Source organism: Sciurus carolinensis, unplaced genomic scaffold (genome assembly GCF_902686445.1).
Source record: "Sciurus carolinensis unplaced genomic scaffold, mSciCar1.2, whole genome shotgun sequence".
In the NCBI taxonomy this organism is placed as follows: Eukaryota; Metazoa; Chordata; class Mammalia; order Rodentia; family Sciuridae; genus Sciurus; species Sciurus carolinensis.
The window spans coordinates 588,637-721,270 of record NW_025920177.1 but is presented as its reverse complement, the minus strand read 5'-3'; the positions used below and the strand labels follow the sequence as shown (position 1 = coordinate 721,270).

General features: G+C 51.9%; 1 protein-coding gene across 1 annotated transcript; it reads right to left on the bottom strand.

Annotated features, from left to right (window-relative positions):
• Window positions 1-19,597: 19,597 nt before the first annotated feature.
• LOC124974791 (transmembrane protein 132C-like) lies at window positions 19,598-78,609 on the bottom strand. The gene is given in 9 exon segments (XM_047537806.1): window positions 19,598-20,172; window positions 20,175-20,775; window positions 20,874-20,889; window positions 25,083-25,173; window positions 25,452-25,576; window positions 27,924-28,129; window positions 32,340-32,483; window positions 64,453-64,636; window positions 78,449-78,609. Coding segments are annotated over 9 exon segments (2,103 nt in total).
• Between the last annotated feature and the right edge of the window lie 54,025 nt (window positions 78,610-132,634).

The window sequence follows — 132,634 nt, the reverse complement described above, 5'->3', positions numbered from 1 at the left end:
CCCTGGAACACCCACTCCCTCATGCGGAGCTGTCTGGAACAGCTGTGCCACCATAACTCTGCCCTTCCGGTTGGTATCCATCCTGCCTTTTTGTGACAAAGCCGTGTAACGTTTCTGGCAAGCGATTCACCCCACTTTCGGTCGTGAGGCTTCTCTGCTCTGGATGTAGACGTTGGACCCAGCAATCTGTATGCAGTAATCCAAAGAGACGCAGTTCTAAGCATTTTGTGGAATGGTTGGGGAAGAATAGTTCTTCACCGGAGGTACTGAGAGGTTTTGAAACTGCCTCATGATGATCACTTCTGCCTGCTTGGGGACGGAGTTAACATAGAGAAAACTAGAGCCAAGAGACAGGCAGGAGGACACAGTTGGGACCTAGTATGAATAAGCACCTGGATCCAGCTGTACCTGAAACTCCCTGAACTTTTAATTCCAGCTAGCCTCTCCCCCTATTTTTTTTTCCTTAAGCCTCCTTGAGAGTTATTTTTCTTATCTCTTAGAACCAAAAGAATCCTGCTCTACACCGAAATCATGAAATACTGTGTTTTCCTTCGGGTCTCTTTCTTCCCCTTTTCTAGTTTCACCCTCTCATTCTGCTGTTCTTACCTGCTTTCCCTTCCCCTCAATGTTCCACCTCCCTCCTGGTCTCCTCACACGATCACAGTGAACCTCACACGGCAGAGCCCGGGAAGGCGTGAGCACCGTGGTCATCAACAGCACTGAAAGGGAGACGCAGGGAGTCCGTCTGGGCGAAGCAGAGGCTGAGCAAGGCCTCCTGTGCAGGCACCGCCACGTCCTCCAGGAAACCAGTGTTCCTCAGACAGACGGGCAGGGACCGCAGGGCCCAGGGGGCCTGGGACTGGTTTTGTTTTGGCTGACTCTCCGAGGTTGAGTGTTCGCCCCCATCTGTGCTCCCCAGGGCTGGGGGCATCGTCGTCCTCGCTACCTTTTTGCTCCTGTCAAAGTGGAGGTCCAGTGATTCTGGAACCCCTTGGGGTCTGAGTGGATCCTGTACTGTCCCTGGCATTGAGCAGCTGATGAAGGTCCTGCTGGAGGGAGGACTATCTTGGTTTTCTGCACCCCGCCTCCCCCGGGTAGAGCCCTCGCTGAGCCCAGGGAGCCACCACTCCTCCCGGCTCTGCTGGCCAGGGTGCAGCTGCCCTTCCTGTTCCTGCAGGACTCTGGTCACAGAGTGGCGATGGACTTGTGCCCGGGAAAGGCACCGTGGCACTTAGAACAGAAACTGCACAGGACGCTGTGCCCCTTATGTGGACTCAATCAGGAGGCAGCCGCTTCAGCATATCAGGGCACGTGAACATCTCTGTGAAACGCGAGTGTGACATCGGCTGTGGAAAACACGAGGAGGGGTCCCAAAGCCCGCCAGCGTCTCCGTGGCAATGCTACTTCACTAGTCAACACCGTGGAACCTGGGGCAGCCTGGGCCGCGCCCTGCTCACACCCACCCCTGGCTGGAACCTGCTTTCGTGGCTTGCTGCTGGACAGGCCCCCCGACTGCCTCTTCAGACACCCCTTCACAGAGCCCCTGCCGGGGACCGGGCTAGCTTTCCTAGTCAGAGTCTAAGGCCCACTGACCAGCCACAGGAAGATGGGCACCTGCTGCCCAGGGCGTGGTCCAGACTCCGTGTGGGTGGGGTTGCTGGCTTGGCCATGGGGTTGGTGGGACCCAAAGCAAGAGCACGTGTGGTGATCACATTGGACATGTGGGAATGCCTGAAGTGACCAAGGGGACCTCACTTACCTGGCCACCGCTGCCTCGCCCCAACTCAGCTGATACCCAGCCGAAGACCTTTCGCTCTTGGCAGGTGAGTCACGGTGCTTGGCCTTGGTCTGCAGACCTTCCCGGCCCTCCCCAGTCCCTTTCCTGTACATGGGCAGGACCCACCATCCTGCCACTATGTGGCTACCTGGCCCACAGGAGCAGGCTCTGCCCAGAGTCCTACAAGCAGCTGCCCCCTGGGCTTCTGTCCGGCGAGAGCCCTTGGGAAGCTGGTCTCAGGGTAGAGGCCCCTGCAGGCCTCAATGAGCCTGAGCCACTGAATTCTGGGTCCACGTCCCTGCAAAATAGTCTGGAACAGGGAGCCAAGCCTTGGTGGTCATGACCTGCTGCCCTGTGCTATCTGCCAGCACTATCCTGGGGTTGCTGTCTCTGGAGGCTAAGTCCACGGTCCAGGTGTGCGCAGGCCGGTTTCTCTGGGGGCCTCTCCTCTGCTGAGAGGGCTGTCTTCTTGCTGTGTCCCGACCCAGGCTCCCTCTGCACCCACATCCCCCATCTCCTTACAAGGACAAGTTGGACAAGGCCCACCTACTGACCTTTCTCCATGTGGACCCTACCCCCAGGGCACTGGAGCCTGAGAGCCTGGGTCAGGGCCTCAGCCCTGAGGGAACAGAGGTCAGGCCCCAGTGGCCTCCTTGGCAGGGTGACCGACAGCACAGGGGCAGAGTCGGGCAGGGCAAGGCCCTTGAGGGGACCTCGGGCACCCTGCCCTTTTAACTCGCCCTCCCCTGAAACTGGCTGCATGTGTGCAGGTGCCCAGCCCTGTCCCACTGACCCATGATGAGCCGTGCTCTCTGTGACATGCTTTCTTCTGAGGCCCCCAGGTGGTGCCCAGCCCTGTCCCACTGACCCCTGATGAGCCGTTCTCTCTGTGACATGCTTTCTTCCGAGGCCCCCAGGTGGTGGGCGCGGTCCCTGGCCCTCTGCCAATACTAATGGCCCTCGGTAGAGTTGGGCCCACTGGCTGGTAGAGAACTGCAGAACCGGTTGCTGGAATAATCACTTCAGAACTAAAGAAAGAAAAACATACCGCCAGTGTGTTGACGGGAAAAGCCGACTTCCAGCAGTTTCTAAAGGAGAGTGCATTTCCTTCAGCAGGGAAATGCAGGGAACCCTCATTTCTGGTGGGAAAACCCTTCCGGATGGATCCCAAGATTCAGAGCTCACAGGTGGGCCCGGGGTGCGCTGAACCCAGGGTGACTTCTCTCTCCTCTCTGGTGCTTTGCACACATGCACAAATTTGCAAGCAGTGGGCTTTCCTGCGGGCTCCCGGCAAGGCAGGCCCGCCCGGCAGATCTGCTCCTGGCTTGTCAATTGCAGGGCAGGTGCCGAGGTCTCTCCGTACCTCTGGGGCTCGGTCACCTTCACCCTTTCCAACACCAAAGAGAAAATGGCAGCACTTGCTGTATGCAGGTGCCCGAAGGCGACCCCCAAGCTGCAGGAGAGCCTCAGGCCCGAGCCCCAGGTGGGGGTCCGGTCCAGTCTCAGCAGCAGCTTGGTGACAAGCAGGAATGGGTGACCCTGCCTCACAGGCCCTGACACCAGCCTCAGCTGAGCACTTAAAGGGCCATGCGTGAGCCGGTGGGTGCCGCAGGTGAGGGAACACCCTCCCAACGGGGCAAGGCAGGCTTCTTCCCGCTTTACAGCAGAGCAAACTGAACTCCAGGCCACTAGCTAATCACCAAAAGCCCCTGAGCTCCTAGTGCCAACTGGCTGACTTCACAATTCAGTGTGGTTCAGGTACTCATGTCATGTCACCCTCACATAGCTCTACTGCAGAACGCCCAGGAAGAAAACCTGGGCCTCCAGCTGTCCCTTCCGGACACTCCCTTCTCACTGGCCCTGAGAAATAGTCAGTGTCCCATGTGGCTCTGTTGTGACTGCTTTCTTGTCACATCACAATGTTTTCAAGGTTCCAGGAGGGTCAGAATCGGGTGTCATACTCCGTTGGAGCGTCAGTCACATTTTGTGACCCATGGCGGACATTCAGGCCCTGCCCACCTTTTGGCTATTATGAATCAGACCCCTGTGCACATCATATGTGACTCTTGCATGAGCACCTGCCTTCGGTTCTTTTGTGACTAGAGCTGGGGTGGACTCTGAGCCAGGGTTGAGCCAGGTCTACCTGCCGCCGTGTAGAGGGCCACTAACTGGGAAAACAGACCTCTCCTGCCTGTACAGTAGCCAAGGAAGCAGCTGGTTGGCCCCCGGATGACTCTGTTGGTCTGACTATCCAGATGTGGCAACTGTCCTGCATTTCTTTCTCCACAACTTCCAAGGCAGATGTGACTTGGGACCCCTGTGGCCAGAAGCTGGCTCTCAGGTGAGTTCTGCTCCCCGACTGTTCAACGGGGCTACCATCGCTACACCTTGTGACGCCTTTGGATGAAACTCTTTTCTCTGCTGTCCCCTCCCTGCTGCTTGGCCCTAGCTTTCCGTGCACCTGGCTTGACCCAAGGGCCAGGGCCCAGTCAGGTCTGCAGCACAGGAGCTGATAAGGAAAGCAGAATCTCAGTGCCTTCCACACCTGCTCGGGATCAGCTGCAGTGAGCAGGAGCCACAGGTGGCGATGGAGAGGCGCTGGCCAGCTGGCCCGGCTCCCTGGACTCCCAAGGCAGGAGTGGAGAGGCAGGGCTCCTGGCTCTGGCCTCCTAGATGGGAGCTGCTCAGACCTGCCCAGACTGTGGTTTACATCTCGCTGGAGGAGCGTGTCCGGCAGCCCTGTGGTCCCAGCTAATGAGACAGACCCTATGACCTGCTCCGCAGACACAGCCGGTTGCCGATTCTGTAAGGATCCGGAAATGCCGTGGGCACAATGTGCAAGCGACAGGCTGCGCTGTGGGAACTGTGGAAACAGTTTTTTTCTGGTTCTTGGAGCATGATTCATGCTCATTATAAATCACGAAAAACTGAAGCGTGAAGAACAAAATAAGAGTGAGTGAGTCCCACACAGAAGGGACTGCACCCCACATCGCTAGCCTTTCTCTGCAAATGTCTGCACACACACAAGCGTATGCCTTTAAAACACCACAGGGTGCACTATTTTGTGAACTTTCCCTCAAGTGAATCTTTAAAGGTTTTTTTCACATTTGCAGAGTTTTTTGTTTATTTGTTTGTTTGTTTTTGCATTCAAGTTACCAAAGAAATCCTGGTTTGTGGCAGACAGAGTAACCACCCCAAGAGGCCCAGGTTCTACTTCTAAGACGCGTGGCTATGTGGCATTTCGAGGCAGAGGACTGCAGCTGTGACTACATCAGGAGCCGAACAGCTGGCATTGAGAAGGGTAGCCACCCTGCCCTGTGTTGTCAGGTGTGCGTCTCAGGCAAGAGAGGGTCAGCGATGTACCCGTGGGAGCAGAACACCCTGCAGAGAGACGCCAGCGGTCCTGGCTGGCTGGGGAGAGGACGCAGTTCGGAGGCAGAGGTCGTGAAGATGAGGAAAGGGTGCCCCGCCAAGGATCTGGACAGCCAGCAGAGGCCAGGACACACAGTCTACCTCAAGCCACCGGCAGGAACACAGCCTGGCAGACACCTGGTTTCAGCCCAAGGAGGACCTGTGTTGTACGTCTACCCTTTAGAACTGAGAGATGGTCAGTTTGCATTGGTTTAGGCCACCAAGGTGACCGTAACTTGTTACGGGAACAACAGGAAACTAGTTGTGGTCTTAGTTTTAAAAATGCAGAAGAGCTCTTAGTGAGAAGAATGAGAAGGAATATTCTTTGGTTCATTTGCAGGGTGCTCCCCATCCATGTCCGAAGCCTCCTCCCTGAAGGGACGGTTTTCAGCCATTTCTAATCTGGGCTGTTCGGTGGCCATCTGCATAACGCTTCCTTTTCCTCTGCTGTGCTCTCTGCCTTATCAGCTGTCGGTAGTCTCTTGGGACTCTGGCTATCAGGGATGTCACTTCCTGCTCCCCCTGACCTCCCTTCCTGGTTTTCCTTTAAGCAGCAGATGGTCATGTTTTTACTTTTAATTCTTCAGTTGGCACACACGTATGAATTTAAATAACACGCGGCAATCGCTATTCCTAATCTGCCCGTGTCACCTTTTATCTGTGATGCTCACAGGACAGGGAGATGGGAAGCTTCATGTGTTCCGCTGCTTGCTGCTGCTTTGGCAGCCTGCTTCTCCTCCTCCTGACACCAAGTTCGTGCAGATTTATTCTTTGGCAACCCTGACCCAAAACTCTGCTGTACCTGTAAGTGGATGCTAACAGCTGAGAGCAAACACAAAATCAGCACATTATCCTGCAAATCAGGACCTTTGCACCATCACAGAGTCCCACAATTTTCCTTTCTCCCATTCTTCCTACAGAGCCGGATGACATTCGGTAATTAAAAGTGAGCTGGTCTCCACGCAGGGACATGCAGCATCCCCAGGACGCCAGGTCCTTCCGCTTCACCGGGCGACGACTTCCTTCGGTGGGTTCAGGCGCACCTTTCCTTCTTAGAAGGCATGTGTGTTTGCACCCGATGGTGACGATGCTCCAGGGTCTCCTCCTGTCTCCTGAGATGCAGCTCGGTGGTCTCGCAGACCCTCTTCAGGGAGGCCTGGCTTCCTGCTCCTGCCTGGAGCCGTCCCTCTGCCTGCCTTGCCGCGGGCTGCGGTGGTTCCAGGTTCCTGAGTGGGCGTCCTTTCGGCTGGGCTTCATCCTCCCGTTCATCCACGAGGACCCGACTCCCAAGAGGGCAGGATTTGAGGGTCATCTTTTCTCATTTGAAAACGGCCAAACTCTGCACCCGCCCTGGCAGGACCATGCACCTGGGTTAAACACCTGGCCCTGAAGTGGCTCGTACTTGGAGCTGGAGGGAATTCTGCATTTCTCTAGCACCGAGAGTTGCAGATGAGCCGTTCCATGCAAGTCGGATGCGAACTTCCTTTAGAGCAAGTTTCTTCTCTCTTGGAGCTTTAGGCTGTTCTTTAAAGTACCTCAGTCTCAGGAGGCTGTCAAGGGAGGGTGCCGGAAGTCTGCTGGGGTCACGTGTGCTGTGCTCTTGTCCTCGAGCCCCACGTCTCCCCACAGTCCTGCAGGCTGGGCTTTATCATGTCTTCACAGTTTCCCCTCTGCCTCGCGTCTCTTCCTGATCACCTCATAGTTTCTGTCTTGCTTGATTTTCTGGGGAAATTCTTGCAGCCCCCGACTGGGCCTTTGGTGTCAGCACGCCTATTTTTCATGGCAAGAGCTCTTGTCTGCATGTTGCTTCACACAGTTCTTGTCTTCTGGGTGCAGCTGCTCTGAAGGGTCACTGGGTCCCCTTCGGTGCTCCGAGCTCTCTGATTCCTGACTGGGGATCGGTCTGCCTGCCTTTCTCCACAGGTCCCCTCCCCTGACCGCGGTCCTTGCACATCCTGGAACAGGTTCTGCACATTTCCCAAGCGTGCCAGTTGCTTTCCCGAGGATTCCTGACATTTAAACAGTCATCAACCTCTGGGCACGTCCCCTCTCCATGCCCTCCACACACAGCAACTTCAGGAAACATTGGGACAGAAACCATCACTGACTCGGGAGGGGACCGGTGACAGGCTGTTTCATTTGCAGCGGCTTGGGTCTTCTTCAGCGGCTTCTGGATCCTGGCCATTTCTCCTCTGGTCAGCTAGCAGCTCAGGGGCCAAGCACTGGCAATCAAGATGGAGTGGGGAGCACTGACCATGAGAGAGAAACCCCCGGGTTCGCTGGCGTCCTCCTTAAGAGCTTCTTCTCTCCCTGCTCCTCAAGCCCGAGTATCCTGGTGCTCCTGGGACAAGTCCTGAATCACCTGGCCCTCCTGAGAGTGACAGATCCATGGGACATGTGACTCCATTCCACAGAGAACAGACACAAATCAGGACCAGACAGCGCAGAGCGAATTCTACAAACCTTCAGAAGACGCTCAGCGAGGGGGAGAGGGGCTTTTGGCAGCTGCTCTTTCTCTTCTCTGGCCTGTTCTCGCCCAGGCGTTAGGAATTTCTACTTTTCATCAAATTTTTCCAAATGAGGAGAATTCACTGAGTCTCAGCAGCAGCCCCTGAAATTCTAAAGCAAACTCTTCAGAGATGCAGACCAGGCGAGCCAACAGGAAGCCACATTATTTGCACATGCTTAAAAAAATGCTAACCTGCCTGCATGGATTGGGGTCAGGGGTAAATGCGACATGTGGCAGAGGAAGCTCAGCCCGTCCAGGTTCAGTCACAGAGCGGGGGCGTTTCCTGTGGCTGATGTGGCATGTACCACCCGCTGGGAAAGCTGTCTGGGAGCTCTGGACACCAGGAGTCTGAACCAAGGTGTCCGCAGGGTGCACTCCCTCAGAAGGCCCCGGGGAGGACCCCACCCGGCCTCTGGGCTTGAAGCCACACCACCATAATCTCACATCCAGCTCCACAAGGCCGTGTCCCCCTGCTTTCTGTCCTCGTGTGGATTTAGGGTCCACCCTACTCCAGGATGGCCTCATTTCTTCCACTGGTTACATCTTCAATTACCCTATTTCTAAAGAAGCTTACATGCTGAGATTCCGGGGGGATAGGATTTGGGGGACACTCTTTGCCTCAGTCCCTCTGCCAATTCCTACAGCTGCTTTCTCATCAGCCAAGAGCTGTTTTCCTTTCTTCTTTCTTTATTGTCACAAAACCCCTGTGTCCGGCGGTGTGTCTTTGGTGATGATCGATGCACCAGCGTGTATCTGGTGTGCTCTAACCTGTGACCAGGTGGGGTCCTGGGGTCTGTGTGTCCTCCACTTGAACTGGGTTGGCTTTTGGTTCCTGGGATGCAGTGGTGCTGCTCCTGAATGGGTTCTGGGCTGGTGGTGCCTGTGGCTTCCTGGCGCCCTGCACATACCGTTTGCCTTGGTACTGGGAGCTGCCAGGCGCGAAGTCCATTCCAGCCATCCTGATGTCATGAGCCTCATGGGGCCACCAGGTACCAGAGGAGCCAGGCGTTCACCTCTCCCCAGCGGCGTGATGTGGAGCTTCAGGTGACCCCAGCACGGCCCCATCTACTGAACCCTCAGGAGGGATTCTCAGCCAGAACCGACTGGCCGAGCGGCTCCTGATTACCAGCCCCAGGAAGCCACGCAGACCACAAACAGAGATGAAGCGTGGGGGTGGCTTGCTGTGCAGCGCATAGGTAAGCAGGTCACTGCCCACCCAGGAGAGCTGCAGCTCCGCTCCCCACGCCCAAAGCCGACTGGCTGTGTGGCCATGTGGCCTGGCTGCCTCCTCCTCCTCTGAGGCCAGGCCCCAAGGAGAGGCGTCTCCGAGAGGCAAAGGGCTTGCTCCCCTGCCCTGGGGTTCTCCTGTCCTCTCATCAGAGCCCCCACCCTCGGGCACTCCAGCAGGGGGGTTGAGGAAGAAGAGGGGCTTCCTTCCTCTTCACGTGGGGCAGCGTGAGAAAAGCCTCCATGGTTAGGTCTTCTGACAGCCCTGCTTCCAGGGCAGGCAGCTGCAGCCCTGCAAGATGGAGCAGTGGTTTCCAGAGTTCCTCAAGGCTGGAGCCTGATCAGCTTGCAGGCTGCCTGGGACACTAGAGGTGATGGCGGGGCAGGCCCATGGAAGCCATCAGGTCTTCTCTAGAGGCAGGTCTGTCCTCCTCCATGAGATCCCCTCCATCCTTCCTCTTCTCATGGACCAAGTGCTGGAGGTAGCTATGCTCCATCCTCACAGGATGGCGTCACCTGAGGGGACCATCTGGAGTGTAGAGCCTTCTCAGTTGGCTCTTCAGAAGGGGCAGGGTCTGAACACACATGGCCTGGCTCTTAGCAGACAGAGGCGTGGCTGCTCTCGAGGGGTCTCTGTTCTGGAATGTGGGTGCCCCTTCCTGTTGTCTGCAGATTGCTGCTTCCCAACGCCTCCAGCTCAGAATGACCCTTCAGTGAGAGTCAGGCACTCTGGGGCGGAGTACTCTGAATGTCCACTCCCATGCTGAACAACGGGAGTCTGAATCGAGATGTGCTCTCAGTACCTTGCACGTGGCATTTCAAAGACTTGGCGCACAAATGCACAATGTCCACCCACAAACCCTGATACTGACCACACGTTGAAAGGGTGAGAGTTCAGGTCAACCGGACTGAGCAAAGCATCGTTAACATAGATCGTACTTTCTTTGTATTCTAATGTGGTTTCTGGAAAATTTAGAATCACCCGCACGACTGTGTTATATTTCTCTTGTGCAGTGCTGACTGCGGACGGCCCTGTATGGCTGGCTCCGTGCACAAGTCCAGCACATTCACTCAGAAGCTCCTACAAGTAGAGCCCAGGAGCCCTGCGAGGGGACAGGCCAGGCGTCTCTCCTCACAGCACTTGTGGTCTATGGGTAGCACCACCCTTGCCAGGGTCCCGGGTATTAGGAGCTGATGGGCCCAGGCTTGTGAGCACACCAGGACTGGCGTGAGCGGTCCTGGCAGGCATGTGCTCTGTGCGACATCTGGACGTGAGTTTTCTGAGGGGCACTGACAGGGGAGCAGACCAGGAGCCCGAGCCACACTCCCAGGTTTTCTCACTCCTTGGCCATCTGCCCACCAGGGCCAGCCCGCCTGCCAGAGCTCTGGCTGCCTTAGGGACAGAAAGTGTCTGATAGCTGGCAGGCTCCACGGCCTCATCAGCTACCCAAGAAGATGCTCAGCGCTTTTCCTATGGCCGGATTCAGGCTGGGTGTGGGGTGGGGGAGGAAGGAGAGGGTCCTCACTGGAAGGCACGTGGAGACGGGCACCACAATCAGGGCTAGCCTCTCTGTGGCTGACTGGTTCCCAGGTTTTATTCTAGAACTGAAATGGGGTTTAAGCTCTTTTCTAAACAGTGGGGGCAAGTTCCCCAATTCATGCTGGAGGCTGTGACCGGCAGCTTCTCAGCAGTGGGGAGTGGCCAGCTTTCTGCAGTGCGGCCCACCCCACCCCACCCCCCATACCCCATAGCAGCAGTCCACGGGGCTGGAGAGCTTGGAAGGCCTGTGGTTCCAGGGCTTTGTCTCAGCACTTGAAAACTGCTTTCGTGCTTTAAGTAAGAGAAAAGTTGTGTCTTCCTGTTTCCTTGCCTCTTTCTGACTCGGGGAGAGCAGGGAAAGCTCATTAATAGTCCCTGTTTATTGAACACCTGTCGGATGCACAGGGCGAGGTACTTGGCTTGCATAACATTTTTTTTTTCACAAGGGGCAGTGTGGTGTGGTTGTGAGGGCCAGGGACCCGGCTCTAGGCTGCCCTGCCCTCTCCCGCTGCCGGGCTACCAACCCCTTTTTCCTTCTGCCTTACCCCAGTTCCACCCTTGCTTCTTTGCTCAGCTCTGTCTCAGGAAATTTCACAAGGATGTGGCAAGAAATGATGAGTGAAGCCGAGGCATGAGCACAGGCGTGGATGCAGAATCCACGCTCCTCCTCTGCCTCCAGAGCCTCCCAGGCCTGAGAGGGCGGCCTCCCTGCCTGCAGCTCCCGCCTACCCTGAGTCAGAGCTTTCCAGAAAGAATGAGGAGCAAGGCCCTCACCCCCTCATCGCCCTGGGGTGGGAACGTCTTAACGGACAGTCCATGTGTCTGTGTGAGAGCTGACGTCCCCTCTCTAGGCTCCAGGTCATTGCCTTCCTGACACCAGCATGGAGCCTGGTCTCCTGAGGGTCCCATGAGCTGGGCGTCACTGAGGTGTAAGCGCCCACATGCAGGGACCTGTCACGCCTCTGGCCCTGAGAGCCCTGTGTCTCTTGCTCCACATTCAAACCTGTTTCTGAATATCGTGCCTACGGCAAATCACATCTGGACACGCCTGGTCCGTTTACTCCGCGAGTCCCTCTGTGGAGCAAGGCTTTGGGGAAGGTGACTGGTCTGACCTCAGTAAGAAAAAAAGTTCTCACAGTGAACACGAGTTCAGTTCTTCAGCTCCAGACTTTGAGGTCCACATCCTAACTTCCCTATGGTGACCTAACCTCTCTTGAGGCAGACCTACCTAGAAGCCCACGTCAAAGAATCGCCCCACGCCCAGAGGTTTAAGAGCAACGGATTTGGACTCGCTCAAGAACAGCCTGGTAGAGGGATGTGGTCTTAGCTCCACCAAGTTTTCTGCAGGCCAAGCAAGGTGCAGCCACATTGAAATGTCCCCGTGGCCCCTGGAGCAGCCTGGGTGGAAAACAGAAAGGGCTGCACCCGTCAGTGTTGGGCTGGGCAGATGACCTGGCCGGGCACAGCGCCCAACCCACGCCAGGACAGTGCCAAGGCACTACTTTAGTTGGAACTGAGATGCATCCCGCAGGAGAAAGGGTGAAAATCTGAATTGCTTGATAGTGAATTCTTGTTCCCTAAGGTGAAAGACTTAGTAAAAAATTGTTTCAGTTATGGAAGAAGAAAATGACAATTATATTTTTACTTACCTGAGTCTGGGGTCTGAAAACCACTCCCCCAGAAACAAATGTCCCTATTTTGAGGCTTTATATTGGGAGCCCATTAGCTTTTGTGAGAGTCATTTACAAAGAAGCAGAAGAGTCTGGAAACCTCCATGTCCACCTGCAGCCATGAGTGTCCTGGATGTAAGTAGTGAATGGCAATTTAGGAAGGAGGAGGGACACCCGTTGACGTTCCTCTTCCTGTAATTGACCTGCCTTTGTCAGCAGGTGCCTGATCACTGTTTTAGCATCGCCTTGAACCCCATGAACCCCAGGCCTCACATTTCTTATGTAATTATAGGGTCTGTTGCAATTTGTGTCTATTTTCCTGGTGTGAAACCTCATCCTCTAGAAGACTGTTGGATTATGCCAGTCAAAAGGAGTGCTGGGGAGAGGAACCCACTTGTGTGAAACCGGGGAACACCACGCAGACCCCACCCCGCCCACGGAGGCAGGACGGGCTGGCGAGCAGCTCCCACGAGCACCTGCCTTCCATGGTGCTGTAGCTGAGAGAATTCTTGCCGGCAGATACAGCTTGACGGACGTCACCTTGTAATCATTCAGTCCTCACCTGGGTAAGTGGATGACTTAAATACCCTTTGATCATGGTGGAAAAAAAAACCACCCAGGATTCTTTTCCTTCTCTTAACCCTCCTGTGATCGCCCAGCAAACCCTGCTGGTGCTGTGTCTGATTGAATCTGCTTCTCAGGGAAGAGGAGAGAAGAGGAGGTGATTTGTTTGGGACAGTCTACCAAGAAGTCACCAACTGGAAGTGGGACGTGAGACAGTGAGGAACAGAACCAGCGCGTCCATGAGCATGTCACCTCCATGGGCAGCTCAGTCCTGCGGCACCCTTGGGGAGGTGGGTCTGGTACCAGTAAACCAGCTCTGGTGTGCTAGGCTGAACCTTGTCCCCCCCAAATTTATGTCACTCAGAACGGGACCCTCTCTGGAAACAGGGACTTTGCAGCTGTGATTCATCAAACCAGGTTAATCAATCACCCTGAATTAGGCTGAGTCCTGAGTCCGGTGACTGGAGTCCTCATGGGAAGACAGAGGGTGACAGAGAGAATGGGGAAGCCAGTGCAGAGGTGGCAGGTGGGAGGGAGGCACCCAGAGCCAGGGCCTGCAACCTCCAGGAGCTGCAGAGGCCAGGGAGGGACCCCGCCCTGGGGCACCGCTCTGCTCACACTCTGAACTCAGATTCCCAGACTTTGGAACTGTAACAGAGTAGATCCCTGTAGTCCCAGGCTTGGGGTAATTTGCTAGGAAACTAAAGCTTGTAGTGTTTCCCAGTTCTGATGGCAAGCCCTTCCTATCACGGCTGATTTCAAGCTACCACCGGGATGTCACTGAACAAGAATCCGGGTAGAGACGGACACAGTCAGGTGTCGTGAGCTGACCCTGCAGGCTGCAGCCCAGCCCAGGGCAGGTGGAGCGCAGCTCAGGTACCCTGCCTGAAGGACGGACGCGAATGCACGTCGTGTCTCTTGCTGCGTGACAGGTCTGTCCCCATCCAGCTGTTTAAATATATACCATCTCACCATTTCTGTGGGTCAAGACTTGGGAGCTGTGCAGCCCGTGGTCTGACTCGGTTCTTGTCTTGCTGTGCTGAGGGTCTGACGGACTGTGGCTCTGCTCCCTGCGGCTGCGGTCAGGAGCACCAGCTCCTCACGGGGTGGGCCTGTCCACACCATCTGAAGGAAGGAAGCCACAGAGCTCTTCATGGTCAGCGTGGGGACGCAGGTCATTGCCCCGCCTCACTCCACTCACGCCACGCCAGCCCTATGCAGCTGTGATGCCCTGGGATCCCTGCCTCCTGGCTGTGGCTGCTCACCAGGCAGGGACTGTCCTGCCACTGTCTGGCCTAGGCCGCCGCAGCCGTCCACTGGCACAAAGCAAGCGGCCCTCTCAGGTGTCCGCCAGTGTCCCCACTCCTCACACCCTTCAGAGGGGCCCTCCCTCTGGGAGCCACCATGACCTCCTGTGATGCCTGCTCTCCTAGCCAAGCCCGCCTGGGCGGCCACTGTGCCCTCTGTGACCTCACGGCCTCCTGCCCCAGGGCATCCCTGGTCCCCTGACACGGTGGCCCTCTTGCTGGGCCACACACGTGGTCTGGGGTGCCCATCCTGCAGCCTCGGCTCACTCCCTCTCGGGCTCCCTGCACCAGGGTCCCCCTCTGCGCTCTCTACGGGGCTGAGCACCTGCTCCGTTCCCTTCACGGCCGAGCTTCACGCCTTCTCGCGTCCTCATTGCCTTGGTTCCTGTTTGGCTTAACCTCTTTCCCTCCCCAGGAATTCCACATTCCACAGGCCCGGCTCCCTCTCGGATCGTCCCCCGCCTCTCAGACAGAGGTCTTGTCTGTAGCCTGGCTCTGAGTGGTGCTGAGTGGCCGAGGACTGCTTGGGCCCCATGTCCGCCCTGGCCCTGGGCTGTCTACTCCTCACCGTTACCCCTGATCCTGGGAACCTGGGCCCGCTGCAGCCCCCTCCCGAGTGATGCTGCGCTGGATCCCTGCTGCCCTAACTTGTTAACCACAGACCCAGCAGCTGGAGATAGCAGGCAGCCCTGACCTCGCAGCTCGGGGAGACACGGGTGCGTGCGCAGGGACCAGCCTTCCTGCCTTTCAGCAGCGGCCTGTGGCTTCCGTCTTTGTGGCCTGTATCTGTCTGTCCATTGTGAGGTTCATAGATAACTGGGCTGATTAGCTTCAAGGAGCTCTTCTGTTATGACCAAGCCCTCTTCTCTCCGGTGATGCGTCCTGCCTCCTGAGGTACGTCCTCTGCCAACAGTTCTTACTCTTTCACTACCAGCTTCTTTGGTCGTGGGTTGGAGTTTGAACTGGTGTAATCAGTGTGTGCCTTCCTGGGCTTCGAACCCCGTTTCTCTGTCTTCGTCCTTAATTAACGTGGCCCTGGTTGCCTTTGGTCAGCGCGGCCTGATCACCACGTCTTTCTCAGGAACCCCCGCCCCGTAGATGAGAAACTGCGTCTCCCAGAACCGCGTGTGTTGTGCTGGGGTGGCGCCTGGGCCTCACAGCTTCCTAGGTGAGGGCTCTGCCACTGAGCCACGCCTGGCCCCAGAGTCTCCCTCTTGCTGATTCCAGAGCAGTCGCTTCCGAGGAGAACTCCCCGGGAGGGCGGGAGGGAAGGAGAAGCCCTTTCTCTAGAGGAGGTCCCCCTTTGGAGGAGGGGTACGATGCCAGCTCTCGCTCGCGACTCAGTCATCAGCCACCCGACTCCCAGCTTCCTGGGGCCGCTCAGGCCCCCCGCTCCCCAGAGGACCACCCCCCAGGGTCTCGGCTCCAGCCCTGGGCGCTAACGGGGCCCCTCTTGCCTGTGGGCTTTAGGCTCCAGTTCCCTCTCCTAAGTGCCACGAGAGCAGCCACGCTTCCGCCTCCCTGTTCCTCTCCCCCTGCTTTGTAATCCCCCTGCTCATGGGCCCTCCAGATGCTGCCAGAGGCTCAAGAGAGAACCGCGTCTGACGCACTTGTCTGTCCAGTCCAGGGGCCTGCTGCTGTGCACTCTGGGCCGCTGCTCCCGGCTCAGTCTCTGAGCCCTGCAGCCTCAATCGTCAACGTCTGGGGAGCCGGTTGGTGGCAGGAGTGGGACTCACCTGGTGCGGCCCAGCGTCCCTGGGACTGTTGCCCTTGTGATGGCCGCAGCTGCCCCCTGAGGCCTTGTGACAGCCCTCCTCTGGCTTCATCCTCTGTGTCCCGGGTGAGCCTGGCTTCATCCTCACCGGAGCCTCACTGGCTTTTAAGGAAGGTCTGACCGCCGGTGGGAGCGGCCACGGGTTGCCATAAGCACGGCCTCCCTTGGCTGTGCAGTGCTGGGCGATGCTGGGATGGTTCTTGTTCACCCCGTGCCTTGCGCCTGCCCCGGTAGGTGCATGGTGATGGCTGTGTGGGCAGCTCCTGGCCCACCCGCCTGCCTTCACGGCAGAGTCCCCAATGCACAGCCTCTCCCCAATGGAGGCCCACCATCTTCCACCATGGGCTGCAGTTTCCACTGGTTCACGATGCTTGAAACTCAACACTTGCCCCTTGATATCAGAAAGAAACCGAGGACATCCTCGAAGTGCCCACAGAGAGAGTCTGGTCACTTTTAAAAAGTTTCTTACGACCTTCATTCACGGGCTACTGTACAAACCGAACAGAACGCTCCAGATTCACGTTTACAACGGGAAGCCTTCCAAGCCTGAATAGAAACATGTGACAATCGCCTGCAAGGTGACCACCCCAGGGGACGTGGGCAGGGCGGAAGGCTTACTTTCCTTCTTCATTTCTCCTGCATTTCTTCACCTTCCAGCTCTCGTGTAGCGAATATGAGTTGCCTTTATGTTGGTCGAATTCAATTTTTAGCATAGGATCATACACATGGGGCTTGTGCCGCACGGTAGATAAGGACACAGACGCGGAGACACAGCTGGGCCTGGATGCCGGTTCTGCCACCAGGGTCTGTGGCCTTGGGAAGGACGCTCTTTCCCACCTGGAACGGGTTCACACCTCCTGGGGATGACATGGCCTTAACTGGAGGGCATTTGACCCTGGTCCTGGCACAGAGTGACTACTCATTTACTGAACTTTTATTAATTTTTAAATCATTATAGTTGTTGCTTTCTTTTTTCAGACCCTCACATTTCCGAAAGACCAGGAGAGGATTGGTGGGCTACGTGGGGGACGTCTGTCCACAAGCAGGTGTGAAGGGAAGCACAAGGGAGCAGCCACCGCCAGCGGCTCAGTGACCCAGCACGCACCCGTCAATCTGTGCTGTCCCAACCTTCCACCTCTGCCTCTGAACTCTGACTGTGAGCGCCCTGAGGTCTGGCTCATTGTTCTGACCTTGGCGTGTGGCGCAGGCTGGGTACACAGCAGTGTTCAGTGACCATGTGCCAAGCGGCGTCCCAGGCCAGCAACAAAAAGATGGGCCCTTGTGTTTCACGATTTGCGCAGGGAGGAAGCCCGTCTGCCCAGGCTCTGTGCTGTGGGGTCCCTGCTGCAGCCCAGGGTCCTTGAGGAAAGCCAGGGCCTTTCCTGGGGTGCCCATACCCCGCCACACCTGTGGCCTTATTTGCAAAAGGCACTGACGATGCACGTCCTCGGGAATAGATTACGGGTCACGTGTGGTCCAGACTCACCTGGTGAGGACCCACTTTCCCAAAGGGAGGGGTCGGGTATAGAGTGGAGTGAGCGGGGAGGGAGCCAGGAGTCCTTGAGGCTGATCCGGTTTGCTTTAGGGTCTGACAGGATCAGGGCTGCGAGCGAGCTCAAATTTGTCTTAAGCTTGCTTTTCCAAGGAGGAAACTGGCTCGATGTGACTGGGATTGTCACCCCTCACCCCACTTTCAGGAGAGTGTCCCGGAAGGATTCCAATGTCCGCTCCTCCAGGCAAATCGGTGCAGACAGAAGACACAGCAGTGGCCGGTCAGGGCTGGTGAGATTGGGGCCTGGGACGTGGCAGCTGAGGGGCACAGGGCTTCTCCTTGGGGTGATGGACGTGCTCTCAGACCAGGGCTGTGATGGGTGTCCCACTCTGAACAGGCTAGAGACACCCAGCTGGACGTCTTCCTGGTGGGTTCCATGGCATGAGAATTATGGAAAAACAGCAAGTTTTGTTCTGCTAAAAAAAAACCCTGCCCAAACCAACGGGCAGCAACGATGGCCCTGCCCAGACCCCGAGCAAACGGCGACAGCTCGGAAGGAGGGTGAGAGATGGACCCTGCCTCCTGCAGGCCGCATGGCTCTCCCGCCAACCAGGTCCACGCGAGGCTTGCAAAGTGCAGGCCTCAACCAGCAGCACCCGCCGCACCCCTGCAGGTTGTTAAAAAGCCTCCCGGAGCCACCCAGTCAGAAACCTGCTACAGGCCGGCTGTGGTGACTGGGATGCGGCAGAAGGCAGGTGGAGGTGAACGTGGGTGAACCTTCCCTTATTGGGTTCCCTTATTAGCAGTCGCTCTGGATCTTTCAGGAAGCAGAGGGGAGAGGCACATGCACGGGTCCCCTCGGCCCAGAGAAAACTGAAGGCAGAAGAAATACACCGGAGACCCCACGTGGTCAAGCCATCGGGAACACTTTAATGACAACTGGCATTACAGGTATAAATAAATATCTTCTATCTGTCTATAATATGTGCTACAAATATACTTTTAAAAGGTCCAACCAAGCTTAAGAGGCTTCAGGACCCTTTCTCAGCTACTGACTTTAGTAATAATAATAATAATAATAATAAAAAACCACCAGCAACCATCCCTGGTATCTCTGTGAGCCTCTTTCCCTGCTGTGAGCATGAAGCTCGGTCAGGATGTCCGCCATCCACAGCCACCGTTCAGAGAGTCGCAAAGGGGGTTACTTTACCCGGTGCAGGTCTTCCGTGCCACGTGCCTATCACTTTGGATGAATGCATTTTGCAATGTGCGGCTACACAGTTATGCTCCTCGAGAACACAGTGAGGGGTGTCTAACATAGATTTCATCTTTTGCGTCTACACTGGTACACCCTGCCCGACAAAGGAGGAACAACTGGAAGCCCCCACCCCAAACGGTTTTCATCTGGGGTCATTTTTCAGCAGTGTCTGTGGTCTGACCCCACCTCCTCCCTCCCAGGGCTCTCTGTGAGGAGGGGGACATCCAGGATGAGCTCTGTTCTGCTGAACAGGACCCACCCACAGGCCTTGACCCTGTGATGTCGCTGGTGGGATCACCGGCAGCTCCCGGCCACCCCCAACAGAAGGCGTCGAGAGCTTTCTCGAATTGTCAAGTCCCAACATACAACAGCAAAGCCAGAGGACAAGGAGAAGCACTACAGTCACAGCAGGAGGCCTTGGGGGGACTGGATATTGTTGCTAAAAAGCCCTCTGATGAAGAGAATATAATTTATATTTCATTTAGGAAAAATATACCACTTGATCCTCAGAAATCAACTTTAAATATAAATCAAATGTGAGCTGGATGCAGAGAGGAAATGTGCAGGAGGAAGAGGCGGCCACGGCCAAAGCGCACAGTTCCTCAGTTCTACCCCGAGGCCACCTCTGCTGGGGGAAGTGTCTCTTCCCTGGCCCTGGCCACAGTCCTGGGGAAAGCGGAGGTGGCCGCGGAGCTGGGAGCATCCTGCGGAAGGCCCTCCTTCTGACTTTTGCTCCTTTATTAGAAATATAAACATTATTATTTGTCTCTTTTTATTTGTCTTTTTGCTTTTTTTTTAAACAAATAATTTTTGGTAGCTTGTGTGTGTTGGTAAGACCCCTTCCCAGCGTTTCGGGCTGCACCCTGCCTCCCCCAGAACCAGAGGAGTTTCCAAAATCCACAGTCAGCAACTGCTAAGAAAACCCTTGATACAAAAGTGTCCTTCTGGGCTTCAGAACTTCCCACTGGGCCTTAGGGAGCCCAGCCATCCCGCTCAGCCTATCAGGATGCCCTCTGTCCACTGGGGACCTGCAGGAAGGCTTCGGGGCCAGGCCCGTGGCCGGAGGACCTACACCTTCCCCTGGAAGTCCTCCAGGGCATCTCTGAGCTCCTTGGGGGCTCCCGCGTCCACGTCCTGGTGCACCCACGAGATGTCCTCTTTGGCCCCGAGGATGGAGTTCACGGTGGGGCAGCCGCCGTCGGTGGGGCAGGTGGGGAAGGTGGCGAACTTCACCTTCTTCCGCTTGGAGGTGGGCGAGTGTGGGGGCTCCTGCTGCTGCGCCTGGCCCGGCCTCCCGGATTCCGTGGGCCAGGGCCCCTGGCCCTGCACGTGCTTCTGGGAGTCCCCGTTGAGGAGCAGGTGGCGGCCCTCGGTGCAGCCCCCCAGCCCACGGTCGATGACGGTGGTGTGCTCCTCCGGGGGCGGCGCGGGGTCCCCCAGGCTCCCCAGGAGCTCCGCCCCAGTGCCCAGCCACATCCAGTCGTGGGAGTGGGTCACGGAGGCCTGGCCCTCGGGGGGGACTTGCTTGTGCCTGTACTTGAGGGCAAAGGTGGTGCAGTTGATCAGGAAGACCAGGATGGCCAGGCAGAAGACGCCCAGCAGGGCGTACATACCGATCTCCAGGTCGCTCAGGCCCGGGGCGCCTGCAGCAGGCCGTTCCCCTCCAGCCCCGCACCTGCCCCGGGGAGGCCCAGCTGGGCCGGGAAGTTGGTGAATTCAAGGGGGATGTTCTGCAGTGGTGCCTCCCTGGGTCGCGCACCCCCGTCCAGCCAGCGGCTCTTCACCGCCCTGCCATCCAGTAGCGACCTGGCCCTCGTGGTGGCCTTCCGCAGGGCCCCTTCCTCACGCTCGGGGGACGGCCCATCCTGGACGGGACTCTCGTCCTGGCCCTTCCGACAGTGGCTGGCATGGTTCTTGGTCTCCTCCTCCTCCGCGTCTCTGGTGGGGCTGGGGTCGGTGTCGTTCCGTCCAAACTTGACCCTGACGTTGCCGAAGCCCACGGCCAGGACACTCTTGCATTTGGATTTTTGGCAGGCCTCTGCGATAGTCATGTCCACTTGGACCAGTGGGCCCTGCCCTTCCCCTTCGGCCACCACGGTGGGCCACCTGGGAGAGCGGGTGGGGGCAACAGATACCATGGCCTCGTCCAGGGAGCTGGCAGCCAGGGAGAAGTCCTGGGTGTCATAGACGTCCAGGGGGGTCGCCGAGCTGTCGCTGAACTACAGCCACGTGCTGACCATGGCTTCCTGTGGGGAGAGGCAGTCAGCACCCCTGGGCAGCCCTTCTCATAGATCTCCCCACCAGCACGATGACCCAGACAAGGCGTTGGACCCCGAACCCACACCTGGGGGGTGACGAATCTGGGGGAGAAAACAGTTTCACACCAGGGTGGACAAAGCACCCCGACTCCCTTGACAGCTGGGCACGGCCCTTCCCAGGCCCCACTTCTGATCCCGATGTACCTGGCAGAGGCTCAATAAGCAGAAGCCCAGCCTCCTCCCTGGCACCTGTGGCCACAGCAGAGCCCAGGCCAGGCTGGACACTTGGTGGCCGACCCTGTGCCTCCAAGGCGGGAACTGCCCAGGGCAGACCAGGCCCTCGCACTAGTGTGGAGCCTGTGCCCCAGGGCCTGGCGTCGTCCAGGGGAATGGAGGCCGGTGGGGAAGGGCTGCGGTCCAGCCCTCCTCTGGGGCCAGTGCTGCTCACAGTCACCTCTTCTCTTTCATGGCTATGTTTCCTACTTGGTGACGGACTGGCCAAGTGCCACAGCCCTGTGGTCAACAAGAGGCAGGCCGCGGGCGTGGCCAAGGGCGCTGCTCACTGCTAACCACTAGGCGGCCCCGGAGAGCCAGCGCCAGCCCGTGTCAGCCCCTGCAGGGAGGTCACACAAGGTCCTCCCCGACCTCCCCCTTCAGGTCAGGCTGATCACAGGGCCCTCAGGGGCCCCGCCCAGACCCTGCCCTCGCAGCCCCAGCAGGCCACCCGGACGCCCACTGGAAAGCCAAACCCCTACGGGATCCTGGGGTGGCTGTGGCGTCACCTCTGGGCACAGAGTGGGGACTGTGAGGGCAGATGTCACACCCAGGAGAATTCCTTAGGAACCAGCAAAGCCACCGAGCTAGGAGGCCACGGGGACGAGACGAGAGAAAGACTGTCCCCCACAGGCAGATGGCGTCCACCCCGAGAGAGATGGGCAGAGGAGCAGGCTGAGCCGAGCCCAGAGAAGGGTTGGGAAAGGTGACCACATGAGAAGAGCAGACCTCGTCTCGAGAGCCCAGGAGATGGGACGCTCAGGAGAAGAGAGCAGGAAGGAGACCCCGGGGCGAGGCAGCAAGTGGGAGGCGGCAGAGGTGGAGGGCAGCCGCAGGCTTCTAGAAACAGAGCAGAGCGGCGGAAGCCCAGGGGCTGGCAGGACACAAGGAGACCCGTCACGGCTGCTTCCCGACGTCAACTCCCCAAGGCCTCGTCCATCCCAACCGGGCCCAAGTCCAGAGCACAGGGCAAAGGATCCTGGGCCCGCTTCACTAGAAACGCTGTGGCTTACTGAGATCAGTCACCTCCCCACGTCGTTTCGGTTCCCTTTGTTGGAAAATCGAAATGAATATTAAAATCTATTATGTCTTTAAAAGAGAAAGATCCCTCCCTATTAGAGGCCAACAGCCGGGTTTCAAAGGACCCCTGGACTTGCCTGTGGCCGACCTCACCAACCTGCTGTGTGACCGGGCCTGCGTCCTTCCACCCCCATCATGGCCTGGCCAGCCCTGAGGCCCCTCCGAGTGGCCAGCGCCTCCCCAGGGACTTCGAGTAACCTGTGCCCCTGGAGAGCTGCCCGCTCCCTTCCCGTCACCTGCGGCTCATGGGCTCCCTCCGTCAATGGCAGTGCTGAGCCTCCAACTGCCCCCGCTGATGAAGACAGATGGGGCCATTGCAGGAGGACAGGTGGCTTTGCCCTCCCCACCGAGGGCAAGGCCAATCCTCCTCCTCAGGATTCCCGCTCGCTGCGAGTTGCTCTGTGGGCTCGGCTTCTCTCCCGCTGTCCTCTCCTCTTTAACAGAGAACAGCCGGCCACTTTCCCACTCCAGGGACCAGGGCGGAAGAGTCAGGCTGGGGCCAGTGCGCTGCGTGTTCTGTACTTGCTCCCATGGAGGTTCTGGGATGGTCAGGGGGCCGGCAGGACGGCCAGGAAGGCCCTGCAGACATGTTGCTGGGACCCCGACTGGGGCTCTGCCACATGTGCTCCGTCTGGAGACGGAGGAGTCTCGAGAGCCTCACAGCAGAGGTCGCATGGGAGGCCGGGGTGAAGCCCCCGCTGCTGGTGCCAAGGGGACAGGGAGAGGGGTAGTGAGAGTGAGCCAAGAGAGGCCTGCAGTTCACAGCTGCCCAGAGGGGACCTCAGCCACACCGAGCGAGGGCCACTGCACCAGCATCAGGGTTTGGGCTGCAGGTCCTTCCCCAGATGGTGGGGAGAAGCCAGTCTTGCCACCTCCTGAGCAGAGTGCCCAGCGGGGCCACTGACAGGCCTCGGAACCAAGGCCTGGCTGAGGCTTTGAGTTGCTGAGTTGGTGGTGACTGTACCTAGAGAGCCAAGGGAGCACTGCCCCTGGTCCCCACAGCCTCCAGGGCCAAGGCAGCCCAGGCACCAGAGCCTGCACCGTTCACTCTGGACGCTGGCCCTGGCCCCGTGGCACTGGAGCCTGCAGCCTTTGTGCCATTTCTAGACCCGTGTGCCCCCACAGACCCATGCTGCCCCCTGGCACCTTGGACAGTGAATGTCCTGCATTCCCGCAGCTGTCCCCAACTTTGGGACATTGTGGAGTCCACTCAGGCACCTCAGGAACAAGGCCCCTGTTGCTGATCTCTGTGGGTACACTGCCTGTCCCGGCTGCCATGGAACAGAGCCACGTGGAACAGAATCACCATGGAACAGAGCCACTGTGGAACAGAGCCACCGTGGAACAGAACCACCATGGAACAGAGCCACCGTGGAACAGGCCACCGTGGAACAGAGCCACCACGGAACAGAACCACCGTGGAACAGGCCACTGTGGAACAGAGCCACCGTGGAACAGAGCCACTGTGGAACAGAGCCACCATGGAACAGAGTCACCGTGGAACAGAGTCACTGTGGAACAGAGCCACCGTGGAACAGAGCCACCACGGAACAGAACCACCGTGGAAGAGAGCCACCATGGAACAGAGCCGCTGTGGAACAGAGCCATCATGGAACAGAGCCACCGTGGAAGAGAGTCACTGTGGAACAGAGCCGCTGTGGAACAGAGCCATCATGGAACAGAGCCACCGTGGAAGAGAGCCACCGTGGAACAGAGCCGCTGTGGTGCAGAGCCACCATGGAAGAGGCCCACTGTGGAGCAGAGCCACTGTGGAACAGAGTTACTGTGGAACAGAGCCACCGTGGTGCAGAGCCACCATGGAACAGAGCCACCATGGAACAGAGACACCGTGGAGCAGGGCCATCATGGAACAGAGTCACCGTGGAGCAGGGTCATCATGGAACAGAGCCACCGAGGAGCACAGCCACCGTGGAGCAGAGCCACCATGGAACAGAGCCACCATGGAGCAGAATCAACGTGGAACAGAGCCACCGTGGAACAGAGCCACCGTGGAGCACAGTCAACGTGGAACAGAGCCACAGTGGAACAGAGTCACCGTGGAACAGAGCCACCGTGGAGCAGAGCCACCGTGGAGCAGAGCCACTGTGGAACAGAGCCACTGTGGAACAGAGCCACCATGGAACAGAGCCACCGTGGAACACAGCCACTATGGAACAGGGTCACCGTGGAACACAGCCACCGTGGAACACAGCCACCGTGGAGCACAGCCACTATGGAACAGGGTCACCGTGGAACAGAGCCACCATGGAACAGAGTCACCGTGGAAGAGAGCCACTGTGGAACAGAGCCACAGTGGAACAGAGCCACCGTGGAACAGAGTCACCGTGGAACAGAGCCACCGTGGAACAGAGTGACCATGGAACAGAGTCACCCTGGAACAGAGCCACTGTGGACCTCCCCGCAGGGATTGGCTCCCACCTCCCCCTGCTGCCTGCCTCCTGCGCTGCTGGTCACCACAGGCACTGGGCTGAAGCAGGAGTCTGACTGAGACAGGTCTGCCTGGGGAGCCTGCGATCCTCCGTGCCCATGGCACAGAATGGCCTAGAGCCCTGGGCCCGTCCTGGTGGAAAGAGCCGACTCCGAGGAGCTCTACTCTGGTGGCTGCTGCTGTCCTCAGCTAGCGACTTGTTCATCCCGACTTGATCTCCAGCACCAGGTGGCTAGGCCGCGAGGGGGAGGGTGGCGCTGTGAAGCCCTCCATCCCAAGTCCTCCTCTCCTCCATGTCCAGCCTAGTGACCGCGGCAGAAGCAGAGAGCCCTGCGGGTGGGCAGGTGTCTCCCCACTCCCTTTCCCTGTGCCGCTTGGCTTCCTGCCCAGCAGAGTCTCCACGCAGGGGGCCATGTTCCCTGAGCACCTTCTGTGTGCCCATGAATGTGGCGCTGGAGAAGGCCTGAGCCTGCTTTCCAGGAGGAGAACCCACAGGCCGGGCGCAAGCACGAACACGCAGCGGCTGCAGATCACACCGAGACTGCGGGTGGAGCAGGGCTGGTGGCCCAGGTGCGGCAGATGGCCTGGGAGGAAAGGCAGCAGGAGCTGCGGGCCCCAGCTGGGTCTGAACATGGGACCCAGAGATGCTCGGGAAGCTGGGCTGCGTGCTCCAGGCCAGAGCCTGAGAGGCTCGGGAGGGGACACCCGCATGCCGTGGGAGAGGCCGGGAGCTGGGAGGGAGGCTGGTGAGGAGGTCCGCGTGGGGGACCACAGCCTCCGAAGATCAGCGGGAAGTCCTTGCATCGGTTATAGCTGGGGGGACTTGGGCTGACCCCCAGCTTTAGAGGCTCACTCTGCCCACCATGGATGGGATGGGCAGGGAGGAAGAGCATCTGCCAGTCCCTCCAGGAGGCGCTGCGGACTGCTCGCGTCTGGTCTGGGTCCCGGCGCTCCTCCTCCTCCTCTTCCTCACTCTCCCGTGTGGCCCTGGGGGAAGGAGATGCTGCTCTGGATGGGGCCAGGAGTCAGCGGTGCCCACCAGGCCCCCCAGAGAGGACATTCTGCACCCACCCCAGGCCACAGGCAGCCAGCTCCACCCTGAGCGGCACAAAGGGTCAGGCCTCCTTCTGGAATTTGTTTATCAGCAGATTAAGACTCAGGGCTGACAGGTACCAAGCACGCTGCGCTGCGCTGCGTACTAAGTGTCCCTTCCCAGGATGGCTACTTAAACGCAAATGAACGCAAATTAAATGCACTCAAAGCCCCAACTTCTCGGTCACACTGTGGTTCAAATACTCTGGCTGCCGTGTGGGCGGCTACCAGATTGGACAGCATCCCTCTAGGACAGCCCACTGCTGCGGAAAGTCCCGTTGGACAGAGCTGCTGGTGCTCTTGAGGTGGGCCAGGCCCCCTGCTGGGCCCCCCATGAACTCTGCAGCCACAGACCTCTGGCTATCCTTATGTCTAGATGAGGCAACAGAGAGGTCAGGGGTCTGGGCCAACTCGTGAAGCTGGCCCGCAGCACACCTTCCTTGGCTCGGAAGTGCCGGTGTCCTGGTTCCACGTGGGACACGCCCATTCTCTTGGCCTCTCTGGAGCCCAGCGTGATCTGGAGGACAGCCGTCCTCCCTGAGGGACTGGTTTCTCTCACGCTCTTCCGGTAGGACAGTCTGACTTCTGTGCCTGGCACTCTTCCTGAGACACCCTCTGGGGCCTATGGGAGGATCCTGGTGCCTGAGAGCTGCGGGGGCATCCGGAATTCCATCCAGTGCTTGACAAAGATCCTCTGGAGGATGATTGCAAAGGCTCATCCTAAAAGGAATTGCTGGATGTTTTGCTCCAAAGCATGGTGTTTTCTCTGCTGTGTTTCTCTGATAATATATTACTCATTTCAGTCTGAATGGATTGCTTAAGGGGATGAAGGGAATACAACAAAAATTCCAGAAAATATTACCTACAATATGAAAAGCAATGGGTCTTTACCATTAACAAAATTAAAAATAATTTTGCAACCATGCAATGAGTCCCTGAAAGCCTCTGGAGAAAATAGTTGTAAGATCTGCCTTTGTCTCCAACAGGCTGGTTAAATTTTAACGATGGTTTTGTTCATGTGTGATGGTGAGGTAAGAGAATAAGGTTTCATAACATTCCTTCCTTCCTACAAAGAATATGTCACCCCTATAATTAACATTGGCACACAATTACAATTGAGACCGCTGCCCTCCTGTACCCCTTAACTCAGCAATTCAGATATTAACCAGATGGACCTAGTAGAGATAGTCACATGAGATTACTTGTCTATTGTTTTAACCACGAGAATATTAAGAATAGTTTTAGGTCACATAGAGTTTAGATAATAATAGTTTGATATTCTTAAAACAATTGTGAATAGGTAAGGATAATCTGTAAGGTTACTGTTTTCTCATAATTTTCTGTTCCTTGTTAAAAACAATTTCTGCCTATGCTTTGAAAACTTCTTTAATATTAACCACAAGATTGTCATTATAGCCTGAAGAAAAATGTGTATAAACCCAGCCTTCCCCAGAATAAAGTGGGATTGATTGCACCAGAACTAGAGTCTGTGTCTTTCATTCTCCATCCATCGCCGACGCTGTCTCCCCACTCCCCGTTTACCGGTGTGGAACCCATGGACTCCTGCTAGGGCTGGACCCCGGCAGAGAGCCACCCGGGAAACAGCAGGAATTCCAAGGGAATTCCAGGCAGGAAGCCAGGACCTCAGCCACAACTCTGACTTGGCTGAGTGGGGGGTTCAGAGCTCCCTGAGTACTGGACCCCACGCTCCTGCATGGGACAATCCAGAGTCACACAGAATAGATAAACTAGAGGCTGTTTGCAAACAGTAGCCCGTGTTCCAGTATAAATGCAATTAAATTTGGTCCAGTAATTTGACCTGCATGGAGCGTTTCAAGCTTAGATATTCACAAAACACAGGAAAGGGCAGATGCTTTCCTTAGAGAAATTCAATCCAAACTTAAGTCCCCTGGGGGTTGAAGGCCTAGAAAAATGGAAAATTTGAGGTGACATTTGGGGACCCACTTGCAATACAGCCTCACCAAACCCACGTGAAGCAGGAGGACATCTTGGGCTTGATGCAGACCCGTGGGTCCAGCTCTGGATGGCTCAGGCTTGAGCAGCTTGTGGGTCCAGCTCTGACTGGGCCATCCCAAGTCCTCATAAGGATTAGGGGACGTAAGAGTTGTGGGAACAACAGTACCTACTATGCTCCAGGTGCTGAATGGTCCCTTGAGTGTTAGGACTCTGCGTACAGCTGTCGTTATCTCGGCTCTTGGACCCTTCCTCCACCCCAGCTCACCTCTTGCTGGCCACGATGGGGACCCTCCAGCCCTTAATCTGGCTGAGCTCAGTGTCAGAGACCTCGATCTGCAGGGACAGCCGGGGCACCCACACAGTGATGCGCAGTGGGGCGCTCAGGTACTGGAAGGTGAAATTCACCACGGCCTCCATCCTGCCCTTTGTCTCTTTGCCATTGACGAAGACGTAGTCGCAGTGGTCAGACACCTGCAGAGGCAGACGGAGAGGGAATGGAGATGTCTGCAGGACCCTGCAGACCACTGTCTTCAACTCGTTCCATTTCCTTGGAAAGCACATGAGCTTCCAGTTCCTCAGACAAGAACCTGGCACAGATGGGCACATTAGAAGTGCCCCTTCCTGGGGTGAGGGTGATGGTTACAATGCCGGGAAGAGAACCAGGTTCTGCTTTGGCCATCAATGAACTGAACACAGAAATAGAAGCACAGTTGAATTATGGAGAGATGACGTGACCTATCTCCTAAAGCCAGGTGACTTGGTGCAATTTACAGGCCCCTTGTGCCTGTATCATTTCCTAAACTGTGACATCCTTGAAGGCAAAAAGTGCATCATCTTCATCTCCAACCCTTGGTTCCTCATATCAGCTGCTCATGAAGCAGAGCTCAGCAAGTGTGGATGGTGGACGTATGGAGGGATGGAGGGATGGAGTGATGAAGGGATGGAGGGATCAGGATGGAGGGATGGAGGATAGAAGGATGGGGGATGGAGGGATGGAGGAATGGAGGGATGGGGATGAAGAGATGGTGGATGGAGGGATGGAGTGATGGAGGAATGGAGGGATGGGGATGGAGGGATGGGGATGGAGGGATGGAGAGATTAAGGGATGGAGGGATAGAGGGATGCAGATGGAGGGATGGAGGGAAGGAGGGATGGAGAGATGGAGGGATGGATTAGATGGGTGAATAGATGAACTGATGGAAGGATGAATGGATGAATGGATAAATCAATGGATGGATAAACATATGGATGGAAGGACAAACAGATTTGTGAGTTGGTGGACAAATGGTTGACTAGCTGGCTAAATGGATGGATAGAAGGATGATCAGATGGATGAATGGATGAGTGAGTAGATGGAAAGATGGATGAATGAATAGATGGAAGGATGAATGGATGGATGGAGGTGGGGGGAGGGAGGGAGGATCAGATTTGTAGAGAGCCAGCCAGATGAATGAAAGGAAGGACAGATGGATGAAAAGAGCCCTCCCTTTGTGAGGGTGCCTCAGCACAACCCTCAAGGACGTGGGGTTGAGTGGAGAGAGGACATGGAGGCAAAAGCAGTGGAAACACAGGAAGTCAATTTGAAAGCCCCTAGGACGCCTTAGGCTGCGTTTCCTAACCTCCCAGGTCAGCGACTCCTTCGAGAATGCACAGGAGGCTCCTCTGTGCTAGAGTCGCACATGCACACGTTGAGCTTAGCATCCCGAGTTCACGGATTCACCACGTCCACGTGGCATTCACCCTGCTAAGCTATCATTGCCGACTCGCTTATCTGTCTGCTAGGCTGTGTGCTCTGGAAGGAGCAGATCCCTGCTGGGGGTCTGGACCCCACCAGATGACCTCCAGAGCACCTCCGGGGCCGAACAGTGGGCTCCCGTGATCACACCCTCTCCTTCCCACCACCCGGGGTGGCGGGTGGCCACTCTGGGCTGATTTTCATTTGCCATGCACAGTTCTGTTTGCAGAGGCAGCTGGTGAGGGCGGGGCAGAGAGACTCCTCCATCTGCTGGGGACAGTGGCAGGGAGCAGCTGGGAGGGACACACGGAGGTGGCTTCTCACTCATGGTCAAGAGGCGTGTCAAAGTGTCCCCGCACTGATGAAGGATGGAAACCAATTTTGGCTGCTGCCCCAGACTGGTCATTAGCACATCAGCACTGCCCCAGATCCGGGCAGTGCTAGCGTAATGGCAGACCTCTAATCATCACTGTAATTCACGGATGGCAGCTTTCTCCTTCGCTACCTGTCTGGGTGGGGGGAACCTGGCCCCCAGGAATAGACGAACAATCGAGAGGAAGGCCGGAGGTTCGAGGTCGCAGGGCACGGCAGAGCCCTGTCGCTGCCTGTCCGGGGGTGTCCTAACAAACAGGGGAGGTCTCTGGGTGCATGGTCATCTCCTAAGTGACCGGCAGTGAGGACCATGGTGCCCCAAAGCGAGCCGGCTCTGCCACAGCAGGAAGCAGCCTCTTCTTGGTTCCGGGTGGGTGGGCTGCCTGTGGGACCCTGCCACGCTGATATGAACCATTAAGGCTGATGCATGGGGGCCGTGAGGACCTGGAGGGCAGGGCTGGCTCACGGAGGTCCTGCCTGGGTGGCACAGGGTCATGTGCCACAGTCTGGTCTCTCAGTCTTGGCATTTCCCAATGGTGTCCCCTGGGGAGAGTCTGGGGTCAGTCTCCAAGGAGGAAGAGAGGCACCTACCGGCCAGCCTCTGCTGTCCAGGGCTTCCTCCACTGTCAGGGGACGTTGTGGGGTTGCTGAGTTGCATCCCAGCCTCTGCTTTCCATCAGGGGGCGTTGGGGGGCTGCTGACTTGCATCCCAGCCTCTGCTTTCCATCAGGGGATGTTGGGGGGCTGCTGACTTGCATTCCAGCCTCTGGTGTCTAAGGCCTCCTCCACCGTCAGGGGATATTGGGGGGCTGCTAACTCGCATCCCTACAGGCCCCCAGTCTTGGATGCGGGAGGATGGCAGGGGTGACTCTCCCTGGAGGCTGAGGCTGCCAGGCTGGCCCACCCCAGGAGGCCACTGCTGGCAATGATGAGTGGCCCTGGTTCCCACGGTGACCGGTACCCCCTCTCGGCATCGTCGTCACTGGGTTCCGCACCTTCGATGCCACCTCTTGCTGATGATGTGCCAGTCCTGCTGCTCAGCACCTCCTTGCGGACCACTCAGGAGCCCTTGCCTGACCCGTGGAGACCAGGCTGCCGAGGAGCCCTCGCCCCACACTAGGTCACTTGGAGGGAGTGACAGAGGAGACCCAGTCCTGTCTGTGGTCTGCTGGTCAGGGCCACACACAGGTGCTGGTTCCCAAGAGCATCCCTGCCGGGTGAGGGCAGCCTCCTCCACCTCAGCTCCATCACGGGCTTCTCTGTTGTGCAGCCATGAGTAGCCACCACTGGATGCCAGCAGCCTCCGCCTCACATGATGCTAAGCCAAGGAATAGACGGCAGAGAATGCAGATCCACAGGGACAGAAGTAGCTCAGTGGTTGCCCAGGGCTGGAGGCAGGAAGAGCAACTCGCCCCAGCAGGTGACACTAGTGTCCTGTGTCTGGGTCACGGAGACGCACGAGCTTCAGGTCCCCAGGCCAGGGCTCCTCTCCTGTAGCACAGCAGGCACATGTGCAAGTGTCACTGGCCCTCTGCATGACCCTGTGGCGCTGAGCTTAGGCCTCCGCGTCTGTCTCAGACCCGGGAGGCAGGAAGGTTCATTTGCCTGCACTGAGCGAAACCTCCGCGTCTTCAGACTCCACAAAACTGAGCTCCTGAAGCGTGAAGCCTCTGGACCCCAGCAGAGAAGCACCGACTAGACGTCAGCTCCCGCCCGTCTTCTCCACAGTGACCGGTCACCGCCCTCAAGCTGCCCTCCTGCCCGCCCAGCCCCTCCACGATGCCCCTGTGGCTCCCGACTTGAGAGGCTGTGCTGCTCCGCCCATGGCCAGCGATGCCACCTCCCCACTGTCTCAGGGGCAGCTCTCAGTCTGAAACACCTCTTCCCTAAAGACACGGATCGCATTCCGGGAACGCGGGCCACGGGCTCCTTGTCAGCATCATTGAAGGGCAGCCGAGGGTCGCCCTGGGTGTAGCTCTGATGGACTCTCTTCCTGGGTCTTGTTCTCTCCCTGGTTTTGAAGCTAAAAATAGATTCCTTTCTCTCCGGAAAACTGGCTGGAGTCTCCTTCCAAGCTGTCACTCACCCAGTGAAGTGGCCCTGTCCCCGGTCCTGCCTCCCCCTCCTGTCTCTCAACCACCGCTCTACTCTCTGCATCTGCGAATTTAACTCAGGAGGAGGTCAAGGGCTCTTTCACAACATGGTGAACACAGTCAGTAACAATGCACTCGCTTTTGAAAATGTTTCTGAGATTGTTTCAAGTGTTCTCATCACAAAAAGACCCGTGAGGCGATGCACAGGAGGGTAATGAGCTGAGAGAGCTGTTCCGCCGCACCCGCGCATTTTCCATCGTACCTGGTAAATAGGTAGAGTTCTCATTTTTCCATTAAATAATCACGGAAGGGAGGGAGGGAGGGAAAAATAAAGAGAAACCTAGATGAGCAGAGTGGTAAAATGAGGCAGGACCAGGGTGGGACCTGCGGGGTGGGCTGGGCATGCGCAGACCGGTGGACTACCCTTCTCTGGGCGAGCTTCCCTAGAGAGCGGAGCCCGGCTGCCTGCAGAGCCACTTACTTTGATGACACCCTCGTCCACAGACTTGCACTCCACCAACTCCGAGACATCGGCCACCGCGCCGTTCTCCTCCACGGAGATCACCCTGAGGGGCACGGCCACCGTCTTTCCCATGAGGATGGCCGTGTTCAGGATCTCAGTGTCCTGCCAAAAGAACCAGATGCACAGGATCAGGGGGTCTCCGTCCCTGGGATCCCCCAGGTAAGTGCCAGGCTGCCAGGTAGACAAGACACCGGGGCACTTGCTTAGGAGGGAAAAGGCCGAGCTGTGAGATGGATTCTCAAGAACGCGCAATGCTTGGTGTACGCCTATCCTCTTCCCAGCTTCCCGTGACCACAGGTGCCCTCTGTTCCCCATCGGCCAGGCTGTGGTGTGAGCCCCAGAAATGTCCTTGGGTCCCTCGGGCCAGCAGGTACCGTGGCAGGCCCCACAGTGCCCTCTTCTCCCCCTGCAGCAGATGTCCACCATCTGACCTCAGAGCCTGGACTACGTCACCTGACCTGGTAAGAGGGACTTGCAGGATCTTGAGATGGGGACACCATCCTGGGTGGCCCGATTCTAGCATCTCCCTAGGAGGGGGCCACAAAGGTCAGAGGAAGGAAACGGATCCCAGGGGAGAGGGATGAGGTCAGGGAACACGGCCGTGTTGGAGCTGGTTTGGCCCCCAGGGACAGAGGCAGGGTGGTGCTCCCCAGAGCTGTTGAGGAGCACCACCCTGAAAACCAGCCCCCGAGGCTGGTCACGGACCCCGACCAGAGCTGTCAGACCCTCAAGTCCTGGTGACAGCACAGCAAACAGGATGGGCGGCAGGCGGCTCAGAGTCCCGTGGAGGCTGGAGAGCCCTGTGCCAAGGTGGGACCAGGTCACCACTGAGGATCCTGGGAGCAGGGAGCCGGGCATTCTCTCCAGTGAGGCAGGCCAGGATGCCTCCCGCCTCCCACCTGTGCATCGCCCTGCCTGAGATCGTCCTGGGAGGGTGTCTCTGGCTGGCCCCGCTGGGCTCAGGGCCCCCTCCTCACCAGAGGAGGACCCCACAGGTGGACCAACAAGACTACTAGACAGATTTCCAGAGGAAAAGCGGGTTCGAAAGATTAGATTCATGCTATCAGAAAGAGACAGGATGGTGAACTTCCTGCTGGACCAAGAGCAGCAGATTCCCCCCACGGGGCCACCAGGTCGGCCCCTGGGGCTTGTGATGGCTGCACTGCCGCAGGGGACCCGGAACCCGGGGCTGCATTGTTTGTTTGTTTGTTTTTTCATTGAGGGTCTTGTTATGTGGCCCAGGCTGGCCCTGAACTCCTGGGCTGCAGCAATCCTGCTCTAGCCCTGGGTTCCAGCTACGCACTTGGGTTTATTTTTGGCAGTACTGGGGCCTGACACCAGGGGCGCTCTACCCTGAGCTACATCCCCCGCCCTTTTATTATTGTTATTTTTTGTTTGTTTCAAGTCAGGGTCTCACTATTTGCCAGACTGTCCTTGAACTTGTGATCCTCCTGCCTCAGCCTCCAGAGCAGGGTCCTCCTTGTTTAGTGAAGACTTTTCAGCAAACCGGAACCTCTTCCTCTGCTGCCCCAGGGAAGCCCCTCCATCACAGCCAGGGGCCTTGGCTGATTCTGTTCACGTCTTTCAAATTCTGAGCACGCCCCCTCCTGCCCGCACTGAGACTTGCCAAGCAGGGGAGAGTCTGTGGGGTGCAGCTGCCCACAGGTGGGGCTGTGTCTAGCGCTCCATTTCCATGCACAAGGTCGCGCTGTTGTCTGAACCCATGTCTGTGACCCTTCTCTTGGTGGCCAGATGAAGGTGCGAAAGGGCCTCTGGCCTTGGGACACCGGCTGACACCTTTTACCCTGGGGTCTGTTTTTCCCAGGGTCCCTCTCCAGAGACTGCTCTGGTTTGAAGCAGGAGACACGAGGGAAGAGTCTTTCTGTTCTTCCTCCAGGGAAGCAATTGACAGGGGAGCTCCGCAGCGCTCGGAAGCACGGTGGGGGAGGCTGGGTTAGGAGTGAGCCGGGTCTGCCCCGGTGCTCCCTGGTGCTCAGGATTCCTGGGGCTGCGGCTATAATCCCCACAGCTTGTCGGACGGCAGGAACCCCCAGTCCCCTTCCAGGCCCTTACAGGTGACATGCTCAGAGTTCAGCCCACAGCTTCCCCCAGCGCGGCCTCTGGCTGTGGCTTCAGGACAACTGCAGGCTCCCGAGGACTCACTATGGTTTGTCTCCTCTGGCTGTAGCCATTTCACACCCGCACGCCTACACTCATTTGCACACACATGCACACTCACCCGGTCCTGCCTTCACACTCCCTGTCTGCACTGCATGAAGGCTGAGAGGGCTGGACCCCAGGCTTCCCTGACCACACTGATTTCAGGGCACTAACAGCCACGGAAAGAACAGGTGACAGGAAGAAATGCCTCCCTCTGGGACAGGCCGGCAGCCCTGTGGGGACCTCCCAGGTTCACAAGCCGCTCTCCTGAGCAGAGAGTGCTCGGTGCCTAGTGAGCACCGTGAGTCTGGGAGCTGCACTCTTCTCCGTGAGGAACGACACCGGCTCGCATGGCCTCCACCCGTCTCCTGTCATCACTGAGAATCTGTCTCACTCAGTCCATTTGGACCAGAGCAAAATTCCACAGACGGGGCGGGTTTCAAGCAACACACACTTGATCCTCACAGCTCTGGAGGCCTGAGGACCAAGACCAAGACTCAAGCCTGGTGAAGGTGGAGTTAGTGTGTGTGAGTGTGTGTGAGTGTGTGTGTGTGAATGTGTGTGTGTGAGTGTGTGAGTGTGTGCGTGAGTGTGTGTGAGTGTGTGTGAGTGTGTGTGAGTGTGTGTGTTTGTGTGTGTGTGTGTTTGTGTGTGTATATGAGTGTGTGTGTATGTGAGTGTGTGTGTGAGTGTGAGTGTGTGTGTGAGTGTGAGTGTGTGTGTTTGTGTGTGTGTGTGTGTGTGAGTGTGAGTATAAGAGAGAGAGGTTGGTGCAGACACAGGGTTCTGTGCAGCTGGTTGCAACTCCCGAAAGCTTTTTAGTAGAGGCAGTCCACTGGAGACCAGGACATTATTTAAGCGCACACAATTGCACTATTTCTGAGACCCACAAGCCGTCCTGTGCAGGGGCTGCTGGGAGCTGGTGTGCCTCCCTTCTCCCTGTCCCTATGGCTGCCCAAGAAAGCTTCTGCTGCTGGCTGCCTACCCCTGACCCAGCTCCTTCTGGGCAGTGGAAGCTCAGCCTCTTGGAGGGCAGACCTCTGAGAGATTCCGGGCTCTGGCAAATTCCAGCACCTGCTTCCCACACAGCCGCGGGGCCTTCGGAGGGCTGAAGCCCTGGTGTCACCGCCCGGAGACGTGTCACTAGGTGCTTCCTCCCACCTCTCCCTCCACTCCCCATCCTTCCCTGCTCACGCCCGGCAGAAAGCTGCTCTGTCCCTCTGTGTGGTCAGTGGCACAGGGCACTTAAATCACGTCCTTTCAAATTTGCAAAGAGCCGGAGGCTTTGGATTAAACACGCCTTGTTGTTGACTCTTCCTCATAAATGCTAATTGCTTTGGCCACTTTAATTTTAAATCAATAAAGAACATAGAATTGCTTCTGGAGCGTGAGACTCAGGACTGCCAACCGACTAAAAGGCCGCCTGGGACATGACCAGTGGTGGTCCTGGGGTCTTGACCCCCGGGGCAGAGGAGAAAAGGGGTGGACCAGGTGACAGCACCCGAGGGTGGCTCAGCCTGGAGCAGTCAGGACGCGTGCGGAGCGGGAGGGCGGGCGCTGAAGGCGAGTTACAGGGACAGGGAGCTGGAGAGGGCGCTGGGTAGGGATGGCTGCTGGGCTGGGGAAAGGCTTTGGAATTGGATGGGGTGACGGCCGCGAACTTGACCAAGGCCGGACCTCTGAGGAGGGTACTCTCAAGAGGCAGGTCTTATGGCGCAGGAATGGTATCTGAGGAAGAGGAAGAAGGGGCGGAGGGAGGGAGGGAAATGGGGGAGGAAGGGCGGTGGAGGGAGGGAGGGAGGAAGAGAGGGAGGACATGAGGGTGGACCCACCAAGAGGCCCAGGCCAGGCCAGACTGCCTCTGACTCTGGGCCTGCAGGGAGGCCTTGGAAAGCCAACCCGTGTTCACCTTGGAAACAGGAGGAGAGAGCACAGTTCACGGCACAGCAGCCAGGCACCTGGTCCAGGGCCCATGGGGCAACTGGTCGTGTGGTCCTCAGCCCTCAGATAGGGAAATTGAGGTGCAGGGTGGGGTGAGCGGCCACAGTCCAGCAGGGTTGGGTGTCCACCCAGGACGGTACGTGTGTCCTGACCACATCTCTGACTGGCAGGTCAGGAGTGAGGACAGAGCTTCACCCGCGTCCTGGCTCTGCCCCGCCCTGGCTGTTCTTTGCCTTCTCCAAGTGTCAGCTCCCTCCACTGGACTGGAGGAATACCTGTGGGGGGTCAGATCTGCTGATGGTTGGGACCACCCCTGGGGCAGGAACAGTCCAGGGCCTCAGGGCAGCTGGCGAGCCTGGGTGCTGGGGCAGGGAGTCATGGGTGGTGGAGGGTTCAGACCTCCCACAGGGATCTCTTTGCTCCTTTGAGCTGTTGAGGAACACCTTGTATCCAACATTGGGGTGTGTCGGGGAAAGAATGGAAAATAAAGTAAAAGCAAATCAGTCATTTGTAGTCATTTTTTCCTTTATAAAGGAGAAATTGAGACCAGTGTCTCAGTCAGCTTTCTGCCTCTGTGATCAGAACACCCAACAAGGGCAAGTTAGAGAGGGAAAGCTTCTTTCAGGCTCATGGTCCCAGAGGTTTCAGTCCGTGACCAACTCCACCCATTACTCCAGGCCCAAGGTGAGGCCCAAGGTGGTGGTCATGGCCAGAGTCTGTGGTGGAAGAAAGTTGCCCAGGACATGTGGCCAGGAAGCAGAGAGGGAAGGAGGAGAGGGGTCATAGAGCAGGTCCCCAGGCCCCCAGTGACCACCTGCTCCTGCCACACCCCATCTGCCCAGTCACCACCCAGGAAGTCCATTCAAGCTGGATGGGCTGACTAGGTCCCCGCTCTCACGATGCCATCTCTCCCCCTCTGAACATTCCCGCATTAGCACGTAGCTTTTGGGGCACACCTCATCCAATCCACAACATTCTGTCCTTGGCCCCCAAAGTTCATGTCCACCTCACGGTGCAAAGTGCATTTAGCTCATCTCCAAGATCCCATCATCTTGACAGTTCCCGCATTTCCCCAAAGTCCAGGTCCAAAGTGTCCCCTGAGACTCAAGGCAGACTCTTGGCTGTGAGCAACAGCAAGTCACATGTACCCACGTACAGTGGTGGAGTGAACACTCCCGTTCCAAAAAGGAGGGACAGAAGAGTAGAAAGAAGGGATGGAGAGAAAGACCAGACCTAGATCTTGCTGGAAAAACATATTCTGCAGCTCCTCCCTGTCATATGGGTGCACGGTGGCAAGATGTGCTGTTCAAAGGGTCTGGGAAGTCCCAAGCCTTTGGCCTTGCTGGTCATAGCCTGCGTGGCTTTTCTTCCAACCTGGCTTTCTCTGCAGCCAGTGGCTTTTCTCAGCAGACATTCCATGTTACTGACACCTGTTAGTTCCCAAGGTCTCCAGCATTAGCTTTACCTTCCAGCTTCACACATCATCCCTCTCAGGCATTCTGAGCCTGCCACAATTTGCCTGCCCTTGCAGGCCTTCCTTTAAAATCTCAGTGGAAGCCTGCACGACCCCTTAACCTTAGCCTCCTGTGTTCCTGCAGAACTAGCACCACATGGATGATGCCAAGGTCTGTCACCTGCTTGTTCAGTACCTGGGCTTCCTGGGATCCTGATGACACAGCCTCTGAGTGCCTGCATTGGCTTGGTGTGGACAAACAATATCCGAGGCCCTCTGTGAAATCAGGGTGGCCCCACAATCTTTTCTCCAAGGAAATTTTCCTTGTATACCCTTGAGCCTGCAAAGGGTATGGTCCTGCAAAGTCCTGAGATACCCTTAAGTCATCTTTCCAGTGTGTCTCTGTGCAAAGTACTTAGCATCTCTTTAGAGGCTGTAATACCCTTAACAATTATGACTTCCTTGGCCCTAGTTTTATATACACTTCTCTGACCAAACTGCAAATTTTATAAATCCTGCAGCTCTGCTTTCTACTCCCAATTCTCATAGTAAACCTGTCAGCAATATCCATGCCACCACCTGAATGCTTTGCTGCTTTCAAATTTCCTCCAACAGATTAATGAGTCCATCACCTTTAAATTCAGCCTCATGCAGAGTCTCAGGACATGGGCAAAATATAAACAAGTTATTTGCCAGAACATAATACAAATGGCCTGTAATACAATTCCTAACAGAATCTTCCTTTTGCCTTGAAACTTGGCGAGTACAGTCCACATTCTTCTCAGCACTCTGGTCTTCCGAGCTCTCTCTAGAATTGCCCGTTAGGCTCCACTTACAACATTCCTTATCCTCTCTCCGTCCTGCATCTCCACTCTCCCAAACTCCTCCCACAAACTGGCTCCAAAGGCTTCTGAACCACATAGTCAGTTTGGTCACAGCAACAACCCCACTTATCGGTACCAATTTCTCACTTAGTCAGCTTTGTGTTGCTGTCAGCAAAATACTGGACAAGATCAAGTTAGAGGAGGAAATCCGTTGGTCTCATGGCTCCGGAGGTCCCAGTTCTTGATAGGCCTCGTGCATTGCTCGGGGCCCAAGGTGGGGCAGAATGTCACATCAGAAGGGTGTGGCAGAGCAGAGCCGTCCACCTCCTGGCAACCAGGAAGCAGAGAGAGGGATGGACAGGAGGGGCCACAGGGAAGATGTGCCCTTCCGGGACAAGCTGCCGGTGACCCGCCTCCTGCAGCCTCACTCCACCTGCCTAGAGCCACCAGCCAGTCAGGCTGTTCAACCCGGGATCAGCTGGAAGTTTTTGGCTCTCACCACCCAGCCATTTCACCACCGGACATTCCCGCATCAGGCCAGGTGCTCCAGTGGACACCTCCCGGACAAGCCGCATCAGCTGACGACCTGCATATCTCCCTTGTCCCTCTCTCTAATCTTTTCCCTCAATTTCTCTCCCCAGAAGCAACTACCCCACTGAAACATGGCGTCTGATTTTCTGACATATGATTTTACCTTACCCCATATCCACATCTACACAGGGAAGGAAGGCTTCGTCCTCTGCCTGTGTAGACAGGTCCATGCGGTTCACATAAATATGCTACACTGCCCCTTCATCACCCCGTCTCCGGCTCAGCTCTGCACCTTGGCTTTGAAAAAGCAAACGCGTGCAGTAGAGATATCTCAGGAAAGCGCCTTAAAAAAACAGCTCATCGAGACACAATCTGACACCCTAAGACCCACCATTTAGAGGACGCTGCTTGCCAGGGCAAAGGTCACTTTACCCTGGTCCAAAACCGTGTCATCACCCGGAAGGAATGGCTGTGCTCTCCATTCCCCTGTCCAGTCCCTGGCCACCACGGCCTGCTCTGTTCCTGGGGGCTCCCCTGTTCTGGACACTTCTGGTGAAAGGAGTCATAACGGGTGTGGCCGGCTGCGTCCGGCTTCTTCAGCGCCACTGTCCAAGCGTCCCTGTGGTGGCAGGCCGCAGAGCTTCCCCCCTTTATTGCTAATAACCTTCTCTTGCAAGCAGAGCCCTAATTTCCTGGGCCCACATGTCGCATGGGCTGTCCCCGCCCTGGGCTGCTCTGCGCAATGCTGCTGGTGACACTGGAGAACAGTGTTCCTGGGGCCCCGGCTTCTGCTCTCCTGGGCGAGCGAGCGGGCCTGCGAGAGTCCTCTTGAAAGCCGGGTCTGACACAGACGTCTCGAAGGAGGACGCTCTGTCCACGACTCCTCTACGCTGGTCAAGCAAGAATGGCCCTGAGGCTCTGTGAACCCCTCCTCCAATGTGGCCTGTGCACTTAGTACTGTGCAAGGACTCCCCCGGCCTTCTTATGGGGGGCACTTCATAAAGACATGGAGGTCCCCATAGGGCTCAGCTCAGGGTAGAGGCGAGAAGCTGATGTGACCGCAGCCTGCTGTCCTGTCCCAGGGCCAGGGCCCCTCTGCTCACAGGCCCGTGGGAGCCACCTTCCTCTGGCTTCCGTGAATGCTGCTCTTTGTGACTTTGGGGACGCTGGGTTCCACCTGTGATCATTCCGAGAATTCCGAGACAGTGTCTCTGACTCCTGGCCGCCTTCCAAGCCACTTCTCAATGAGTGGCCCTGCCAGATGACCCTCTGTGGACACAGGCACTCTTCGCCAGATCCTGTGTCTCTCTGGAGTTTTAAGCAGGGGTCCATGGGATACCAAGAGGCCGATCTGCCCATTTCCCATCCAGGGGCACAGGAACCGCAGCCAACAAGGAACCCCTGTGACAGATGGGGTGGATGGTACCTGGTCCTCCCTCTGTCAAATCCATGTTTCTTCATCATATATAAATATATATATACATATATATATATATATATATATATTTTTTTTTTTTTTTTGTACTGGGGATTGAACTCAGGGGCACTAGACCACTGAGCCACCTCCCAGCCCTATTTTGTATTTTATCTATTTAGAGACAGAGTCTCAGGGAGTTGCTTAGTACCTCGCTTTGAGGCTGACTTTGAACTCTAGATCCTCCTGCCTCAGCCTCCCGAGCTGCTGGGGTTACAGGCATGTGCCCGACTTGGATCGTATTTTGAGTTTACCTTCCACGCAACAGACAGGGCCAATCCTTGAGGCCTGAGCGGGGGACAAGGCTCTGCCCTGCTCTGCTCACACGGGGGAGCCGAAGTCCTGCAACACTGGACCTGGGGCCTTGGGCTCCCACTTCTGCCCCCCACACTGCTTTCCAGGGACTGTCTGTGCTGCATATACTGTTCCTCCTGCCTGGATGGCTGCTCCCCAGACGTGCATAGAGCTTCCTCCTCACCTCCCACCCCGTCCCACCCCGCTCCCCGCTCCACAGCTCCCGGCACACATGCCACAGGATTTCCCTTCAGCTTTGGGGCCACCTGGACCTCCCTTCTGGCTGGAGGTACCACAGAGTGGAGACCTCAGTGTCTCTTGTTCACTGCTCCACCTCAGCACCAGGAACAAGGCACCAGGGACACAAAGGAGAAACGTCTGCAGATCTTTTTAGCTGGAATGCTTCAAAGTATTTAGGAGAAGGGAATTGGGGTCACAGTACTTTTAGAGAAGGGTCTTGAATTAGGAAAAGGGACCCTAGCCTGCTTCCCAGAGGAGCACAACAAAGACGCTGGGCAGAGTGGTCCCAAAGCACCGCCTTGGAAAGGAGGTGGGGGCGCAGGAACCATGGTGGGCTTGGTGCATGGGATTGTGCGGGGACCAGGAAACCAGGTACTCTGGAGCAAGCTGCAGGCTCGGTAGGGCAGTGGGAGATCCAGGAGCTTTAAGAAAACAGCGCCGCCAGGGGTACAACCCCCAAGTGGAGGCGGAAATCAGAGCCAGGTGCAGGACAGCGAGGGACAGCTGCACAGGCTCCAGCAGGGTGGCGATTCACACCCAGCACCCAAGCTCCGTGGGCCACACCCTCAGGCCCGCTCCTTTCTGATTGGCCAATAGTACCCTCTGGTTTGCTCTGATTGGTTGGAGCCTGAGCCACTCTAGCTGGGCGGTGTTTGATTATGAGCCCTGTTTGCAACCATTTTGATGGAAATTTCAGGTACCAAGTGAGATTCTCTGTGCAATTTCTCCTGTGTGCTGAGTGACCACCATGACCCCCTAATCAGTGGGAAGTGGTCCAATCATGATCTTTTAGTGAGTCTCTTGCAAGGGTCTTCGTGGGTCTCCTTGGGGCATCTGGAAGGTCAGAATACAAAAGACAGTCGTCCTTTTTGAACGACCTACAAGGGTCCCTGCCTGCAGCTTTTCAGGCAAGCGCTGCGCTGACTGCATTAGTCACACGGAGTTAAAAGCGAGCGGGCCTCATTCCTCTGCCCTCCCGCATCTCAGCGTATCTGCCAGCGGTGGCCACAGGAGGAAGGCAGGAGCTCTGCAGCGAGCCACTCAACCCAGCCATCCTGGGGAGGCGCAGCTCCTCTAGAGGGGCGGCCAGCAGGCTGCCCTCCCTCCCGCAGGACGCTACTAACAGCTCTGCGGCTCGCAGTAACAGAGCAATAATTCTGGGTCCCTCAGCCAGGGACACCCAGCGCCCATCTCATTTACTTCCAATTCACTCACGGCCTAAAGCAGGGGTGCAGGAAGCGAACTTCACTTATCTGTCAATTTGCTCCTAATGCAAGATAGAGACTCTATCCCCAAACATGCATTTAAAACAAGAAAGCAATTCAATTTCGGCGGGCACCATTTTCAGAAGGTCCAGCGCTGTAACTGAGTTATTAGAGGGACCATCCTTTGGGGCAGCCCATGGAATAAGTGGCACCAATGTCCCTGAGAAATGTCCTTGTTTGCAACTTAGCCGAGAAGGAGGCTCCAAAGTTGCAGTCTGTCTCACTCTTTCCCATTTCTCCGCATCACTTCAGTGCTCGAACATGCTACTGCTACCCACTCGGGTGTCCTGAGGCAGCCCCAAGTGCAGGGCTGCTCTGACAACCCTGGGGAGAAGGGGCCCCTGGAATCTGTGCCCCTCCTGCCCCTCGCAGCCCTGTCTTGCCAAGGGCACTGAGTGCGAGACATTCCTGCTGCCATGCACCTCTTATCTTTCCTGAGCCAAGGGAAGAGGCCACATCCCAGATGCCTTGCAGCCGTTGACATGGGAGGACAGATGATGGGGTCCCTTCTAGGCAGAGGCTGGGAGAAGCCAGAATGCCAGTCCTCTGCTCTCTCCTTGGTGTGTGAATCAGGTCCAGCGTCTCAGGACAGCGTTAGAGGAATTGCTGAGTTCCCGGGATGGCTGGCTCCACGCTCTGCTGAGGGCGCTGAGTACCTGGCTGAGTTGAGCCTCTGCTGTGGAGCCTGTTGGACACGTGCCAGCAGAACACCAGGGCAGCCAGGCTGGCATCCACCTGGACGCAGGGCAGCTCCCCAGCAGGCACACTCCAGGGGACGTCTGCTGGGCTCCACCAAAGGTGGCCCTGCCAGGGACACCAGCATTTCACAGAGAACCCCAGTGAGCTGGAGATGCTTGCCAGAGGGACGCAGTGGCGTCAGTGGGCTCCAGTCAATGCCCGGAGCTGCCAGGGAGGGGATTTTGAGGTGGGCTTTCTTGGTGCCCTTAAAATCATAGTGACCACTTTATCCCATGAGGACTTTGGCTCATAAGCACAGAAATGGGCAAAAGGGAATCTGCCAGAAGGGTCATGGGCATCCTGCAGGATTGGTGGTGGTGTTCGGGTGCTGGCTGGGCACCATGCTTGCCCCCGAGCAGCAGGGCTGGTCTACATTTGGTCAGGGAGAGGCTCGCCACTGCACCCCAAGAGTTGTGTAGTGTTCTCACATCACACTGGCTGAGACTCACGAGAGCGCACTGGCCCCACTGAGGAGGCGGCCAGCACTGGCGGACTGGGCAGTGTGAGGGGCTGGGTGGATGAGCCTGCGCTGGGTTCTGGGATCCCCAGCTCCGTGGACCTCAGCCCTCCGTGGGTGGTGGGCTGGACACGACCTCAGCTGGGTCCCAGGCTTGGTCCAGTGTGGCTGGAGGCACCATCAGCCCAGCAAGTGCTCTCAGAACCCGGGGCTGGCTCGGGTGGACTCCAGTGAAGGCCAGGGCGTTCACAGGTCCCCAGGCCTGGGTGATCCCACCGAGTGTGGTCATGTGGAGGAGGACTCTTCCCGGCCCCAGTCCTTCCCGAACCCCAGGAATCTGACCTGGACATTCCCAGAGACTGAAAGCCCAGCATCTGCCGGACCCACAGTGGTGACACTACCCCCTGGTGGCAGAGACCGGAAACACAGTGGTCCTAGCAGAAGCAGCAACCTAGCCCACAGGGGATCGGAGCAGAATGCAGGCGACTCCGGGCGCTGCCCACTGGTCGAGGTCTGGTGGGGTGAGGCGCTTGCTGTGAAGCTCAATCTGGGTTAGCAGGACGCAGCCTGGGCATCTCCCCCACGCGGGATGCTCCCTGCCTCTGCTCTCCGCGCAGCCCGGGCTGTTCTTGCCGGTCTTCCTTTGTCACTTCGTCACCCTTGCTTGGTGAGGCAGGAGTTTTCCTGCTTGTTGGCAGGGCTGTCCTACTGTCCGCCTGCCCGTGGTTTGCCCCTTCTTTATCGCCCACTGCGGGCACCTGGGCTGGGTGAGGGTAGCAGGGCTCACCTGCCTGCATCCAGGACCAGGTGTTCTCCTTCCCCACACACCTGCTGACCCCCAGGCAGCGCAGCGTGCACGGTTAATGCCCGGAGAAACCGCGTGTACGCCGATTCTTCATCTCCTCCTTCCCAACACTGCAGCCGGGCTTGCGCCCCTCTGCATCTGCCAGCTCTGCACGACCGGTCCCTTCACTGGGAGGCGGTATTTCCCGGTGACTGAGGATGCTGAGCATGTCCCTCCTCCTAACATTTTGGGTTAAAATTAATGACCATTTTAAGTCTCAGTGTAAGTTCATGTTTTGATATTGCATTTATGTTTCTGTTGTGGCTCGGATTCCTCAAACCCTTGCTCCAGCACCTCATTTAATCTCTGTGGTAAGAGAAATGGAAAAGAACCAGCTAACAGGATGTCGGGTTGGCTCACGACAAACGGAAAGAGAGGAAGAAAAGAGAGAGAGAGACGGGGACCAGGGCAAGCTGGTGCAGCAAACACCGTAACAGTGTTTTTGTGTGGCAATTTAAATGATCAAATTACACATCACCGGGACTATTGCACATTTCACCCTCCTCATGGTTCCTTGTAAAATTAGGACTCTTTTGGTTTCTTTTCCTAGTTTTTAGAATAACTTTCACCAGCGGCCTCTTCCAGCCAAGGCGGAGCTTGTCTCTTGAGGTGGCGCTGGCTGCGGTGCCGGGGCTGCTGCTGTTCTCCGGACTTTCTTGCCCTCTCTGAGTGCTCTCCTTGGCCCAGGGCTCCTGACCCCTGGCTGGACTCTCCTGAGCATGCCTCCTGGGAGTCTGATCACACCCACGGGCCTCCGAGACAGCAGCACCCCGAGGCGCCCTTGCTGCCCTGGAAGGAGCCGCAAATGGACTCAACGCTTCTGTGCACTAGCAGAGACTCTCTCCAGCTCCCCATGCCCGCTTTGCAGATTTAATTTTGAGCACAAGTAATAATCCCATTGTAAAATCCCTTGTCCTACACTGAGTTACCAACATACTAGACAAATAAATGCCTGGGGAGAAAAGCAGATCTTGCTTCTTTCTTTCTAATGATTAAAGGAAAGCAACAAGCTCGCAGGCTCGGTGGTTTTAAAGGCAAGTTTAAGAAAGGAGACATCTCTGAGGTTGAGGAGAGGTGCTGTCAGTAACGCGGAGAGAGCAGGCAGGTGAGAGCGGCGTCTGCTTCCCTCGCTTGCCGGCAGAGCCTCCTTGGTGTCTGCTGGGCTGGCCCAGGTGGGAGTGGAGAGGGGGCAGCCACCGGCCGATCAGCTGTGCTCGCTGCACCTCCATGTCCTTAGCTTTGAAAGAGGGAAATGATAGTACTGCTCTTCTGTGAGCTGGCTTTGGCTGCTGTAACAAATGACCATTAACCCAGTAGCTTAAAGAATAGAAAGGTACCTTCTCATAGCTGTGTGGGCAAGTCCAATGTGAAGGTGTGGGCGGGCCTGTGCACTCACGGGAGGCTCCAGGGCTGGGAAGGACTCTCCCTTGCATCTACCAGCTGCTCCTGCCCACCAGCAATGCTTGGTGCTCCTCAGCTGGCAGGCACATCCTGGCAGCATCTGTGTCCCTCCTCCAAGTGTGTCTCCCTCCGTGTCTTCTCCTTTTCCATTTCTTATGAAGTTGCTTGTCATTAGGATGTAGGACCCACCCTAATCCTGGATGAGCTCATCTCGACCCTTCAGAACTTCTACAAAGACTCTACTTGCACATGAGGTCATATTCGCAGTGCCAGGTTTAGGGCTTGGACGCACCTTTGGAGGGACACATTCAACCCTTCGCAGCTCACAGGATGCCGGGAGAATGTGCCTGGGCTTCTATGTTTATGGGAGATGCTGGATGTGGGTCAGTTGGTTGTCATGTGGGGCCTCGGCACAGGAAAGGCCTGGAGGCTGGAACTGGCAGACTGTGTAGAGGGGACGTCCTCAGTGTCAGGCTCACATCCAGGATGTCGGCTCCCAGGTCTGGATGCGACCGGTGACTCTGTGCCTCCGTGCCTCCCGCCGAGTGATTCCTGTGCCTTCTCCTCGTTTCCCTAGCCCAGATCTTGGAGCACTGTGGCATTTGTGCGGGCAAGCAAGCTCGGCTGCAGAACTTTTTAAAAAATTAACTTGATTATGGTACAATTCTCATGCTGTACCTTTCATCCATTTAAAATGGAAATTTCAGTGGTTTTTAGTAGATTCACAGAATCGTGCATCCGTCTCTACCATCCTTCTCAGAACACTTCCATCAGCCCACCAGGAAATTCCGCAGCCCCTGGCTGTCCCCGCCCGTCCTCTCAGCCCCGGGTGGTCCCTGAACTGCGCTGTCCGTGGGCTGACTTGTTCCACAGTTCCATGTACATGGGGCCGAGAGGCATGTGCTCTTTCCTGACTGGCTTCTTTCATGCAGGGTGACGTCTCCCCAGTTCATCTTCCCTACGGCAGGTGCCGGTGCTTCGTGTTTTTATTGCAGAATGATGGCGTCCCCTGGAGCTGAGAGGTGCAATCCTAAGTAGAAATGTGAACTACCAGGGCTGCCTCGCCGTGCGTCCATGTTCCAAGTGCTGTTCTAATTGTGCGCATTATTCCAGTCGAAACGCCTGCAGAGGCTAGGCAGCCAGGACGAAGGTGAGAGGACGTGGAGGGACTCGAAGACTGGCTCTCCCTGCCCGGGGACCACGGGGCGCAGCCTCCATCCACTCTGCTGATTGCTGCCTCTGGGGCTGCGGATGCCGGATCTTCTGCTTCTTTCCAGAGAAGCCGGGATCCAGGCTGGCCTGTGAGACGTCTCCCGGCTGATGGAGACGAACAATGGACAAAACCAGCTGCAAGTCAGAGGTGCCAGGTGCGAGCAGCAAGACCATCTGAAGGCAACCACAGGGGGTCATCGCTTCCTGTCTGCGCCCTCAGTCAGTTTGGGAGGAACGTGGCTACCTCATCTTGGTTGTCTGGATTGTCCCAGCGTTAAAACTGGAGGTCCCACATCCCAGGAGCCTCCTCAGTTCCAAGGAAACTGGGATGACTGTGAGGCCATAGTGGATTTGTAGGAGGGTCCCTCTCTGAGACATGGTGGCTGCTCAATCTTTGAGATTGTATGAACACCATCCCCATCTCCATCTCCATCATCCCCAGCTCCATCATCTGCATCTCTATCCCCATCTCCATCATCTCTATCCTCATCTTCCCCATCTCCATCCCCATCTCCATTATCCCCATCTCCATCCCCATCTCCATCATCTCCATCCCCATCACCACCATCATCACCATCACTCCCATCTCCATCATTCCCATCTCCATCCCCATCACCATCACCAACACCATCACCATCACCTTATCTCCATCTCCATCATCTCCATCATCTCCATCATCCCCATCATCCCCATACCCAGCTCCATCATCCCCATCTCCATCATCCTCATCACCATCCCCACCATCTCCATCCCCATCTCCATCTCCATCCCCACCCCATCTCCAACACCATCACCACCATCATCACTATTACCCCCATCGCCATCATCTCCATCTCCATCTCCATCATCACCACCTCCATCACCATCATCACCATCTCTATCATCCCCATCTCCATCACCACCATCTCCATCACCATCAACACCATCATCATCACCATCTCCATCATCATCACCACCATCATCACTATCATCATCATCTCCATCTCCATCATCACCATCACCATCTCCATCATCCCCATCTCCATCCCCATCATCCCCAGCTCCATCATTATTACACTTTCACCACCATAACCACCGTCATCATCATCTCCGCCGTCATCACCACCATCACCACCATCATTTCCATAACCACCACCAGGAGCATCAGGGCTGGCATGTTCGTTGGCCTCCTCTTTTCCACCCTTCACAGTCAATATTTTCCGGTTGAAGGTGAGGCAGTGACATGACAGGCTGGGGTCAGAGACATGAGGGTTGTGCCCCACATGCACCCTTTCCAGGCCGCGTAGCCAGGACACACCAGCTGGGTCCACAGGCGTGAGGACGCTCACCATCAGGTGAAGGCAAATGGGCTCCGAAGTCACCGAAACAGCTGCTAGGAGATTAAATGAATAAGAACGTGAAGCACTTCGTCCCCCGCACGGCCCGTAAGAAAGAAGTCCTGGCTTGGCCGCAGCACTGCGCATCCTGGGGCACTGCACGCTGGCCAGGCTCAGGAGCAGCTCCTGCACGGCACTGCACCCAGCGCAGGGAGGCGGACAGCAGAAAGCCGGCTTCAGGAGGGGTGGCCAGGGGCTGCAGCTCAGGGGTGACGAGTTTCAGTGGCGCCCACCAGCAAGCCCCGGAGATGCGCCAGTGCCCAGAGGTCGCTGTGCGTGGAAACGTGGTTAAGGGAGCAGATCTCGTGTTGAGTGCTCTTAATGCGCACCGAGTGTGCACACACGCACCCTCCCCACCGGAAGGGGACCGCAAAGGGACTCCGGCCGTCAGTTCTCCGTCCCTGTGACCAAACACCTGGGGTGATCAACGTAGCGGGAGGGAAGGTTGATTTTGGCCCTGGATTCAGAGAGTTCAGCCCTGCTGCTGTGGGCCGGTGGCAGCACGGCACACCGTGATGGGAGCTCAGGGTGGCGGAGGACGGCACCTCGTGGTGGCTGGGAAGCAGAGAGAGAACCAGGATGCAGCCAGGTCCCACCATGTCCTGAAGGGCACGACCCCAGGGACCTGACTCCTCAGCAGAGCCCAGGGTGGATCTGCCCCAGGTCACATGGAGGGTGGCCAGACCCAAGCTCTGGGCCCTGGAGAGATGATGTGGTGTGTGGGGCTTTGGTGTCCTTCTCACGGTCTGGACAAGAGAAAACAGGCTCAGAGAAGGGTCTGGGGAGCCCGGGACTGGGGCCCCGTGGCTAATGGCACTGCCCTGGGAGCCGGGGCCTCTGTCATCATCTTTAGATTCAGAGCGGCTCCAGCACCCAAGGGTCCCGCAGCTCAGGAGGCGGGCTTGCTGCAGACTGCCTCCGTGAATGGAGGCCGGTGTAGGGCTTGTGTGCAGCCGGGTGGCTGGGACCCTTGGAGGGAAGGGAGCTTGCCCCCATGTGGGTTCCGAAGGCAGAAAGAACACTTTTCCATAAAATAAATGGATGTGCTGATTTTGACCTTTCAAAACCCCATGACAAAATCCATATGGAGGCAAACAAAATCTCATTGTGTCTAGCTGTTCTTATATTAATTTATAAAGCAAAATACCGAGATTAATTCTCATTCAAATCCACACCCAACTAAGGTTCCCAAAAATGAGATTCCATTACTGATTCCCTTTCATTTTTGCTTTCAAGGATCTTTGGAACGAGGGTGTGGGGCTCTGGGGGGTCTCCTGCCCTAGCACAGCAGGGGTTCTGTGAGCATCCTGCTAACTCCTGTTCCCACCCCTGCAGTACCACGAGTGCTCTGAGGGACCGAGTCACTCTTCATTTTCGTGACTGACGCATGCACCTAGCAATCCCTGCCTCCTTTAGGAAGGAGGAGGTGGCTTCTACCATGCACCTGTCTGGCAGTGACACTTGGAAAAGGAACTGCGTGTGTCTCGTGCACTCACTTGCTAATAAATACTCTTTCCAAGGGTCCTTGAGAAAGAAAGAGAAAAGGGACATCAAGAATCTGAAACCACTAACAACAGTCCCTTCAGGCTCTAGCACAGGCTAAGCAGAAATCCAAGGCCTTGTTTTGGTGCTAAAACCTAAAATGTTAGCAAAACTGATGAACAACACAGATAGAGGGCACCAGTTTCCCTGTCACTAAGGACTGTAGGCTTTACTTGGTTTGCAGATAAGTTCAGGCAGGGTTGCCAAGTACAGCTGGGCAGCCTCTGCACTGCACAAGAGCTGTACATGAACCAAGTTGGTATCTGCACAGCCAACTGGATTTTCTGAGGGAACTCAGGTGCCATGTGAGAGGGGCTTCTCATTTGCACTGCTCCAGACAGCGTTGTGGCTCTTTCCTCAGGACCTAGCGCATGACAAAGGAGAATTATACACACGATTTCGGTCACCTCTTCCAAGACGGAGAAGCACTGGTTTCTAAGGGCCAGATGCCTTCCTTCCCAGCTTCCTTAATGCAGACGAGCAACTGACCAGGCGGCAGGTGAGCAGGGCACCTGCAGGGTCTGCACCTTTCCTCCCTGAGGCTGTCAGCGTGGCCTCTGCCCACTGCCAGGGACCATTCATCACGAGCCCTGAATTTTGGGGGGTGGGCTTGTGACACAGAAGAGACAGTGGATCTGCTATCCCACTCCTCAAGTCCCCACACTAGTGACACACACGTACCCAGGTCTGAGCAGGACGAGCCACGGCAGCCTGATATGGAGCCAGCCTGGGCATCCACCGGCGAAGGGTGGACGCAGGAAGTGGGGTGTGGAGGGGCGTGCCGCGGATTCACGCTGCCGTGGGAAGGGCGGATGAATGGACCGTCCTGCCGGGTGAGGCGGCCAGTCTCAGGGTCAGGGTGCTGCCTGCTCTGTTTGGAAGCTGGGGAGGAAAAAGGGAAGGCAGGGCCTGGGGGTCTCAGGGAATCCAAGGACTGCTGAGGAGGGGGCCAGGTCGGCGGGGCCGAGGGGCACCAGGGGCCCACATGGAGGTCAGCAGGCCTCATGGGTCCTGCACCGGAGGCTGTGTGTGACCAAGCCGCTCTTGGGGACGCACCGCTGGGGAGCGGTGGCCGGGAGGGCTCGGGGTCCTGGCTGGGAGCTCAGCCCCTCGCCCGGGGAAGGCCAGAGCTCCCCCACCCTGTGCTCGGGAGGCCCTCCCGGCCCAGCCGCCTCCACCCTCCGACTCCACCAGCCTGAGCTTAGAGGCCTGGCCTACGCGGAGTCACGTTGTAAGATGTTTTGAGGTTGATTGATAAAAGCTGAACCCGGCCCTGAGCACTGGAACAGCACTCTTATCTAAGAAGTGATCGGACGTCGCTGAGACCAGGCTGAATACACAGGCTACCCTGAGGCGGACCTGATCCAATCCAGGCGTCCATGGCCGCTGGCCCGCACACGCATGTGCATGCACACACACACACACACACACACACACACACACACGCGCGTGTTCTAGAGTTTTCCTCCAGAGCGCCCCCAGGTGGTGATTACTTACAGTCAGTTAGGAATTTGTTCTCAGACCCATGGTCTAACGAGTTTGAAAAGGTGGCCTAATTACAGGGCGAATGGTCTTTGATGTCACCTAGGCCCAGTGACCTCTCACCCATCAAGGAGAAGCCCCTCTCCCCTCAGGCTGGGCAGGTGGAGGCCGGAGTTCACAGAGGGTCCATGGGGCAGGAGCTGGACCAGGCTCGGGTGGGAAGGACCACGGTCCCTCCCTGCAGGAGCTCGGACCAGCGGGGAGATGTATGTGTCGCATCATGCATGCAGTCCTGCATTCGACAGCTCCTTATTGAGCGCCTACTGTGTGCTGGGCACCACTGCAGTGGATGCAGTCACTGCCCTCTGGGGGCTGACATCCGGTGTGGACACTCAGACGCTGGACACTTGAAGGAACGTGCCATTTCCCATCTGTGAAGGAAAACTCGGGCCAGACAGGACCTAGTGACGGGGTTGCTGTTCTAAATGAGGAGGAGGTGGACCTGGGCAGATGTAAGAGACTTGACCAGCGTGGGGAAGAACCCAGCATGGAAGCTGGGAAGGGGCATGGGAAGCAGGTGCCAAGGCCCTGGGACACCGTGGGCAGGAGGCAGGTGCCAAGGCCCTGGGAACACCGTGGGCAGGAGGCAGGTGCCAAGGTCCTGTAGCACCGTGGGTGGGAGGCAGGTGCCAAGGCCCTGTAGCACCATAGGCGGGAGGCAGGTGCCAAGGCCCTGTAGCACCACGGGTGGTGAACTGGATGGGAGAGGAGCTGGTCAGACTTCACACTCCTCTTAAAGCAGAGCAGGAGACTGTCTGGGACAGGAAAGAGAAAGAAGTGACGAGGCCGGTCAGACGAGGTTCTCCACGTGGGGAACAGGCTGTGAGGGGTCGGGATGGAGCAGGAAGACCAGTCAGGCCAGGAGGGAGAAATCTGGGTGTGGACGGCGTGGCCTGGGGCCCCTGCCTGTGAGGTGGGCAGAGGAGGCGCCTCCCTGGTGGTGCTGAGGCCCACGGGGAGCTGGCAGGACGGTCAGAGTGCGTGGCAGGACCAGGCCTGCTGCTTCATGGCCGCCCTCCGGTGGCGTTTCGAGCCCACACAGGTAGGGGGGACGCGCCAGGCTTCATCGGGAGGTGAGAGACCCGAGTGTAACTTCCCACAGGAGTTCAGGGACTCCCGTCCCAGGGCTGGGCTCGGGCCCTGCAGGACACTGTGAGGTCCTGTGTCCTTCTCACCAGGCAACTTTGTCACCTTCCAGCGGGAGGACAGGAGGGCGGTCACCCAGAGATCCCTCCTGGCAGGTGATGACTCTGCACTGAGGGTGGCCCTGGGTGGCAGTGGTGTGGCCCTGGGTGGCAGTGGTGTGGCCCTGGGTGGCAGTGGTGGAAGACGGATTTCCCGGCGGGCTGCCCCTTTCCTCCGAGATAATTCCCAGCAGCCTGGGAACATGGACGGACATTTCCACAGCAGTGGTCATGACCTCATTGGAAACGGATTCAGGAGTCTTCTTTCACACCTGGTAAGGTGACATTTCCTTTTAAATACAAGTAGGAGGCCTGGCGCAGCGGCACACACCTGTGATCCCGATGGCTCGGGAGGCTGAGGCAGGAGGATCACGAGTTCAAAGCCAGCCTCAACAACTTAGTGAGGTGCTAAGCCACTCAGTGAGACCCTGTCTCTAAATAAAATAAAAATAGGGCGGGGATGTGGCTCTGTGGTTGGGTGCCCTGGGTTCAATCTCCAGGACCAAAATAAATAAATATAAGTAGGAGCTTAAAATGAAACTGATTCCAACTAAAATAAAGAACAGGTAGCATTTCCCGAGAGCTAACTCAGTGCCTGGTTAGGATGTTTTTAGTTCATTTTCAAAACAGCCCAGAGAGGAGATGCGGAAGGATCCGCAGACCAGAGAGCAGGTGACAGGCCAATGCCCCTCAGTCTTACTATGGGACACTGGAGACCTGAAGAGACGTGAAGTTCAGTTACTAGAGGAGAAAGCAGGGCAGAGGCCCTCAAACCTGAACCTGGGCCGGGGCGGGAGGGAGCAGAGCAGCGAGAGAGAGGGGAGAGAGCCCAGAGCGCACTCCCTTGGGCCCCAGAAAGCAGATGGTGAAAACGCACCAGAGGGGCAGGATCGGCCAAGGGGAGCCAGCAGCTTAACCCAAATGTGGACAGAAGGCCACACTGCACAGGACAGTCGTTTGTGGAGCCTGCAGTTGGCCAGCTGCTTGACAGGAAATCACCTTTCTGCCCTGGAGCCTGGACGGAGACCGAGCAGACACCCAGGATTCATGGCCAGGGGCAGCGAGCTCAGATCCAGGCGGGTGGCTGTGTCTGTCTCCAGCAACAGAGATGCGTGGTGCACGGACTCTCAACCCCGGGCGGTGGGTGTTTGGACATGACTGGACGTGGCCTCAGTCCCTGGCAGCAGAGGGAAGCGGCACCTTTGGTTCACAGCCTGGGGCAGAGGGAGCTGGAACCCAGAGATCCCGCTGAGTCTCTTTCCCAGTAGCAGGGACAGTGCCCAGCAATCGGTGCCAGTCAGGGGCCATTTCTGCACCACTGAGCCCCACAGAGAATTCACAAGCACAGGTCCTGTGATTGCAGACAGCCACCAGGCTCTCGGCCATGTTGAAGAGGGCCCTGGGAGGGACCCGCAGTGACCCGCAGCAGTCCCAGCGAGCTGTGCACAACAGAAGTGACCATGGACGCATCCTGTCCTCCCAGCAGGCGGCCTCAGACCCCTGCGCTGGCAAGCGGGGAGAGCGGGAGGGCAGGCGCTGCACCTGGGGGCGTGGGTCCTGGGCCCCAGCACCTTTGGGGGGTCCGAGGCTGAAGGGTGAGGGACATCTTCTGAATGTCCCAAATCCCGATGAAATCCACACCAAGACTCAATACGAATCTCCTTCACTGTGGCCTGGTTTGCTATAAATAGCTCTAGCATCAGCTTTGATCATAGAAGCCACTCTGATTTGATAACTATCCCCCTATTATCCAGCATGGCGCCTTCCACCCGGTTGATCATATTTCTTCTCAGGTGTCACAGCATTAACTGGAATCATTCTCTTTGTTTTCCTCCCACACGTTCATGATTCCTCCTCTTAGTCCCTCTTCTCTCTCTTACAGGACCCACCATTGCCTCAAATATCCATCATCCATCTTTTTCTTCTTTTGGCCATGGTATGTGTTATTCTTTTCTATCTTTCCTTTTTCTATCTTTAATAACTCGTTTTTCAGCCTATTCCAGAACATTACTACAACTTTATACCTGGATTAGGGGCACAGTGGAGAACTTCATCAACAAGTTTTGTTTTTTCCTAAGGCTGATTACTATGAGGTTCTGCTCTGAAGTGATTGTACTAAATAGAGTTTGGTGTCTTCTCTCAAAGTGATGCTAATATCAGGAACAGTAGAGGCCACACAATGGGTAAAAGTATCCAATCGCCCAGTGTGGGGCTCTTAAGAGAAAGAAGTTCATGTAATAGTTCCTTGCATAAACGAAGAAGCAATAACCACCTCTGTAGATGGGTAGACATACACACAGTACTGAAGACAAGGGGACAGGCCACCCCCACAGCCCACAACACTTCAACAACCGATCCCACTGACACCACAGTGGAGGAAATGTCAGAGAAAGAGTTTAGAAAGTTCAGTTAAAATGTTCAAGGAGCTAAGAGAAGGAGTAAGGAATGAAGGTAGAAAATACTGGAAGTGAAAGATCATGTCAATGAAGTGACAGGGATTCTGAAAAAGAATAAAATGGAAATCCTGGAAATGAAAGATTCAATAAATCAAAATAAAATTCCATGGAAAGCATCACTAATGGATTTAACCACTTTGAAGATAGATTCTCAGACCTTGAGGATGAAGCACATAATCTTGAAAATAATGATGACAACAAAGAAAAGATGTTAAGTGAAAATGACCAGAGTATTCAAGAAATCTGGGACAATATTAAGAGATCAAATATAAGATCATTGCTATAGAAGAAGGCTGCAAAATACAAAGAAGAGGAATGCACAATCTTTTAAATGAAATAATAGGAAAAATTCCAAAGCTTAGGAGCAAGATGAAAATCCAAACACAAGAGACATAAGGAACCCCAAATAAGCAAGATCAAAACAGATCCTCTCCAAGACACATTAGAATGAAAATGTCCAATATACAGAGTAAGAATATAATTTTTAAAGCTGCAAAAAATAACAGGTAACATTTAGAGGTAAACCAATTCATATTTCAACTGATTTATCGACCCATCCCAGAAGGTTTGGAGTACTTTGTACCAAGTCCTGAAAGATAAACATGGGTAACAACCATGTTTATCATATACAGCAAAATTACCTTTCAGAATTAAAGATGAAATAAAAACTTTCCATGATAAGCCAAAACTAAAAGAATTCGTAATGTTTAATCCTTTACTACAAAACATGTTCAGTGAAATATTTCATGTGGAAGAAATAAAAAATAAATATTAAACCCAGTATAGGGATGAACTGCACGAGAAAAACAGTCAATTATAAGAGAATCAAGTTTGAGTTAAGCATTAGAAATATATCAAAATGGCAGGAAATAAAAAACCATCCCTCTATAATAACATTGAGTGTAAATGGTCTGAATGCTTCAATCAAAAGACATAAATTGCAAAATGGATTACAAAACAAGATACAATAATATGTTGTTTATAGGAGCCTCACCTGACAGGCAAAGACATCCATAGACTGAAGGTGAAAGGCTGAGAAAACATAAACCATACTAATGGGGACCATAAGCAAGCAGGGTTAGCTACTCTTACATCAGGGCAAAGTGGACTTCACACCAAAATTAATCAGAAAAGGTTCTTCAGATCTAAAAAATCACTGCTAACCAAAGGAAACTAAAAGACATCTACATACTATTTAATCTATCAACAACTGAATTCTCTTTCTTCTCAACAACACATGGAACATTCTCTAAAATAGATCATATTTTAGGATATAAACAATCTTAGCAAATATAAGAAAAACAGATAAGTCCTTGCATTCTTTCAGATCACAATGAAATGAAATTAGAAATCAATGACAAGATAGAAAACAGAAACCTTTTTAACACCTGGAGTTTAAGTAATACTCTTTGGAATGAGGAATGGTCCCAGAAGAAATCAGAGGAAAAAGTTTTAAAAATTCTTAGAATCAAATGAGAATAGTTATAAAACATATCAGACTCTCTGGGACAGTATAAGGGCACTTCTAAGAGGAAAGTTTATAGCTCTGAGCTTGTACATTAAAAAAAAACAGAAAGATGCTGGGGATTTAGCTCAGTTGGTAGAGTGCTTTACTCACATGCACAAGGCCCTGGGTTCTAATCCCCAGTACCACACACACATACACAAAATAGAAAGATATCAAATAATTAATCTAACATTATATCTCAAGACCCTAGAAAAAGAAGAACAAACTAGTTTCAAAATCAGTAGAAGTCAGGAAATAATTAAAATCAGAACTGAAATTAATGAAATTGAGAATAAAAAAGCAATACATAGGATAAATGAAATAGCAAGTTTGTTTTTTGAAAAGAGAAACAAGATCAATAAACCCCTAGTCAAAATAACCTAATGAGAGAGAAAGAAGGCCCAAATTTATAAAATTAGAAATGAAAAAGGAAATATTATCACAGACATTTCTGAAATAGAGGATCATTACAAACTAATTTAAAAATTCATACTCTAATAAACTGGAAAATAAAAAAGACATCAGTGAATTTCTAGACACATAAAACCTGTGCCCAGACTGAACCATGAGGATGTACAAAACTTAAATAGACCAATATCAAGTAATGAAATTGAAGCAGTCATCAAAAGTCTTCCATCAAAGAAAAGCCCAGGACAAGATGGATTTTTCAGCTGAGTTCTAACCGACCTTTAAAGAAGAACTAAAGGCAATGCCCCTCAAATTATTCCACAAAACGAGGGGCAGGAACACTGCCAAATTCATTCTGTGATGTCAAGACCACAACCAAACGAGGACACGTGGAGGAAAGTAAACTTCAGATTAATATCCCTGATGAATATAAATGCAAACATTCTTGATAAGATGTCGGCAAACTACATTCGAAAACACATTAAAAAGATGGTACACCATGATCGAGCGGGTTTCGTTTCCATACAAGTTTGGTTCAGCATATGTGAATCTATAAACGTAATTGACCACATAGAGTTAAGGACCAGAACCACATGATCATCTCAATAGATGCGGAGAAGACATTTGACAAAATCCAGCACCCACTCATACTAAAAATGCTGCATGAGCTATGGGGATAGAAGGAACGTATCTCAACATTACAAATGCTGTATACAACAATCCCAAGGTCAACATTATCCTGCATTGAGAAAAACTGAAAGCATCGTCTCTAAAAACAGGAAGAAGACAAGGATGTCCACATTTACCACTTCTATTTAATATAATTCTTGAAGCTCTATCAGAGCAATCAGACAAGAGAAGGAAATAGGAAAAGAAGTCATATTATTTGTTTGATGATGACAGATTCTATGTTTAGAAGATCCAAAAAACTCAAGATTTTAGAGCTGAGAAACAAATTCATCAAAGCAGCAGGAGAAAAATATCAACATGTATAAATCAATCTCCTTCCTATACTCCCCCACAAATATAACGAATCTGCTGAAAAAAATTAGGAAAACTATCCCATTCACAATAACTCAAAAAATCTTTAAAAATAAATATAACAAAGAAGGCGAAAGATCTCTAATATAGAAACTATAGAACACTGAAGAAAGAAATTGAAGAAGACCTGAGAAGACGGAAGGAGCTCCCATGTTCTTGAAGAGGCAGGATTAATATGGTCAAGATGGTCACACTACCAAAAGTGTTACACAGATTCAATGCAATCCCATCCCAATGCCAACAACATTCTTACAGAACTAGAAAAAACAGTTCTAATATTCATTTGAAAGAATGAGAGACCCGGAATAGCCAAAGCAATCCTGAGCAAGAAGAGCTGGAGGCCTCACAACACTTGATCTCAAAGGAAACTACATAGTTGTAGAGGAAAAACCAGCGTGGTGTTGGCACCAAGCAGACATGAAGACCAAGGGAAGAACAGAGGATGCAGAGACAAGCCCACATACTTACACTCATCTGATCCTTGGCAAAGGTGCCCACATATATGTTAGAGAAAAGAGAGCCTTTTAAACAAACGGTGCTGGGAACTCTGGAAATCCATATGTAGAAGAGCAAAGGTAGGTTCCAATCTCTCACCCTACACAAAAGCGAAATCATCGTGCAGCAAAGACCTAGGAATCAGACCCGAAACTCAGCAACTTCTAGAAGTAAACGTATGCCAAACACGCCGACTCGCAGAGGCGTTGGTCTGATTCCTGGGTCTTTGGTCCCCTTTGATTTCGCCTTTGTGTAGGGTGAGAGATCGGCTTGACAGAGTCAGCAGGTCATGTTGGATGTGGAAGGCGGGGATGAGCAAGGCCGGTGGCAACCCATGCCGCTCCCCTTGCACCCTGTGAGCTCTGGCTGACCTGAAGGCTGGGGAGAGAGGCTGGCTGACCTTCAGTCCTTCCTGCTCACTTTTCTGCTCCGCCGTTGCGCTTTCCATGTTGGATGACCACTAGTGTATTTTATCTTTTTTCAGTCTTGTGTTCTCTGTCTCCATTTCTCAATCATCTCCAATTAAGTCCAGTTCTTCAGAACTGGAGCGTGGTCTACTGTCCAGGTGAGATGCAGAGCCCCACGGGAAGTGTGAGCTTGGAGAAGACCCACCTGTCACTCCAGCCCACGTTGTCTTTCATGGAGGCCACCAGAGTTCAGATGAGGATGGTCACCGGCTGAATGTCAGCAATGATCACCGGTGAGCATGCTGTGTGGCGGGGGTGGGGGGCAGGGTAAGCTCTCCTTTCTCGCATAATCAATTGATAACCCTGCAAACATCACCACCAAGTAAAACAGCTTCACATGCATCATAGTTTGCTTTTTAGGCAAAATTCGGGGCCAGTTCGATGGAGCGAAGGAACATTTTTCATTTTAATTTCAAAGTCAACCTCCGGCTGTGATTCTGAAACACTTATTTTCCCGCAGATTTATTTTTCAACTGAGCAAACATCTTCCAATTGCTTTGGAGCTCCCCAGCCCTCCTCAGAGGCTCAGAAGGTCCACACGCAGCATCTTCTGGTCACACAAGTAAAGTGGGGATTGGGTTGGATCCTCTTGAAAATTCTTGAAACGTCATTTTCCCATTGTCTATAAAAGCGGCACTCTCCCATCCTGTCAGAGGACATCGCCTGGAGCTCCGGGGAGCATCTCACTTTGCCTTCTAGAACTCAGGGTGTCGCAGCCCGGTCCCCGACACACCCGAGCAGCTCAGCCTTCCGCCATCTGCAGACTGATGTGTGGATCCCAGCATCCTCGTAGGACCCGGGCCTGTGGACACAAGCTTGGTTCCTGCACCTGGGTCTCCAAGGCAGAGAGTGACGAGGGACGTCCCTCGGTGGGAAATCCATCCCCAGATCAAGATGCCTGGTAAGATTCCTTGACCTCTCCCACCATCACGAGTGTAGGCAGAGGGGAGAAGAGGGGCCCTGGTGGGGCGCCTCTCACACCCACATCAGGGCGATCACTGCGCTGTCTGTGGAGGAGCCTGGGGAGCAGGAGGCACTACCCTCAGGTGCCACTCAGGTCCTGGCAGGGATGAGCTCCCTCCTAGGCTGTGACTGGAGGGCGGGAGCTGAGGGCCCCGGACACCAGGGTCCAAGGGCAGCCAGGCCCAGCACAGCACGGACACTGTCCCAGCTGGGGTGTTCCCACCCTAGGCCTTGGGCAAGGGGAGGGTGGGGGTCCTGGAGCCCAGGGACAGGAGATCCGCAGAGGACATGTTGCTGCCCCTCCAGCCACAGTGGAGGCCTGGGATGTGCCCTGGTGGCAGGGTGCCCGGTGGCGAGGTTCCCTCCCCTGCAGATCTGCAGGGAGTTAAAACCAGGGGTTGGCAGCACCTCGCTCCCTCTGCGGGTGACAGAGGAGACCCTCCTCTCCACCTCCTAGGTTCTACGGGGGCAGCTATGCCTTGCACAGCCAGGCTTGTGGGCAGATACAGCCCTCCTGTCCCTGTGATTGTCACTGGGTGGCCTTCTCTCTGTGTCTCCACGTCCAAACCTGTCTCCGAGCAGCACCACCGTCACTGGATTTAGGGACAACCCTAATCCAGTATGATCTCACCTCAACGTCAGGACACCTGCGAGCACCCTGCTTCCAAATCAGGTCACCATTGTCACCTCAGCCTGGGTCGGGACCTCGCGGTTGGAGGCAGGACCACAGCGTGCCCTCTACCCTCTGCCCACTGGCTGCGGTTCCTCTTGGCTCCTCCCACCGGCTGAAGCCATCTGAAGCCGAGGGCATCCCCGCCCGAGGCAGGCAGAGGGAGCCCCGGGGCAGGTCGCCCAGCCTGCCCTGTTCTTGCTGCACACTGGGCTCCGAGGATCTGGTTCACCCTCTAGAGTCTTCAGGCCACCCGAGAGGCGGGCACTCAAATTATCCTTCTGCAGACTCGAGACCAACTCCTTTAAATAGCCCTAGTGATTGACACTTTATTTTTAATTTCATTTTATGCAGAGAGTGGGGGATATGTCCTAGGAATTTCAAAAGCTCTTGTAAGGAAAGTCCCTGACCCACATGTTTCTGGGTGAAGGAAGGGGACTTCCTCTTGCACCTATCATGGCGAAAATGAAACTTCAAAATGCCAAGTAAACTCACCACGTCCTTGGAAACTCTGTGTAGGTATGTCGGTCCTGGGTGACAAGGCCTCTTTCTATACCTGCCTAAATGAGGGGTGCCGTTGTCCCTAGGCTAAGCCCAATATTTAGGTCTAATGTAAAAAAATTTTTAATAAACCCTAAGGAGAGACACCCAGGAAATGCAGCTGGAAGCCTGTAGGACCCACACTGTCCTGCCTCTTCCACCTGCCAGCAGTGGCCGGACACTACCTGGTGGTGTCTTGTGAAATGTCTGCCTGGTTTCCTGTAGGGTCACCAGAGTACAGCTGCCCTGGGCAAGACGGGTCTCTCCGGCTCAATCCCCCAGGACAACCTGTGCCCGGCCCAGGGAAGAGCAAGGCTGAGGTCCAGGGAGGGCTGCCGCTCCCTTCTTCTCAAGGAGACCATGTCCCCTCCTCAGAAGGCACAGAAGTGACCACACAGGACATGCCTGGTCCCTGTGGGCTCCACTCACGATGTGAATACTCTTCCTACGTGGGAGACCGGATGCCCACACACTCCTTCCCACAGGGGGCACTGCCCGGGCAGACCCCATGGTCAGAAGCAGCCAGGTGGCTGAGTGGGTCTTGGTTCTTCACTAAAGTGCCTGCACAGACGGGGCTCTGCGGGACCCACAGCCCTGTGTTCCTGCTCTTGACTCAGTGGGTGTCAGAGGGCAGCTCAGTGGGCAGGGAGGCCTGGACGGTGCTTGGCCGCAGGAGGAGGCCCTGCTTTCATGGGCAGCATCCAGTTCCCCTCTGGTGCTCCTGCCTTGCAGCTTGTGTGGTTTATTTTCTTTAAAATGAACAACAACTTGGGGAATCCACTTAACACTCTCCAAGACCTGGCCAGCTGTCTTCTGGCTGCAGACATGCAACTCAAGAGTTAGTTTCTCTGGCAGGATTTTTTATTTTTAAATTCCTCATCTTTTAGTGAGAAAGTTTTCACCATTATCACTAGCTATTTCCAACGAAAGTTTAGTTTTTGGCTGGTTATAAATGTATTAATGCTCAGTCTTGGGAAAAAAAAAAACTCTTTGAGATGTAATTACTCTTTTCATACATCAAAGAATGGAAGCCCCAAAATGTTTTTGCGAGCCCCAAATGCTCAGAAATCACAGAAAAACAGAAGGACGTTCCCCCAGATGGGCCCATCTGCTGTCCCTTACTGGCACAGTCCCGGTGTCCCAAACTGCATGGCACAGTTGTGGATTCCAGGGAAGCAAGGTGGTGTCGCCTGGGCTCTCCGTCCTGTGTTTGGACCCGGATCCACGCTGGTCCTGCAGAGCTACCTGCCACCTGTGCCCTCTGAGGTGAAGCCAGTTGGAGCTCACGTTCAGCAGCTCGCAGGGGAGCGGATCGCGGGCACCACACTAGCAGTCATTTCATCTTGCCTTGAAGGCATTGCAAGACACAACAACCATTTTACTAATCTCACCGCAGCAAGGATTCTTGTTTTGAAAACGGGCCATATTAACATCTTATATCTTTATAATGGTTTTGCATTTTCAACCTATTTGGGTGTCTTATCTTTCTGAAATAGGTAGGATAGGAACGGAGCACACACACTCTAACTGACGCTGGTGGGTGTGTCAGGATGTAAGTCTGCAAACCTTCTCTCTGGAGGGCCAGAGAGTAAATATTTCAGGGTGGTGGGCCAAGAAGCAAAGCTGAGCATAGTTAGGAGCTATATATAAGCTTTTAAAATGCAGACATTTAAACACTTAAAAGCAGTGAAGTCACTGCTAGCTTGCATGGAGGACAGGCAGTAGACCACATGTGACCCAAGGTTACAGAGGACATGATAAGCCAAGAGGGATCCTTCTGCAACCTCAGGGTCTGCCAGTCCTCATGACAGGCAACGCCTCTGGGGTGGACACCTGGCGTCCTCATCTGACCAGTGTCCATCCCCACCTCTCAGTGGAAGCCAGACTTTCCCATGACACCCACACCCGCCAGCTCTCAGGCTGAGTCCGCACCTGTCCTAGGCTGACCAGTTCCCCAGGCCTGGCCAAGCAGAGCATTGACTTCAGTGTGGCTTCAGGTTGGCATGTGGCCAACTGCTCATGACGATAATCAGAGCCGGCCCAGGGATGCGCGTGGGAGATTGGCCGTGAGGATTTATTTTTTTTCTGCTGAATGTAATATTCTGAGGTCGCCAGCACGGCATTGTCAGGGCCACCTTGTGACTCTAACAGGGAGTCACAGAGCAGAGGGGGGAAGAGAAGTCACAATCCTCTGTGACAATATCGTCAGGACACGGGGTCCTGAGCCCCCAGTGAGGCCTGCGGCCACAGTACTGACACAAAGTTGTGACACAACCAGTGAGGTCAACACCCGGCCCAGACTCCCTAAATCACAGGGCATGCAATTCAAGTTCCAGAAATGCAACTCTAGACTTGGAAGTTCTGGCAGCCAAGTTTAAGTTGGGCTGGGTTCGTAGCCCTTGATACCCTAAGGTTTTCAACCCACCTGTTCCCGGTCAGCCTAATGCAGGCTGCACGCTGCCCAGTTCTCTTCAGCGCCGGCCCCTAAGTCGCTGAGCACAGCAACCTGCCGGGCGCGTGTGGCATTGAGATCTGCCTGCGCGGTACCTCGGGTCCACTGCAGCCCACGGGGGCCTTATGGAGCCCCTGTTGGCCAGTCTCCTCCCGTCTAGGGCGCTGAAGGAGTGGAGTATCCCCCACGTGTGGAGTAGGGAGCAGGAAGCCCCCTGGGGGACTGCACGGTCCAGGGCTGCCTGGCTTTCCGTGAATGCAGTATAACCAAGAAAGTCATCTGCTGCTTCAGGTCCCCAGGATTCGAGGTCACCTGTTGCCATAGCACAGCCTCGCCCACCTCCACTAATGTGCAGCGTGGCCCACAAAACTTCTTTATAGAAAAGGAACAGAAGAAAAGAACGGGTCGGATGCAAAGAAGAGGCTGGTGGGTATGGACCAGGTGGCCTGTGTGGTGGGCGCCCGGAGGCTGAGCTCCTGCAGTCGAGAGCGGCCCCTCCTGGCCTGGGGGATGGTGGGGGGCTGGGCCCGGCACCCCTGGGGCTGCGTCCCACACCTCCGGGGCGGGAGGGGCGGCCAGGGCAGCACACCTTACCATGGCCAGCGGCACGATGCCCACCAGGTCCTTCTGGCTGATGAAGATCTCCGATAGCACCACGTTGCTGGTCCCCTTCCGCGGGTATTCCACCTGCCACGTGATGGGCTGCGTCCCCGAGAGGCTGCTGAAGCTGGCGATTTTGAAGTTCATCTGCACAACCTCGCTGAAGTTGCTGCTGCTTCTGGAAGGAACAGAGGGGAGTGGCATCAGCTGACCTCCTCAGAGGACCCTCCCTGACCCCCTCTCTGTCGCCATCTTAGACTACGGAGACAAAGAGGAGGCCGGGGTCTGGTGGGCACCGGGCACGGGCCACCGCTGCAGCTCAGGGAGCGGGTGGCGGGACGAAGAGCAGCCACACCTGTGGGCCCGGGAACCGGGTGTCACGCACGGGCTGCATCCGCACAGGCCTCGAGGAGCCCTGGGTGGGCTTCCCAGCTCCTGGGATGAAGAGATAAGCCAGTGGGCATCCGAGAGGCCACTGAGCTAAGCGGGCCCTTATATCCAGGGTCACAGCTGCGGCAGACACCACGTCACCTTCACCACCCCACCTCCTTCCCAGCTGGTCCCTCCCACTCTTCCTGTTGGCTGAGAAGCTTTTCCCACTCCCAGGCTCCCCTGCAGCCAGATGCAGGCTCAGAGCAGGGTCCACCCAGCAGGCCCCACTTGCCCAGGGCTCAGGGATAGAGGGGGTGGTGGATGGCAGCGGCGAGGGGCTGGCACTCCCTGGAGAGCTGGTTCTTCAGGACGGCTGTGGGTGCTCCTGGCTCCCTAGCCTTGGAACTCTCAGCAGCTGGTGCTGGTGGCTCTGCAGAGCCCGGTCACTTCATTCTGTCTGTTACCCCTGTCGCCCTGGTTGTGGCTGGGAGGTTAATACCTTGAGTACAGTGGCTCTCCCGGTCTCCCGAGGTCCTTCAGATTGCCTCGTGTACTTCAGCAAAGCCTCTGTGCTCAGAAGGACTCCTTAGTGGAAAGCCTGCGGTCTGAACCTAAGAATCCTGACGATACTGTATGGGGGGCGGTGGGGGCAGACGAACGTTTAGCAAGCTCAGTCAGTACACTTCCAGAGCGGGTGACGGTCCAAACGTGAGTTTTCAGATGACAAAACCTAGGCCTAGAGAGGAACAGTGGCTTTCTCCAACCTCACAGTACGTGGCAGCATCACATGGAGCGCGGTGTCTCCGCTCCTTAGCGCAGGGCTCCCTGGCACCCTCGGCCGTGGTCAGACACCACCTCAAGACTTTCTCAACACAGGGCATGGCCAACTGTGTCCTTTGACCAAACCCAGCAGCTGCTGACTTTGGCAAGTCACACTTGATTGGCACAGAGCCCTGTGGGGTCATTCACCGTTTGTCTGCAGTGTGTTCGTGATGCAGAAGCAGGCATGAGCTGTGGAGCGGGCAGGGCATCCCCTACATATCCTGAAGCATGCGCCAGCTGGACCTTCACGAGGAAGTCTGCAGTCCTTGCCGGAGGCTGGGGAAGGGACGGGTTCGCACTGTCCATAGCTGTTCAACCACCAGGGCTCAGTAGAACTGTGAAGGAGGGTGTCCCAGGCACAAAGCTGGGTTTGCACCGTTGCAGCCTTGAGGGACAGGCTGGGGGTGCCTAAGCAGTGGGCCAGCCATCAGCACCATCTCAGGCTGGCATCTCAAGGGAATATCACATGTCTGCAAGCAAATTCAAGGGGTTTTTCCATGCACGTCGAGGAAGACACACCAGACATGCTCGGCAGTAGCGTCCTGAGTGCGCTGTGCACTGTGGAGGTGTGCCGCCTTTCCCTTTGCCAGGGCGAGAATCAGTCACAAACACACCTGCTGGGTCTTCAGGGCTTGCTCCGAGCCGAGGGCTGGTTCTCCGCTGCGTGCACTTGGTAATGTGCAGCAGCTGAGCTGGAGGTAATGGTCGGTTGCTGCACCAGCCTGAGCTCTGAGTGGATCTTTCGTGAACTCTCTGAGTCTGAGGTGGGCCCAGGGAAGATAGACCCAGGGTTTGGACAGTCCATGCAGGCCGCAAATCTCAGGAATGAGCTTCTGGTCTTGGAAAATGAGGGGCCTGGGGTTTCCCAACTGGGAGACGCACTCTTTCTCCAGGAACTAAAGGCCCTGGCATCTGAGCCGGCTCGACTGCCTCCAGGGCATCCTCCTCCTTGGCCTGGCCCAGCTGGGGTCTCCCCTCTGGTCACAGGCACTCCTGTGTTTCCAGACCTGAATCTTGTTCTCCTAGTGAGGACACCTGGTATCTCCCCACCCACCACGGAGCCAGGTCCTGGCTGGCTGGGCCTGCTGGAGGTGCCCATCGCTGCCAAGCTACTTGATGGACTCCAGTCAACAAAGGCTGAATCTCCTCATGTGACAAAGATCCAACAGTGCACAGGCTTGCTCTGTGGACGCCCCAGGGGAGGCCTGTCCAGCACCGGGCTGCAGAGTCTACCACCACATGCCTACACCTGGCTGCAGTTCTCTTACAGCACTCTTGTTGGCGTCACCGAAGTGGTGGGCCATCCCTGCTGCAGCTGGGCCCAAGGTTGGGAATGACCACTTGACTCGGAAAGAGAAAGAAGCAGTGCTTTTCTCTGGCTTTGAAGGATTATGTTGTATGATTTTTGTGAGCAATGAGGTTACTGCCCAAGGTGGGTTTTGTTTTGGTACTGGGGATTGAACCCAGGGGCACTCGACCATTGAGCCACATCCCCTGCCCTTTTTTGTATTTTATCTAGAGACAGGGTCTCACTGAGTTGCTTAGGTCCTCACTAAGTTGCAGAGGCTGGCTTTGAACTCCCATCCTCCTGCCTCAGCCTCCTGAGCTGCTGGGATTACAGGTGTGTGCCACCACACCTAGTATCACAAGGGGTTTTGCTCAAGTGCACACAAGAATAAAAGCTTATCTATTTGGGGCTCATTAATAAAACTATTAATGAGATTCACTTTGTGCCCCGTACTAGACCAGGGTTCACATATGCATCATTCCAAGCCCCACTAAAACCCTCAGGGTACGAGGTTGACAAGACTCCCAGTTGACATCAGTGCCAGAGCAGAGACTCCTGGGCCTCTGTGGCCAGGGATGGGTTTGCATCTCCTGGATCCCCAGCCACAGATAGAGGGCAAAAACTCTTCAGGTCCCTGTTTGGAACATGCAAGGTCCCCCCTGGGGCTCTCACCACTTGTGAGCCAACTAGGCTCAATTTTTGTTTCAGAATAAAAAAATAATAATAAAAAGTTTGCAGTTGGAGGAAATCTCCCGCTGTCTAACAGCTGGGCAGAATTACAGGCAGAGCGACATCAGGACAAGCCCCAGGTGCAAGGCAGGGCGGAGGTGCTTGTTTAGAACATTGACATCAGACTCTCAGGGAGGGAGATCTCAGACAGACAGGAGGGACTGTCCTGGGTCCACAGGGAGCCAGACGCACGGGTGAGAAGAGGGCAACCAGGCTGACCGGGCAGAGACAGGTGCCTGGGAGGCTCAGGGCTCCACGCCTGGCTGGTTCACTTCTCTGCACACACGCGGCTTTCTCTCCTCCTCCATGGCCACGCATCGCATCTTCTTCCTCTCGTAGAGGATGTGGGACATATCAATTCACAGGGAAGGAAACTACTGGAAATGTGTGGCCTGTTGGAGAGAAGGGAGGTCGCCTGGTGCTCGCAGGCCCTGCTGCGGTCCTTCTAAGAGGCGATCCTCCTAGGGGGCGGTCCTTCTAAGAGGCAGCCCTCCTAAGGGGCGGTCCTTCTAGGGGGCAGTCCTTCTAAGAGGCAGCCCTCCTAATGGGCGGTTCTTCTTGGGGGCGGTCCTCCAAGGGGGCGGTCCTCCTAAGGGGCGATCCTTCTAGGGGGCGGGCCTCCTAGGGGGCGGTCCTTCTAACTGCCTTATGGACACAGGAGAGAGAAAGATGGTTCTGGAGAGGCTGGGAACCTGGGCTTTTCTATGAAGTCGCTGGATTTTGAAACAGTCCTTAACCCTTCAGCCCTGATGCAACCCAGTCGACAGCTGCATTTGCTGCCTGGCCTGGGAACGCCAGCGGCCAGCGTTTCCTCCACATCACTGTCTCAGAGGCTTCCATCTTTCTGGGTACCCTTTGCAGAAGTGCTTTCACTGGGGTGGAAGACGCCTGTCCTGAAGAGGGTGCAGCGTGATTTTCCAACTGGGTCCCCAGAACTCCAAGGGGGTGGGCAAGAGATGAGCATGGCTGCGTGGGTCCCCAACACCACTGGGTCCCTAAGTCCTCCTGTTGCAAAATAAAAGCAGCTGCAGTCTAGGGGTTCAGGATATCTAGGAGGCATTTATTTTAAGGAATGAAAGAGAAAGAAGGAAGGATGGGACGAGGGAGAGAAGAGGGAAGGAAGTGAGGGGGGAGGGGAAGAGAACCGGGCAGTTGGAACCAAGACTGGAGGCAGGGATCTCTGAGGGGGAGAGTTGGATCCAGGGTGTGTCTGAGCGCCAATCCTGGTCTCCCCAGCTTGCGGCTGGGTGAGCGAGTACACCCCAACCTCAGGGTCTCCATTTGAGGAATGGGCATTGCTAATCCTTCCCATTTGGTAGACCTGACGTGAGGATGAGCTCATCATGTCTAAGCACACTGGACAGAGCGTGGCACCAGCAGGCAGCAGCACTGGCGACTGTTCTTGATTCAGCAGGACTGGTCTGCACGCTCATGCCTGGACTGCCCGGCCCGGCCACCAAGCCCACCCAGGGGCTGCCTGAGAGCAAGCCACAGCTTCATGGGGACTGGCTGGTCTCGAGCTGGGTTCACTCAGATCCACGTACTGAGCATTTACTCATAACGGTGTGTCTGACGTTGTGCCTGATGCTCATGGTGCTGGCAGGGGGACCAGGGAGGAGGCAGTTCCTGTGCAGGTGTGTTTGTGGTCCACTTTCCACTGTCTCTGCGCAGACCCAGGCCTCACTAAGAGTCTGTTTAAGAGACTGAGAACCCTCCACCCAGCTTAAGTGGGGCTTGCGACACTGGTGGAGTGATAAACGGGAATTTCAACACATATGTGACTCCAGAGCACCCAAGAGCCACCCCTTGCTAAAATCAATCATGTACATATATTGCAGTAACTCTTGAAAGAAATTTTCAAAGTCGACTTAATAAAGCTCTTACTGAAAAGCAAATAAATTCCCCCAATAGTCGCAATAATGCCCTTGCTTTCCTCCACAGCTGGCTCCTCACAGCACGCACCCTGCTGTTCATGACGTGCTCTTCCCATGATCCCTGCCTGCTGCTGGGCGCTCACCAGCCCCTTCACCGCTATGACCACGTGGCACACTCTGCACCCCTCTGCACCTGGTGGACCTGTGTGCCTCCTTCTCCAGCGCAAGCTCCGTGACAGCATGACATCACCCCTTCCGTCGCCTCCTGGGTCCGTCACCGCCGTGATCCATGGGAGGCGTTCAGCAAACGTTTGTTGAAGGCGTGATGAGTGAGCAGTTGTGCCAGGAGCCAAGCTCCCTGATATTCACACTTTTCTTTCCTTCCACTAGTCAGGTTAATATTAATTTCTACTCAAGAGGAGAGTCGGAATCTCTGCTGCCTTGGAAGGAGGTGCAGGTGCATCCTTGGAAGCTATCAGCTGCCCCAGAAGCGTTGAACCTGTTCCAGGAGCAGAGCAAAAGGCAGAGCCCTCTGGAGGCTTTCCAGCACAGACACGCTCCAAGGTCCACCACTAAAACTTCGCATTTTCCAAATATCACAGAAGACAGACGCTGGATCTGCTCCAAAGCTTGCTATTGAATTTTATGCCTGCTAAGCTCTACTAAATACATAATGAGGAGGCTGAATTAACGATGCAAAATTATAATTTACAGTTAATGTTTGTAATTGATGAGCTGCGGGTCTCTGTGGTAGCACTAACTGCTGAGATGAGAAGGCCCGGAAGGGATAAAGGAAAGTTCTCACCTGGAAAACAGAAGGCTTCCTCTGCCCGGTCTCATGCCCATTCATCCATCATCCAGCCACTGGGCACTGACCAAGCTCAGATTGGTGCCAGGCACATGTTGGAGCTGCAGAAGTGAGCCACTGTGGGCTGTGGCACAAGCGGGTGACCCTAGGAGTCCCCAGACACCTGCTGTCCGCTCTGGCTTCGTTGGCTACAGGCACAGTGCGGAGGTTGTCCAGTGGAGGCAGGTCACCAGCCGGGGCTGCTCTGCCCTGGTCCCTTGGGTTCCCTTCTTTGGCCCCTGACTGCGATGACATTTCCAAGCAGCTTGAGAAGGCTGTCTACTCATGTCTACTCTTCTCTTTGAACCTGGGGGTACAGATCACGAGGACTCTGGAAGAACTTAAACTAACGGTCCCTCCCTTCTTATTTTAGATCCTGCACCCTGGTTGATGGCAGATCGACCTGCTGGGCTTGAAGAAGATACCAGAGCTTTTAAAAAGTGGCCGTCGCCTCTCCCCTTCAGATTCCACGGGCAGGGGTTGGGCCTGGTTGTCACTTTTCATTTTTGGCAAAGCTTCCGAGGATATCCTGTGGGCAGCTGGGGTTAAGAAGCACTGTTTTGGGTTTGGCTTTGCCTTGTTTTTAAGGGCGTCATATCACATATGAAGGTCTTGTTCTTGTACTCAAATCAGCAGCAGCAAGATAAGAGAGTCCCATTCCAGTGGAGCTGCAGAGGCAGGCCCTAGTGTCCTGGCCACTGTCCCTGCCCTGGTCTCCTGGTGCCATGGACAGCCCCACAGCCAGAAGCGCAGAGGCCCTGGTTGCTGGACGCTGCTTCTGCTCTTCTGGAGAGCCCAACTGCGCCTGGGCGAGGAGGCCTGCACAGGGGGTCACTCCCTAGCGCAGAGCAACAAGTGGGCAATGGGGTGGCCAGGGGGAGAAAGGGGAAGACACTTCCACCTCCAGGGGAGGGACGAGGTCAGGTGGGTGTCGGGGGACGCAGGAGCTGGGTTCTCAGCCAGAGCCACGGAGCTGCAGCCACAGAGGACAAGGGCCGCTTCCTGAGACGCCCTGGAAACCGAGGGCTTCCTTCCTCCACCCTCCTCTGCACTTGCTCAGGGCCTCCCTCTGGCTAAACAGAGCTAATGGCCAGTTGGCAAGTTTGGTCCCTTGTTATAATCCAGCTGACGAAGGACCCAATTATGGCAGACCCTCCACCTCACCACCATAACCCAGTTAGCAAGGGACCCTGGCAAGTTCAATTTGCAGGTTGCAGAGTGATGGACGGAGACCCAGTGGGCCCCCGGCCTGCGCAGCCCAGGCTGACTCCCACGAAGCCCCTGCACCCACTCATCAGGGGTGCGCCCACTGCGTGTGAGGGCCGTGGCGGGAGGGTGGTCCAGTGCCATCCCAAGCTGGGGTGACTGCACTGGGGGGGTCACAGAGATGCCCCCAGACTTGAGCTGAGACCCACACAGGGTGGAGTCCACCAGGGAGGCACCAGGGTTTAGGAAGGGCCTTTGTGGGAAGACCCCTGAGGACGTGAGATGCGTCCTAACACCTGGGGGAGCCAGCTGGGGGCCGGAGGGGCTGACACCCCTGTCTTTGCTGGTGGTGGCAGTGGGTGGGGTCCTCCACACTCGGTCCTCCAACATGTGTTCTATAAGACGGAGTTAATACTGTCCAGTCAGCATCTTATCTTTAAAAGGTTTTAATTAAAATGAGATAAAACTTGGAGAAGACATCACATGGGGAAGACGCAGACTCAGGGCCTCTCTTCTCCCTGGCTCAGCCCCTTCCAGTTCCCCAGAGAGCGAGGAGCTGGGACAGCAGGATGTGGGGCTCCCACGGAAAGATCCAGATGCAACTGGATTAAAAGGCGAAGCAGCAAGGACTGCACAGACTGGCCTCCCAGACTGGCCTCCCAGACAGAACTCCCTGGGGGTGGGCGGTGTCCTGGGAGGAGAGGGCAGGGAGCGGAACGGGAGAGCTGGAGGAGGAGTGGGCGGGCTGGGTGGCTCCCAGGGCTGGTGCGGGAGGCTGGGACTCAGTAGCATCTGGAGTGCGGCCCGGTGGCTGCAGGCTGTCAGTCCTGCAGGGCTCAGCAGGGGGCTCCGCTGGACCTGGCTGCGGCGGCTCTTCAGTAGCTCTGTGGCTTGAACTGAGGGTTGAAGTCCGTGGTTGTCCTCCTGCCGAGAGGAGGAGCGCTCTGGCCCCTGCTCACAATGGGTCCCTCCTGTCCCCCCGGCCGCTCCCACCTGGCCTTCAGTTGACCTGCTGACTCTGCCTCCAGATTCATCTTGAGTCTGCGTCTCACCATCTGCACTGTGACACATTCACACCCAGCCCTTCGCGTCTCTCCCTGGGTGGCTGTGGCCGCCGTTCCCCCAGGTGGGCCCTGTCTCTCCATGGCAGAGTCTCTGCTGTGAGCAGGGTGGTCTTCCTGTAAGGGACAGCTCCTGAGGCCACCTCTGTCCTTACACGTCTCCAACTTCCTCCCTCAGTTAGAGCACCACCCTGGTGCTGTCCCTGGTCACCATGTCCTCCCCCTCCTCAGCTCGTCTCCCCTCCGTCACTGGGCTGCTGCAAAAGGCTCTTGTCTGTGCGCCCCACCTACGCATGGTTGCTCCCTGCTCATGCACATCAGCTCCACCCTGTCACCCAGGAGAGAAGCCGTGATGTCGAACACCAGACTGGAGCCTTCACACTGGTGCCCACGCCTCACTGGCCCTATTGCAAATCTGGCCTTTCTTTGTTCATGTTTTCTCTTCCCTGCCGAAGGGCAAGCTCCTTGAGATGAGGAACTCTGTCAGGTCACCGTGGTGTCCCCGAGGCACGATGCCTGGAAGCGCACTTGTTCAGAGGACTCCGGGGAGCTGTGGCAGAAGGACTGGCCACACGCCTGACCAGCGCTCCCGAAGCTCAGCTGGTTCCTCCCAGCAGCACCTACAGGAACCAGGCAACCTCTCAGGAGGACCGAGCGGCTTCTGGGAAGCAGAAGTGCGCTGGAGGCCAGGCAACAGGAGGGAGCGACTTCCTGGAGGGGCGGTCGCAGTTCACGGCCTCTCTGACCAGCTGTGGTTCTGTTGCTCAGTGGGAAGCCGAGGCATCAGGCACCCAGCTTGCTCTCAGGCACCTGCCCTCAATTTCTAGAGTGTCAGGGTCAGGGTGTCAGGGTCAGGTCAGGGCCAAGTGTCCTTGCCACACCACCCTCTCCACTCGACCAAGTGTGTTGGGTCCGCAGTTAAGGAAAAGCCCCTAGAGGCGACTGGAGGGTGTCCTGAGCAGAACAGGGACAAGCTGCGAAGGGCTGGAATGGCTCTGTGGAAGAGGTCAGCCTTCTGCCACCTCGGCCGCTCCCCATGGCCACCACAAGGCTTGTGACCACGTGATTGTGTGGCCTTCACTAGAAGGGGTCTCATGAGGAGATGGGCAGCTGGGGCCACCATGCAGCCCGGGCAGGCAGTCTTTGCCCTGTTTCCATCCTCCTGGGGATCAGGACCAGCCCCAGGCACTTCAGAGCTTCCCAGCACCGTCTGTCTGAACAGCGGGCAGGATGGCTGTTGCCTTCTGCTGCCACGTGGAGTTGCAATGGTCACTCACCTCCTGGCGGCTCCTCCACCCCACTTCAAAGTCCCAGTGCCTCAGCCTTCCACCCTCAGGTCTGTGTGGGCAGGAGGGGGCTGAGCTGGGCGCTGTGCCCTCCCAGATCCTTGCTGTCCAGCGCTGTCCCCAGCCTGTGCACCTGTCTTGCTCATTCTGAAGCCTGTCCTCTGTCCCCGGTGCCCCTGTGACCACCTGCTCTTCACTTCCTGCCCCATACACCCTGGGCCTCGGTCTCCCCTCTCTAAGAGCAGGGTATGAAAACTGACCAAGGGTACTCAGCGTTTGGCTGTATCACCGACAGCAGAGGTGCTCATCTCACACCTGACACCAGCTCCGGGACACCAGAGCCGGGACAGCAGGCTCCGGGGAAATCCCACCCGTGCAGGCCCTGGAAGCCGCCTCGGACTCACCCATCTCTAATCGGTTCCTTGTATTCCAACAACCAGCAGCTTGACTTCAAAGGCAGCAGATGCCATGAACAAACATCTCTCTGTGAGCCATCACCAGACTCGGGAAGAGGGTCGGGTGGCAGGGGGATGCGGCGGGCGGAAAAATCAGTGTGGGGTCAGAACCACCGTGCCCCACTCTGTCCCCTGGGAGCTGGTTCTCTCCAGCCGCTCTGCCCATTCTGACCCACCATGCTTGCTGGCCAGCAGCCCTCCCTCCCCAGAGGGGGAGGATGTGCCACCCCGCCTGTCTCCCTGAGCAGCCGTGATGGAGAGCCGGGCGCTTTTCAGATCCATAGCACTGAAGCCATAACTATCTAGCTGAGCCCATCCAAGGGGACCTTCAATTTAGAAAAAGCCATTCTTAGGTGACTTCGAAACAGCCGGAATGGAGAGTAAAGATGCTGAAATGAACCGCATCCTTTGAGAAATCAGTTTCGAGGCTGCAATTTCATTTTCGAGTAAACTCCGTTTAGGGGGACTCCCTGGACCGAGGGCGGTGGGGAATTGAATAATGCCGTGTTCACACTGGAAATGGAAAACATCATCCTGTTGACAAATGGCCTCAATTCCGGGGCCCTCCTCGCACTCAAGTGTTACAAAGCAGCCGTTACAGCTGCTCCTCCCTTCGCTGTCTCTATTCCCAGCCTTGTTCGGGAGGGACTGTGGCGCTGGACCCTCCAGGCACCAGCTGGGAGGTTTCTAGCTACCTTCATCTGCGGAATGTGACAGTATTGTTACAATAAAAGTTTACTGAGTGCCTACAGTATACAAAGCAGGTTGTGAGGAGCTGGGGACACGCAGAGACACAATGGATGCCTTTGCTCATGGAGTTTGGTGCCAGTGTCTGAGTGGGGGCTGGGAAGGTGGCAGGGAGTCTGAGAGCTAGCAGACCGGGACAGGAAGTGCTGCTGGTGGGTGGGAGGCAGCTCACCATGCAGCTCCTCAGGTACCACCCTCCCTTCCCCCGGCCTCCCCGTGCCAGGACTTGGCTGGCACTGTGCACACGTGTGCTGACGGGGCCGACGGTGACTCTCAGACCCGGAGGAGGCCCCCAGAGCCTGGAGCAGGTGCTTTGCTCCTCACTTGGCCTGATCTTCTGTCTTCTTGTTTCCCCAGCTGGACTCAGCAAAAGCCCGCCTAGCTCTGGAAAGCCAGAGCACGTGAGGTCAGCTCCCAAGGCAGCAGCCTAAGCCCTCCATGGCTCTGCAGGCGCGCTCGGGGGACCCAATCCAGGTGCACCGGCGGGCACAGGAGGAGGAAAGGCAGTCTCCCTAACCACCGACACACAGCTCCGCCTTCAGGATTGCCCAGCGGGTCGAAGCTGGTGGGTTAAGAGGGAAAGCAACCTGGACCAGTGCTCAGTGCCAGGCACTTGTGTGGTGCCCAGTGTGTCCCAGCTCCTGGCCCCGTACAGGAGGTGCCACCTCGGAAGAAGTGCCTATCTCAAGGACCAGAGCTGTGACGGCGGAACCGGAACCCAGATCCCGTGCAGATGACAGACATGTCCAGGGAAATCCTCCCACTCGGTCATCAGCTGTGTGATGGATGATGGGAAAGTGTCTCTGGGCTGGAAAGGGCAGCAGGGCAGTGAGACCCGGCCCTCGGAGGTTCAAGGCCTCCAGAACCCGGAGAACAGCTTCTGATTCAGGTGGGAGCAGAGGTCTGTGTGTCCAGGCTCAGGCTGCATCCGGAGCCTGGCAGGGTCGGTCTCCAGGTCCAAGATACCCTTCTCACTAAGTCCTCACAGGCCACCTCCAGCCTCTTTCCCAAGACCCCTACTGTCATTCACAAGCACCACCCTCCTGACCTAAGCACCTTCCAAGCCCTTCCTCTGAACCCCAGCCAGCACCTGCTGGTGGGGTCCAGCCTAGGGCATGGGGGACACATTCGGCCTCTGCACCAGGTCCAGGCTGGGTTCTCACAGCCCAGACAATCCACCGCTTGTTAGTGAAGCAAACAAATCAATGCAAACACACACAGACCTCTCTCTGTTCTGTGGGGAGGGGCCCATGAAGCCACCCACTGTTCCTCACCTGAACTTGACCTCTGAGTATACAGACACAGGGACAATTTCTTCATCTTTAAGACTGGGTGCATGGAAGCACCTGCCTCCTGGCCTTAGTCACCAGGAGTGTGAGTCGGCTCACAGCACAATCCCATAGAGCCTGACCCAACAGAGTTCTTAGGGCTAAGGTCCTGCTGCCGATCGTCCTTGGGTTCAGGACTCCAAACTCCACATGCAGAAAGTACACTATGCACATGACATTTGGCACGTCTCAGGGCCATATGTTCTGCTATTTACTTTGCATTTCCTCTGTAATTGGTCTTGCTTTTTTCCTTAGGCTGACATATCCTTGTTTAGCAAAGCATCTTCCATCGATGCATCGAGCTGAGGAGGAGGCCACAGACAAGCAAGAGGAGCCAGAGGGGCGCCACTGGAGGAAGCCGCAGTTCATGACTGCTCCTCCTATGACTCACCAGCCCAGTAGAGGAGGACAGTGGAGAGGAGGTCACTTCCCACCTTGGAATGTGACTGAGTGCCATGGGGCATACGACCCCAGTAAAGTCATCTGCTGTGGTCTGAATGCTTGTGTCCCCCAGATTCACAAAATCCTCAGTCCCCAAGCTGATGAGTGTGGAGGTGGGGGTCTTGGGGTGTAAGTAGGTCATGAGGGTAGGGTCCTTGAGAAAGGGAGTAGTGCCTTATAAGACAGCTTTCCGCTCCTCCTGCCACGAGAGGTCAGGGTGGGAAGACACAGCCCTCACGTGGCACCACGTGGTCTGGTGCCCTGACCTTGGGCCTCCAGCCTTCAGCCTCCGGAGTGTGCCCTCTGCATTTCTGCAGTTTGTAGCCTCCTGATCTATAGTGTTTTGTTACAGCAGTTGGAATGGACGAAGGCATCCCCTTCCACATACCTCAGGAAATGATACTCCTTGGCTTCTGTGGCCTCTGATATCCACTGTCACCAACACCCACGGCAAGCAATACCACTACCAGGACACAGACTCTGAAGGAAGCTGGTCACTTGCCCTGACTCTGAGTGATTCTCCCTCAAGTATGCGTGTACAAGGCCAGAAGGGAGGAGCAGGAGCAGGGGCTGAAACTCTGAGCCTTGTGGCCTGTGGCTCCACTCTGTCCCCTTCCATGGCCTCTGCGTCCCTGGGTGAGACCCAGGGACCCGGGAGGGGCACTCAGGGGTGTTAGTGGAACAGGGCCCCCTTAACTCACTGAGTCCGAGCCAAGGCTGCGGAAGGGCCACAAGGACATGCACAGGACGTGTGAACCCACAGGACGGTTCCAGTGGGGGAGTGGACACAGCATTTGAGCCAGGACACAGCTGCAGCCAGCGGGGCTCCTTTCCACTGCAGGATCAGCCACGCCTCCTGGTTTCACCTGAGTGACGTCCTGCTTCCGCCGGGCTGTCTGAGCTCCTTTCCATGAAAGGTGTGATCGTTCTCCTTGAGAGGAAGGGGAAGCATGGCCGAGGCAGAGGACGAGTCCTACGTCTTTAAGGAATATTTTTAAAAGATAGCAGTTTGGTGGTTTTATTTGCTTATGTAATAGTGGAAAAATACAAGCTGCAATCCCATTTCACCCTGTAGCTAATAATCTTTTTAACTGTAACAGAGCAGAATTCTAGTCTTGCCAAGTAGGTCACAGGTTGCTAAATATATGCCACCGAATTCATCTTTGTAATACATATTACACATTTATAAAGGCACAACATATGAATATAAATACATGCTATAAATTACTCGTAAGCCTATGGTATGTATTTATTATATGTACGGCTAAAGCAAGCATATTTGGCTATTGCAATTATCTAGTTCTTTTTTTATACATTTAAAAAGCATTTTAAAATGTACCACAGGTACCCAGTCACAAGATTCAAACAGTACACAAACTGCAGGGCGCAGGGACCGTGAGTCTTCCCGCATCCCCAGCATTCCATTTCTGAAATCCCCTCGGAGACTTCCCAGGCTGACGCAGTGAGGGTGGAGTTGCGCACGCACATCCGCAGTGTCCTGCAGGTGGCCGCTGTCGCTCTCGGTCTTGCAAACCTGGCGCTCCGTGCACCTCGGACACCAGCCCCGTTTCCCACTTCCCGTGGCCACTGGCACCCGCCGCTCTCTGAACCTGGCTGCTGCGGGTCCTCCTCTGGGAGGGGCTGGCGCGTGACCCCCGGGACCGGCAACGACAGGGACTCGCGGTCCACCTTCATGCCTCACCTCGGGCAGCAGCCTCACGTGTGGCTGCGGGCTTTGCTTTTCTCACATTGCGAGATTTCTTAGAGACACAGCAGCTCGGCAGGTGCAGACACAACTCATTTCCAGTGGCCTTGGACATCCCGTCTGATGGAAGTGGCCGAATTCAGGGGCAATGGTTTCCCGTCCCCCTGGGAGCGATGCCAGGACACTGATGTGCATGCGCGCTTGTGGAGGCACCGCAGGGTGTGCCTGGAACCCACGCCCACCCCGCGGGAGGAAGGGGATCCAGGACTGGGTGTCTTCGCCCGGAGCTAGTTGCTGGTTCACCCTTCCCTTACCCTCCAGGCTCCTCCCTGCCTGTTCTGTGGGTCCCAATACGTCTGGTGGCCTCTTGTGTGTTCACCTCCACAGCAAGACCGTGCTGGGGCTGGGCCACTTGGCTCTGGTTCTAATACCATGAGGTTGGGGTACAGTGTTGGCTGAGAAAACTTGAGGCAATGCAGGGTGGTCTTCCTGCCGCACCCCTGCAGCCCTGCACCCTTCCTGTTTGGTTTCGCTTTCTTCCACCTTCTCTCCACGGTGTGAAGCCGTCAGCTCTGCACCTCCAGGGACCGTGAATAAAACATGGCTTTCTCTGTTCCCTGCACGTGGATGGTCCTGAAACTGCCCGTGAGCTAATGCAATAGGAAAAGGAGAGGAGAGGTCGGGAGGACGACCTCCATGCCTGACTCAGCTCCAGCTGGGTCCCAGCGGCTGACGTCCTGGCTGGTCACTAAGTTGGCAAGCTGTGTGTTTTACAGACTGGGAAGGAGGTGCAGATCTAAGGAGCCAGGGATTTTGTGACCACTGTGATGAGAACCCTTTAAAGGAAAGTCAAAGTGAGCTGTGAACTGCTGCCAAGCCCACTGAAGCCACCTGCCCCTTGCGGGCGGAGCGGGCGCGCCTCCCACTCCGACTGGAGCGGAGGCAGAAGACTGCGCGGCTCTCATGCCCCCTCTGCGCCTCCCTGTTCAAGGACCGCTATGTTCGGGAGCTCACTGCGATTTGCAAATTAAACATTTATTTTGTTGATTTGTATTTTCAAAAGAAAGAAAAATTTAAAAAGAAAACATTCCCAGAGTGGGAGGACAGCAGAACGGCACCTGAGTCAGCTGCCAGGAACCGTGGTCGGCGGCACCAGGGCAGCCTTCTCACGCCCCTGGCTCTCCAGGCCCTGCTGCCTTCCTCTGACCCCAGCTCCATTTTCTTCTCCACAGTCCCTGGCGTCTGGAGGGCAGGAACCTGCTTGGTGTTACCCGTGGTTCTCAGGCAGGGGCAGGTTTGCCCCTGGGGACACTTGTGTCCTCACACCGGGGCAGGGGAGGGTGAGCCCTGGGCATCTGTGGCTAGAGGCCATGGTGCGGTTGAACGTCCTCCCAGCACACGGCAGCCCTGTCACAAGGAATCGCTGTCCAGAAGGGGAGCAGAGAGGAAGTCGAGAAGCCTGATGAAATGCGAGAGCAGGGGGTGGGGCGTGTCCCGGGGGTCCCCTAACTAAAGGCAGCAAGCTGCGGCAGGGGCCACGGGTGGGAGCTTGCTGATCGGGAGTGGTGGGCACCTCCGCTGTCAGAAAAATCATGCCCAGCTCCTCCTCAAGCCTGTCTGCTCAACTTTCTGCTTTGCAGAAGAATCAGGGAATTCAGTGTGTCGACTTCAAACCCTGCATGGAGTAAATCGCCTCCCGCTGGGACTGAGAACCTGCGCGGCTCCCAGCCAGACCCCGGCTGCGCAGACTCACATCTGCCAGGCTGTTTACCTGCGCTGCTCTTGTCGGCTCATTTCCCACCTCCGTGACGATTCACAGTGGTGAACCGATGGGGAACCGAGGCTTCGAGACATCAGCCACCTGACCCAGGTCCGGCAGCCGGCGCGCAGGTCGGGCTAGAACCTGGTTGGCGGAGAACCTCCCGGTGCCTGGAAGGCCCCCCTCACCAACCGCCTTAGCTTCTCCCTTTCTCTGACCCTCTCCTTCCTCTGCTTAGCTTCCTGTCCAGGTCCAGAGCAGTTTGCATCCCTTCGGGGAGGCCTATGGACCACGCTGGGGTGACCCTTGCTTCTCTGGATTCCACAGCCCAGTGGGGCCGGACAGTCGTTGTGGCTCCTCCCGGTCACTTGTCTCCACCCTGACGGCAGGGTCTGCTTGTCATTCCCCAGTCCTTCTCACGCCCAGCATGCAGTGCCTACAAGCAGACGGCAGCTACCCGAGAAGACTCTGTGGCTGGCTCCCAGACGGGCGCTGGGGGCGGGGCTTCCTTCTTGCGGGACTTAGCATGCCTCTTCTACGGCCTGATGCAAGGCAAGTAAGGGAAGTTGCATCGTCTTCCAAACCTATTCAACCAGAGAACCAGGGGCAAGGTGTGATTCTGGAGGAGGTCATGGTTCAGACCTCACACGTCCTCCAGGGCTCGTGTGTGGACACCTGATCCCTGGTGGACAGCACCATGTGGAGGTGAGACCTTCAGGAGCTGGAGCCCAGAGGAGAGAAGTGAGTCAGGGGTGCGTGCCCTTGAAGGGACATGGAGACTCTGGCCCTTCCTCTCTGTCTCTGCTTTCTGGGCTGCTGTGAGGTAGTAGCTCTGCTCCATCTCACTCTGTCATGATGATCTGCCTTGCCACGGGCCCAAGGCAGAAGGGCCTGGAGACTGTGGAAAGAAACTTCTGAAGCCCTGAGCCAAAATAAACCTTTTTGCCTCTTAAGTGTGCTTATCTCAGGCATTTTGTCACAGCAATGGAAAGCTGACTAAGTAGGGTGGGTAATGCAAGAGGGGTGTTCATGCTCTCCTGGATCCAGCATGTGGCCACCAAGTGGAATGTTTCAGCAGTTTCCAAGTACCGTGTTGACAGGACGATCGAGATGCCCCCAGTGGACGGCATTAGAGTGAAGGTGATTGCCAGCAAGGGCCACGCAGGATCAATCCTGGGCTTCAGGGCAGTGAGACGGGGGGCAGGCAGAGAAGGGGCCCCACCCTGGGCCCCAGATCCCACACACCTGCAGCGCAGGGGCCACGGCCATGGCTGGGGGCTCCTGGTGCTCCCCACTGATGCTGCAAGATGACGCCCCGCCACTTCAAGGCCAGGAGTGGAGCTTCCTTTCTTCAACTGCACAGGTTCGAGGGGCAGCCTTCCCCGGGGAGGGGGCGTTGGTGTGGCTCGGCAGGCGTGGCAGGGGGACCCCATGTGTGGCAAGTCCCCAGTCACTTCTACTTGGAGTCATGCTTTCATGATTTATCCAGTAATTCTAACTGGGCTTATCCGATACTTTAGAAAAGAAAAAAGATCAAAAGGGTGTGCTACCAAATCAGGTCTGCAGAGCAATCACACCTGGGTTGGCAGTCCACATCCATAATGCACCTCTGAACCTTGACCTGGTGAAACAAATTGAGGGGTACAATTTATGACTTTGGCTATAATTGAGGTATAATTGAGACTCTTCATTTCTGTCTAAAGTTTACTTAAAAATAGAATTTAATCCTTCTGCTAACCATTAACATATAGTGTTAGGATCATTGGGTTAGAAGAGCACTTGACTTTGGTTTGGTACGGACACAATAGTTAATATTGACTGATGTGTTACCTCCATTATGGACATAACAAAGGCACTAGACTGTGTTGGCTTTGAGCCCTTCTCCAGTAAGTATTATTCACTTTGGAAAATCAATATAGCCTCCCTTAATTTCTTTTGATTGGGAGAAAGAAGGACATTGGGAGGCTTTATCCTAATATTTGGTGCTACATAATCTTCCGGAACCAGGCTTTTAGCCCCGGCTTGCTTGGTGGCATGTAGTCCCAGACCAGGGTTATTGCACAAGTCCCAGGATGTTTAAAGGTCTTTCATATCCAGCTTTTTATGCTGTTGTATCATGACCGCTTCAACTCTTTCCATCTGACTGATGTATAATGCTAACTTGTAACCTAGCCTCCATCCCCCTTATGGAAAACGTTTGGGGTAGAAGTGTTTGAGATTTCCAAATATTTGCATGTATACAATGAGAGAGCTGCCTTATGTGTAGTCAGTTAACAATATGAAACATTTATATTTCTGATACACGTTGCTTGATATTTAGGATGGGGTGCATTCTTTTTCTTCCTTTATTGTTGTGTTTGCTGCAGTTGCTAGTCTTGAACTGAGGACCTTGCACGAGCTAGGCAAGCACTGTGCCACTGAGTTGCATCCCCAGGCTCCGATGAAATCTTATGCAGTGTTTGTATACACCTTCTTTTTTCTGATTCTGGGGATGGAACCCAGGGGCACATAACTACTGCATCACATCCCCAGCTCCTTTAACTTTTTATATTATATTTTGTGATAGGGTTTTGCTAAGTTGCTTAGGGCCTCACTCAATTGGTTAGTCTTTAACTACCAATTCTGCTGCCTTGGCTTTCTGTGCGGCTGAGATTACAGGCATGTGCCACCACACCGCCGACACCTTCTTTTGACTGTGACCCATCACATGAGGGCGCACGTCGAATTTTCCCCTTATGTGATATTCGCAGATTTAGGAGTATTTCAGGTTCTTTTGTTAGCAATGGTGAAACTGCATAGCACACTCCGGTGAGGAACTTCTATTGAAAACTTAAAGTAATATACTCTTGATTCACCTTCACTTGTCTGTAGACCTCTCAATGCAAACCTTTAGCTTCACACTCAGTATGCTACATAATTTTCAACTATTTCTCTTATAATAATACATAAATAAATGCCCTTAAAGACCTTTGACACTACTATACTTGGTGTTAGATTTGATTGTACTAAAGCATACATGGTTTTACAGATGAAATACAGAGTTTCACATCAAAGCCATCAGCGCTGTCAAAAGTTGCAGTTTCTTCGAGACCGAATTGCAAAAGCTCCCCAACAATGGACTTATCTCCCTACCAAGAATTCTGGCATCGAAGGTAATATATACACTTTGGGATGATTGTGGGATTCTTTTAAATAACTCTTGTATGTTTTTTTACTTACCCAAAAATTCATCTCATATTTATTGAGTACTTCTTAGGGACACTTGTTAGGTATCATGGCATTATCCTGAACACTATCCTGTGAACATAAGTATTCTTGTGCTATTCCCATTTTACTAATGTGGAAAATTGCTAAGTCTGACCATCAGATAATTGGTTAAGACAAATCCAAGCCGACACACTATGACTGCAAAGCTTGCATTCTTAATCAGTATACCATCTGGTTTCTCCATTGATGTTTCCTGTGAGCTTCATTCATTCACTAAGTGCCTCATTAGACCACATAGTAAGCAGTGAGGATACCATGTAAGATGCAGCCTCACTTTCTTTCCTCAGAGATATTATATTATAATGGAGAGGGCAGATAAGCAAACATGATACTGTGCAAATAGGAAAATAAATTTTAAAAAAGCCTCCCCCCACTCCCCTGCTTCAAAGGGAAAAGAAATTTCCATTGATCTGTCCATTTATGGATTCCATCTTTCTTTGAAAGCAAGGACTGAGAGGTGGAGGGCATAAAGCAGTATTATAGTGAAGCCTCAGATTTTAGACATCTGCATGGTTGAAAACATCAATGATAAGAAGCGAAAACATGAGGAAGGAGTGAACCTCTGCCTCTGTTCTATCAAGGAACATCCACTTTCTCCCGTTTTATATTTTGAGTTACAATATAATACCATATTTAGAGATGGGGAAAAAAGGTTCCACTTACATTCCCAAAATAAAAGAAAAAGTTTTAAAAGGCATTGCTAGAGACAGGTCATGTAGAGAGGGCTAGGGCTTTCTTTTCAGGTACTGGACCTAATCCCTTCAGAACACACAAGAAAAATAAAAATATTACCTATGTTTCGTAAGAGCCAAGAAACACATTCTCTCACAATCTCTCTCTCTCTCTCTCTCTCTCTCTCTCTCTCTCTCTCTCTCTCTCTCTCTCTCTCTCTCTGTCTCTCTCTCTCTCTCTCTCTTAATCCCGCACACACACACACACATGCACATGCATGCAGAGATACCATCACCACCACAAAATCATCAAAAACCGGCATTTCCTCTCAGAAAAATGCACATTTAATGTTTAGAGCAACTATGGTGAGTGGGTTTCTCATTTCCAAGGCAACGGGTTAAAGTTTTTTGCATGATCCAGGCATTCTTTTCTTTAAAATCTAGCCCAATACTTCATAATCTTATTTGCCTCTACTTGAAGAACAATTTCCAGAAAGTATTCACGATGTTCCCATGTGCTGAATTGCAGGAGTCTCTTCCCGTTTGGGCAACCATGGATCTCTTTTTGCTATGGATGTGTTCCTGGGAATAATTGTAGGAGGTACTCACCAGCCCTTACTCTAAGGAAATCTATAGATCAAACAGATGATTCTGCACACACTAAAGCATCCAGCACATAGTTTTTAACAAGACAGGATTAGGGAAATATACCCTGGGGTATGGTGGAAAGATCAGGAACTCTAATGTCAGGCAGATGCAAATCGGAGGAGTGGCTGAGGAACAACACAACAACAACAAAATATAAGATAATGGAATATGCCCTTGGATCCTTTCTCTTCATCACTAAGAGAAGACTCATGATAGCTATGTTGCAATGTTCTTGTATAAGAAACAATACAGAGATGACCACCGAAGATTCAATACATCATAGATATCCGCCATTCAGCCCATAGTGTTGTGTGGTTCATGGGCCTCATGATGACTTGTTTGACCGGTGCCATAGCCATTGTGGACTGCCATTCCTGTGTGCCCTCAGCAACTGTCAATCTTGGGGCAATTGAACTTCCCATCCTGCAGAACAGCACTGCCTTTGTGGACCTAGCACAGGGTCTTGCACACGTTTGAGCTTAAATCCTGGAAGGAGGGACCTGAGCTCGTCCACAAGTACTGATACCTTCAATGCCAACCTCCAGTTCTCATTGTATTGGTTAGACTTGTGCCACCAACAAACAGGACAAGAAGGTTGCCTCCTACCGGCAAATGAGACACAACAGACTGACTTTTCCAAAAATCTTTAATAACATGACATCCAATTGGGCCCTCTGCATCAACATGGCTGCAGGGTGGTTAGCTCCACTTTCTAATCATATGCTTCTTACATAAAGCTCCCACCTTCAGTGAGTGGAGGCTGCAGATATGAAGCCATATTTGGCATTGAAAGAGTTCATTCCAGGGCCAGTGTGGGAAGGGAATGGTAGTGGACATTCCTTTCAGGAAAGATGTCCAACGGGTAGGAGACAGTGCGTTCCAACATGGGAGGCATTTTGTGGAGGGGTGGGGCAAAGGGTATCTCTTGAAAGATGGGAATCGGGAATGGGGGTGTGGTGTGGCGCTGTGGTATCCGATTAGATGCGGGCTGCCCTGAGACCGACAGAGCAGCTTTCATAGCTCCAGGGGTCTCTGCCCTGCGCATGCTGCCTCTGAGGCCATAACCCCTGGCTTCAGGGGTGGTTGACTCCCACAGACGATGTGGAATATGGTCTTTCATCTCACTGATGGTAACAGCTGTGGGAGGGCCTATTTGAATAGTTGCATCGATACCATGACGTTTCTGCATATTGATCCAGTACAAGAGTGGACTGTAAATGAAGGTGGAAGCGTTCATCACTTCCACCCAGTGCTGGGCACGCTTCTCCCGCCGAAGCTTCTTCCTCCAGTGAATTAATATAATGCAGCCGCCGGTTACTACACAACACAGTCCCATGAGTCCAAAGTACAGCGAGACCCAGGCTGAGGCAGTAAAAGAAAGAAAAGAGGCAGCTGACTGACAACTCTGGCTGGGACCTGAACTCTTTCTCATTCCTCTCCTTGATTTGGCTCATTCATCAATCCATTCCCTCCCTCCCTCCTTGCATACCTAGCTCATCATTTTATTATTAGTTAAAGCTAGGTCTGCAGGGAGCCTAAGAGTCCATGTTCACCTTTCAGAGATAAGGGAGACTAGGTCTAGAGGAAACATGACCTGCTGAGACTCAGTCAGGCCTTCTGGCTCCCAGTCCAGGACCCACACCATCCCTCAGACTGATCAACTAAACTTAAGGGCAAGGCCCTCAAGGAACCACTTGACAAGGGCACCAGTGTATCTTTTCTGGTTGGTTACAACATGGTTTCTGCCTTCTAAACCTCCTTAGTATCCTAGAGGAGTCTGTCTCTTAACTATTTAGCACTCCACGCAGGCAGCCACCCCCCCATGAATACAAAGCATCTTCCCTGAAAGTTTGTCCCCACACTCAAAGGACTGAAGGGATACTTACTGCCAGCAAGGCCCAGGTTTGCCATTTGAGGATCCATACCGTTGAGACTTGTTACCAGGCCCATGGCTCGGCAAAGAATCAACTGCCCCAAGAATCTGTCCACCAATGGGAGCCTTCGGAAGGCCCGAGTCCCATTGTTGCCTAAAGATGATTTCACCGGGTTCTGAGCACTGGGCGTTCCAGGGCTGGTGCTTGTGGAGGGGCTCTGAGCTGACGGAAGGAAGGGACTCCATCTTGTGGCATCTCATGAGCATAGTTCTCTTCCATCAAATCGTGGTCCTCCCCACAATTGTCTGTTCCCAACTTCTTACGGTGAAGTCACAAAACAGCCCCCAGATTCGGGGCCTCACACACTCATGGGCTTATATTTATGTTGTTGCTTGTTAGGAAGCCATTTCTGGATATATTTTCCAGTGGAAAGTTGGGCAGTGAGCACAGTGAATATTGGGCAGGCGAGCCCTCAAATGTTGGTGACCAAGGTGTGAGGGAAAAAAAAGAAAGCTGTTCAGGGGAACCAAGCAGTCAGATCCACCTTCTTTGGCTCCTACAGTCTCTCTTTTCCCTCCTCAACAAGGGCTGGCGAAGTTTTCTCTCACTGTCACCAGGCCACGTGGGAGCTCTCCCCTATGAGGTCCTGCAGGTCTTCCTAACTTCATCTCATCTCGGTCCTCCATATACCATTTCCCTCTTGGTGCGCTAGTTCCCCAAAGACCCTGTTGATTCACCTCTGGAGCTAGGCTCAAGCTGTTCATTCACTCAGCAGTGCCTCTCCCACATTTCCACCACTGAACAACTCCTTATCGTCCCAGGTGGTCAGCTATCCCTACTCTGGGAAAACAGTCCCTTCAGCTGATTTCCGTCAACCTCATTACCTCAGGTTGGAAGAGCCTTGGAGAATTGTCTAACCCAAGTCCTCTCATACGCTTGAGTACTGATGGCAAAACTTCCCTTCTCAGTAACCCATCCCCCATGGTTCCATTGACTCAGGGACTTGCTTACCACCACCTGAGACAACTTGCTTCATTTATGACCAGCTCAGATTGAAAGCCATCTCCTAAGGAAGGCTGGCTCAACCTCCCAGTAGGTTGTGCCAGTGGTCCTGACTTGGCCCCTTGTCAGTCTTCAGTTACTCCCATCTTTATCAGTAGCCAGAATGTTCCTTTTAAGAATAGATGGGGTTACTCTGCTCGAACATCCCTTGCCTTCCCCCTCTCACTCAGAGTGCTACCTGCAGGCTGCAGGCAGGTCCTGGAAATGCCTTAGTCTCTCACTCTGTGGTCCAGGTGTGCTCTCATTTACAGTGACTGATGAATATCTATTTTTCATTTTAGGACCTGTGAAGAAGGCAAGGGAAGAGAGAGGTGGCTGCTGCTGCAGTGTTTGCCATTGATCCAGAGGTTTTCCAGTGGACCTCAGGTTCCTGCAGGCTGCCTGGGCCCGAGCCAGGGCGTGACCACACAGAAGATGAGGAAGGGGAGCTCTGCCTGTTCTCTGTTGCTCACTCCTGGTCAGCACACCCACATTCAGCTCATCAAAGTTTAGGAGGTGTGGTTTTGTATTCACAGTCATCAGAAAAAGAATGACATGAATTACAACACCCAACTTTTCAGATCTGAGAATGTTTGACATGCCAGGTGTCATGAGGAATCTGACTTGTTCTCAGACATAGCCCAGAAAAGAAAAAGCAAAGTACTTTTGCACAAGGGTGTGCTCCCAAATCAGGTCTGCAGAGCAATCACACCTGGGTTGGCAGTCCACATCCCTAATGCAGCTCTGACCCTTGACCTGGTGAAACAAAATTAGGGGTACAATTTATGACTTTGGGTATAATTGAGGTATAATTGAGACTCTTCATTTCTGTCTAAAGTTTACTTAAAAATAGAATTTAATCCTTCTGCTAACCATTAACATATAGTGTTAGGATCATTGGGTTAGAAGAGCACTTGACTTTGGTTTGGTACGGACACAATAGTTAATATTGACTGATGTGTTACCTCCATTATGGACATAACAAAGGCACTAGACTGTGTTGGCTTTGAGCCCTTCTCCAGTAAGTATTATTCACTTTGGAAAATCAATATAGCCTCCCTTAATTTCTTTTGATTGGGAGAAAGAAGGACATTGGGAGGCTTTATCCTAACATTTGTTGCTACATAATCTTCCGGAACCAGGCTTTTAGCCCCGGCTTGCTTGGTGGCATGTAGTCCCAGACCAGGGTTATTGCACAAGTCCCAGGATGTTTAAAGGTCTTTCATATCCAGCTTTTTATGCTGTTGTATCATTCCTGCTTCAACTCTTTCCAACTGACTGATGTATAATGCTAACTTGTACTCTAGCCTCTATCACCTTTATGCAAAATGTTTGGGAGTAGAAGTGTTTGAGATTTCCAAATATTTGCATGTATACAATGAGAGAGCTTCCTTATGGGCAGTCACTTCACAACATGAAACATTTATATTTCTCATACACGTTGCTTGATATTTAGGATGGGGTGCATTCTTTTTCTTCCTTTATTGTTGTGTTTGCTGCAGTTGTGAGTCTTGAACTGAGGATCTTGCACGAGCTAGGCAAGCACTGTGCCACTGAGTTACATCCCCAGCCTCCGATGAAATCTTATGCAGTGTTTGTACACACCTTCTTTTTTCTGGTACTGGGGATGGAACCCAGGGGTACATAACTACTGCATCACATCCCCAGCTCCTTTAACTTTTTATATTATATTTTGTGACAGGGTTTTGCTAAGTTGCTTAGGGCCTCACTCAATTGGTTACTCATTAACTACCAATTCTGCTGCCTTGGCTTTCTGTGCGGCTGAGATTACAGGCATGAGCCACCACACCGTGGACACCTTCTATTGACTGTGACCCATCACATGAGGGCGCACGTCGAATTTTCCCTTTATGTGATATTCGCAGATCTAGGAGTATTTCAGGTTTTTTTGTTAGCAATGGTGAAACTGCATAACATACTCCGGTGAGGAACTTCTATTGAAAACTTAAAGTAATATACTCTTGATTCACCTTCTCTTGTCTATAGACATCTCAATGCAAACCTTTAGATTCACACTCAGTATGCTACATAATTTTCAACTATTTCTCTTATAATAATACATAAATAAATGCCCTTAAAGACCTTTGATACTAGTATACTTGGTGTTAGATTTGATTGTACTAAAGCATACATGGTTTTACAGATGAAATACAGAGTTTCACATCAAAGCCATCAGCGCTGTCAAAAGTTTCAGTTTCTTCGAGACCGAATTGCAAAAGCTCCCCAACAATGGACTTATCTCCCTACCAAGAATTCTGGCATCGGAGGTAATATATACACTTTGGGATGATTGTGGGATTCTTTTAAATAACTCCTGTATGTTTTTTGACTTACCCAAAAATTCATCTAATATTTATTGAGTACTTCTTAGGGACACTTGTTAGGTATCATGGCATAATACTGAAGCTTTTCTGTGAACATAAGTATTCTTGTGCTATTCCCATTTTACTAATGTGGAAAATTGCTAAGTCTGACCATCAGATAATTGGTTAAGACAAATCCAAGCCGACACACTATGACTGCAAAGCTTGCATTCTTAATCAGTATACCATCTGGTTTCTCCATTGATGTTTCCTGTGAGCTTCATTCCTTCACTAAGTGCCTCATTAGACCACATAGTAAGCAGTGAGGATACCATGTAAGATGCAGCCTCACTTTCTTTCCTCAGAGATATTATATTATAACGGAGAGGGCAGATAAGCAATCATGATACTGTGCAAATGGGAAAATGAATTTTAAAAAGCTTCCCCCCACTCCTCTGGTTCAAAGGGAAAAGAAATTTCCATTGATCTGTCCATTTATGAATTCCATCTTCCTTTGAAAGCAAGGACTGAGAGGTGGTGGGCATAAAGTAGTATTGTAGTGAAGCCTCAGATTTTAGACATCTGCATGGTTGAAAGCATCAATGATAAGAAGCGAAAACGTGAGGAAGGAGTGAACCTCTGCCTCTGTTATATCAGGGAACATCCACTTTCTCCCGTTTTATATTTTGAGTTACAATATAAGATCATATTTACAGATGGGGAAAAAATGGTTCCACTTACATTCCCAAAATAAAAGAAAAAGTTTTAAAAGGCATTGCTAGAGACAGGTCATGTAGATAGGGCTAGGGCTTTCTTTTCAGTTACTGGACCTAATCCCTTCAGAACACACAAGAAAAAATAAAAATACATTACCTATGTTTCGTAAGAACCAAGAAACACATTCTCTCACAATCTCTCTCTCTCTCTCTATCTCTCCCTGTCTCTCTCTCTCTCTCTCTCTCTCTCTCTCTCTTAATCCCGCACACACACACACATGCACATGCATGCAGAGATACCATCACCACCACAAAATCATCAAAAACTGGCATTTCCTCTCTGGAAAATGCACATTTAATGTTTAGAGCAACTATGGTGAGTGGGTTTCTCATTTCCAAGGCAACGGGGTTAAAGTTTTTTGCATGATCCAGGCATTCTCTTCTTTAAACTCTAGCCCAATACTTCATAATCTTATTTGTCTCTACTTTAAGAACAATTTCCAGAAAGTATTCACGATGTTCCCATGTGCAGAATTGCAGGAGTCTCTTCCCTTTTGGGCAACCATGGATCTCTTTTTGCTATGGATGTGTTCCTGCATATAATTGTAGGAGGTACTCACCAGCCCTTACTCTAAGCAAATCTATAGACCAAGCAGATGTTTCTGCACACACTAAAGCATCCAGCACATATATTTGAACAAGACAGGATTAGGGAAGTATACCCTGGGGTATGGTGGAAAGATCAGGAACTCTAATGTCAGGCAGATGCAAATTAGAGAAGTGGCTGAGGAACAGCAGAACAACAAAAAAATATAAGATAATGGCATATGCCCTTGGATCCTTTCTCTTCATCAGTAAGAGAAGACTCATGATAGCCATGTTGCAGTGTTCTTGTATAAGAAACAATACAGAGATGACCACTGAAGATTCAATACATCTTAGATATCCGCCATTCAGCCCATAGTGTTGTGTGGTTCATGGGCCTCATGATGACTTGTTTGACCGGTGGCATAGCCATTGTGGACTGCCATTCCTGTGTGCCCTCAGCAACTGTCAATCTTGGGGCAATTGAACTTACCATCCTGCAGAACAGCACTGCCTTTGTGGACCTAGCACAGGGTCTTGCACACGTTTGAGCTTAAATCCTGGAAGGGGGGACCTGAGCTCCTCCACAAGTATTGATACCATGTGTCCCTTCAATGCCAACCTCCAGTTCTCATTGTATTGGTTAGACTTGTGTCACCAACAAACAGAACAATAACATTGCCCTCCTATCGGCAAATGAGACACAACAGACTGACTTTTCCAAAAATCTTTAATAAGATTTCTTGGATGTCTTTAATAAGACATCCAAGTGGGCCCTCTGCATCAACATGGCTGCAGGGTGGTTAGCTCCACTTTCTAATCATATGCTTCTTACATAAAGCTCCCACCTTCAGTGAGTGGAGGCTACAGATATGAAGCCAAAGTTGGCATTGAAAGAGTTCATTCCAGGGCCAGTGTGTGAAGGGAATGGTAGTGGACATTCCTTTCAGGAAAGATGTCCAACGGGTAGGAGACAGTGCGTTCCAACATGGGAGGCATTTTGTGGAGGGTTGGGGCAAAGGGTATCTCTTGAAAGATGGGAATTGGGAATGTGGGTGTGGTTATTTCTGGATTCTATATTCTGTTTCATTAATTCATATATTTGTTTTTATGCCACTGCAATACCATTTAGATTACTATACTTTTGCAATATAATTTGAAATCATGAATTTGATCTCTTCAGTTTTGTTCTTCTTGCTCAAGATACTTTTTTGGCTTTGTGGTGTCCTTTGAGGTTCCATGTAAATGTTAAAATTATCTTTCATTTTTCTTTTTTTTTAAGAATTACATTGGGATTTTGATGAAAATTGCATTGAGGAGCTAGAATTGTAGCTCAGTGGCAGAGCACTTGCCTACCATGTGTTAGGCACTGAATTTGGTCCCCAGCACCACATAAAAATAAATAAACAAAATAAAGCCATTGAGTCCATCTACAACTAAAAATATTTTTAAAATTGTATTGACTCCTTGTATAGCTTTGCATAGCATGGCCATTTTAACAATATTGAGTCTTCCAATTCATGAACATGGAATATTATCTGTTTGCACATGTCTTTAAAATTTTTCTTTATTGGTTTGCCTTTTATCTCATAGCCTTTCTTCACTATTTTATGTTCTTTTCCTTTTTTATTACTTGATTGGATAATTTCAAATAATCTGCTTTTCAGTTCACTGATTCTTCTGATTGATTTAGTGTGCTATTGAAACTCTATCACATGGTTTACTTCAATCATTATATTCTCAGATCCAGAATTCTTTTGGTGCTTTTTGTTTTGTATCTCTTTGTTGAGTTTCAAATTTTCCTTATATTGTTTTCCTGATTTGATTGGATTTATATATCTGTGTTCTTTTGTAGCTCACTGAGCTTCCTTAGAAAAATTATTTTGAATTCTTTGTCATGTAATTCATGTAGCTCAGTATCTTTGGAGTTGTGCATTCAAAGTTTATTGCAATCTTTTGGCGGTGGTATTTTTTTTTTTGTCTCTTAATCTGTGTTTTGTTGGTGTACTTAAAGAACAGATGTTCAAATACACTCTTGCTTACGTTCTAGACTGTGCAGATCCAGTTTTGGTAAGGAAAGGCATTCACTTGCAGGGGAGAGACAACATGGGAATTCTGACTGGGAAGATATGGCAGAGTGTGATGTGGCACCAGGTGTGGAGGTGCTTAGTACACCAGTTGTGAATGTGTGCAGCAGCTCTAGGTCCAAGAGGACCTGGATTTTGGAGTTTTAGGCAGCTGGGATCTGTGATATTGGCAACATTTTTTTAAAATTCTTGGCAACCAAAGCTGCAGAGGAGTCAACAGTGGATGCAAAGGCTATTTGTTCCTATCAGTACCTATGGGTCCAGTGGTGAACATTGCAGGGTCTCGTGTTAGTAGTATGCACTTTCCTGACTCTGGGGCCATTGGCATTTGTGTACACAATTCTGAGGATTGATTGCAACTCCATATGGAGGTTGTGCCAACTGGCAAAGGAAGGGCATGTGAAGTGCTGTGGACTGGCGGTGGTGATTGGGATTGGCTGTGTTTGAGTGTGTGTGTGTGGTGAGCCATGAACCTGGAGCCAGGATGCCCATGGCAACTTTAGTGGTGGTAGGGTCACACCTGAGGTAGCTGGGATTGGCAATGGGAAAAACTGTGTTGCTCTCAGTGGATAAAGCTGCAGGGTGCCAGGCTGGGGATATAGCTCAGTAGGTAGAGTGCTTGCCTCGCAAGCCCAAGGCCCTGGGTTCAATCCCCAGTACCCCCCCCAAAAAAAGCTGCAGGGTGCCTGTGGTGGCTGTTGTTTTCCTGAGAAGGCTATGATAGCTCATTTGCATGGTTAATAGTAACAACTTTGCCCTATTATTTGTTCTTAGCCTCTGTAGTTATCCTGGCTATGCCAATATCCTCAGCAATCTTGGTGGGTTCAAACCAAAGAAGGTGCTTTAGAAAATGCCCCAAAGGGCTTGGAAAACTGGTCTCTCATCATGTTCTCTTTTTCTCCTGAGAGAGAAACTCAGGGACTGCGGGATCTCTCTTGGTGCTGAGCTGTCAGTCAGGGGGATAAGATGATGTAGGCAAATTAAAACTGTTCTCCTGGCCCTTTTGGTGTGCTCATTCTCATTTTTTACCTTTGCTCCACTGTGCTGCTGCAGCTTCTTAAGTGCACTCCTGAACACTCTCACAGTTATTTCTGCTCAAGGATGACTGTCCAGTTGATCTTTGCAGCGGTAATGAAGGCAGAGATCTTCTACTCCATTATTATGTTGAAGTCCTCCAAAGATTTGTTGTGTTAAGTGGTTAAATTTGGGGGGGGGCACAGTAATTTTATGCACAGCAATAGATAACTAATACTAATGTCATATAGTCCGCTAGTCTGCTAACAGGACAATTTTTTCTGGTCTTTCTTTGTTTCTTTCTTACTTATCTTCAGACCCTCTGCGACAAGGGTTCAAGCCTTAGGCAGCTATGAACAACATACTGATGGTCAATGATGAATTGTGTATATGACAGTGGTCCCATAAAATGATGGGCACCACTTGCTGGGCACCACTGGTGCATATCTGTAATCTTAGCAATCTGGGAAGTGTACGCAGGAGGATTGCAAGTTTGAGGCCAGCCTCAGCAACTTGGTGAGACCCTGTCTCAATATAAAAAATAAAAAGAACTGGGAATGTTGCTCAGTGGTAAAGTGCCCCCCGGGTTCCATCTCCAGAGAGATGTGTTTACATCTGCATTTCTCCTTGTTTTTCTCCTGTACTTTTTGCTTTATTTAATACTAGTGCTTGGTTTTTGGTGCACAAAAATTTAGACTTATGTAACTTCTGGTCAGGTAAACAATTTATCATCACCTCTTTATTTTTGATCATTATTTAAAATTTATACCATACAATATGAATATTGCAATTCCAGCTTTCATTTTATTGATATTTACTTGAAATGAATGGCTTGTATAATTTAAGTTTGATACTTCTGTATCCTCATATATGATATAAATCTTTGGTAAATGATAGAGAGCTAAATCTGATCTAACAGATCTTCCTTTTAAACTGGCTTGCTTAGTTTAATAACATTAATTATGATCACCAAATAGTTTATCTATTTCAAGTATACTTTCTGTTTTCTCAACTTTTATTTTGAATTTGAACTCAGTTTTATTTGTAACTACTTTTTTTGTTTTTCTTGCCCTTTAGCAATAATTCTTACACTTCTTCACTGAAAATTTTATACCTTTTCTTTTAATGATTATTATTAAATTACCCACATCTGGTTTAAACAATATTTCTACCCCCTTTATGTAGTGCAAGGATCTTACGATGCACTAAATCCAATCACCTCTGCCATTGTAAATTTTATTATTTTCTGGTATTTCATTTCTATCTTAATTTAACCCCCTCTAAGCAATTATTATAATTATTTTATGTACTTTCCACTTGTAGAGAATTTTATGTTTATGATTTTCTTGATCTCCATGCCTTTTCCATCACAGATCTTTCTTTATGGATAACTTTCCTTTTCCCTGAAGTACCTTCCTTTGGTCAAGGCATCTAAATTGAAATTTATCTCTGAAGAGCATTTATCTGACCCTTTTTGAATAAAGGTTAGCCAGGTATAAAACAGGTTAACAGTGATTTTTCTCCTAATATTTTGGTGGTGTTATACTAGGGTCTTCTATTTTCTATAGTGGTTGTTGAGATGTCAACATTTAGTCAAAATATTGTTCCCGTGTAGATGATTTAAATGTAATCTGTCTTTTGCTTCATCATTGTCCTGTGTACACCAGGAAGCTTGTTATTTCCCAGGGGAGGAGGGGGGGAAGAGTTGATGGCTTGAGGAGAGGAGTAGCGTAGAGATAGTCAAGAGTGACAGCGTGATCGGTTGAGATGGTGTCCTGCCCATGGCACACACCTAATGTCTGAGCGACACCAGTTAGCATGGCTCTGATTCCTGCTCACATGATAAACAACCAAAGTTCACTTCTTCAGCCTCCCAGGGAGTGAAAAGTTTGCAGGCAACAAGGGACGAGGTTGTGCCGAATTGAGTTCATTTAAAAAGCAATGAAGGGGCAAAAAGGAACATGGAGCCTGAAACTGGTGAAAGATAAAGAACTAGGAGGACGATGAGGGACAAAAAAGTCAGAAAAGCCAACCGATTCAAGTTTCTCCATGTTGAATGGGTTGTTCTAGTTGTGGGAACTAAAGAGACTGAGCTGGACAGATTCTTGAATGAAGGTGGAAGGTGGAATGTGTACAATGTTTCTGTTTCTATGCTAATAAAGATGGTTTTAATTGCATTCATTTTTATTCATGCCTACTAACTTTTATAAGCTACCCTCCACCCCCCTCCTTTTTTTTTCTTATTTTCAAAATTGTATTGGCTCTTTTTGTCTTTCATTCCTCCAAAATGAGTTTCAGAATCAACTTGAAAACTACTACTTGGTAAATGCTGTTAGAGTGGCTGGTGCTGTAGTTCAGTGGTAGAGGTGCCTAGCATGTGTGAGGTCCTGGGTTCCATCCTCAACACACCCCAAAACAACAGTGAAAAATATTGTTAGAGATTTTTTATTTTATATATATATATATATATATATATATTTTTTTTTTTTACAGACTACATTTAATTCATTGTACATAAATGGGCTACATCTATTCGTTTCTATGGTTGTGCACAATATAGATTCATACCATTCGTGTCATTATACATGGACATGGGGTAATGATGTCTGTCTCATTCCACCATTTTTCATATGCCCGCCCCCTCTGCCCTCTCATTTCCCTCTACATAATCTAAAATTCCTCCATTCTTCTCTCAGCCCCCCATCCCCCTCCCACCCCATTGTATATCATCATCCACTTATCAGGGAAAACATTTGGCCTTTGGTTTTTTGAGATTGAATTATTTCACTTAGCCTGATATTTTCCAGTTCCATCCATTTATCTGCAAATGCCATAATATTATTTTTCTTTATGAATGAATAATATTCCATTGTGTATCTATACCACAGTTTCTTTATCCATTCATCTGTCAAAGGGCATCTAGGTTGATGAGAATTGTAGGTTAATTTGGAAGAGAACTGCCTTATTTTTTTATATTGTCTTCCTGTATGGCAGTCTCTTTAAGTGAGATAATTTTCTCCAGTCTTTGATTATATTTATTAATTTTCACCATTAAGTACTTTCATGTCTGTTATATTTTTCTATTCCTAGATATATAGATAATTAATTGAAATTAATGTTTTCAATTAAACATTCTATGGAATTTTTCTGATACTTAAGGTTTTTGATTTATATATATTTATACATAAAGTATATATATACACACACACACACATATATATATATTGATCTTCATCCAACAATTTTGCTAAATTTATAGGTTTTGAATAGTTTGTGTTTTTTCTTGTATTTTCTGTACAATCATATGTGATGATTTTACTTCTGAGCTCTCTTATTTCTTTTTCTCATTTTATTCTACAACTCAGAAGTCTAGACCAATGTTGAGTTGAAGTAATGATAGAAAAACTCCTCACTTTCCTCCTGACTACTATAGGTAATGAGTCTTATTTACCTCAATTAAAAATGATGCTTGCTGTAGATTATTTGGTGGATATACATTAACTCAGATCGCTGCCTGACACCTTTTTCCAAGTGTCTATGTTTCCTTCTATATTGTTCAGTTTTCCAAGGGTGAAGCATCTAACCTGACAACAGGCTAGGTCTGACTATCAAATATTCTCAGTGACAAGAAAAAAAGGGCATTTGTAATCTCATCACAAAATGATCTTTCTGTTTTTATTTGGGCTCCTCATCCTTGTCCTTCACTCTGCTTGTTCTCCCAGGTATGAGCCTATCTCATAGATTCTTCCAGGGAGTAGCTCTCTTTTGCTAGAGTTGAGGGGCCTGGCCTCTTGAGGGGACCTGTTCCTCCTGTAGCATTTCAATCACACTGCTTTTTAATGCCCTCCCTCATTGGGTATTTAGAGTTTTTTTGTACCTTCATATCAGGTCCTTCTGGACTTCTGGGCATGAGTCAGGTACTTTATATTGCTTTCTTTCCTTCCACAAACTGGTTCTGGGTTTCATTTTTTTTTCTTTTGCTTTGCTGCATCCATTAACCACTTACTTAGCTATGCTCCTTTGAAACTTTTTTTTGACAATTTTTTAATCTCCTCTTCTGTTACCTTGTGTTTCCAGGTTTATTCCTTTAAGAAAATTCCTTTGGGGGACTTTAGAGGGAAATAAGGATCAATAATTGGTTTACATTTCTAATGTTTAACTGGAATTCATAATTTATCTTCATCATCTCTTTCTTCAACAATTTCTGTGTCATCTAGGTTATCACATCTCCCATGAACAGTATTTTGCTGCTGACAAATCTGATTAAAAATCCAATCTGAGCATCTTTGTTTCTTTATTGGTAAGTTTAATCCATTTATATTTATTGTGAATATTACTTTCTCCTCTATTAGTTTGGAAATTATAGATTCTATTTTTTATGACCTTAGGGATCATACTTAAATTTTAATTTGCTTACTTTTTTTTAACCAACTCAAATAACATCCTTCTCCTGGTCGATACAAGCTCCTTAGAACCTTTATCTGATTACCAACTCTTGATTAGCATCCTCTGTTCAGGATCTCTAGTGTTATGTTCAGCTATACATTTTCTACACATCAAGTTACACATTATTATTATCATAACTGTATATTTTACAATCTCTTTGCTCACAATTGCTTGGAATCCTCCTGGATTCAGTTAACCTCTAATGAAGAACATACTCTTTTTTTATTGCAAGTCTTTGAATAAAACATGTTCTTAGTCTTCAGGTAAGCAAAAATACTTTTATTTCATGTTAATTTTGATATCTCGGTTAGCTGTGTATACACTTTTAAGGGCATAGTTTACTCTCTCTATGCATTGAAAATATTTTTCATTGTCTTCTGATGCCTGTTGTTGCTGGGGAAAGTCTTCTAATTGTTCTTTGTAGTTAACTTCTCTCCATTTTTTCCACATAAGACTTTCCCCTTGTCTTTTTTGTTCTCTGTGTTTATTAAGATTTATCTAGATATGTAATTATTTTATTTTTATGGTTATGAGATTAAAAAATAAAGCTAGGTATGATTTTTTTTATGATTCCTAGTGTTTCTGTTTCTTTAATCTGATGATTCTTGTTTTTCATCAATTCTGAGAAATTCTTAGGCATTATCTTTTCAAATGTCACCTCTATTCTTTCTTTCCAGCTTTCCAGTTTCGTGTAAGTTAAAACTTCTCATTCTTCTTACATCCCTCATCTTTTTATTTGTGTGTGGATCATTTTTCAGCTCTGTCTTATACAATACACTTCTTTTTTAAATATAACTAACCTGTATTTCAATTCATCAGTTGAGAATTAATTTCATTGTCATTGATTCTCCAAATCTTTTTCCCTAGAGTATTCTTATTCTTTTCTTATATTTTCATTTTTTCTTAGTTTTTATTAAAATCATGCTTTCTCTCTTAATCTTTCTCAGATTACTCTAGTATCTAAAGTTCTTGGTATGGTATGTATTCTAGTTTGTTGTATCTGCTGACTTTCTCTGATGGGTTCCGTATATGATGTATAGTTTTTGAATGTGAGCTTATCTTCACCAGGCTTTAAATATTTTTTCACATATTTGAGTGTTGTTTGCAATTTCCATGGGACTTTTGCTTTGCCTCTGCCTAACACCCTGGGATTTTTAAGTAATCCAATTAGCTTAGAATTCTGGCATTACTTGAATAGAATTAAACTTTGTTCAAACTTGATACTTCTGTTTCTTATGGGAAAATTTGATTTTATCTTGGCCATCATTTTGGGAAAATACAGTCTACCTTGACAATTCTGTAGGCCCAAAAGCTAATTTTTGAAAATTTCTGTTTTCACAGAGGGAGAAACTTATTCATTATCTCTCTTTCCAGTTTTTGAGAAGTGTCTGTGCCCCAAATTGTGTTTGTCATTTCTTGTATAATGGATGCTGCCTTCCAGTCATGAGTCTCAGCAGAGATTTTGCTGTAGGTCTGGTATTCCTACATGCACTTATCTTCTTTACCCATTGCATTGGCAGATTTTCTTTTTATTCCTTTTTCTCTTTCTCTTTCTTTTTGTATTTTATACCAATACTTTTGTATCTATAGTGGGAGAGAATCTGCATCTATTTAATCTGCTTTGTTTAGTTCCTAGAGCTGGAAATAATAAACCAGGAGAGCACAGTAAATTAAAATGCCACATTTGATCCTCCTATCTTACCAAATGTGACTGCAAGACTATGAATGACCAAAGATGATGAATTTATAATTATCTGTGACCCAGTGTTTTCTTGATAGATTGTCAATGTTTGGATAAGTGATGGAATAGCTACCTAATTATGACATTAATTTTACAAAATTTTTTCTTTTCTTTATTTCAGCAAAGTTGCTATGCTTTCTGGTCAGAAATTTCACAAAAATCAGTTCTGAATTGATAAAACTGTTATTGAATAGATCTAAAAGGTTAAAAAGTAGAATGCAATTATAGCCAATACAAAAAGTTTTAATATTTTCATCAAAATGTGAATGAAAGTAAGTATAAAATAAATTGAGGATAGCAAACAATTTCCATTTGTGCCATTACTGGTGATATTAATTTTGATTACTTGGTTAAGGTGCAAGATTTCTTCATTGTGCTTTATTTTTCTCTGTGTAATAAAAGTATTTTGTAAAGAGAAAATAAAAAGAGAAAAGAGTTACTGCTTTCAAACAAAAAGTAAATGTAAAAAATCATGGAATTTAAATTTTATTCATTCATTTTCAAGGTGTTTTCTTCTGACGTATTAATATTTATCAAAAGTAGTAAGCAAAATACAAATCATGAAACTATAATTAAAAGTTAATTTGGGGCTGGGGTTGTGGCTCAGTGGTAGTGCGCGCCTAGCATGTGTGAGGCACTGGGTTCAATTCTCAGCACCACATATAAATAAATAAATAAATAAATAAATAAATAAATAAACAAAAAATATGATGCAGATTTGACTCAATCACTTTCCAAAAAAGAGAGTCGATTCCCTGCCATTGACCTTTATGGGAATTCTTCTGATTTCAGTGTTCAGTGACTCTCTAGTTACCAGTGTTAAGTGTATGTATCAAGCTTCTCATATCTATATCTACGTATATACAAATAAAAGGTGCTGTAAATTAATATCTCTCATTATCTATGCAACTGTTGAGGATACCAAGTTCTATTAATGAATGCCAGTAGACCTCTGAACTGCCTCTGGAGAAGCCAAAGACACCCAAGTGTTATGGGAAATGATTCTTCGTTTTGCAAAATTCTGTTGAATGCATTTCTCTCAGAAGAAAGATTTGACAAGGTGACTTTTCTTATTACTTACCCAAGTGTTTCTATACTCAAATATTCAAATCCTCCTCTCATTCTGACTTAGTTGCTCAGCATTTGGTTTTAGGTGCCCTTTATTTTGAGAACATAGGTGAGAGATGTGGAAAATGATTCCCCTGTGGACTGAACAGTGTTAACCATTACAATGAATATATAGAGTTCATCTCATTCTCTGTCATTGCTTCAGATCAGATCCTGAGTAATGGAGGCACCCATGTGTTCTTTAAAAATTTGTTCATTTTTGTGGTATGTGGAACTTTCTGATGTCAGAACAGGGACCTTGACTGGGTCTGAGGGAAATGTTGTTTGTTTGTTTTTTTTAAATCACTATTTACTTTTCATTTTAATTGATACATACCAATCATACATATTTATCGGGTATAGTGTGATATTTTGACATGTGTATTCAGTGTATAATGATCACATTAGGGTAATTGGCACATGCATCACCTCAAATAGAAATACTTATTTTGTTTTGGGAACATGCAAAACCCCCTCTACCAGCTATTTTGAAATGTACAATGATTTGTTGCCAACCTATTTAATAATCCATGCTTTTGAAGAAAAAAATGTTACCACTCGGTATTTCCTTTGCTAGGGGAAATAATCTGATTTTGTTTAACCCCTCATGTTGGTGAGTTTTTGTGATTTTCTTATAGTCAACACAAACAGCTTTACCTGGTCACCATCCATTTCCCTTTCTTGGGTACAGCAGCACTTTTTTTTGCTGAGCCACCTCCTGGTTCTTGGTCACCTCACTCTTCAAGTCAAAGTCATCACACCCTCTGTTCTACAAATCTCTGGTCATAGTGATTTTGAAGAATTTCTTGGAAGGGGACATTCTCTTTTCTTTCATGATTATGAGTGCTAAGTCCATGGTGAGTGAGCCATTCATAGCTGGTGGCTGACACAGACATCACTGTTATCAACAAGAAAGAAGGTGAAGTCACACCACCACTTATAAATTAATAACACACACACACACACACCACATACACACCACACACCCACAGACACACACACAGATGTAGACTATGTACTGATGATAGGACCTGACTCATCCAATGAAGTCATCTCTACCCGTATGTTTTTTAGTTATACAAACTGTTACGTTTTCTTTTCTTTTGCTTAAGATAGTTTCAGTTACATTTTTAGCACTTGCTACTAAAACAATCCTATAAACTCCTAAAAGTTTGACTAACCTGATTTTTCCTAAGTGGAAATTTGAGACTGATCCATGTTAACAAGAGAATTGCTTTATGTTTTCCTAGTCTGAGTCCATTGATCTAGAATATCTCTCCCTCCTGACAACAGTAGTACTGTTTTCTTGACTCATTTTTTACCATACAGCCTCCACTTGGTGCTTGGTAGTATTTACGTAAATGAATCAGATTGTTTCATTCCTTAAATAGGTGTAATTTATTGTGAACATGATTATTGAGAAGAAAGACTAACTAGAGGAAAATCACTTGGAATTAGTTTCACTTAGGTCATATAACAGGAAGATCATGAATAAAACAGATTATGTCCCTTGGCACACAGAGAAGTAGACTGATGTAATACAGTGACTCTCAAATTTTACTGCACATAAGAATTTTCAGATGAGCTTGTTAAGTACATAGATTCCTAAACTTTACACATAATGACTCTCTTTCAGTAGATTGGCACAGAGACCAGAGCTATGCATTAAAAAAATGCACTTCAAGGGAAGGCAAAATAATCTATGGTGGAAATAAAATTAAGAACCGTGGTTGCCTGTGGGATGGGGAGGGGAAGTGACTAAGAGAGAGAGATGAGGGAAACTTTTGGGAGAGGGTAATGTTCTGCTTTTTGATAAAGGTTTGGATTACACACGTATACTCAAAATTCATTGGTACACTTATGATTTGTGCATTCCATTATTTAAGTGTATCCTTAAAGAGAATATCTGAAAACAAATGTTAAACAATAATGGTATACATGCTGAAATGTTTATGGGTGAAATGTACTGAGGCCTGAAATTTATTTTGACATACATCAAAATTAAGAATAGATTTGTAGATTAATATGTGTAAAGAAGAAAGTATAGCTGAATTTTAATTGCAGAATGTAGGTGGCTAAGTATATGGATGTTTATCACATTCTTTCAACTTTTCTGAATGCTTGAAAAGTTTCATAGTAAAATGTTGGGGGAATAGAAGCTCTCTGGGCAAGTTCTATGACATAAAGGTAGTGAAACTTGAGAACTGAACAGACATGGATATCAGCTCTGGTTCACTTTTTTTTTTTTTTTTTTTTTGGTACTGGGGATGGAACTCAGGGGTGCTCAGTCACTGAGCTACATCCCCAGCCCCTTTTTAAAAAATATATTTTATTTTGAGACAGGGTCTTGCTGTGTTGCTTAGGGCCTCTTTAAGTTGCTGAGGCTGGCTTTGAACTCACAATACTCCTGCCTCAGCCTTCTGAGCTGCCAGCATTATAGGTGTGTACTGGGCTCTGGTTGCCTTTTAATAATGGCATAACCTTAGATTGGTAAAGTTTTCTCCCTGCAGCTGTTTTTCTCATTTTTGAAATGGGGAATATTTTTAAAACAGGTTTGTGCTGATAATCTGTGACAGTCTTGGCCAAGTTCAATGCCCAACACAGGGAGATTACATTTTTAAAGTAGCAGCTAGTATTATCCATATAAATTCAAAATATTATTAGGAAAGCTACTTAGCTCTAACTGCAGTGCTGGAGTCTACTCCTAATTGGTCTTGCTGGTAGTCTTGCTTATCCCTGAGTCTTGTGTATACTTGTGGATCTGGAGACAAGCAAAACAAGTGCATCTTAAGGGTCTTCTGGAGATAATAGTTCTCTTGACATATTTTTGGTTGTTCCAAGACTAAATTGCTTTTTAAGTCATTCAGGTTTTCTTAAATTAAATTTATTTTTTTTTGATTCATTGTATACAAGTTGGGCACAACTTTTCATTTCTCTGGTTGTGCACAAAAAGTCATTCCAGTTTTGGAAGTGAGTAGTTAATACCATTCCTTTGAATTTTCTGGTTCATTATCCCCTCCCCTTGAAAGAGTTCTTTCTCTGAAGATGCCTTGCTTGTACCACATAGGAGCAATTCTGTTTACAGTGTCAGTTTTCTTTTTTTTTTGTTCTTTGCTGTTTTGCTAACCTTCAGTGTGAGGTATTATCCCCAAGTCACCAGTTCACATGTGTGCTACATTTTATCTCATCTACATTTATCTAAATATTATTTAAGCCAAGACCCTCCCCAGTTTTACCGCTATCTCCCCTTGACAATTCTCACTGTTCTTAGAGTTAGTAACGTAACATTTAGCTCTTTAATAGTTCCTAGTGTGTTTCTGAAGTTAGTAATTTGAAAGTTAGGGTTTTATCTAGGAGTAACTTTATAGTTCATATCTCAGGTTCTTAGGCGTGTATGTTATCAGTTAGTATCCATTGTCAAAGTATAAAATAGGCATTTGAAAAGGAAACAATGATGGGCTATGAATATTTCTCCCCCATTAGAACTAGAAATATAAGGTATTGTATTTGCTCTCTCTTTTTGTCCCCTCTGTACTTTTTTGTACTCTGCTACATGATATATATATTTGATAGTATGTCAATGATAAATATAAATGAAGCAACTTTATAAACTGCTTTTGCCCTCACTTCAGAGAAATGGGGTAATTTGCCTGTGTTAATGCAAAGGAATCACTAGTCTTTAAAGTTTCTTCTTAAAATTTATTGACCTTTCTCAGGCAACATTAAATGTGATGGTTTCAATGATGACTTTTTCTGATTTTATCATGATATTTTCCTGTTATACCAGTTAGAGGACTGGCACATTTCTATTTCAGTAAGAAAGGACAACAGAATTATTTAAGTGCTAACAGGTATTTACAGTGATGCATGAATATTTGTGTAGTTAACTCTATTTTTTTATTAGACACAGGATTTGAAGAGAAACTAGTATACAGACTTTATAGTCAAACAGTTTACATGAGAAAAGAAAATATTAGTTTTTCTTGACAAAGTCAAAATTACTCCCACATTCCCCGAAGGGTGTTATTAATTCTCTTGGCATGTTACACAGCAAATGAAAGTATTTATGAATGTGGCTACTTCTTTTAACAGGTTCCAGTAACTGCTTCCTAAACCTGGTGTTTTTATATCAATTACATACAGTAAGCACTAAAATCAACCAAAGAGAACTGCGAGGCCAACTTGAAATATTCATGTTAAATGAGGACCACTGCCTGCCAAAAGCAAAATGTGGATATAATTTACAACACCATTTTACAAGTAAAGTCAAAAGTGAGGTTTCCTGCTATTGTTTAAAAATGTGTCATGACAAATTAAATCAAAGATATGGTCAAAGAAAGGTATACAAAGTAACACATGAAGGTAAGTAAGATGGTACAGGAACATGGACTGGTGCAGGAAAGAAACACATGCAAACAATTTCATTGCAATAATTACATTTATTATACATGGGACTCTGTTTTAGAGACTATGACCACTTAGAAAAGGTTTTCATTCATGTCAGATTGAGGTTAACTTGTTAGTACTGTTTGTCTATAGAAAGATTTTTTTTTTGCCAGCAGGGAACTTTTATACATTTATTTAGTGATAATACCATACCTTCTGACCAAATATCCATCAAAATCCCCTAAAATTGAGCAACATGACCCCAGCATGTGGAAGTCCCCAATAGGTAGTGTTGCCAGATTGAGCAAATAAAAACACAAAATACCCAGTTAAATTTGGATTTCAGATCAACAACAAATACATTTTTAATATAAGTATGACCCAGATATTGTATGGGACATACTTATACTGAAAATGAACTCATCATTTATCTGAAATCCAAATTTAACTGGGTGTCTTGTATTTTATCTGACAACCTTAACACAAGTGAAACTATAAAATTTGGCAATGAAGTTTGTATTTTTAAGCTAAATATTTGAAAGAGAATAAATTAAGTTGATCAGAGCAGCAAATAAGGTAACTATTTTTGCAATGTCAGCCTGTTTAATTTTCTTATGTTCACAGTTATTTCAAGGAATGATGATTTCTCAAGTGATGGGGAAGATTTTTTTGCTTCAGTGTTGGACTAGTTTTGCAAGCAAACACAAGTCATTTAAAAGACTTCTCCCCAAAGGAGGTATGTTGATTCATGTACATGGATAGATTTAATCATTAGGAAATTCCTGGCTTTAGTGAGTCATGTTTATCTAATGTGAAAGCTATTTCCAATGCATTAATTCATTCATCTTGTCTCTAAAACAAGCCATGTGTTTCACATGGAAGTTGAAAGGACATTAATCAGAATCTGCCTGCTTCAACCAGTCCAAGGGGATCCAAGTCTGTGGTTCCATCTCAATTGTCAAGATATGGGGAAATGGATAATAACATTCAAAGCATATCACTTGTAATTCATAGGGTTGTTATAATTGCTGTGAAGTATGTTGGGGGAGGGAAGGCAATGTACCTCAGTATACTGTCTATTCCATGGAAACTGTGTCTGGAAGGGGCTGAAGGTTCTATCTGCTTTTCTTCAGCGGGCCCAGCTCCCACAGAATCCAAAAGTAGGCAGGATTTGGTATCCTTACTTATGTTTAAGTTGATTGTCCTTTAAGAGCAGAGGAAATGTGTAGCCATCTATGACTTGATTTCCTTGTTTTAAATCAGCGGCTCTGCAACTTGACTGCACATGGTAACCACCTGGGAGCTTTTAAACTCCCAACATTCAGTCCACACACCAGATCTATTAAATTACAATTTCTAGGTTTGGGACCCAGCATTCCTCCACTGTTATCAGAACTCCACAGGTGGAGCCAATGTGGAGCCAAATTTGAGAACTTATGGACCATCAAAGGAGATTCTTGTTATAGACAGAACATCTAGTGACCTGTAGTCTTCCATGGTATTTGATTTTTTCTCTACATATTTAATGGTGCATTATAGTTGTACATGGTATTTGATTTCTAAACCAATTTATTGTGTTATATTTGTCAATTACTTTATTTACAAAATTTTACTAGTTCATCATGATCACCATCATATCATTATGATCATCATCTCTTATGCTCTTGGAGGAAAAATGATGAAAAGCAACCAAACCAAACAAATAACTTTAGCAAGATGACGTGTTGGTCAGCTTTTCATTGCTGTGACCAAAACACCAGACATGAACAACTTAAAGGAGGAAGGCTTTATTTTGTCTCACAGTTTCAGAGGTTTCCATCCATAATCATCCAATTCCATTGCTCTGGACCTGAGGGACAAGGGAATGAAGAGAAGATGAACCATTCCAAGGCACACCCCCAGTGACCCACTTCCTCCAAGCAAGTCCCACCTCCCAGTAGTTCATCCAGCTCATTGGATTAGTCCATCTAGTGCATTAATCCATTGGTGAGGTCAGAATCCTCATGACCCAATCACTCCCAAGAGCCCCACCTGTGAACACATGAGACTTTGGGGGACATTCCAGATCCAAACCAGAACAATGTCAAAATGGCTGGGGATATAGCTCTGTGGTGGAGTTCCTGCCTAGCATGCATGAGGCCCTGTTTTTTTGTTTTTTGTTTTTTTTGTGGTGCTGGGGATTGAACCCAGGGCCTTGCACTTGCAAGACAAGCACTGTACCAACTGAGTGCTTGTCCCCAGCCTGAGGCTCTGGTTTTGATCCCCAGTACAAAACAACAACCAATACAACAAAACAAAAATGAAAGAACAATGTCAAAATGTAAAATGGATGAAATATACTGGGTATTGGGTTAGTGGTCAAAGAAGGCTTCTTTTATAGAGGACATTTAATTAAATCAGTGGTTCTCCAAGATATTCTTAGGACCAGCAGCCTCAAAGTTATCTGGAAACTGGCCAAAATGCAAATTCTCAGGCCTCAAACTCTGAAGATAAACCCTGGCAATCAGTGTTCTAATAAACTTAAAACTGATGCACAAATTTGAGTTGGTATAATTTCTCCCAAAATTGATTGATATTCCTAGTTAATTTATGTGTTGATTCTCTAAAAATTGATATGTTTTCTTTTTCTAATTGTTCTTTTTAGATATACATGACAGTAGAGTGTATTTTGGCATATTATACACACATGGAATGTAACTTATTCTAATTAGGATCCCATTCTTGTGGTCGAACATGATGTGGGGTTACACTGGTCTTGTATTCATATATGAACATAGGGAAGTTATGTCCAATTCATTATACTATCTTTTACATTTCCATTCCCTTTCTCTTCCCTTCATTCCCCTTTGTCCAAACCAATGAATTTCTATTCCATCCCCCCATTGTGAATTAGTATTAGTGTGTCAGAGAGAACATTGGGCCTTTGTTTTTTTCGGATTGGCTTATTTTACTTAGCATGATAATCTCCAGTTCTAGTCATTTACTGGCAAATGCCATAATTTCATTCTTCTTTGTGGCTAAATCATATTCCATTGTGTATATATATCACATTTTTTTATCCATTCATCTATCAAGGGATACCTAGGTTGGTTCCATAGCTTAGCTATTGTGAATTGAGTTTCAGTGAACATTGATGTGGCTGCTTCACTGTAGAATGGTGAATGCCGATTTTAAATCGTTTGCATATAATCCAATGAGTGAGGTAACTGGGTCAAATGGTGGTTCCATTCCAAGTTTTCTGAGGAATCTCTATACTGCTTTCCATAGTGGTTGCACCAATTTGCAGTCCCACTAGCAAAGTGTGATAGTAGCTTTACCCCCAAATCCTTGCCAACATTTATTGTTACTTGTATTCTTGATAATTACTATTCTGACTGGAGTAAGGTGGAATATCAGAGTAGTTTAATTTGCATTTCTCTACTTTTAGAGATGTGGGACATTTTGTTATGATATGTGTTTTCACTCACTTAAAATAATATGTAGTTTCAAGTTGAGCTACTTTATTTGTTTACTTGCCTTACTGGCAATTAAACACAGGAACTTTCTATCACTTAGTTACATTCCTAGCCCTTTTTATTTTATTTTTAAACTTTGAGACAGGGTCTTGGTAAGTTGCTGAGGTTGATCTTGAGCTTGGAATCCTCTTGCCTCAGTCTTTTTGGTCTCTGGAATAACAGGGATGTGCCACTGTACCTAGTTTGGTCTACTTCTAAATTTAAGGTTAATCCAGAGAGATAATTTATTATTCTAAGTTGTGTGACTTTTGGGGGTTGACGGGTGTCAAACAACAGTTTTTATTTTTTTAAACTAATATAATTCAACCTGAAGCAAGAAAGGAGGAGTAGTCTTTTCTGAAACATCAACAAGGTTGATGAGTCCCCTTCCTGGAACTCTTTGCCACCAGTGTCCATCAGAAGAGGTGTGACTATCTTCGTTGGTCAGATTTGGAAAGTGAGACTCAGGTCCCTTGTGCAAGATTACACAGTCAAAACCTTGGCCATCCTCATTGACACCATTGACCCTGGGACAGTGCCATTTAACAGAGAGAAGTCTCAGAGAGGTAAAGAGATTTGTCCAGGGTCACACAGCATCTAAGTGGCAGAGTGGGGTGGGCACAGCCTGGTTCTCCCAAGGTTGTACCGTGAGGACCCTGGGTAGTGGGGACAGGAGCTGTGCTTGAGAAACCGGGGACGGGAAGAAGCCAGTTCTGCACCTGGAGAGACCCCTCGGGATCAGGGCTCCCGCCACACCTGGGAGGTCACTTACCATGCTCCAGAGGGGCAGCAGCAGATTCTGGGCAGGCAGTGCAGCCCACAGGAACCTCTGGTTGCTTCCTGCAGCTTGCTGGGAGGGTGCAGGCTGTGGCCACAGGCGCCAGGGAACATGAGTGGCTTCCTGAGCAGCAGCCAGCTGGGCCCCGGGGAAGGCCAGGGAGCCGCCCTTGCCCCTCAGCCTCTGCCACTTTCTTGTATTTAACACCTCGCTCCATTTCTGAGCGAGTGTGGGTGCTACGTGTGTGTTTGCCTAGTGACAGAAGGCAACCTCCCAGGAAGGGAGCCCCCTCCCGGCCTCCTCCAAGCTCCCACACCCAGCCTAATGCTGCATGGTGGAGCAGGTGGGTGATTAGGAGGCAGACTGAGAATCCAGAACCGCAGGCCTCCTGCCACCGCCTCCCTCCAGGGGCGGGTCCCCTGGCCACACAGGCCAGCTCAACCCCCAGAATGCCCGAGACCAGGACCCTACAGTGTCCAAGCTCCACAGATGGAGAAATAATAATGATAACAACAGTGAAAATAAGAGCTGCTGTTAGGGGAGGTTTCCCAAACAAAACACTGCATGCAGGGGCGGTTCACCTGCACACTGACGGAGAGCGGCCCGGGAGGCATCCCAGGTTGGGGAGCTGAGGCACTGTGCAGGGGTGTCCTTGGCTCAGGTAACCCAGCAGGACACAGTAGATCCAGGCTCTGATCCAGGTCTGTGGCAAACAGGAGGCAACCTGGAAGGAGCTGGAGGAGTGCAAGCTGCCGTTGGCAGGGGGAGACCTCAGGATCCAGGGGCTTGACCTTCACAGCCTTGGTTTCTCTGTCCGCCCAGTGGGGAAGCTGAGGCCAAATTTGCATGAACAGCAGGGGAATTAAACAGGCCGAGATGTGAGGCAGACAGGATGGAGCCAAAGGAATGTGCATCACCAGTGGAGCGCAGTGTCGGCATCCAGTAGGCACTCAGCAGATGATGTGAATGCACACGGCGGAAGAAGAAGCCGCCTAACTTGTAAGCTGGTAGCCGGCCCCCATCTGGGAGAATCGAGCATTTGAGCCGCGTTCGGCGCCGCCCGGGACACAGCGAACCCATTTTATAAACCTGGAGACTGAGGCTCTGGGAAGGTTGATGGGCTGCTGGGGTCTCACAGCCGCTGGGCAGGGGAGCTGGGAGATGGGCACGGTGCGGACCGGAGTTGTGACCCCACCCCTGCGGCACGTGCAGCAGGCACCCAGTGTGGCAACTCAGGGAGGCGAGGTGGCTGGCCTCACAGATGGAGCACGGGCGGACGGGGGCCAGGCAGTGCTTCTCACGCAAGCTCATGACAGCTGCTGAGGCAACATCCTTGCCCAGCTGCTGGGGACGACCATCACCATGGCAACCACCAAAGGTCAACTGGTCTCAGGTGTGAGGAGGGGCTGCGTCCACCTTGCACCCTGGCCCTGCTGCCCCCTGTGACCAGCTGATGACGTGCATGTTCAGCCTCAGGCCTCCAGGGCTCCCCAGCTCCAATAGCTGGATGTAGGCGGAGCCCCCCAAGGACAGACCCCGACCACCAAGCCATGACCCTTGCATCCAGGACCTGCCTGCTGCCCCAGGGATGCCTGCACTGAGGGTCAGGGGCCTTTGGCCAGAGGAGGGCTGGAGGCCCGGTTGCGTGTTGGGGGAGCCCAGAAGTCGTGGCTCTGTGCCGTGAGTATTAATTATCTACTAATGACTCTCCAGGCAGCGGCTGCATCTCGGCTGCTGGCAGCTGTTCCCGAAAACCCACCCACGGCTTCTCTGGGCAGAAGGAGGCAGCCCTGTGGCAGTGGAGAGGCAGCCCCAGAACCCATGGGGTAGGCACGAGTCTGGGGGATACGGGAGACAGGGACATGGGGGACCTCCCTGGGGGGAGAATCAGGGAGCAGAGTGTTGGGGACAGGCTGGGCAAGAAGAGGCGACACTGGAAAGGCAGAAGTCTAAGGCTTTGGAGATGCTGCACCTTTGTCTGCTCAAGAAGCACCTGCATTTATTGAGTGCCTGCAGTTTACAAAGAGCCTTAGTGCCCGGCTTGCCCAGGTGAGGTCACAGATCCACAGATGGGCTGGTTAGACACGCCGGTCTTGCCACCCCAAGCATCGCCACTGTGCCAAGATCCTGGTGGCCCCTCACCACCCACCATGTAGTGCTGCCACGGTGACCCTCCTTTTCCTGATCAGGAGGTTGAGGCGCCAAAGGGGACAGTGACTCTTTGCAGACCCAGGAGGTGTCCGATCCCAGCAAGCAGCGGACAAGACTGTGCCTCCTTCTCTGGACGCCATGTGATGTAGAACCAGGGAGGTGGCAGGTGACCCAGAGGCTTGGGACCATGTCCTTGGGGTGGAGGACCCTGGATGCAGGCAGGCCGGGGCATCTGCTGGGTGTGTGTGTGTGTGGGGGGGTGAGGTGACCTCTCTCTGTCCAGCTGTTAGAGTTAGTCCAGAGGCCACGGCAGCAAGAGTGGCCACCAGAAGGCACCAGGGCCCAGGCTCAAGGTGGCTGGGGGACCAGAGTGTGCAGTGGTGGAACAAGTCCCCTGGAGGGGTAGCGAGCTTTCCTCCCTGGGAAGAGCTCGGTGACACCTGGCAGGACTTTAGGGGTGTCCTGGCTTCAGAAAAACACATGGAAGAATCTCAGGGCTGAGGCCGCCCAACCCCAGCCCGGCAGTACCAGGGACCTAGCAATCCTGAGGCATCCCAGGGCCGCAGTTTTCTCACTGCAAAATGGGAACCTTTATAACAGCCTCCAGGTTGGTCCCAGCTGATCTTCTGGTCAGAGGCAGGGCCCCTGTCCCTGCTGCTCAGGGGACAGCATTAACCAGCACCGAGCCTCAGGGTCAGGCAGTTAGTCGCTCCCAGCTCTCAGCCACCAGCCCCATCAAGGAGCTGCAGCCCCATCTGCAGCCGCCCCATCTCCAACACCAGCGGCCACTTTTCTCTTAAAAAAAAATCAAGGTGCACACCTCTTACGTGGGTAGTGCAAAACTTTTCACATAGTCACTGGGAGAAGTGGGGTGTGTCCAGCCCTCTCCACGCCTGCCCGTCCCTCCCACTGCTGGCCCCCAAGAGTCCTTCTGCCTGTTCTTGAACTTCACTTTAGTGGAACTGGATAGTATTCACTGGGCTTTATTGAGATATGACTTGCACACCACATACTTCATCCATTTAAAATTCAGTGGCTTTTAGTATGTTCACGATACTGGGGAAATGTCACCAGAGTTGATTTTAGAATATTTCATCACCTACAAAACAAATCTTGTATTCTTCCTATCACTCCCAAAGTCCCCTCCCCTCTCCAGTCCCTGACAGCACTCATCTGCTTTCTGTCTTTATGGATTTAGCTATTCTGAATGTTTTGTGCATTTGAAATTATGCAATCTGTGGTCTTTTGTGTCTGGTTTATTTCACTTAGCATAATATTTTCAAAGTTCATCCACCCATGGTTCCATAGTCTTTTCTTTTTATGGCTGAATAATATTCTGCTGGGTGAATACATTGCATTTTATTTACCTGTTCATCCACAGGTGGACAAATACACACATTTTGAATTTGCTTCTTTTGCTTTCTGTTGTGTCTGTGATGTTCATCTTGGCTGTACTCTGTTCACAGGTCATTTTTTTTCATTTCTTAATATTCCCTCAAATAAACATATCTCTGTTTATTCTCCATCATACTGTAGCTGGACATTTGGATGGTTTCCATTTTGGTCTTTGGCGCTATTAGGAATAAAGCTGGAAGAATAGTTTTGGGAGGTCATTGACAAATTTGTTTCAGCTGGGCACAGCCAGGTGTCCCAGGGTCAGGTAGGCATTTGTTAGCTTGGCTCTATTTGAACAGAGAGAGAGCAGAGGTCAGGAGGCAGAGCCTTGTCAAACTCCAACTAGTTGGAATGTAACACCATCGCTGAGCTCACTGTATAGAGTTCCTCTCTTTTCTCTTTCCTTTTTTTTGGGGGGGGGACTGTGTTCCAATAAAACTTTATTTACAAAAACAAGTGGTGGTCTAGATTTGGTCCATAGGCTACAGTTTATCACCCGCTGCTTCTTTCCTTTCTGTTTTTTTTATTTATGCCAAAGTGCATCGTGTGTGTAGCGCTGGTTCAAAGTGTTCTTTTAAAATCATGTGGTTGAAGAAAAGGGAGTTTAAAGGAACTCTCAGTAAAGGATAAACCAGAGCCCAGATAACACTGGGCAGAGGGGGTTCTGGAAGCAGTCCCCAGTGGATGAAGGCTGTCTGCTGTGGGCAGGGTGTGGAGACAAGCCCGGGTGGTCAGGAGGACCTCTGGGGACGCAAGGGCGAGGGAGGCCAGGCTGGGCAGGGCTGCGGGGCCCTGGGCAGCCTTGACGCAGGGCAGGCCCTGCTCTCAAGTCTGGCCTGACCTTGGGAGCGTGGCACTGCCTGAGTCTCACATCCACCCGGCCAGACACGGCCGCAGAGGGCACACAGAACTCAGCGCGGCCTCTGTGTGGCATCGTGGCTCCAGACACAGGCGCTTCGTTGGGCGTCTGTGACCCAGTTCGTCTCAGGACCAGGAGGAATGGGCAGGGCCACCTCCTGACTGCTGACACCTGTCACTGACCTGCAGTTCCAGCTGCCATGGGGCCAGACTCTGGGGGCCATGCGGGCCAGAGCTGGGTGTCCTCGTCCTGGCCTCCTTGCTGCGCTGGGTCTGCCCAGGCCTTCCTGCTCCTGCAGGCACTGAGCCCCTGCAGCCTTGGTGACATTGAAAGCCCGCCCAGGGGAAGGTCAGGGGCTGTGGGTGGGGTGCAGGACCCTCGGGACAGACTGATGGCCACGCAGACCAGAGCTGGTGTGGAGAAGCTGACCAAACCCAGGTGTCCACGTCGGGCCTCCAATGACGCAGGGCGCTGCACCACATCCCTCGCCGCCTGTGCTTGAGCGAGTCCCGGCTCCACCCTATGCCTCAGTCTCCTCATGAGGCTTCTCATGGGGACCCACACGACACCCCTTCTAATTCCCACAACCCACATTCCAAAGGTCAGGCACACAGGGGTTCTCCAGGACCAGCCACCAAGGATGAAGGCCGTTGGTTCCGTCTGGTCGGGCCCCGCGGAGACATCCCCAAAGGCCACCGGGTCCCTCTCTTCCACCGACGGTGCTGGCAGTCTGGTGATACTAGCTGGTTAGCTCAGTGAATGAGGACGGTCTCTGCCAGTGTAGATCTTGGGAGAGGCCGTCTGATGCTCCGTGCTCCAACTGGGCCTCATTTGCATCGCCAGGCAGCTTCCTCGGCCGCATCCCCCTTATGTCCGCGTTTTCAGAGCTCAGAGCTTAACTGCCCATCGCCACAGCCTTTGCCCATGGCGCTGGTGGAAATGAGAGGCGCTGACCTGCCCACTCATTTGCAGCTCATCACCCAGGGCTGGCATCTGGCCCGGGCACAGGGCAATGCAGCAACGTGTGTCAGGAGCAGACGTGTGGCAGTGGGTGGGGCGGGGCCATCAGTCACCTGCCAGCCTCCTCCTTTGCCCTCTGCTGGGCCATTCTCATGTGTCAGCCAGGATGATCCTTCATTGTGAATCAGGGATGCTGTGCAGGCCATCTGTGACTCCTGGACTCCTGCTCACCTGGGTTAAAATCTGAACCCCTCACATGGATCCACGAAGTCATGGAGGACCTGAACCCACTGTCTCTCCACCCTCCTCTCCCATCATTCCCTTCCACTTTGCTGACCATGTCATAGTCACACCAGACTCATTGCAGTATCTCCAATGAATCCCTCCTGCCCCAGGACCTTTGCACATACTGCTGGCTCTTCCTGGCTTGCTTTTACCCTAGTGTTCACACGGTCACCTCCTCTGCCTGTTTCCAGTCTCTGTTCTCAGAGACCTTATTAGAATATTTCCCTTGTCTTGCACTGTCTTCTCTCACTTTATTGTCCTTCACTGAATTTCTTACTGTGTATGGTGTATGGCAGTCACTGGCATGTGATTCTTTGATGGTCCCCCACCCCACAGCACTGGTATCCCTCCAGGAGGGCAACGGCTTTGGAGGAAAACACAGCAAACTAAATGCAGGGTCTGGCCTGGCGCCTTAGTGGTAAAGTGCTGCATCCTTGTTCTGGGGTCCCACTCTGGGGTGTTCCCTTTTAGAACCTCTCAGTCCCTCATCCTGCTCTGCAGAGGCAATGAGAGGGGGCAGGTGGCTTTGGACCACTTGACAGAAGATGAAACGGAGGCCAAAATGGTTCCCTCTGCCCCCACCACAGGGCCCCTGCCAAGCTGTGCCCATTTTGCCACTCCATGAACTCGTTGCTGTAGTTGGATCCTGAATGCTCTCCAACGCCCATGTGTTGAAGGCTTGGTCTCCAGGCTATGAGGAGGTGAGGCCTCGTGGAAGGAAGGTAGGTCACTGGGAGCTTGCCCTTCAAGGGGATAGTGGGACTCCGCCCCCCTCCCCTGCTTCCTGGCTGCCGTGAGTAAATAGCTTTGCCCCAACACACTTTCCCCACCATCACCATGTGGGGCTGCCTCAGGCCCAAAGAAACAGAGCCAACTATTCATGGACTGGAACCTCTGAAACTGTGAGTCAGAATAAACCTTTTCTCTTCTTAAGTTGATAATGTCAGGTGTTTTGTTACAACAACAGAAAGCTGACTACCACACTCTGATTTTCTTTCAGACTTCTTTTCTTCAACATCACTTGCCTGTGGGAGCCAACTCTCCCGAGTCTAGGGCAGATTTGCCCTTTGGAATTTCTCAGCACTCCTTGTTCCTCTTGAAAGTGTCCTTCAGAATGGACAGAGTAAAATGGGAGAAAATCATTTTGCCAAAGGGTGAATTTAAGGGCCTCTGCTGGATATAATGTAAGCCACCCTCAGAAGTTGGGTGCTCCCCAGGTAAGACAGGGAAGAGAAGAAGATCAATGCAGGTGCATCGATGAGCAGGGTGCAGTCTGCGGGGATGTCTTGGCAGCTATGAACAGCACTCAGGGGCAAGAAGCTGAGATGCTCCTCCCCAACCTCCCGGGTCATGGATTCCAAGTCATTCCTGGGCCGTGAGCTTCCTGGCACTTCCAGTCTACCCTGTGTGGGGACCTAGTTCACACCTGTGGTCACTGGAAGGTCACAGCACAGAGAAGCAGGTGGCAGGGGTAGGATGCTATTGACACATTTGAGAAGTACCCTCTGAACGACCCAGAGGGGGACAGGAGGCATGTGCGGTGACCGAGCATCTCCGGCCACTTCTGGCTGTAGCTGCGACTCGCATATTTTCAAAGCACCAATCCACAACACTCTGCTTTCTAGCCCTGAACCTCAAGCTGCAGAGAAGCCCAAGACCTGGGTCCTGCCTCCAGATCAGAAATCTTAGCTATGGAGTCCAGACTGAAACACCAGGACAGCCCAGTGAGGCAGGCACATTTCACAGGTGAGATGCAGAAGCACAGAGAGGTGAAGGGGATTCCCTAAGGTCACACAGCTAGTAATGTAGTAAAGGATAGTGCTGGGATTTGAACGCAAGGCCTGCACCCTGAGCCCTGCCTTCTGCACCGTTAGTCATAGCTGCTAACATGACCACTACCCTCCCTTTGTGCAAGGATAACCTCCACATCCACCCTGATCATCCCCATTTTATAGGTGGGGAAACTGAGGCCCAGGAATGACGTAATCAGAAAGTACATGGGAGCCAGATCCTGGGGTTGGAGTCCCAGGCCAGATGCCTGTCAGGGAGTCGGCCTCAGTCACTGCCCCTCCCTAGTCCCCTAGAGGCCGGCAAGCAGAAGCAGAGCTGGGATATACGAGTCACTGCCACTCACAGGGCGGGGCTGCGGCTGAACTGCCTGCCTCCACCCCTCTGCCGTGAGCTCTAACTACACCCACCTCCCGTCGGGAGCTGGGCAAGCGGCAGGGCCAGGATTCAAATTGGGGCAGCTGGGCTCCAGGACCCAATCCATCTTCACCCCCGAAGCAGGGATCCCTTTCAGGGCCCGAACTGGGGGGCAGTCCCTGCAGTGGCTCCAGCTCTGTCCTCTCTGCTCCCAGAGGAGCGCCCAGGGTCAGGAGTGGACCCTGCTCGACCCAGCAGCATCAGAGCCCAGCACCCGGCCCAGCCTGGGGGTTGGCATGACACCCCCAAACCCGGGAGCAGACCCCATTCCCAGGGTGGCCAGATCTGCAGCAGGCCTGCGTCACGGGCTCCTGTGAAACCACCGCTGGCTCGCCCCACCTGGCAGGGCACCCCACCTTCTGTGAAGAATAACTCAGAGGGCGTCTGTCACCTCCAGGCAGACACGACTCTCGGGTTTGATTCTGAAGGTTGAATCCTTTCACTGGGACCATCCTCCTCCCATGTCTGACCCTGAGGCTCCCAGGGTCCAGGCGAGGAAACAGAGGCTGGGCTGCAGCTCCCAGTCCCACCTTTGAAGGGAGCACAGGCTACAGGCAGGGAGTGCTGGGCCTGGGTCCCCGACTCTGAGATGCCAGCTCAGCCCCATCAGGCCCAGGGCTTCCCACCTTTCTCTCTACTGGTTTCTCTCTGGGCAGGAGGTGCTCAGTCCTCCCCTGTGCTGCCTCCGAGGGTCTGAATCGACCTCTGATCCCTACTTAACAAGCAGTGCTAAAAACTCCACGACAGCTCCTCATTTACAGATTAGCTCCTTACATGACGAAATGACTTATTTAGAAGGTTCCTCTCCTCTCCTCTCCCCGCTTCCTCTCTATTTTTTTTTCATTCCTTGACTGAGAACATATTACTCAGAAATTAAGGCTGAAGGGGGACAAAGGTGGGTGTGATGGGATTAGTAAGAGGAGGCTGTGGAGGGAGGTGGCCAGGCAGCCAGGGGCCAGGGGGACGGTGGGGCCAGGGAGGAGGCCAGGAGGGTAAGGGGCTGGGGTTGGTGGGGAGGAGGCGGGGGCAGCTGGGAGGGAGGAGGGAGGCCAGGTCAGAGGCAGGAGAAGAGAGGAGGATGGAGCAGGTGGGGAGGGAGGGAGAGGGAGAGAGTCCAGGAGAGGGAGAAGGAGAGAAGCAGGAAAAGGAAAAATACCAGAGTCAAAAAAAAAACCCAGAGAGAGGAAGGAGGGAGGGCAAGCATGGGAAAGTTCCCGGTGCAGGCAGGTCTCAGTACAGCCACCTGGGCGCTGGCCCCCACTCCAGCCCCGAGCCCTGTGCAACCAGCCGCTGCTGCTGGTGCAGAGTGGAGCTGCCACACACCCTGGCCAGGCTGAGGCCAGGACCTCCCTGCCCTGCAGCCTTGAGGGAGGGCCCACCGGTCCTGCCTGTTATCTCCCTTTTGTTACTTCCTGAATCTATATACACTGATATAAATTTCTATGCAACATAAATATATATGTATAAATCTCTCTCTCTCTGTTTCTCTCTCTCTCTCTCTTTTGCAATCTTGTGCGATAACCAGGCGTGGAGCAGAGGCTACAATGATAAGAAGATTAGAGAGGATCGCGTCATCTGTTGTAAGATTTCTAGGAGGGATATTTGTTCTCAGGAGACCAGCCAGAAGGTTATCTAAATAGGCTGTGTCTGAGCGAACCCAGAGCTGCTCCCCACTGGGACATTAATGGTACAAATAGCCAGAGACAGGCGGGGCGAAGATGAGTTATAATAATTATTTGATTATCTTGGGCTTTAACAAACCCAGTCAGTTTGTCTGGGTGTGAAAAATTAAATGTTCTCACAGTGGCAAATTTCACAGGATTCGGTGTTATATATCTTTTTCTCCAGGGAGGGGGCTGGCCTGTACAAGGGCTGAGGGGTGACAAGGATGCCACAGTTTCTCTTGGATGCATCCCTGTGGCCAGGTTCTCTGGATGAGGGAAAAAAAATCTGCCAACCATTCAGGGCCTGTTGGAAGAATGTTCTGGAGAAACACCTTCTAACATAAACATAGACTGGGTACAGGATGGACTAAAGCCCTTATTTCCTTAAAATATAAAAAAAAAAAAATTTAAACCACTTGGTTTCCAAGCCAGTGGAGGAAAAAGCCATTTTGGTCTAGAATCATGTGACCGGAGGCTGTGGTCATGGGCCCCACACGGTTGTGGGACTGGAGCAGTGGCTGGTCTGGATCGACTCCGGCTGTCAATGTAAAACTTAGCAGGGAAAATGTGAGAGGCATGGTCCACAGAGGCAGGTGGTGAGGCACCCGCAGCCCGTGCGGCTGAAGGCAGCCCCACCTGTCTCTTGCTGCATTTTTAAATATTTTTTTAGTTGGCAATGGACTTTAGGTCACTGACTTATTTCTCTCCCCCACTGAGCCACCACCTCAGCCGGCTCTTTGGGTTCTCTGCTTTCCACACACATGGGTCTTGGCACGTGGTGATGATGTATAGAACTCCCTCCCACCCACTTTGTGATGGATGCCTCTGCTTTAGACTCTGGATTGTGCATACAGTAGGAGCACAGTAGGAGCTTTAGAAGGCCACGGGATTTGGTTGCTGATGGAGAGTCCAGTGGGTTGCTGGGAGTTCATTCCAGCTGGCCGGCGCTGATGTGGTCCAGAAGTTAACCAGGGGACCTCACAGTGGCCCTTCAGCCACTCAGGACTCAGGGCACCTGCTGTGTGACTGGCTCTGCTCTGACCATGTCCCTCAGCTGGCCTTGCTCAGCCCCACCATGCCCTGGGAGGGAGGATCTGTTTGTCCCATTGTGGGCCGTGGGGTTGGCTTGGAGAGGTTCTGTTTGTACAGCACTTACTGTGCCCACAAGGGCTTGTCCCTGGGCCTTGGGATGGCCGGTTCTGGGTCCCCACTCCCAGTTTACTTTGCAGATGTGACCTTCGCTGCCTCCCTGAGTTTGCCCCACCTTCTCTCCTTATAGCAAAGAGCCACTTCTTAACTGGGCCCATGGCAGCCCCCACGTATGCAGGTGGCTCATTTGGAGGTTTTTTGGGGGAAGGGAAGGAGTCCAGCAGAAACCTGGAGCTGAGCACTGGGTCCAGCCAGCCTCCACAGTGTGGCCTCAGCTGACCTCCAGCTCTCTGAGCCTCAGTCCTCCCAGCTGCAAAGCACCTTCCAGGGAGCACCTGCGGCAAGGTTACTCTGGGTCGAGGGACGTCAAAATCCTCAAGAGAGGTTCATTATGGAGGCTGAGGGGGCGGCTGAGTGCCCACCGAGGTCCTCTCCTCCCTGCCTTCTATATCCAGGATCCTGGATTTGGCTCTGGGCAGGAAAGGGGGTCTTGGGAGATTCTTTACAAGGAGCAGCCCAGCTGAAAAAAGAACCCTTCCCCTTCCCAGTCTCTGGCCTTCTCTCAGCCTGGAAAGAGGCTGGAGGCTGTAAACAGGACCTCCTTACTGGGGGGACCTCTGGATGCAGACCCCCACCCACTCCCAGAGGCCCCAGCCAGGGTGGTTGGTGAGGGCGGGAAGGATGACTGTCAGCTTGACCCCAGTCACCAAGGTGTGACTGGCAGCTGGCCAAGCGGGGCCATTATTATTACCGCCATCCATGCTGTCGTGGTTGTTGGACTATGTCGCCTGGGTCTCCTCGGGGTTGAGCCCATGCCCAGCCTCCCTGCCTCCCGACCTCCTCCCTGTACCCCAGTCCTGCTCCTTTCACATCCCCTGCTGCTGCCCCTTGCCTGTTCCTTCCTCTTTATCTCACTTGCCACAGGTCTGTCCCACACACAGCTGCCATCTTTGTTCCAGGCCATTATCTGTGGCAGCGCGGCCAAGCCGGGCCACGGGCAGACAATCCTGGCGTAATAGCATGTCTGCAGCTATTGCCGTGTGTGTCCAGGTGATCCATCATGCCGCCTGACACCAGGCGGGTGGCAGCCGGGAAGCCTGCCAGTCACTCTCAGAATCTCCACTGCCCCTCTGCGTGCAGGACAAGATGGGCTGGGGGACCAGGAGAGGCCACAGGTGCACTGTGGGCCTCAAGGGTCTCCCTCACTAGGACCCACCCCAGCCCTATCAGGAGGGTGGTTTCTTCTACCCTGTTATTCAGATGCGAAACTCAGGCTCAGAGAGGGACACTCACTTGCCCCAGGGCACACAGCAGAGTGGGGGCATCGTGGGGACTGGAACCCAGGTCTGTCGACCCCCAAGTCTGTGATCTGAAGCACCTTGCCCTGCTGTTCCCAGAGCCTGCCTTTTCAGGGTAGCAAAGTGATTTTTACGTTCAGGACATGGTCAGAGGTCCAGTACTTGCCCAACCATCTTCTAGACACAGAGCTGGGAGCTGCTCTACCCCTGGGGCAGGTGGGTAAAGTTGGGGGTAGGGAAGGAACAGCCATCATGGTAGGCCAGAGCACATGGATATGAGCAGGGGCCCTGGGGCCCACACCAAGCTTCTGCCTCTGCCTTTCCTGCTGTGTGACTTGGTTCAAGTGGCTTCACCTCTCTGTGCATCAGGTTCTTCATGGTGGCGATGGGAGGCCCTCCGTCAAGGGGCGGCTAGGAAGATGCAGTGCATGGTAGGAGGGCCTGATGCTCTGGAACATGCCCCGCAGCCCTGCCTGGGGCCGTCACCTACCTCTCCAAGGAGCCCAAGCAAGATACGTCCACCTATCACTCCCATTTCACAGGTGCCGGATCTAAGGGGCTCAGAGCCTTGCCTGAGACCACCTAGCTAGTAACTGTCAGGGACCAAGAAGAAGTTCTCATTCTGAGGACATTCTGACCTTTATGATAAGCAGCAGCCCAGGGAGCATTTTGCGGTTGCCTCCCCTGCACAAACACCCTGCAGCTCACTCAGGCACCCTGCAGCTGAAGGCTGACGGATTCCCGGAACGCGCCCCCTCCCCACTCCTGGCTGATAGTTTTGCCTATGGCCCACCCCCGCTTCTCTTCCGGGATTTCACCTTCCCGCCTGCGTGAACTTGCACCTTATCAGGAGCCCAAAAGAAAAACACAGCCAACCAGCCTGTGTCTCATCATACCCCTCATTCCCTCAGCATAAATACCCTTGAGAACAATAAAAATTTGCAGCTTGATCAGAATTCCTGTCTTGCTGTCACTCCCTGTGTCTCTTGTCCCTTCATTCCTTCTCTCTTAGGTTTGCCGTCCTGCGTTGATGTCCCGCGGGTCGGGACAGTTGGCGCCCAACGTGGTTGATTGGAACCTTTGCCAGAGAAGCGAACGCCGCCCTCCGGGGAAGACTTGGCCAAGCGGGATTTGGGATCGCCTCGGTAAACGCGACCGGGAGTCAGATCCAGGAGGAGAGTGAGGCCGGCGCAAGGTGAGTGACACACCATGGGACAAGCAGTTTCGTCACATGATTTGTTTCTGTCGGGTCTCAAGGAGGCCCTCAAGACTCGGGGAGCGCGTGTTAAGAAAAAGGACTTAAAATTATTCTTTTCATACATAGAGGATTTGTGTCCTTGGTTTCCCCTCGAGGGGTCAATTGATGGTAAAAGGTGGCTCAGAGTAGGAGACTGCCTCAAAGATTATTATGAGACTTTTGGTCCTCAAAAGGTGCCTGTCACTGCCTTTTCTTATTGGAATTTAATTAATGAGATTCTTAAAAGTTCACCCTTTGACAGTGGTACTTTAAAACTTGTAAAAATTGGGGAGCAGGCAATGCAATCCACCTCTCGCCCCCCCTCGGCATGCCCTTCGATTAGTATTCAAATGCCCCCTACTCAGCCTTCTCAGGACCCTGGGACCCTCCCAGACCCTGGGACCCTCCCAGACCCCACCTTACCAAAAGAGTCCCCTAAAAATCCCAAGATTTATCCGGTTTTAAATCCCTATGATGACGTGACCCCAGAGGAGCAGGCTACCCTGGAGGAGGCAGCAGCTCAACACCATTCTCCAGACCTGCCACCTCTTAAAAATCCACTTCCCACTTATACACCCCCTGCCTTTCGTGCTCCGGCCCTTCAGGGACCTACTGCCCCCCCAGACATTTTTTCCCTGCTTCCCTTGCCTAATCTAACCCCTTTACGTGAGTCTCTCCAACATAGGCGGGAACAAATCCAACTTTTAAAAGAACTAAAAGCCCTTGATGCCGAACTTCGCTCACTGGCCTTGGGCACGGAGTTAACACAAACTGGCCCCAAACCCCTTAATACTCGTAAGGTGAAGCCACGTGGTCAGCCTGTTCTTGCCTTTCCAGTCACTCGCAGTCAAGCAGATCAGCTCGCACAGACTAAAGCAGAGGGTCTAGAAGGAGGTCAGGAAAAGGAATCAGGGGAGGAACAAGAGGTAGAACCAGAGGGAGAACAAGAGGAGGACCAGGAATCAGGGGATGAGGAGGAGCCCACCTCTGGACAGAGTGGAGCCCTTGGTTCTTATAAAAGGCTGAGTCTCCGTTTTCTTGAAAGACTTAAAAAGGCTTATGCTCAGTATGGTCTCACTGCACCTTATACACTGGCCTTGCTAGAGAACCATAGTACACAATGGCTCACCCCTAATGATTGGAAATTTTTGGCCCGAGCCACCCTCAGTGCAGGTGACTTCCTGTTGTGGAACGCAGACTTTAAGGAATACTGTCGGGAAACTGCCCAAAAAAATTCAACCAAGGCTTCCTCTAAATCCTGGACCTATGTTAAACTAGTGGGTAATGCGCCATTTGATACTAACCCTAAATAGGCGCGCTTCCCTACTGGGCTCCTAGCACAGGTTCAAACTGCTGGTTTGCACGCTTGGAGACGGCTCCCTCAAAAGGGCTCGGCCACCACCTCCCTAGCAAAAATTCGTCAGGGTCCTGACGAGCCTTACAGTGACTTTGTTGCCCGGCTTAATCTAGCTGCGGAGCGCTTACTTGGACCAAGTGAAAGCGAGAGCTCCTTTGTAAAATATCTTGCCTTTGAAAATGCCAACCCAATATGTCAAGATGTTCTTCGGCCCCATAAAGATAAAGGGGACCTTTCTGACTTCATTAGGCTGTGTGCTGGGGTAGGAACAGCCCATGCCATGGGTCTCGCTATTGGCGCCACCTTCTCCAAGGCCCTTCACAACCCTGGCCCACGTACTTGCTTTACTTGCAAACAATCTGGTCATTTTGCGTGAGAGTGCCCAACAGGGAGACTGGGTCAAGGACCCATATCTCCTCAAACAGGGGCTAAACCACCTCCGCTCACCCTTTGCCCTAAATGTGGTAAAGGTCGCCACTGGGCCAAGGAATGTAGATCCAAGATCAATGCCCTTGGACAGCCTATTCCCTCTAACTTCCCGGGAAACTCCTCTCGGGGCCAGCCCCTGGCCCCGACCGCCCCCAGAGCAAACCCAGGGGCAATAAGGTTTGTTCCATCTCAGACTCCCAACCCAATCCAGGCTCCCTGTCCTTCTCCACAATCACCTCCCTCCAACGCGCTACCCCAGGCAGCGCAGGATTGGACCTCTGTGCCTCCACCAATACAATATTAGACTCTATGCAAGGACCCCAAATAATACCCACTGGGGTTGTAGGCCCCCCTCCACCTCATATGTGTGCTCTTATTCTTGGGAGAGCTTCTACCACCTTACAGGGTGTTCAGGTCTTCCCTGGCATCATTGATAATGATTATACTGGAGAAATTAAAATACTGGCCACAGCTATTAACGGAATAGCGGCCATCCCTGCAGGAACAAGAATTGCACAATTAATACTCCTTCCCCTCAATTCAGGAAACACTCCCGCTGCCCAAAATTCACCACGAAACAGGGCCTCTTTAGGTTCCTCTGATGTGTATTGGGTCCAACCTATCTCCCACAAAAGACCCACTCTTACCTTATTTATTGAAGGAAAGAAATTCCAAGGGATCCTAGATACTGGTGCGGATGCCACAGTTATTTCTCAAAAATATTGGCCATCAGAATGGTCCCTCACCTCATCACTAACTGACCTTAAAGGAATAGGGCAATCAAAAAATCCCTTAGTTAGCTCCAGGGTGCTCAATTGGACTGACACAAAAGATAACACAGGAAATAAAGGAACTGTTACCCCATTCGTTGTTCCTGATCTCCCTGTCAACCTTTGGGGACGAGACATTCTAAGCCAAATGAAAGTTATTCTTGCTAGTCCCGACTCTTTAGTCACTCATCAAATGCTTCGTATGGGCTTTATCCCTGGTACAGGCCTTGGGAGGCTAGGACAAGGACAGGTTGAGCCTGTACAGCCCATACAAAAAACAGACAAATTTGGACTTGGGTATTTGGATTTTTAGTGTCGGTCCCTGACCCTCCTGTACCCCATGCAGACAAAATTATTTAGGAAACTCAAACTCCTGTGTGGGTGGATCAGTGGCCCCTTACCCAAGACAAATTAGAGGCTGCCTCCATGTTAGTGCAGGAACAGTTGACAGCCGGCCATGTGGAACCCTCAACCTCACCCTGGAACACTCCTATTTTTGTTATTAAGAAGAAATCAGGCAAATGGCGCCTTTTACAGGATTTGCGCGCTATCAATAAGGTTATGCGTCCGATGGGGGCACTACAGCCAGGCATCCCTACACCGGTAGCTATTCCTAGGGACTATTATAAAATGGTCATTGACTTAAAAGATTGCTTTTTTACTATTCCTTTACATCCTGATGACAGACCCTATTTTGCTTTCAGCCTCCCCCACATCAATTTTCAGGGCCCTATGCAAAGATTTCACTGGAAGGTCCTTCCCCAGGGTATGGCTAACAGCCCTAGTCTTTGCCAAAAATATGTTGCTCAAGCAGTAGACCCTGTGAGAGAGCGGTGGCCACAAGTTTATATATTACATTATATGGATGATTTGTTAATTGCTGCACCTAATACCTATGATCTTAACAATTGTTATTAGATCAAGAACAAGCAGCCCCAAGATGGTTACCAGAACGCCTGGTCAAACAGGTCAATGATTTACCACAACCCAGGGACGGAAACCTTCCCCCTGAGGATGAATCTTCCTCTCTTACAGATGCAGCTGACAATCTATGCGAAAAATCCCCTGAATGGCAAACCCTGTGACTGCACACCATTGCTTCTCTGGATAATGGCTGCCTGTTCACTGCTCTCCCACAGCCATGCAGGATTTGAAGACCCTGCTAAGGCTCGAAAAATGCTGTTTCTATGTCAACAAGTCAGGGATTGTTAAGGACAAGATCAAACAGCTGCAGGAAGACTTAGAAAAACGCCGACGAGCACTGGCTGATAATCCACTATGGACTGGATTCAGTGGACTCCTTCCCTATCTCCTTCCCTTCCTAGGTCCCCTCCTTTGCTTGCTGCTTATCATATCTATAGGTCCTTTGATATTCAATAAGATCATGGCTTTTCTTAGAGCTCATATTGAGGCTATACTGGCGAAACCTATTCAGGTTCATTACCATCGACTGGAGATGATGGATCGTGATGGTGATCTTAAAAGACCATCACCCCTGTGAGCTGAACTGGACAGCCAATGACGGGTAAGATTCGTGAGAGCTCATACCAACCTAAGACAGGAAATGAGGGCTAGAGCCTCATTATCCAATGACGGGTAAGGATGTTGCTCTGTCACGAACAACCTATGACAGGCGCAGTTCCCGAGGGATTGTCACTCCAGCGCTGTACCTGTTCGGGCAGGCCACGCCCCCGCCTTGCCACATAGCCTCTATCACCCCTTTAAAATATGGCTCTCAGAATATGGTCAATAATTTTATATAAGAAAGGGGGAAATGTCAGGGACCAAGAAGAAGTTCTCATTCTGAGGACATTCTGACCTTTATGATAAGCAGCAGCCCAGGGAGCATTTTGCGGTTGCCTCCCCTGCACAAACACCCTGCAGCTCACTCAGGCACCCTGCAGCTGAAGGCTGACGGATTCCCGGAACGCGCCCCCTCCCCACTCCTGGCTGATAGTTTTGCCTATGGCCCACCCCCGCTTCTCTTCCGGGATTTCACCTTCCCGCCTGCGTGAACTTGCACCTTATCAGGAGCCCAAAAGAAAAACACAGCCAACCAGCCTGTGTCTCATCATACCCCTCATTCCCTCAGCATAAATACCCTTGAGAACAATAAAAATTTGCAGCTTGATCAGAATTCCTGTCTTGCTGTCACTCCCTGTGTCTCTTGTCCCTTCATTCCTTCTCTCTTAGGTTTGCCGTCCTGCGTTGATGTCCCGCGGGTCAGGACAAGTAACACCCTGTATTTTTCTTCCTGAATCTTTAGGCATTATCTGAGCACCTACTGTGTGCTGGGCTTTGCCCTGGGTGCTGCTGCAGTTGCAGAAGGACAGCTTCACAGCAGCCCAGGTCGGCTTGGGGCCCTGCTCTCAGCAGAGCTTTAAGATGCCTGAGCACCGCTCCGCCCAGTGCTCCCGAGAGGGAGGCTCCATATTTCTCCTCAGGCAAATGAGAACACGGAGGCCCCAAGAGTTAGGCCAGGCAGAAGGTTTCAGCCTCGTGGAAGGTCAGCCAGCCAGGACCGGCAGGCAGACCCGCCATCAGTTACAAAGCAGCACCACCCACGTGGAAAGGCCCGGCAGACCTGGTGGACCACAGTTCAAGCCTGGGCTCCTGGGCACCAGGAAGGCTTCCTGGAGGAGGCAGGCGGGAGGCACCGAGCGGGACACCTGGAGACAACGTCTAAGGCAGGTCCCGGGTGCTGGGCTGGACGGGACCCAGGACTTAGGGGCCTGCAGGAAGGGGCTCCGACATCACATGGTGGACGCAGGGATCAGTGGCTCACGTGGGCGTATCCAACCACTGGGGGCGACAGCCCGGCTTGGCACTGCTAGGTGACAGTTTTGACCCTGGGACATGCGCTTGATGGAAAAATCACAGAATGCAGGGCCCCCGAGATGAACCTCAGACCCAGCTGGCAGCCAGGGCCAGTGGGTGAGCCAGAGCAAAGCAGGAATGGGGCTGCAGAGGCTCCAGCTGTGTGAGGCCTGGGGTGGGGAGGCCCACACCGTGGGAGTAAGTGCTGTGGAAATGCCCAGAGGTGCGTCCAGGGCCCAGGGCAGGAAGGGCTTTGGTCAAGATGGAAGCCAGTTGTTTGCCCCTCTTTGGCACCTGCTGGTGCCTGACCCCATGCTCCATGCTGGCCACGCCCACCTTGGGCCTCCTCTTTCCATCAGCCTATGGGAGACTCCTGTGCCACCCCTGCCTCACAGATGAGGACCCTTGGGCTCCAAGAGCCAAAGGCACCGGGGCTCTGACTCCAGAGTGCAAGTTCTCAGCCTTCACAAAACACAGAGGCCTCCTCCCTCTCAGGACTCCCTTTGCACATTGGGGTGGAGGAGGCTGAGCAAGAATGTCCCCTCCCCAGCTTTAGAGGAGGCTCCACCACCCTTCCTATGGTCTCAGCCTGTCCAGTCCTCCCAGCCTCACCCATCAGCCAGACTCCAACCCGGCCTTGCCATCCAACTCCTACCCACCCTGCAGAGCCCTGCCAAGAGGGCCCCGCCCCAGGGAGCCTCCCAGGCCAAACGGCCCTTCATCCTCGGTCACCTCCTCCTGCATCAGGGCATCCTGTGCTGGGACCGTTTTACTGGGTTTCTTGGTTACAAGGATGATATCAGCTACTCTTTATTAAGTCCCTGGTGTATGCCAGGCTTGGTCCGTAGCAGAAGTTGTAATCATGGTAGAAGTGCCCTAGCAGACTTTGCAATTGCCCCTGGGCCTCCGTGGGGCTGCTTCTGGGACCTGCCATGGATACCCACCTCCAAGATGCTCAGGTCCCTAGCGTCCACAGCAGAACATTGGCACATAACCTCCGCTCCTCTTCCTGGACACGTCAGATCATCCTGATGACTCACAACACCTCATACGAGGCACACGCTCTGTGGGCAGTGGACACACCGTCCTGATCAGGACATCAGGACCCTTCAGAGAGCACTGTGCACACGGCACATTGTCCCCACAGTACCTTCCATCCGTGGTTGGTTGAATGGACCTGCAGATGCAGATGGGGGCTGTCCTGGGCATCTCAGCCCCCGAGGCGCCGGGCACCGTAGTGAGGACTTTGGTGTGCACTGTTCATTGAGCACTTACTGTGTGCCAGGATCCAGGGCACCATGGCAGCTGTCACCTCCCTCCCCATCTGCAGAGCCACACTGCCACAGCCATCTGCCTGACTGATAGTTCACTAGATCCAGATGGCAGCCCAGGGTAGCCCTGTCCTGGCCCCTTTCTCAGCTGAGACAAGTGGCCCTCAGACAGGTGCAGGGGATTTGCCCTGAGGAGAGGTGGGGCCAGGTCCCTGGCAGACCCTGGATGTGAGCCCAGCACTCCATCCATGGCTACCCTCCCTGCCGGTAGGAACAGTGACACAGGTGTGACATCTGTGTAGATCCAGTCCCAGTCCTTGGGCCCCCAGCTGGCCTATCTTTGTTCTGATCTCTCTCTCTCTCTCCCTCTCTCTCTCCCTCCTTTTCTCTCTCTTAGTCTGGCTGTTGATTCCCTTATCCATCTTCCCTTCTCTCCTCTCCTCTCCCCACTACCACCTGGGCTCAGGACCCTCCTCCATCCCAAGTGTGGGGGATGGACACAGTGCCACCTGGGCAGAGGTCCCTGGCAGCAGGGGGTGGGTGGCAGGTGTCCAGGGACTGGGGAGCTCCCCAGCCCCAGGAGGTGCAGGGAGCCTCAGGGATAGCAGGGGGTGCTGCGAGGCTGGCCTGAAGGCGGGCAGGGAAGCCCACCAGGTCCCGGGGAGAGTGTCAGGGTCGAGAGAGACTGGAGGTCATGGGGAGGATGGAGACCCAGATGGGGGCATGAGACAGTCCACAGGGGCAGGGGATGGTCGCCCAGGGCTATAACTGAGTGGGGAGGGGTGGACTGTGCATGTGTGTGCATGTGTGTGCATGTGCATGTGTGTGCATGTGCGCACACATGTGTGCATGTGTTTACGTGCATGTGCATGCATGTGTGTGACTATGTGTGCGCATGTGTGCACACATGTGTGCATGTGTGTACATGCATGTGCATGTGTGGGGCTATGTGTGTATGTGCATGTACATACGTGTGTGCGTGTGTGTATATGTGCACGTGTGTGTGCATGTGTGCATGTGTGGGGATGAGTGTGTATATGTGTGAGGGTGGGTGTGCATGTGCATGTGTGTGCGTGCAGTGCATGTGTGTATGTGCACATGTGTGTGTGTGCATGTGCATGGCAGGATGGGACTGGGGCGTGCATGTGGAGTGAGGTGGGACGGGATGGATGGACTCTTCGCGTCAGGGACTGGAGATGGCTGGTTCATGAGCATTACAGGACGGACCAGGTGCTCTCTGGGCTGAGGGGTCGGTGGCCTACTCTCTGAGTGGAGGGAAGGCAGGTGCAGAGACAGAGGGCGCCTCCCCGCTGCCAAGGTCCAGGAACAGCAGCAAGGGAGTCGAGGCCCCGGGCAGCTTGCAGCCCCTGCACAACACATTCATGGATGCATTTTTTCCTCTCTTTAAAATCAGGAGTTGCCACAGATTTCAGGGGAAGCAGCCTTGTGAGGCTGGCTGGCCAACATGGTAATTAACAAAGGAGCCTGGATTCCTGGCCTCTGTATTTACTGATGTGCACACACAGGAGATGAGGCGGCTGAATAGCTGATTTCCCAGTGGCTTTGGCTCCTGCTTGCTGCAAAGTTGTGAACAAAATGACTGTCCATGCATTGAACGGGCTTACACAGCCCTCCATATGGAAATGGAGATAATCCAGGGCCAAGTTTGTGTCTGGGCTCCAGCAGGGGAGCCAGGAGGGGAGAGGAGAGGGCCTGGGAGGCTCCACAGAGACCCTGGGAGGCTCAGGGCCTCTCAGAAGAATAGTTCATGGCTGGCAGGGAGTTTAGCTAGATTTTGTTGGTCAAACACTTAGGAGAATATGTTCTCCCACCTCCCCACCCTGGGGCTGCTCCCAGCCACCCAGTTTCTTTGGCTCAGACCTCACCAGGGATGTAATGCCTGGTCTGGGTAGGGAGGGTTTAGGCCGCGGTACAAAAGAGAAGGATTATGTGTAAAGTCAGAGGGCACGGGGATTAGAGATATGATGTATTAAGGGGCTGCTCTGCCAGGAATATGCTTCCCGTCTCCATGAGGCCTGCGTTAATTGATGGGAAGAAGTCTCCCTCATGCCCCCTCCCAATGTCTCTTCTCCAGGCTCCAAATTCAGCCCCCAGTTTCCACGTCCTGTGCCTCCCTGGCCTGTGGCCCTGCCCCAAGCCCTTCCAACTAGTCCATGGCTTTCCTAGGGAATCCTTCCAGGCAAGGGTGGATGCCCAGATCCGGCCTCCT